This window comes from Ammospiza nelsoni, chromosome 1, assembly GCF_027579445.1.
Source record: "Ammospiza nelsoni isolate bAmmNel1 chromosome 1, bAmmNel1.pri, whole genome shotgun sequence".
NCBI classification, from domain to species: Eukaryota; Metazoa; Chordata; class Aves; order Passeriformes; family Passerellidae; genus Ammospiza; species Ammospiza nelsoni.
In genome coordinates, this window is record NC_080633.1 from 2,603,730 (window position 1) to 2,714,866 (window position 111,137).

Below are 111,137 nucleotides of genomic sequence, written 5' to 3' on the forward strand. Positions count from 1 at the left end.
GACAGACTTCAGCTTTTTTCAGCTGAGATGCTTTGGGAAACGTGGCAGCACCTACATCCCTGCAGGAGAGGATGCTGAGGGAGGAAGAGGAGGGCATGGGATGGTAAAAGCTGGGATAAAACCTGCCCTGGGAGCTCTCTAGTCTGTGACTGAGGATATTTTCAAGCTAATGCCAAGAAAATAACAACACCCTGTAGCACTTTTGCTTCAAAGCTGTTGCTTTGCAGTCATTGCATTGTTTTTTGCGGAATCCAGGCTGACATGCTGCTTTTGGGGCAGCAGCTGATTATTTTCCCCCCTTTTTTCAATTTTCATGCCTACCCAAGCTCTTTGGAAATAGAAACACTCCTTCAAGGAGTGGGGTGTGAACTGAGGTCACCTCTGCTCTGACACAGCAGCACCCAGCTGCTGGGAATTCAGGAAGGCAGGCATTCCCCAAAGCCCAAACCACCCCAAAAAAGCTGGAGCCACCCTCCAGGACACCTTGAATCAGCCAACGTTAGCCCAAAGCCCATTTTTATCTATCCTGATGATCCCAGAGCCTTGTCCTTGCCGTGGTTTTCCTTGGCATCTCAGTGCTGTTGGAGGCAGCTCTGATTTTCAGGCTTCCTTCCATTCCACTGCAGAAAGGCACCGCGGGGCAGAGCTGGCCTGGCAAATAATTGGGCAGCTGGCGTAGAGAATGAGCAAGGAGGGGAAGAAGGAGCAGGAATAACCCTGATTTTCCTGCTTGTCCATCAGCGCCCGCCTCGCTCCGCGCGCGTCTCCCGGGATTGAGCAGCCCAGGTATGGGATGTGAGGGGATGTGCTCGTGGTGGGGCATGGGGAGGGTGTGCTGTGGGTGTCTGAGTGCTGCCAGAAGTTATCCTGTGAGGGAAAGCTCCTGGGATCTTCTGGACAGGCTGCTAATTCCCACCTTTTTCGGCAAAGACAGTTTCCTGTTCTATCTGTGAGGAAAAATCTTCTAGGGAATCCTGCAGCAGCCTGCATGGCTTCTGACAGGAGAGCAGGGAGTTGGGGGTCTCATCCTCATCCCTCCACACTGGAGCCACCTGCCTGTGTTCCCCAATCCCCCAGGGTGCAAAAACCTCTGGCAGCTCCCAGCTGCTCCAAAATGGATAAAGAGCAGTGAAACCACTGGGAGGTGGGCTTGGGATGGATTTCCCCAGCCATGTAGATCCAGGGCATTTTTTCAGGAGGCTGCAGCTGTGCTGGGTGGTGTGATCCATGCTGGGGTATCCTGATGTCCCTTGTTCTCTCCCACAGGACAGGGAGGTGACCACCACGCTCCAGCTGCTGCCACCTCACACTGAAACTCCCACCAGCACCACCAACACTGACCACAGGTAGGTCCCATTATCCCACACCAGCAGAGAACCCTCCCTGGGATAACTGATCCATGTGGGACTCAAATGGATCTGTGCCAGCAACCCTTAGCCATGGCACTTCTGCTCCTCCAGGCTTTTGGCCCGAGCCAAATTTGCTCCTCCAGGGCTTTTGGCCCAAGCCAAATTTGCTCCTCCAGGCTTTTGGCCCGAGCCAAATTGACTCCTCCAGGCTTTTGGCCCGAGCCAAATTTGCTCCTCCAGGGCTTTTGGCCATGGCATTGCTCCTCCAGAACTTTTGGCCCAGGCCAAATTTGCTCCTCCAAGACTTTTGATCCAAGCCAAATTTGGTCCTCCAGGGCTTTTGACTTGACCCAGGTTTGCTCCTCCAAGGCTCTTGGCCCGAGCCAAATTTGCTCTTGGCCAGAGCCAAATTTGCCCCTCCAGGGCTCTTGGCCAGAGCCAAACTTGCCCCTCCAGGGCTTTTCTCTGCCTGTGCTGCCCCTGGGAAGGAAGCTGAGTGGGAGGACGGAATTTCTGCCAGGCGTGCCGTGCCTCTGGACGCTCCAGGCTGCTCGTAGGAGTCCTGCCGTGCCCATGAGCTGCACGAGGCTGAGAGTGGCCCTGGCAGCTGGCTCAGGGGCCGTGCCTGCCCTGCTGGGTGCTGTATTTGGGTCAGCCACATCGACTGCATGTGCAAGTGTGTCATCCCTGGAGAGCGCGGGACGCCGATCCATACGCGCGGCCGGCTCCGGCCGGCACGGCACGCACAGCCTGCCGTCCTGCCCTGCTCCCAGCCTCCAAAACTCAGCAATCCACCACTGCCTCAGCTTTTTCCAGCAGCAGCAGCTGGGATTCTGCTTGTCCAAGATGTGTTCCAGCCCTGTAAATAAGCAGAAGCCATCTGCAATTCCCATTGTGCCGTGGCAACTGGTACGGCCACCGCAAGGACCGGATGCGTGTGGGGTCAGGGGTGCACCCCCCTCCTGACTGATTGCTCTGTGATTCCTGATTCCTCTCAGTCCAGCCACAAAAAAGAGGGAAAACAGGATGTTTTTCTGTGTTTTACTTTCCCCATCTCCAGAGATGTAAAGAGGGGATAAAAAGAAGGGAGGCAAAAAAGGCAAAATTTCAGTATCCAGGTGGAGCCGGGAAAATATAGATTTATATTCCTCAATTTCCACATAGAGGGGTTTATTTTATTGAAGCCATGTGGGGAATAAGACCCCTGAGGGGTCCAGTGGGCACAGAGAATGTGCCCAAGTAATCAGCCCTGCATTAATTTACAGATATTCCCTGAAGGATCAGGGGTTGCTGCTCCTGTTTGTTTCAATTCTTGATGGAAAACAAAGTGTCTGTGTGGTGGGCATTGAACTATGTCCAGCCATAAAAAGAGGGAAACCAGGATGTTTTTCTGGATTTTACTTTCCCCAACTCTGGAGATGCAAGGAGGGGATAAAAAGAAGAGAGGCAAAATTTCAGTATCCAGGTGGAGCTGGGCAAATATAGATACAGATGCTGCTGCTTCTTGGGGTCATCCCACTGCAGCTTCACCCCACAGCGTTTCTGTGGTGGCATCTCTGGGATCTTTACTGGGGTTTTTTTGTCTGAAACAGCCTGATCCCCTCTGTCCTATAGGAAAGGCATTCATTTGAGTTCTAGCAGCAGCTCTAGTGTTTCCAGAGGCAGGCAGGACCTTCCCTTGTGCACTATCACCATTGTCAGCACAGATGCGCTGCCGCTCTGGGCCTTGGGTGCCTCTGAGGATGTTTTGGCTCTGTTTTCTCACCATTTTCCCATTTAAGAGTTGTATTTATCAGTGAAGTCTCCCTGCTGAGCCTCCCCTTGTGCAGCCCATCCTCCAGCCCTGACCCTGCTCCCTGCATTTTCCATTTCCCAGAGCAGCTGGGGCTGCTCCATCCCTGGAAGTGTCCCTGGACAGGGCTGGGAGCACCTGGGACAGTGGAAGGTGTCCCTGCCATGGCAGGGGTGGCCCTGGCTGAGCTTTTAGGTCCCTTCCAACCCAAACCATCTGGGATTCTCAGATTCCTCCAGCTCCTCAGTGTGCTCTTCCCCTGGAAGCAGCATCCAGATGGAAACTCCTGCAAGGATCCCAACAAAACCCCCCTGGCAGCATCCCTGTGTTTGATCAGTGAGCTGTGATCCCTTTCTCACCCCAATCCTCCCAATTCTGATTAATTTGCCCCAAGATCCCATTTTCTCCCTCTCCTGGAGGAGCCTCACCCCAGTGCTGTTGTCAGCAAAATCTGTTTTGATGGCATCCAAAACAATTTGAACAATTATTTCCTCCTGCTCTTCTCCAGGGACGGCACAAAACCTTTCAGGGGCTCTCTTGTGGGAATTTGTAGGAATATTTTTAAAGTTTGATAGAAGGTTTACATAATATATATTGGTATGTAAATTTTGAAATAGGAAATGTCAATTTAGAAATATTATAGAATAAGGTAGATATTGTTGAGAGAGAATTGGAATTAGAAACAAGTTTTAAAAGCTGGTTTTATAAGTAAGACTGGATATTTTAGAGAAATAGAACTGTAAATGCTACAGTACAATAGAACTCATGAGAAGTCATTTTAGATGATTGGTTTTAAAGGATTTACAGTATAGTGTGGTAAAAGACAACAAGTTAAGAAAAACTTGTAATTAAAAAATAGTTTCTGATTATAATAGTGTAAATTACAACATCTGTATTATCTTATTCTTCACATAAAATTAAAAATAAATTTTTAAAGCACTTCTCAGTTATTCTAGGACTAAAACAAAAGGTTTTTTTAAGCACTTCTGAATTAAGTAAAAACCCCCTCAATCCCCACTCTCTGAGGAGCAGCAGCTTCTCCCCGTGCCACCACCCGCAGGAGCGCGGCCGGGAGGGGACAATGGTGCCATTGAGGGGACAGTGGCCCTGCGCTGCCGTATTGTGCCTGGCACAGATGCCCGGGGCTGATCCTCCTTGCCTTTGTTGCAGGGCTGAGCTGGAGCTGCCGGGCTCTCGCTGCCAGCCTGGGCCCCGGGAATGCGCTGAGCTGAGCTGAGCTGAGCTGAGCAGCCGCCCCACGGCTCCGATTCCTGCCTGGGAAAGGTACGGACCTGCAGGGGATGGTTACTGGGGCATGGCAGCAGAGTTTGGGGGTGCGATGGCGTCATCATTTGGGGTTGTGATACAGCACAGCATCAGAATTTGGTACTGTGATATAGCATAACACCATCACTTGGGGTTGTGATAACATCATCATTTGGGGTTGTGATACAGCACAGCATCAGAATTTGTTACTGTGATATAGCATAACACCATCATTTGGGGTTGTGATAACATCATCATTTGGGGTTGTGATAACATCATCATTTGGGGTTGTGATACAGCACAGCATCGTAATTTGGTACGATTATGTAGCATAGCATTGTCATTTGGCGTTGTGATAACATCATCATTTGGTGTTGTGATACAGCACAGCATCAGAATTTCGTACTGTGATATAGCATAACACTATCATTTGGTGTTGTGATAACATCATCATTTGGTGTTGTGATAACATCATCATTTGGGGTTGTGATACAGCACAGCATCGTAATTTGGTACTGTGATATAGCATAACATTGTTATTTGGGGTTGTGGTAACATCATCATTTGGTGTTGTGATACAGCACAGCACCAGAATTTGGTACTGTGATATAGCATAACACCATCATTTGGGGTTGTGGTAACATCATCATTTGGTGTTGTGATACAGCACAGCACCAGAATTTGGTGTTGTGATACAGCATAGCATCGTAATTTGGTATTATTATATAGGATAACATCATCATTTGGTGTTGTGATATAGCATAACATCATAATTTGGTACTGTGATACAGCATAGCACGATCATTTGGGGTTGTGATACAGCACAGCACCAGAATTTGTTACTGTGATATAGCATAACATTGTTATTTGGTACTGTGATATAGCACAGCATCATCATTTGGGGTTGTGATATAGCATAACATCAGAATTTGGGGTTGTGAGATGGCATAATATCATCCTTTGGGATTGTGATACAGCACAGCATCATCATTTGGTACTCTGATATGGTATAACATCATCCTTTGGGATTGTGATACAGCACAACATCATCATTTGGTACTCTGATATGGTATAACATCATCCTTTGGGATTGTGATACAGCACAGCATCATCATTTGGGGTTGTGATATAGCATAACAATGATTTGGTGTTGTGAGACAGCATAACATCAGAATTTGGAGTTGTGATACAGCACAGCATCAGAATTTGGGGTTGTGAGACAGCACAGCATCATCATTTCGTACTGTGATAAAGCATAATATCATCATTTGGTGTTATTATATAGCATAACATCATCATTTGGTGCTGTAATATATTGTGCATAAAATAATAATTTATTGTTATTCTATAACATAATTTTTTATCATATAACACAACACAGTAATTTGGTATTATGGCATAACAACTTATTATTAGATATAACATAATTTGGTATTATGATATAACATAATATTTTGGTATTGTGATATAGCATAACATAATTATTTGTTATTATCATATAACGTAAAAATTTGTTATTATGGCATAAGTAATTTATTATGATATAACATAATGACTTGTTATTATGACATAATAATTTGCTATTATGATATAGCATAACAATAAATTGGTATTATGATATAACATAACATAATTTATTTTTATGGCATAACATAATTTATCATTATAGTATTACAATACTTTGCTATTATGATATGATAACATGATAATGATATTATGATAACATGATAATTAATTACAAATCCCTATAATTTGTTATTGTAGCATAACATAATAGATATTATGATATAATAACATAATAATTTGTTACTCTGGCATAACATAATTTTTTAAAATTATATAACATAACATCATATGTTATTATAACATAATTTGTTATTATGTTATAACATAATTTGTTATTCTGACACAACATAACATTTTGTCATTATACCATAACATAATAATCTGTAATTATAACATAACATAATCTGTCATTATAACATAACATAATAATTTGTTATTGTGTTGTAATTGTAATGCTAGCAGTATTGATTTTTTATTTAGCTAGTACTCTCATTGGTTTAATTTTTATAATGTTATGTTTGAGGTAAGTTGAGGCAGAAATAAAGTTGATGTAACTAATTTGGTAGGGTTTTAAGGTTTGAAATTATTATAGGGTTTTTCATAATGATAAGTAAATGTAAAAAAAAAAAAATTATGAGGTTTTTAATGTTTTTTATGTTTTTTCATTTTCACCTCCTAACCAGGATGGGGCTCTCTGGGTGGGCACTGGCAGGCTGGGATTGTGGATTTGGGAGCAAAAAAAACTGGGGAGGGAAATGAGGTTCCTCACCCCAGGATTCTGTGTCATTGTTTCACTGATCCTTGTAATATATTGTGTATTTGTTGTATTTTATTTTATATATTGCATGTATCAAGGCAGCACTGAGAACCATGAAAATGATAATTTCTCCCTAAGCCTGCAAAATGTTTTGCATTAAATATTTGCATAAGATACAGAAATCCAGCTCCATTGGGGTCTGGGCAATCCCTTAAAATTTAAATCCAGGATTTTGCTTGGAACCCTTTTACACAAGGCTGAATGAGAGTTTGCTCAGAGTCTGATACAGAGCAGGGCTGAGATTTTTTTTTTTTAAAGGAGCATATTTACGGTTGGTTTTGAGCTGTGTGGTTACAAATAGGATTTCCCTAGGAGTTTTCTTGTCAAAATTTCTTGAACTTGGGGTTCGTGACTGTGCCAAGGGCAGCAGCAGCTGCAGGAACAAGCGCTGTGCTGCTTCCTCCCTCCTCCTCCTCCTCCTCCTCCATCCCTGGAGCATCCCAGAGCTGATTTCCTCTGGAAAGCTCCTCCTGGGCTCACATAACCCCTGCCCAGCCAGCCAGGCTGTTCCCAGCCTGTTCCTGCCCCAGAGCAGCTGGAGAGCACAAAAACACTTGAGAAATTAAATTAGGGGATGCAAACTTGGCTGCCCCGTCCCAGCTGTTCTGAGGAGCAAGGACATCTCTTAAAATTTCCTTCAGACCAGGGAAAACAAGTTATTTTGAGCAGTTTCACATGGTGAGAGCTGCTTAGGATGTGTTGAAGGTTGTGGATGTTTAAGAGATGAAGAACCACAAGATTTTAAAGGTTTAGGGCCTTCTTTATGCCAAATTTCTTCAGTTTTGGGGTTTTCTTTAATAGCAGCGAGCAAAACCTCAGTGATTTGGACTCCTGGAAACCAAATGTCCCCTCACAAAACACGGGGCCTTTAAGGAAAACATCAATTTTTGTGAGGTCAGCCAGAAAATCATGCGGGCTGGCAAGGGGAAGGAGCAGATGACAGCGTGCCAGGGGTTGTGGCCTCGGCGTGGGGCAATTATTCAATCCCTGCTGGTGGCTTTGAGTCAGGGGCAGCATCCCCTCCTCTGCAGCAGGGATGTGCACGGGGGGGAGGAAAATCCCTCTGGCAGAGAGCAGGAGGGGCTGGGGGAGATGGAGGAAAATGTCCCTCTGTCCCCTTCCAGCTGTTTTCCCTTCCAGCTGTTCCCCCTGCCCTGAAATGGGGTTGGGAAGGGAGAATGAGGATGAAGAGGGGCTGGGATAGGAGAGAAAAATTGAGAAAAATCCCTCTGGCAGAGAGCAGGAGGAAAATGTCCCTCTTGTCCCTTTCCAGCTGTTTTCCCTTCCAGATGTTCCCCCTGCCCTGAAATGGGGTTGGGAATGCAGAACAGGGATAAAGAGGAGCCTCTGATCAACAAAAAACATTCAAATACAAAATTTAGCCAACAAGCACTGCTTTGGGCATAAAAAATGAGGGGAAAATGCATTTCTTTGGTGGTGCTGCAGCGTTTCACTCTAAGGGAGGGTTTGTGCCAACTTTCCACCAGGTTTGGTGCAGAAAGGAAAAGAAATCCCAAACAAGAAGGAAACATTCTTATCCAGCTGCAGCACCTCCGCTTCCCGCCTTCCTCTCCCGCTCCAAGGAGCTCTTTCTGCTATTTTTAGCCCTAAACCCTTCAACTATTTGAATTATTTGATTTTTTTTTTTCCCACAAACACCGCTCTGGGCTCTGGTAGAGCGAGCGAGTTGAATTCATCCTGCTGTATTTTTTTATGGCGTTTTCCACGCGGGTTGGGAAGAAAAACCCCAAAAAATCGAGGGAAGCAAAGGAATCCTTGGCGTGGCAGGGAGTGCAGATCCAGAGGAGTTTTCCCGTCCCACGTCAGAGCTGTGCTGGGAGGGAGGACAGCGGCGCTGGGAGCGGCTCCGGACGGGGATCCAGGCACCAAAGCTGGCCAGGATGGGACCATTCTGGGACAGACTGAGCCCAGCGCTTCTCTGTATGTTACTTTCGTGTTTATTTTATTTTATTTTATTTTATTTTGCTTTGTTTTGCTTTGTTTTGTTCTCCCTCCTCCTGGTTTTGCCGGTGGTTTGTAGCTCAGCGCACTGCGGATCCCCTCCCTGTGCTGCACCCCCTGCTCTGCTCCCACCCCGCTCTTCATTTTCCGCCCTTTCCCAATTTCTGGGGTGAGAAATGCCAAAATTTGGTTTGTTGAGCCTGGATGTTCCTGTGGTGCCTTTCCTGCAGGGGTGAGAGCCACAACATCCCTATTTGGCGTGGGTTTGTGCATGCTTTGCTGCCGTGAATCATCCCCCGGCACGCAGGGCACTGCAGAGCCGTGTCCAGGCAGTTTGGGATTAAACCAAACGTGGTGCAGCTGGAAAAAGGAAGGAATTCTTCCCTGTGAGGGTGGGGAGGGGTGGGATGGAATTCCCAGAGCAGCTGTGGCTGCCCCTGGATCCCTGGAAGTGTCCAAGGCCAGGCTGGATGGGGCTCGGAGCAGCCTGGGATAGTGCAAGGGGTGGAATGAGGTGATCCTTAAGATCTCTTCCACCCCAAACCACTCTGGGATTCTGTGAAACCCCTCTGTGCTCCGGGACCTCCTGCCAGTCCCTATCTCAAACCTCCTCTTATCTCAGACCACCCAAGCTGAGGGAGGAACACCAAATTTTGATTTTCCTGCTGATCCTGTGTTGTTCCATTCCTGAGGTTTCTGCAAAATTTGGGATGTGCATCCTTTAGGCTTGGGGATCGCCAGCTTGGATCCCCCTGCTCCTGCATGCTGAGTTGGGCTGTGAGGCCAGGCATGGAGAGCAGCAGCCATGGGGGCTCATCCAGCAGCAGATGTGGATTTGCAGCTGGTGTGTCTGATCCATGATAAGTTTATCTTCTCTGCAAGGTGCTTTTGGCTTGTTTTTGAAACAAGACCCAAGGCTGCGAGTGCCCTTTTCACCTTCACATCCCAAACACCTTGCAAAGGCTGTGTTCCCTCCTGTGCAGCTGGGGAAACTGAGGCAGGGGGAGCCTGTGGCTTGGCAATTACCACCACTGGGAGCTGAACCTGCTCCTGGCTGGCCTCATCTTCCTGGCCAACCTTCCTGGAGAGAAAACTCTCCTTGGGCCACCAAACACCCAGGATGCTCCTCTGGGCTGGGATCTCCAACTTGGATCCCCCATCCCCACCTCAAGCTCCTGGGATGAACCTCATGTGGAGATGCTGTTGAAGTTCCACAGCTTTTATTTGTCCCATCCTTCAAAATCCTAAAGATCTTCCCTGCGGCTGATGGATGACCCTGGATTGTGTCCCTTTTACCTCCAGATTCTGCAGATTTAGTTGTCCAAAGGATTTCCTGGAGAGGGGGGCTGGAAGGAGCTCCTGACCCCCATTGTTCATGAGGTGGCCTGGGAGGGAATTCCTCCTTCCATCTCCTCCCACCCCAAAAAGCTCTTCCATCTATCCCAAGCACAGGAGTTTGGCTCAATTATTTATTGGTAGACAGCTGTGTCCTCTCCTGACGAGAGGAGAGCAAATATTCCATGACCCCCCAAAGGGAAACAGAGTCCCTTAAACCCTGGGACCTTCTCCTTTCCCCCAAATTCCCTTGGAATGCCACAGGAGGGCAACCTGCCCTGTGTCCAGACTTCCTTAGAGAGGCACAGGGAGGAAATCCCAGCTCCAGACAATGGGAACAGGAACAGATGGGGAATCTGCTCCTCCTGCAAGCTGGGAGAGCCATTTCCCAGACAATCCTTGGGTCTTGTCCAAGACCAAAACACCAGGAGGGTTTTATTTTTGTGTTGTGTGTGTGTGTCACAAGGAAACCCCTCCTTCCCCAGCAACATGGTGTGCACCATATTCCTGATTGACCCCAGGGCTGGGGAGAACTTTGTTCTCCTCTCATTTGTGGCCTGGCTGGAGTTCTTGCACCCAGTGCTCGCCCCAGCACCCCAAGGGTCACATTTAAGGCTGCCCAGCTCCCTTTGACCTGCTCTGTCCCTTGGAGATTGATGAGCAGCCATGAAAATCCACGTGGTTTCTGCTCCTTGCTGCCAGGAGAAGGGAAAATAAAGGAGTTTTTGTGGGATTTCTGCACATTGCAGCCTGTAGAAGACGGGGAACATGGATAGCAAAGGAGCAGCCCCGTGCTATAAATTAATTAAGGCACATGAGGATAAACTTTGCTGGAGCAATTTGTACATCTCCCTGCCTCTCCCCTTTTTTGGTGGTGTGGGTTGTGCCACTGTTTCTCTGGCTGCATCCTCAGAAGGTGAGGACCCTATGTCTCACCTGAGCTGTGCCTGAGGAATGAAGTTTTTGGGTTTCTGTGGCTGAAATGGCTCCTGAGGTATTTGAAAGTCTCTTTTTTCCCAGCCCTGCAACCGAAGAAGTTGAGATTCTTCAGTTCTGCATTTCAAGGCTGTTTATTTTCTCTTATCTATGACATTCTTTCTCTGACCTGCTGACATCTGTCTGGCAGGTTGGGTTGGGGCACACTGACCACCCTTGGGGTGGTGTTGGCTTTTCATACTAAAACCTATGTGTACTTTATTTACAATAATTTTACAATAATTTTCCAATACCTATCACCTATGTTAGACACTCTGTCTCTACTCTAAACCAATCCAAAAGTGCCACCATCACAGCAGAAGATGGAGGCCAAGAAGAAGAAGGACAGGACACATCCAAATTCCTCCATCTTGCCTCTTGAACTCCCATTCTAAATCCCCAAAATTCTACTTTTTCACCCTGTGATAAATTCACTATCATTCTACTCAAACTCTTGTGGCTTGTACATCTCCATACAAAGGTGGTGATTGTTTCCATGGGTTAAAATCAAAGGCACAGGTGTTTGTGACTCCGTGCCAAGGGCTCTGAGCTCTTTGTCAGGGTCTGGAGTCCTCCAGAGCAGCCAGAGGAATGTCCTGGGTCCTGACATGAAGTGACTTTATAAGGACAAGCCAAGCCCTTGAGCAGGTCAGAATTGCTCCTCCAAGAGCTGCACACTCTCTTTTTTTGTTCAGTTTGACATTTTGCTCTTTCTCCATGCTCTGGGAGTGGATGCCAACTTTTCCTGGCTCCAGTGGGTGTGGAGGTGTGGGAAATGCTGAGCAAGGTGAGGATCTGAGGGTGATCTGTGCAACCACAGCCCAGCAGAGGCTGGAGGTCCCTCAGGAGGTGCAGATGCCACCAGCACCCCATGCCAGTGTTTGCCAGGGAGAGTTTTATTTCCTATCCACCTGAAATTCTTCTGGCTGCATCTTGTCCTTCCATGGAGTGTTTTTGGGATGTCTGTGAGCAGCACAGAGCAGCACAGCTTCCCTATCCCCCTAAACTCAGTGCCAGCACCCTGATCATTAATGACACTCCACAGCCTCATCCCTGGGAGGTGCCACCACCAGCTGGGCCCTGTCACCATCACAGGGGGGTCACAGGGTGGCACCAGATGCTCCAGGACACCAGGATGGTGTGAGGTCACAGGACCCTATTTTCTGAGGGGTTTACACCCAGAATCCCCATTTTCCATCAGCCACAGGACCCTGTTCTGAGAATCCCCATTCCCCAGAGATCAGGTCCATTTCTGCAGAGCAAGAACTGAGGGAGCTCAGCACCTCTAAGGCTGAATTTCTGCTTTGTGTTGTTATTTCTCACCCCTTTTCACACCCTTTTAAGCTGGCTGGGAGCTGTGCATGTCTGCTTGGTGTGAGACACCTTTCAAACACAGGGCAGGGGGCGGTGAGCCCCTGATGGCACCAGCAGTGGGATGGAAATGGGCAAAATCACGGGAAAACAGCCCAGAAATGGGGCTCGTCCCGCACTGGGGAGGCAGCGCTTCCAGCCCAGCCCTGAGCACCTTTGGGTGCTCCCATCCCTCCTCTGGATCGAGACAGGGTTAATCCATGCCACGACCCCAAATCCTGTTCCCCACAACTGCCAGCCCCAGACAACACCAGTTCAAACGTGAACCCGAGCCAAATCCCTCCAGGCACGTTTTCATCATCCTTTTTTTTATTTTTTTTTTTTTTTTTTCCTGCCGGTGACAATGGCTTTGCTCAGAGCCGTGCCCAGCCCTTTCCTCAGACAGAATCAGTGAACCAGGCTGGCTCAGACATGAACGTCCTGGTTTCCTTCCCTCCCCCTGCCCGTGTCGCCGCTCGGAGGAGCCGCTCTGCAGAGCATCACCAGGCCATGTCTCAGTGACCCGGTGGCCTGTGCTGGCCCTGCCCCGTGCCCCGGGGCTCTCTGCAGCTCGGGAGCATCGCTTTGCTCCCTCCCTGCACCTCCTGGGCCCGGCTTCGCTCCGAGCAGATCAGGCTGATGATAAAAAGCAGGGCTGGAGGACGTGGCATTCACATTCTCTGAAAAATCCCTTCACTCAGGATTTTTCTCCTGAGAAGCCCCGGAGAAAAAGGAAAGCAATTCTTATCTCATTTGCTTCTCCTGTGTTTTGCTCATCTAGAATGTATTTGTGAATTGTTTACTCACAGGTGATTTTTTCATTGGTTTCTGGTGAGTTGTTTTCACTCACCGTCTAATCCATGCCAAGCTGTGTCAGGACTCTGGAGAGAGTCAGGAGTTTTCATTATTATCTTTTTAGCCTTCTGTCTGTATCCTTTCTGTATTCCTTAGTGTAGTATAGTCTAGCATTCTTTAATATAATATAGTATTATAAAATAATAAATTAGCCTTCTGAGAACATAGAGTCAGATTCACCATTCCTCCCTTCATCAGGGGACCCAACAAATATAATAAATACATAATAGAACCATAACCATAATAGTCATCCTAATAACTACGAATATAGACAATAATAAAACATAAAATCATCATCATCATAATCATCAATCATAAGTCTAGAATGTGTTTGGAGATTGTTGCATTGGATTCTGGTGTGAGTTGTTTTGTCTCATTGGCCAATTATGGCCAAGCTGTGTCAGGGCTCTGGAGAGAGTCAGGAGTTTTCATTATTATCTTTTTAGCCTTCTGTAAGTATCCTTTCTGCATTCTTTAGTATAATTTAGTATAGTACTCTTTAATATAACATTATAAAATAATAAATTAGCCTTCTGAGAACATGGAGTCAGATTCACCATTCCTCCCTGCCACGGGAATCCCTGCAAATACAACAGGAGAGGAGGAGGGGAGGAGAAAGAGAGAGAGGGAAAAGATGATGCCAGGGGCGTTGCAAGGAATCCCTGCTGCAGACACAACCTGGTTTGACAGCCTGGCCTCTCCTGGGAGATTCCCCAGGAAAAGGGGAGACCACCAGGGCTGGGACCCTGTGCTGACCTCAGTGCTCAGAGCCCCCGGGCTGGTCTGGGGAGGTGTTTGGGGTCACCCCAGATGCCAAACCCCATTATTTCTGCCAGGCTCTGGGGATGCCGCTCGCTGCTCCCGCCGCCTCTCCTCCAAGGGCATCCACAGCCAGGCTGCCTCCCACGGGGCTGTGCTGCATGCTTGGCTTGCCTCGATGGGAGGTGGTCGCTGTCAGGCTCGCAGAATGCCCGGACAAAGCGTTTTCCAGGCTGCAGGGACACGGGTGAGATCAGCCGCAGCCTCAGCGCCCGCCTGGATGGAGCCAGAGCTTTGCAGAGCATGGAGGCGGCGTGTGCTGGGGAGAGCCGGGCTGGTGGAGCGTGAGACATCCCTGCCTGGGCCAGGGACACCTGCCCAGCATCCTGGTGTGGGTGCAGAGGTGAGGAGCTCAGCCGGGAATGCCGCGAGAGGGACCGTGTGCCTCCGGGATCTTGGGAGAAGGGAGGACTTGGGTGCCCTCTCCTTCAGCCCCAGCCTGGGGGATGACCTGGGGCTGGTCCTTCTGTGGGTGGGACCCACGGCAAAATGAGCAGAGTGGGGCTGGACCCTGCTGGGGGATGCTCCAGACCCCGCCTGACTTTCGGGGTTGGTTTGGCCGGAGGGTTTGGCCAAGGCTGTTTCTGCCTGGAGATCGGGGAGAACTCCAGTGGCCAATGCAGGGTTTGATCTCCTGTGCCCATCCTCAAATGCTGAGGGGGCTCCTGGAGCTGTGTGGGGTGGTTACAGCACAGAGGGATACCCTGGAAAACAGGAGAGGCATGTGGCCAGCTCACAGGTTCAGCTTTCTGTAAGGATTTCTGTGTCTAAGGGCAAACACACGAGGATTTGTGCACTAGCCAGGATCTGTGTGGGCGTGGAGCTCCTTTATTTATTCCTCCACGAGCAGAGCTCTCCCAGTGTGGGAGGATGAGGAGGAAGCTCGGCTCCAGCTTCCTCTCAATCCTTCTCCCTGTTTGTCTCCCTCCCTCCCTGATCCCGTGGCTGCAGATCCTCCTGGCAGCCCAGAGCACTTTTTTAGCCATTCCAGAGCATTTGAATAGCCGTAGCAAGGGTGAGCCCTGATTTATTGGGAGTGTTTTATGGTGTTTATGTTGGCAGGCTGCAGTTTGTGTACGGCTGGAAATGTTCTCTGAAGCCTTTTATCACCAGGGCTGAAAAACAACAGAGAGCTGATGAAAAGTGCTGTGCTAATTGCAGAGGGGTTGAGTCGGGGCTGGGGCTGTGAAATCTCTCCACCAGTCTGGCTCTGAGGGGCTGCTGGAGAGATGATTTCAGCCATCAGCAGGGTGGGATCCATCCAGGTTGGGTCGTTTTGCCACTGAAGGTCACATCTGGCACTGAGAGGGACAGATTGTGCTGGTGCCTCAGGCTCCTGTCGCTGCTCACAGCCTGACAGAACAAGATGATCAGCAGATGTAAGAGGTTTCAGCTTGGGAAAAAAAGCAGTTGGTTAAATGTGGGGTTTTTTTTATAATTCAGATGTGGGGCAGCACCTTGTGCTGGTGTTGGAAATGGGGCTCATTTCCATCCCATCACTCCTCTCCCCAAGTCATTGTAGGATCTCAGTGTCCCAGCTCAGGTTTTAGTGAAATCTGTCTTGATGACATCCTTTCATCACCTGTGGGATTCAGAGTGATTGAACCTCACAAGCCCCTCACAAGAAACAACCTCCTGCTCTTCATTTTCCACTGCATTATCCCCCTCCCATGAGTCCTGCGGAATTAGTCTGAGAGCAGGAAACGTTTTCAGGTGCCAGCAATGGATCATCTTGGAGCACAGGGAAAGAATTTACCCACCTGCCATAAGAAACCGACTTTGAAATCAGCTCCTGATCCCTGCAGCCATGCCCACCTTCCCTTCTCCACATCACAGGTGCTGAGGAGCAGTGGGTGATCCATGGGGTGTGAGCAGCACCTTGGTGAAGGATGGGAACTCCTAAGGGCAGTGTAAAATTTAAAAAGAGCTGCAGGGGGATGTCACACCTTGGGCAGGGTGTGCTTTGGTTCCTGAGAAGAGTTGGTGACACCAAGAGGATTGGAGGGAAGAGCTGGAAGCTGAGATGAATCCCAGACAGTCCCTGGATGTCACAGAACCCCAGAATGGTTTGGGTTGGAAGGGTCATGGGCAGGGACACCTTCCACCATCCCAGGCTGCTCCAAACCTCATCCAGCCTGGTCCTGGGCACTTCCAGGGATGGAGCAACCCCAGCTCCTCTGGGCACCCTGTGCTCAGCTGTGACCGTGTTCACAGGGGTCTGAGGATGAGGGCAGAGATGAGGATCTGACTCCATGTTTCAGAAGGCTGATTTATTATTTAATGATATATATTACATTAAAACTATACTAAAAGAATAGAAGAAATTATTTCATCAGAAGGCTGGCTAAGAATAGAACAGCAAAGAATGACAACAAAGGTTTGTGGCTCAGCTCTCTGTCCGAGCCAGCTGTGATTGGCCATTAATTAGAAACAACCACATGAGACCAATCCCAGATGCACCTGTTGCATCCCACAGCAGCAGATAATCAATGTTTGCATTTTGTTCCTGAGGTCTCTCAGCTTCTCAGGAGGAAAAATCCTAAGGAAAGGATTTTCCATAAAAGATGTCTGTGACACTCAGCTCCAGGGAGGGTTAACCACCCAAATTTAAACAATGAAATCCCACCCCAGTGCCTTAAATCCAGTCTTGAAGGATGCCACAGAGATTTTATCCTTTGGAGGAGACCATGGCACAAGGTCCTGCCTCTGCATTATCATCCCAGAGTTGCTCCATACCCTGCAGCCCTTATCCCAGAAACATCCACTGGGACTCCCTGCCAGGCAAAAGGGCACTTTGTTCCAGGCCAGCAGTTTAAGAAAGGTCCTGGCTGGCATTAGGCACCTCAATAGATGTGTCTTGCTGGGTGGAAGGGAGGGAAGGCAGGGCACAGCATTACAAGCACATCTACGTGCCTCTAGTCCAGTCACAAGTACAAGAAAATTTAAGGAATTTGGTTCAAAGTGTTTTAGTGAGGCACAGAACCTTCTGTTTTAAGAGGTTTCTGATATCTCCCAGCCTGCACTGAACCACACAGATTGTAAAGGAGGAGGAAAAAAGAAAAAAAACCAACACAAAACCAACAAATCCCCCACTTTGCTACTGGCAGTAAAAGTTTGGCTGACACATTTGAGCCTCTATTAACCCCTGGCCCTGTGAACGTGCTGCTCAGGGACAGACCTTACAGTAGGAGAGCCCATCCTGCTGTTATTCCAAGCTTCCTAAAAACCAGCCAAAACAAATATTTGGAGGAAAGGCAGGGGCTGCCTGGAGGGAGGGCTGGGGCAGGAATGCTGCTGCCACTGGGCAGGAGGTGACATCACCCAGATTCCTTCACTGAGGAATGCAGGATTTGGTCTTCCCTGCCAGGAATTGCTGTTCAAAAACAGGCCTGCCCAGGGAAAGCAGATTCCACCCAGCCCCTTCCACTGCCCAGCAGAGAGGCTGAGTGTTCCCAAATCCCCTTCTTGTCCCTGGTTTAACAAGGGAATTGTGTGGACAGGCAGGGTGAAATTGGTCATCTCCCAAAGCACAAGTGAAAGCACCCAAAATTCCAAAAGTGGGAGCTGGACAGAAATCTGGGCAGGGAGAGCTGGTGGGGCAGCAGTGACTTCTTGGGGTGGCCAGGATGGGGCAGGTGATGGGCTGGGGGTGTGTGTGGGCTTCTGTGCTGGGCAGATTTGCTGGGAGCTGCAGGAGGAGCCCATGGTGGCCCCATTTCTCAGTCCTATGAAGCCCAGAGACCACGTTGGGTGTTTCTGAATGTAGAACTTCAGTGGTCACTGGAGAGTGTTGGTCCTTGTAGATCCCATTTGGATGTTCTCTGCTTCTGTGGCTGGAACGGGCTGATGTGCAGAGCATTGTGACCAACCAGCTTGGGCCAGGGCAGGGATTGTCCCCCTGTGCTGGCACTGCTGGGACACCTGGAATTCTGTGTCCATGTGTGGGCTCCTCATGACCAGAAGGACATTGAGGGTCTGGAGCACCAGGAGGGGCTGAGGGAGCTGGGAAGGGGCTCAGCCTGGAGAAAAGGGGGCTCAGGGGGGACCTTGTGGCTCTGCACAGCTCCTGACAGGAGGGGACAGCCAGTTCAGGCTCTGCTCCAGGGAACAGGGACAGGAGGAGAGGGAACGGCCTCAATTTGTACCAGGTGAGGTATTGATTGGATATTAGGGAAAATTTCTTCCCTGAAAATCTGGTCAGGCATTGGAAGGGGCTGCCCAGAGCAGCGGTGGAATCCCATCCCTGAAAATGTTCAAATACACATTGATGTGGCACCTGGGGATGTGGTTTGAGGTGAACACAGCAGTGCTGGGTTGATGGTTGGACTTAGGGCTCATGATGATGATCTTAGGGCTCATTTCCAACCTTAATTTCCCTTAATGATCAGTCTGGTAGGGCTAATTCATCATATCCATGTAATCCCTGGGACTGCACGAGTGGAATCAGAGGGCCTGTGGCAGGTTTGGAGAGGGTTTTTAATGAAGGTAATAAATTTTTGGGTTTGTGTTCTGCAAAGATGCTCCTTCTTCAGGATTTGAAGCTGTATTCATCTCTTCTCCTTCTGTACAAGGAATTGGTATTTATTAATTGTTGCATTTAATTAGAGTTGGAGGTGGATGCACAAAGAAGGCATTTGCATTAATTTGGGATTAATTGATATTTCTGCCATGTACCTGTCTGTGGTGTTGCATGTTTTTACAAGTTTTATTGTTGTTTCTATTACAAAAAATAGCTATTCTCTGTTAGTTAGAGAAACGGTTTGATCCTTTGTACCCCTATTCCATCCCCTCAGAACGCTTTCCCCCTAAGTTGTTTTACTCCCTACTTCATCCATTCCTTCTTTTCCATGAAGTTTTGGCTTCTCCTTTGGGTTGAACACCCCACATCCCATCTCCATTCCCTGGAGCCTGCAGCCCTCCACCCAGCCCAGGCTCTGTGGTGGCTCCACAAACACCTCTGGAAATGGATGTCAGCAGCAGCAGAGGGGTCAGTTCCTGTGGGATGGAGGCTGCTGCCACCATTTCAATAGCTGGAACTAGGTGTAGTTCAGCTGCCCCCATTACCAGTCCAGCTGGGTGATTTAGTGCCTGCAAAAGACTGGAATATTTTGCTCCCAGTGCCTGACGGAGGATGGCTGGCAGGAAATGAGCTCCAAGGCAGGGCAGGTTTTGCTGGCTCTCTAATTTCCCGCCAGGTTTTGGAAATTCTTGGCAATGAGATGGAGAGCAGAAGAGCTTTGGCCAAAGGAGAAATCCCACTTGGTCAGCGGGATTTTTGGGAAGGGTGGAGTGAGGAGCTCTGAATGGGCAGCAGCAGGACAAGGGCTGGATCTGCTCTGCTCAGGTGTGCCAGGAGAAGGCCTGCTCACTTTTGGGGCTCCAAAAAAAGTGGGGATGGACACAAAGCAGGGTCTGGGCTCATGGCAGGGTGATAATATTGAATTTTGTCATGGCAGAAGAGGCACATCCTGTACGGTGTTCACAGGGGTCTGAGGATAAGGGAAGAGATGAGGACCTGACTCCATGTTTCAGAAGGCTGATTTATTATTTAATGATCTATATTACATTAAAACCATACTAAAAGAATAGAAGAAAGGATTTCATCAGAAGGCTGGCTAAGAATAGAAAAAGAAAGAATGATAACAAAGGTTTGTGGCTCGGACAGAGAGTCTGAGCCAGCTGACTGTGATTGGCCATTAATTAGAAACAACCCCATGAGCCCAATCCCAGATGCACCTGTTGCATTCCACAGCAGCAGATAATCAATGTTTGCATTTTGTTCCTGAGGCCTCTCAGCTTCTCAGGAGGAAAAATCCTAAGGAAAGGATTTCTCATAAAAGATGTCTGCGACACACATCCATGCAGGAGGGTTGGGATCAGGTCCCACGTGGGACAGGGTGACAATGCCATGGGAGGAACCTTCAGTGGGACATCCTGGGCTTGGTCTGGATGTTGTCCCCCACCTGGCAAGTTCCTTCCCTCATCATATCTCAGCCACCCTCCACCCCAGGGCTGTGTCTGGTGCTGACAATCCTGGTCTGCAGGACCCTCACAGCTCAAGGGAAGACAAGACCAACATTTCCCTTGTTCTCCTTGGGAGAGGGGGAAATCACAGGATCCAATGGCGTGGGTTGGAAGGGAGATTGAAGATCATCTGGTTCCCAGAAGGAGAATGCAGGCACCAATCCCATTGCCTCACACATGCTGAGCAAGCACCCCACCACTGTGCAGCTAACCCTCTGTGGGATTGCACAGGGGTGGAATGGGGAATAAAGGGCATGGAACAGGGATCTCCTGCTCATTTCTGCCTGGAGTCACCCCAGGGGCAGCACAGAGCTGGCCAAGCAACACTGGCTTGAGCTCCAGAGGATTCAACTGGAGGCTCCAAGGCTTTGAGGCCAGTAGGGACCAAAAAGCAGTCAGGAAAAAAGATGATAATGGGTGCAGATCTGCTTTAAAATGACACAAGGAAGCTCAGAGGCTCTGTATTTATCACAGCTCAGTGAGTCAGGTGCCACCAGTCAGGTGTGGGGCTGCTCCTCTGGCTCCAGCCCCTCCAGCAGGACATGATTTGGGGGTTGGTTCATGTTGTTTCTTCAAGTTTCTCAGAAACAGAGATGGTGGTGTGGTTTCTTAATTGTTTCTGTCTGGATACTGCAGGGAGGATGACTTGGAGAGGAAGGGAGGGAAAGAAGCAGAGATGGAAAGATTGAATTTTCACACAGAGCCTCCCACCACTTCATCTTCTTTCCTCAGCTGCTGGTAACGGCCAGGGTCAGTGATGGCAGCTTTTCACTCCAGAAAATACCCAGGGGGTTTCCTGGAATATGGAAATGTGGTGGGATGGGTGCCCACCAGTGACCACCACAGCAAAGAGGATGGACCTCAGCTGAGCACCAACAAACTGAGGCCTGTCCCAAAAGCTGCCTAGAGGTCAGAGACTCTGGCTTGGCATTTTTAAGGTCTATTTATCACTAAGGGAAGGAGAATCAGGTTTTTTTCCCTTAAATACACTCTTTCCACAGAATTTCTGTGCTGATTGCCTCTTTAAACTTAGCAGAGGAGGCTGAACCATCCCTGGGCTGGCAGAAAATGTGGAAGAAATGTGAGCACCAGACTGGGAGCCTGGGAAGGGGCTTGCTGCACGTCATGGAGGGATTTTGGTATTATTGTGAATTAAACCATGACTGCAACATCCTCTGTGTCCCATCCCCAGCCTCACAGAGGAGCTGCAGGCATCCCTGCCTGGGAACCAGACAAATTCACCCAGGGGTGGTGGAGGTTTGGGGTGAGCAGGGCAGGGCTCACTTGAGCTGTTGTTTTCTCCAGCCAGACCTGCACCTGATTTTGGGGTCTCCTCAAGCCAGGTCTGATAAGCTCTTGGAGATTTATATCACACCCAGGACAGCTCAGCTACCTTAGATGGCATGAAATCAGCAGGATGGCTTCTGTGGCAGTGCTGGAAACAGAAAAGTTTATTAAAAGGCAAAGTAACAAAAGTCTTTATAAAGAAAACCCAGCCAGGGCAAGAGGTTCTTTCTCCTGGTAAAACACCTCACAAAAATGATTAGTTCCTTTTGTTCTCTTCTTTTTCTAGTAAATTACTTAGATAGGACCTTTGGCTCCTGTTCAATTAGCTATCCTTAGGTTTGAGGTGAAGTCCCCAAGGCCCTATGAGATGTCTTTTTACCTAACTGAGGAGAGAAACTTTTGGGCTTTTTTTCCTTTTTTAGGAGACAAAGGATAATTTGGTCACTTTATCAACAGGGGGCACATCCCTACCTGCACCCACAGGCTGGTGCTCCCTTGGGAAGTGTCGGGATCTCTCGCTGGTCACAGTGACCCCAAGATGTGTTAGAAAGTCTCTTTCCCAGCCCAGTGCTTGAAGAAGGAGTCAGAGCTCTTCAGTTCTCGGTCTCTAGGTTGTTTATTGTTTCTTATCTATAAAATTCTTTCTCCTGTCCAGCTGAGGTCCGTCCAGCAGGACAGTTTCAGGCACTCTGCCTGCCCCGGGGCACTGTTATGTCTTTATACTAAAAACTACGTGTACAATGTTTACAATTACTTTCCAATCCCTATCACCTGTGTTAGACAGTGAGCTTCTACTCTAAACCAATCTGTAAGTGCCACCATCACAGCAGAAGACGGAGGCCAAGAAGAAGAAGGAGGAAGGCTGGACACACCCAGATTCCTCCATCTTGCCCCCTGAAGCCCCATTCCAGAAACCCCAAAATCTACTTTTCCACCCCATGATAACTTCACTATTATTCTACCTAAACTGTTGTGGGTTGCAGATCTTCATACAAGGTTGGTAATTTGCTCCATGAGTCATAATCAAACCCACAGGTGTTTTGGGCTCTGTGCCAGGGTCTCTGAGCCCCCTGGCAGGGGTCTGGGCTGCTCAGGACAGCCAGAGGGATGTCCTGGCTCCTGACAGGGACGATCTCTGCATCAGGACCGACCTGAAAACAAAGACAGAGCCCTCGAGATCTCATCTCCCCTTGTCTCAGGCTGCGGATCAGCCCTGAGCACGGAGCGTGGCTGGCTCGGGCCCGCAGCCACGAGCTGCAGCTTCCCCTGTGTAACAGGCATGGGAGGGCTCTCCTCCTCCTCCTCATCCTCTTCCTCCCCCACCTTCCTGCCCTCCCCTTCCTCCCCAACGTGCTCATTCATGAAAAGCTCCCAGCTGGAAGGACGTGAGGAGAGGAATTGGTGTTGGCGCGTTTTTTCCCGCGCGCCGGCCAAGGGAGGTCGTAGGCCCAGAGGGATTCCATCTTTGTTTTCACAGCTGGATTCCACATTATCCTCTCTTCTCTCCAGCTTTTTATTGCTGCTCATTCTCCAGAGCAACGTGTAGGGAAGCAGAATGTGTGCTGGTGTGGGGCACAGGCTGCTGTGGCTGCCCCAGGGGCAGTGAGGGGTGCTGTCCCCCCCAGGACAGGATGAGGAGCAATGGCCATAAACAAAAACACAACGAGTTCCACCTCAACATGACGAAAAGCTTCTTCCCATGGCGGGTGGCAGAGCTCTGGAACAGCTGCCCAGGGAAGGCGTGGAGCCTCCATCTCTGGGGGCACCCCAAACCCACCTGGATGAGCTCCTGTGCCACCTGCTCCAGGTGACCTGGAGCAAAAAAAAGACTGGTGGAAGGCACAGCTGAATGAAGCTTCAACCCCTTCTGTGTCCAGTTCTGGCCCCTCAGTTTAGGAAGGACGTTGAGATCTTGAGCACACCCAGAGGAGGCAGCAAGGCTGGAGAAGGGCTGGGAACACAAACCCTGTGAGGAACGTTTGAAGGAGCTGGGACTGTTTATCCTGGAGAAGAGGAGGCTCAGAGGTGACCTTATTGCTCTCTACACCTTCCTGAAGGGAGGATGCAGACAGGTGAGGTTGGGCTCTGACAGAACCAGAGGACACAGCCTCAAGCTGTGTCAGGGAAGGTATAGGTTGGATATTGGGACAAAAATTTTCACCAAAAGAATAATAAAATACTGGAATGCTCTTCCCAGGGAGGTGGTGGAATCACCATCTCTGGATGTGTTTAAAAAAAAGACTGGACATGGCACTTGGTGCTATAGTCTGGTTGATGTGTTAGGGCATGGGTTGGACTCGATCTTAGAGGTCTCTTCCAATCTCATTATTCTGTAATTCTGTGATGATTCTGTGATTCTGTGACCCTACCTAGGCAGGGGGGTTGGACTGGCTGATCCCCAGAGGTCCCTTCCAACCACAACCGTTCCAGGGTTCTGTGATTCCATGAGCTGTTCATTAAAGACTGAGGCTGGAAGGGATTGTGTGCTCCTGCAGTGGGGCCATGCAATGGATCCTGTCTGGGCAGGGAGAGAGGAAGGTGCCATCCCATAATGGTCCCCTGAGGACACCTGGCTGCAGCCAGCATCTCCTAGCTCCTTGTCCAACTCCTTATCCTTGTCCAACCAGCTTGGTCCATCCTTTGGTGGGACAGGGCAGGGAGCAAGGCTGGGATCATCTGCCTTGGCCTGGAGAGTGATGGGAACACAGCAAACCCTTGGGATCATGGTCCCATCCTGAGCCCACCACGAGTTTGGGGAATGCTCTAGGGTTGGGTGAAGGTGGGCTGTGGATTGGTGGCATGGTGTAGGGTTTGGGGGTGCTGATGTAGGTTTGGGGCTGTTGGGTCGTTTTTCATGGTGTTGGTGTAAGTTTGGTGCTGCTGGTGTAGGGTTGGTGGTGTAGGTTTGGTGGTGCTTGGTATAGGTTTGGGGGTGTTGGTGTAGGTTTGGGGCTGTTGGGTCATTTTTCATGGTGCTGGTGTAGGTTTGGTGGTGTTGGTGTAGGTTTGGAGGTGTTGGTGTGGATGTGTTGGTGTAGGTTTGGGGGTGTGGTGTAGGGTTTGGTGGTGCTGGTGTAGGTTTGGTGCTGCTGGTGTAGGGTTTGGTGCTGTGGTGTAGGGTTTGGGGGTGCTGGTATAGGTGTGGTGGTATGGTTTGAGTTTAGTGGTGTAGGGTAGAATTTTTGGTGCTGCTGTAGGGTTGGAAGTGCTGGTATAGGTTTGGTGGTGCCAGTGTAGTTTTGGTGGTGTGGTGTAGCTTTTTGTGGTGCTGATTATGGTTTGGTGCTGCTGGTGTGGGTTTGGGGGTGCTGGTGTAGGGTTTGGTGCTGTGGTGTAGGTTTTTGTGGTGCCAGTGTAGGTTTGGTGCTGTGGTCTAGGTTTGGTTCTGTGGTGTAGATTTTGTGGTGCTGGTGTAGGGTTTGGTTCTGTGGTGTAGTTTTTGTGGTGCTAGAGTAAATTTACTGGTGTGGTGTTGGTTTTTGCGGTGCTGGTTTAGGGTTTGTTGCTGCTGTGTAGGGTTGATGGTGCTTTTATAGGTTTGGTGGTGACAGTGTAGGTTTGGTGGTGTGGTGTAGGTTTGCAGGTGCTAGAGTAGACTTGGTGGTATGAAGTAGGTTTTTGTGGGGCTGGTATAGGGTTCAGTGCTGTGGTGTAGATTTTTGTGGTACTGGCGTAGGTTTTCGTGGTGCTGGTGCAGGGTTTGGTGCTGTGGTGCAGGGTTTGGCCAACAGGCAGGTGTGGGCTCATGCCCATGGTGGTGAGGGGGTGGAGAAGGTGCTGCTGGAGCCCCCCTGGGTGCCCAAAGGACTGCAGCCTTTGGGGATGACCAGACACATCATGTCCTCTTGTACTTGTGGGGTGCCCCATGGCAGGAAGGAATGATGAATCTGACTCCATGTTCTCAGAAGGCTCATTTATTATTTTATGATAGTATATTATATTAAAGGATGCTATACTAAACTATACTAAAGAATACAGAAAGGACACAGACAGAAGGCTAAAAAGATAATAATTAAACTTGTGACTCTCTCCAGAGCCTCGACACAGCTTGGCTGTGATTGGCCATTGAGTAAAAACAATTCACATGAAACCAATGAAACAATCACCTGTGGGCAAACAATCTCCAAATGCATTTAAAAGCAGTAAAAAACAGGAGAAACAAGTGAGATAAGAATTGTTTTCCTTTTTCCCTGAGGCTTCTCAGCTTCTCAGGAGAAGAATCTTGGGTAAAGGGATTTTTCCAGGAAATATGATTCTGGCAGTGTCCCTTCTTGGCACGGGGGACTTGGGGCTGTCCAGATGTGAGGCAGGAGCTGCTGACCTCTGCGCGTCAGCAGGGTGGGGACCACCTATGTAAGCATGTCCAGGAAGGTTCCTGTCCCTGTTCCACCCTCAGATCAGACCCTCCTTGGATCGGGACCTGCAGCCCTGGCTGATGCTCCAGCCTGGAGCTCTGCAAGGTACCGTGCTGCTCTGGGCTCTCCTCTGGGCTTTTCTCTTTGCATGCAAACCTGGCTGTCTAATTGAGTCTGTGCCTAATTACCAAAGGGGTAATTAAATATTTGCTGGTGATATCTGTGTAATGAAATATCTTGGTGAGCAGAGTGGGAACCTGCCCTGGTTGTGCTGGGAACCCGGCCAGGAGGGTAGGAAAGCACTTGTGGAAATGATGTTTTCCTTTTTTTCCTTATTTTCTGTTGTGTCTGCTATCTAAGAACAGTTTGGCAATAACACACCCAACCTATTTGCTGCCTTATTTTTCATGCTCGAGTCTCTGTCTTCCCTTTTAATTCCATTTAGGTCTAATTAGTAATGGGGAAATGGGCCACAAAGTCACACCTGAGTGTCTTGGACCTCCTTTGGCATTTTCCTTCTTGCCTCCATAGAATCCCAGAGTGGTTTGGGCTGGAAGAGACCTTAAAGGTCACCTCATTCCAACCCCTGCCAGGGACACCTTCCACTACCCCAGGCTGCTCCAAGCCACGTCCAGCCTGGTCTGGAACAGCCCCAGGGATGGAAGGGGAGGGCACAGCCTCTCTGGGCAACTTCTTGCTGTCTTCAATACAATTTTCAAGTTGATGTTGAATTTCTTTACCATAAAGACTGTGTTACCATGAAGAAAATCTGTGTTCAGGGCTGAGCTCAGGAGGATATTTTGGTGATTTGGGGTGGTGAGCAGATTTATTTGGGGAGGGCACAGCTTCTCGGGGCAGCTTCTTGTTGTCTTCAATATAATTTTCAAGTTGGTGTTGAATTTTTTTACCATTAAGATTTTATTACCATGAAGAAAATCTGGTATCCAGGGCTGAGCTCAGGAGGATATATTCATGATTTGGAGTGGTGAATGTGCAGCAGATTTATTTGGGGAGGGAACAGCCTCTCTGGGCAACTTCTTGGTGTCTTCAATACAGTTTTAAAGTTGGTGTTGAATTTCTTTACCATAAATATTTTGTTACCATAAAGAAAATCTAGTGTTCAGGTGTCCAGGGCTGAGCTCAGGAGAACATTTTGGTGATTTGAGGTGGGAAGTGTGCAGCAGATTTATTTGGGGAGGGCACAGCCTCTCTGGGTAACTTCTTGCTGTCTTCAAAATAATTTCAAAGTTGGTGTTGAATTTTTTTACCATAAATATTTTGTTACCATAAAGAAAATCTGGTGTCCAGGTGTCCAGGGCTGAGCTCAGGAGGATATTTTGGTGATTTGGAGTGGTGAGTGTGCAGCAGATTTATTTGGGGAGGGCAGAGGGATGGGTTTATCTGGTGGAGAGAAGGGTTTGACAGCTGTTCCCAGCCCTTGTCCCTGTTTGCACAGCACTTGGATCATGGAGCAGCCCCACTGTTATGGCTCTGTCTGACCTGACAAGTCAGAGGCTCCTCCAAAGCCAAAAGATTGGGAAATAGATAACACAGATATCCCAGCAATGAGTGTTGGAATCTGCAGAAAGATCTGCTATTTCAGACAGGATGGTTTGGGTAAAGTTTTGTCTTTTCTCACAAGTTCTGCTGCCCGAGCTTCACCTCAGCTCCTGCAAGCAGAAACTCTGTGGTAGGTGGTGGGTTTGGGAGGTCACCAGGGTGACCAGAGGGATGGAGAAGCTCTCCTGTGGGGAAAGACTGAGAGAATTGGGGTTGTTCAGCCTGGAGAAGAGAAAGATTCAAGGTGACCTTGTAGCCCCTTCTTGTGGCTAAAGGGGCTCCAGGAGAGCTGGAGGGGCAATTTGGACAAGGGATGGAGGGACAGGACAAGGGGGAATGGCTTAAAATTGATAGAGGGTAGCTTTAGATGAGATATTAGGAATAAATTCCTTCCTGTGAGGGTGCTGAGGCCCTGGCACAGGTGCTCAGAGCAGCTGTGGCTGCCCCTGGATCCCTGGCAGTGCCCAAGGCCAGGCTGGATGGGCTTGGAGCAGCCTGGGACAGTGGAAGGTGTCCCTGCCATGGCTTTAAAGACGGGTTTTAAGTTCCCTTCCATCCCAAATCCACCTGGGATTCTGTGATTCCAGTGCTGGCAGAGCAGGCTGGGCCCCAGAGTGTGGCTCAGCATCCTGAGGAGGTGACACACCAAACCAGGACCTGAAGCTGCCCTCAAGCCCAGCAGCTGCTCCAAACAACCCCCAGATGGTTTTAAACCACCTCAGAGCTGTCAGGGGTGTTTAGAGCAGCAGCTCTGCCTCAAGGATGGTGTAGGACAGGGCAGGACAGGGCAGGGCAGGCCTCAGTGGTGCCAGGGTCTGGCCAGGGCAGTGTGAGGGACAATCCTGAGAACCTGGCAGAGCAAACAAACCTGGACCTGATGCAAACACCTGGGCTGGCTCCTGTTCCTGGACAAATTGATGGAGAACTTGCTCACTGCAAGCTCCTGGCCCTGTTACAGTTGAGAGGTTTCTTTTGGCTGGCAAATTACAGATATTTTTTGTGTTTGTAAAACATTAGAACCATAGAATTGTTTAAGATCATCACCAGTCAACCCAGCACCATCGTAGTCACACCTAAACCATGTCCCCAGGTGTTACAACCACACAGTTTTGAACACTTCCAGTGATGGTGATTCCACCACTGCCCTGGGCAGTCTGTTCTAGTGTTTTATAACTCTTTCTGTGAAGAATTTTTCCCTAATACCCAATCTAAACCTCCTCTAAAATGCCATAAAATTGGGGCCATTTATTCTTGTCCTGTCACTTGTTATGTGAGAGAAGATAAAAGCATTAAAAAAAGATAAAAAATTAAAAAGCTTTGGACCATTTCTGGTGGCTGTCCTGGCTGGGTGAGAGCAGCTCGTGCCATCTGCTGCAGTGTCTGACATGGATGAGGTGTGTGCTGACAGAAGTGACACCAATCATTTTTTCCACTGGAACTTCTGGGGAAGAAAAAAAAAAAAGAGTCAAACTCTCAGGGTCAGCAGCTTGGCTGTGACATTGCAGAGCATTTTCCACACACAAAACCACCCCAAACCTGTGAGAATTGCAGGGGGGGATTGGTGAGGAAAGCTGGAGATGTTGAGCTTTCAGAGAACCATGGAATCATGGAAAGGTTTGGGTTGGAAGGGACCTCAAAGGCCATCCTGTTCCAAACACAGGACAGGACACATTCCATCGTCCCAGGCTGCTCCAAGCCCTGTCCAGCCTGGCCTTGGACATTCCAGGGATCCAGGGGCAGCCACAGCTGCTCTGGGAATCCCATCCCACTCTTTCCCCACCCTCCCAGCCAGGAATTCCTTCCCAATATCCCATCTAAACATCCTCTCTTTTACTCTGAAGCCATTCCCTGTGTCCTGTCCCTCCATCCCTTGTCCCCAGTCCCTCTCCAGCTCTCCTGGAGCCCCTTCAGGCCCTGGAAGGGCTCTGAGCTCTCCCTGGAGCTCCAGGTGAGCATTCCCAGCTCTCCCAGCCTGGCTGCAGAGCAAAGCAGCTCCAGCCCTGTCACCTCCATGCCTTTCTTTGGGAGGGTCCCAAGGACAGAACTGCTCCACCTCCACTTTGGGGGTTGCTGTTTTATGCTCAAGCTGTCCCTAAGGTTTTGCTGCTCCCATCCCCTTCCCACGCTGACATTGGGAGTGTGGTTTTCATGCTGCTGAAAAATAGGGCAAAATGTTCCTTTCACCCACTTGGCACCAGTCAGGGACCTCACCCAGCAGCTCTGAAGTTGTGGCTGAGCTTCCAAACCTGTCCTGACCGCTTTTCCTGGGGCTCTTCCAAGCTCCCTCCATCCCTGCCCACCCACAGGTGTTGGGGAACAGCACCACCAAACCCACACCTTGCTGGAGCAGCCAACAATGTGTCCATTTCCCTTTTTATTTCCAGCACTGCCTGACCTCTCCCACACACCCTGACCCTTTTCCACCTGCACTGAGGCACTGCTGGATGGAGGAATGTCCACACGGACAACAGAGGGAGGAGGAGATGAGCTGTGAACTTTTGTACAGCCCAGGGATGGATTTCCTCTGATTTGAATTGAATTGTTTGATTTTTTTTAAATTTTTTTTTCACTCTTTTGTACAAGTTCATGAGGGTCTAGAGCGAGTCCAGCCTGGCTTGGCTTCACAGGGCTGGCAGCACCGAGTGGAAATTTTATTGTTTCCTGTTATGAGAGCTGAGGGAGGCGGCAGGATGGGATTCCAGGATGGGATTCCAGGAGGAACAGGGGCAGCTCCAGCTCCAGGGATGACCCTGAGGGTGGGGTTGGGGATGGCCTTTCATTCCCACTGCTCCCTCAGCCTCTTCAGGAAAGGGAAGCAAATAGAGGAGGGAATAATGGCTCCGTTTGACCTCTGGCTATGGAGGCAGATGTTTTCTTTGGAGCAGGAACAGATGCTGGGGAAAAAAATGCTATAAAGGGCTTTGCTGAGCCACATCCCAGGCCTCCACCTGAGTCCCTTCTTTCCACCCCTCATTGTCATCACCTCAGACACTTCAGCAGAAAGGTTTCTCTCAAAAAAATTAATGTGTTTTTTTCTCAACACTGAAATTTATCTCAAGAATGTGTCCATGGCAGAGAAATGTTCAGCTGGGAAGGGCTGGAATAAATTGCTTCAGCTCTCCAGCCTGGGTTTAAACATTTCCTCTGGGCTTTTGTGCTTTGGAATTGAAATCTTGTTGTTATTTAAGCATATCAGATAAGTTTTTAGGTCATTTTCAAAATGCTTTTACCTTTCTGCAGTCATCAGCCAGCGATATCTGAAGGAAACTTTTCCTGGTTTTCAGCAGAAATGTTATTTATTCTGCTAACAGCACTGGCTTCTGGCTCCAGGCACAAACCAATGCAAACTTCACAGAAATTCCATTTTCTGACCTGTCTTTGTGCTAACTGAGGCATAGCTGTGGTCCAAATGTCACGGCAGCTCAGAGCCAGAGTTTACATTTTCAGAGTGCATGAAGGAAAACATCCCTCACCTCGCTTTCAAACAGTCTTGCATTATTCAGCCAGAATCCCCACGGGCTCTGGAAAAATGTGTAAGACCAGATTTTCCCTGTTTCATCCTTGCAAAGAGCCAGAGACCAACCACATCATTCTTTTCCACATCAAAAAACCTTCCTGGGTTCATCCAACAGAGCTGGATGCAGGATAAAAATCAACCTGATGATGAATAAATAGAGATTTTGTCTTTCTGTCCTTTAAATGACACATTTGCATTGGGGTTGGCGTCACCACTGCCCTGAAAAGTCTGGGCAGAGTTTTGTGATGAAGCAGATTTTAGCACAGCTTTTCCTGCTGCATGTAAATTGGTTTTTAAAAGAGAATTAAGATTCTGGCTGAGTTCTTAGGATTCGAGCCCTGATTAGCCCCAAATCTTGGAGAGCACCCAAAGCTCCGTGTGAAGGAGGGGAGAAGTTTGCACAGCTGGGATGGGTTTGGTGTTAAATCAGGGAGCTTGGACTGAAAATGAGCCTGGAACATCTGGGCTGGCATGGGTGAGCTGAGCAGCACCAGGGCCATTCCCACTGCTCACCCCTGCCTCAGTTTCCTGAACAGCTCCCTGGGACAGCCACGCTTGTCCCCGATCCCTGACCCACGGAACTGTTGGTTGGGTTTCTGTTTCATGAGGAAATGGCTCCTTCTGTGCCCAGGTGCGGCCCCTCCACCCATTAACCCAACCCCTGTCCCAGGATGGGGCTCCCATCCTTGCTGGGGCTGCTGGCCTGTCCCAAAGCACTCAGGAGATGGGGACCAGACATGTCACCAGGACAATGACACGGCTTGGGGCCTTGGGGACACAGGTTTGGTTCCCGGGGACACAACTTGGGTCCCTGGGGACACAGCTTGGGTTTCTGGGAACGCAACTGGGGTTCCTGGGATAGTTGTGTCCTTAGGGACACAGCTTCAGTCCTTGGGGACATGGTCTGGGTCCTTGGGGACACAGCTTGGGTCCCTTGGGACACAGCTTGGATTCCTGGGGACCCAGTTTGGGTTTCTGGGAACACAGCTTGGGTCCTTGGGAACACAGCTTGGGTTCCTGCGGACACATTTTGGGCCCTTGGGGACACAACTTGGCAACTTGGGTTCCTGGGGACACAGCTTGGCTCCTTGGAGATACAGCTTCAGTCCTTGGGGATGTAGTTTGGGTTCTTGCGGATATATTTTGGGTTCCTGAGGACATAGCTTGGGTTCTTGTGTCCCCAGAAACCCAAACTGGGTCCCCAACTTGGGTTCTTGGGGACACAGCTTGGGCCCTTGGGAACACAGCTTGGGTTCCTTGGGACACAGCTTGGGTTTCTGGGGACAAAGCTTGGGTCCTTAGGGACACAGTTTGGGTTCCTTGGGGACACAGCTTGGGTCCTTGGGACACAACTTGGCTCCTTAGGGACACAGCTCCAGTCCTTGGGGATGTAGTTTGGGTTCTTGCGGATATATTTTGGGTTCCTGAGGACATAGCTTGGATTCTTTGGGACCCAGTTTGGGTTTCTGGGGACACAACTTGGGTCCTTGGGGACATAGTTTGGGCCCTTGGGGACACGGTTTGGGCCCTTGGGGACACGGTTTGGGTTCCTGGGGACACAGTTTGGCTTCCTGGGGACACAACTTGGGTTCCTTGGGACACAATTTGGGCCCTTGGGAACACAGCTTGGGTCCTTGGGGACATAGCTTGGCAACTTGGGTTCCTTGGGACACAACTTGGCTCCTTGGGAACACAGCTTGGGTTTCTGGGGACACAGCTTGGGCCCTTGGGAACACAGCTTGGGACACAACTTGGGTCCTTGGAGACACAGCTTCAGTCCTTGGGGACATAGTTTGGGTTCTTGCGGACATATTTTGGGTTCCTGAGGACATAGCTTGGGTTCTTGGAGACACAGCTTGGGTTTCTTGGGGCACAACTTGGGTCCTTGGGGACACAGTTTGGGTTTCTGGGGACACGGTTTGGGCCCTTGGGGACACAATGTGGGTCCTGGGGTTGCTGAAGGCTCTGGACACTCCAGGCATGAAGAAGGTGCTCCCGTGGGAGCTGGTGGCCTCTTTGCCACCAGGAAATGCAAATGGAGATGTCCCAGCAAGACACAGCTTGGCCCTCAGGCCCAAGGACCTGCTGCAGTGGAAGTGTCCCCACCCATGGCCAGGGGGTGGAACTTGAGGCTCTTTAGGGTCCCTCCCAGCCCAAACCATCCTGGGATTCTCCACAGGGCCCCGTTCCCCTCTCAGCCAGGCATGTGCTGCTGGAAATGTCAAGTTCTCAGGGCTGGCTTGAACCAAACTGGTTGAAAATGAGCCCAAATGCTCTTCCAAACCCATGGATCCCCCCACACCTGTGTGCTCCTGGGACAGCAGCTCTGAGAGCACAAGAGGGGGTGGAGGAAAGGAGGACACATTGAGGAAGGAGGTACCAACCCCTGAAGCCCATCTTGAAGGGGATAAAACCTCAGAGTGCTTCCCCAGATCCCCTTTTCCCCATAATTGCCACCTAATTACTGGCAAATAACAATAATAACACAGTTCAGTGGATTTTTAATCTATGCAAAAGAAAAATAATATTTTCCAAATCCCAATATTCCATTTTTTCAGTGCCTTTGCCACGCTTTCCATCACAAATCCCTTTCAAAGTGGGCAGCACCCACAGCCACCAAAGGTGAGGATGAGTCCTGCATCCCACCTCCAAAAATCAGGGAAAAAAAGTTTTTAGTGAAGTTAATCCAAGAGAAAAAAGATAAGAACTAAAACTGCTGCTTCATGTCTTGCTCTTGCTTGTGATGTTCAAATATTTTTGCTTCTCAGATGGGAAATTCCATCATCTCAAAAGCCCAAATCCAACAATAATCAATAAGGTAAAAAGATGGTGGTTTTAATTTATTCCAATTTTTCACATTTGTCTCTACACAGTGGGCCCTGTTTTAAAAACAGGCTTATCATTTGCACAAAGATGCAAACCTTCGTTGCATTGAGTTTAAAACTGAACAAATGAATATACAAAAGAGGAAAATCAGCAAAGACAATGACCTATCAGCACAATCCAGCCCAGAGCTTTGTAGTTTTGTGCGCAGGGTGGGTAATTATGGTCTCTCCTCATCCCTGCTGTAGCAGGAGATGTTACACCAGGTCTCATTATCATTGGTGACAGCACTCCTGTATTTCCATAGGACATTTAAATAAATATGCACAGATCACTGCTCTGAAACACAAATGGTGCCTGGGGGGGAGAGGTGGCTTGGAGAGGTGACTCCCAGCAGCAGCCACAATTATCCAAAGCTCCATCACACCCTTTCCCCTCTATCTCCTCTCTTTTATTCCCATCTCTCCTGGCCAGGCATTGAGCTGAGGATGCTGCAGTGTTCACAGGGGTTTTCAGATTGGGGAAGAGATGAGAATGTTGACTCTATGTTTCAGAAGGCTGATTTATTATTTTATGATATATATTACATTAAAACTATACTAAAAGAATAGAAGAAAAGGTTTCATCAGAAGGCTGGCTAAGAATAGAATAGAAAGCAAAGAATGATAACAAAGGTTTGTGGCTCGGGCTCTCTGTCTGAGTCCACAATCACAGCTGACTGTGATTGGCCATTAATTAGAAACAACCACATGAGACCAATCCCAGATGCACCTGTTGCATTCCACAGCAGCAGATAATCAATGTTTCCATTTTGTTCCTGAGGTCTCTCAGCTTCTCAGGAGGAAAAACCCTAAGGAAAGGATTTTTCATGAAAATATGTCTGCGACACTGCAGGCGTGGGTTTTTGTCACAGACGTCTTTTCATAAAAATCCTTTCTTTAGGATTTTTCTCCCTTCTGAGAAGCTGTAGCCTCAGCAAAAAAGTGTAAACAATGGTTATCTGCTGCTGTGGAATGCAACAGGTGGATTCATGATTGGTCTCCTGTAAATGTTTGGATTTACTGACCACTCACGGCAGAGCTGCTCTTGCTCTCTGCCGAGACACAGACCTTTGTTATTCCTTTTCTATTCTTAGCTGAGCTAACCTTCTGAGAACTTTCATTCTATTTCTTTTCAGTATAGTCATAATGTAATATATATCATAAAATAATAAATCCAGCCTTCTGAACATGAAGTCAACACTCTCGCCTCTCTCTTCATCCTGCAACCCCTGTGACCACTGTCACAGGTTTTTCCCTGAACACCCATTCACGGCTCTGCCTCCTTGCCTGGGTGCTGGTTTGGTGATGGGAATCCCTCAGTCCCTGCCAGGGTGATGGCAGGAGCAGGAGCAGATGTTGCCTGGCCTGCCTGGAGCACAGATGCCCCAAAAACCTTTCCCCAGCCACGAGAGCTGTGTGTATAAATAACCCTGATGGTTAGAAAGCAAAGAGCCTGGAAAATCTGCCTGACCCACGGGGCTGGGACCACGCTGAGCTGCCTTTTATCTCTGAGCTGAGCCTGGGAGTTGTTCTCAGCGGGTTATTTTTAAATAACCAACAGCACTTCCCTGCTGCTCTGTCCTGCACCAGCAGCAGCAGGTGGGCCTTTCAGCACAGCTCTCGGGTGGGAAAGAGCTCTTGGTGACCATCCCTGAGCTCTGGTGGATGTCACAGGGTGTGGCTTTAGGAAGGAGTAGGTGTGGCATGCCCATGCTGCAGCCCTTGGGGGGTTTGGAGATCTCCAGCCCTGGGAGGGTTTAGAAATCTCCAACTCTTGGGGATTTTGGAGATCCTCAACCCTTGGGGGAGTTTGGAGATCTTCAGCCCTGGGAGAGTTTGGGAATCTCCAGCCCTTGGGGGTTTGGAGATCCCTAACCCCTGCAGGGTTTGGAGATCTCCAGCCCTGGGGAGATCTGGAGATCCCCAACGCTTTGGGTGGTTGGAAATCTCCAACCCCAAGTTGGTTTGGAGATCCCCAACGCTTTGGGGGGTTGGAAATCTCCAACCCCAAGTTGGTTTGGAGATCCCCAACCCTTGGGGTGTTTGGAGATCCCCAACCTTTGTGGGTGTTTAGAGATCTGCAGCCCTGGGAGGGTTTGGAAATCTCCAGCCCTTGGGAAGTTTGGAGATCTCCAGCCCTGGAGGGGTTTGGAATTCTCCAACCCTTGAGGGGTTTGGAGGTCTCCAAACTCTTCCAGTGGGAGATCTCCAGCCCTGGGGAGGGTTTGGAAATCTCCAGCCCTGGGGAGGGTTTGGAAATCTCCAGCCCTTGGGAAGTTTGGAGATCTCCATCCCTTGGGGATTGTTTGGAGATCTCCATCCCTTGGGGATTGTTTGGAGATCTCCAGCCCTGGTGCTCTCCTCTGGAACCTCCCTGTGTCCTTTGGGAGAACAAACTGCCACTGTGCCATGTGCTGAAGTTGAAACATGAAGCCAGGGTTGTGGTAATTTAACTTTTTTAGAGGTTTATTCCCCAAAACCACCTCCCACACCTGGTTTTCCTGGTGTGGCACATTCCCACCAAGGTGTGTTCATCCCTACACCTCACCCAGCTGATAAGGCTCTTCCTGCCTATCTTGGGTGACTAATTCCAAACAGGGCATAAACTTATCAGTAATGATAAGTAAGTAATTAGTTTATAACAGGAAACCTCGAGGAATGGAGCTGCAATAAAATGCAGATACTGCTCTCTGCAAGAGCATCAAGGCAACAAATTCCAATGAGAAGGAATTGCTCTTCCAGGTCCATTCAGGCTTTTTGGGAAGGCAGGGCTCTGCTTTTTCAGCACCAGGGATAAAATTTCCTGATAAAACATATGATTTCAAACACCCTTTTTAATCCCAGTGCAGATGGGGATGTTTCCCCATGTTTTCTGCCCTCAGGGATCTGATCCTTGCTGGAATTTCTGCCCTGTCCATTTCCACTGTGAGCACAGCAGAAATGTTATTTATTCTGGTAACAGAATAAATTCAGCATTGACACCCTGAGCCCTGGTGCTGCTGGAATGGCAATGCCAGAGCTCCTCATGGATGGAGCAGGTGCTCCTTGGATCATCAGGGTGGAGATTTTCTTCTTGAGAACCACTTGCCTCAGGTTTCCTGCGCATCCCCATCCCTGATATTCCTTCCTGCATCTGCCAAGAAGCCAGAAAACTCTCTGTAGGTGCTCAAAACCCCTCTCCCATCCTTCACCTGCTTTCTGCTCCCTCCAACAGATTGGAGAGAGGGGAACCCCCTCCTTCAGGGACAGATTTCCAAGCAGGAGCTTGAGGGCAGATTTTCCCACTAGCGAGATTCCCCTCTTTTATTATTTTATTTTATATTTTATTTTATGTGTTATTTTTAATTTTATTTTTTATATTTTATTTTATTTTTTATTTAATTTTTAAATTTTATTTCAATTTTTTATTTTTATTTTATTATTTATTTTACTTTTTATTTTTTAATTTTATTTTTTATATTTTATTTTATTTTTTATTTAATTTTTAAATTTTATTTCAATTTTTTATTTTTATTTTATTATTTATTTTACTTTTTATTTTTTTATTTTATTTTATTTTATTTTATTTTATTTTATTTTATTTTATTTTATTTTATTTTATTTTATTTTAATTTTTCACCCCCAACAGCCAAGCAGCTTTTCCCAGGATGTGTTTTCCTCATGTTCCCTATTAGTCACACTCTCAGCCTTTCCAACCAGCGCCACAAGCTGATGCCATTAATTCACTCAAGCAAAATTCCAGGCGGCGTTCCTGAAACCAGCCCCGGCAGCTTGTTTGGATTTAAAACCAGCGCCTTTCTCCATCCCGGCCGGCTGTGGAGCCCCTTCCCAGCTTCTCCCAGCTTGCGGAGGGTCGGGCAGGGCTGCGGGCAAAGGCGGGGTCTGAGAGCCTTAAATAGGGAGCCCGGCTTGCCCAGCGCTGGGGAGGCTGCACCGAGCTGGACCGAGCTGCTGGGGCTTTACCCGGGGCAGGGAGGAGGGATCGAGGCACAGGAATGTCGGTGGAGGAGGGAAAGGCACCGCGAGCAGCATCATGTCCCTGTAAGTACGTTCCATCCCTTTCCCTGTAGTTTAGGCAGCATGCGGGATGGACTGATATCCGGCTAGCAGTTATTTATATATTTTTTTTTTCATTCTTTAGAGTGTTTTGGAGTCCGTTTTTAAAGTTTTCCCAGTTCCTACAGCTGTGTGGAGGGGTCAGGGGGTTTTGGGAAGTCACTGTGGCGAGAACATATCATCCCTGTACAGTTCTGACTGCTTTAGGAGCTGGTGGTGGTTTGAGCAGTCCAACCCCTCCTTTGTAGCTGTTTTGAAGTGGAGCTTGTGAGCTGTGTGTGTTCATATCCCTGTGGAGGTGATAAATGACTGAATGAAGGGATTTCAAAGCCACAGGGATGGGGAGTCCTTTCTTGGGGAGATAATTCAGCTGCATGAATCTACACTGTAATTCAGGCAGTGTGCAGAATGGACTGATGTTCAGCTAGCACTGATTTATATATTTTCATTCATTGGTGCATTTTAGAGTCGGTTTGTAAAGTTTTCCCAGTTCCTACAGCTGTGTGGAGGGGTCAGAGGGTTTTGGGAGGTCACTGTGGTGAGAACATCTCATTCCTGTACAGCTTTAGGAGTTGGTGGTGGTTTGAGCAGTCCAACCCCTCCTTTGTAGCTGTTTTGAAGTGTAGCTTGTGCCCTGTGTTCATACACCTCTGGAGGTGATGGATGACTGAATGAATGGGTTTCAAAGCCACAGGAATGGGGAGTCCTTTCTTGGGGAGATAATTCAGCTACATGAATCTACACTGTAGTTCAGGAAGCGTGCAGAATGGACTGAGATCCCACTACCAGCTAGCACTGATTTATATTTTTTTCATTCTTTGGCATGTTTTATACTCAGTTCTTGAAGTTTTCCCAGTTCCTACAGCTGTGCCTGTGGTTGTGTGGAGGGGTCAGGGGGTTTTGGGTAGTCAGAAAATCTCATTCCTGTACTGCTTTAGGAACTGGTGGTGGTTTGAGCAGTCCAACGCCTCCTTTGTAGCTGTTTTGAAGTGGAGCTTGTACCTTGTGTGTGTTCATACAACTCTGGAGGTGATGAATGACTGAATGAATGGGTTTCAAAGCCACAGGGATGAGGAATCCTTTCTAGGGGAGATATTTAAGCTACATGAACCACCGCATCTAATCCCTCTGCATGCTGCAGATCCACCCAGATGGGTTTACTTTTCACCCAGACTGCATAACTTTCACACTGCACAGAGGAACTGGGTCTGTAGCAGGTGGAAAGATGCAAAAATCTGTGTTTTGTGCTTTGATGGCTGGGGTTATGAGGAGAGGAGCCTTTTCCTAGTGCCAGTTCAGCACTGTGAACAAGTCTTTCCTTGGAAGCTTGTTTTATTTATAATCAATTCCAAAACATCATGGTGCACTAACCCCCCATCCAAGCAATTAAAAACATTAAAATCCCACAGTTTGGGATTTGTAACCAGTCAATCCTAAACCCCACTGGAAGTTTAACCAAACTGGTTTCTAGGGAGGGGATTTTTACCTCATTTCCTTCAGCTCCTGCTCTCAGATCCAGTGCCAGGGGGGCAGACAGGGGTGTGTTTTGGTAAAAAACGCATTCCAACCCCCAAAAATCATAGGATTTTGAGATTTTATGATCATTTTCCCCACTCAGCCATGCTCACCAAGGTGTGACCCCTCACAGGAGGGTGCCAGGGTGCAGCAAGAGCTCAGGGCTGTTTCCTGCAGATGTTCCTGCAGATCCAGATGTGCACAGAGGGCTGGGCAGCAGGGCAGCGGCAGCACCCACAGCTCAGGGTGGAGCTGGTAGCCAGGGATGTTCTCCTCAAAGCAACAACCCCTCACTTCTGATATTTTACAATTTCCTTCCTTTTCCTTGGTTCAGGAGATTTGGGAGCACCTCATTGGGTCCTCCTTCCTAAAATCTGTCTCCCAGAGGGGACAGGAGGTGCTTTGCTAACAACCCTGACAAATACCAGCTAAAAACTGGAATATTTCCTCCAAAATTGGTGAAAACCTTGGTCAGACACCCCCCCCCTGCCCCAGCACACAGCTCCTGGGAGGTGCACTGGAGCTTTGGGAATTGTGTCCATGATGAACACTTGTGAATTATGAAAACGGTGAATTATCCTTGCTGTAAGCTTCAGAATCTTTTAGGGCAGCACTGAAATTTGGATGAACAGGATTCAAAGTGTATTTTTAAGAACAATTTTGGGCTTGCAGCTGATTTGGAGCGCAGATGGGAGCTGGTGGGGGGTTGGACACCTGCATGGGGCCAGCCAGGGTTGGGCAGCATCCAACCTTGCCTGATCCAGCCCAGGATGCTCCACAGGCAGATGCACCATGCCCCACAGCCAGCAGGACCTTCCCTTCCCAGACCCCATCAGCTGGAGCTTGGCTGAGAGCCTGGATTAACTCTGCAAATCCTTTAACACCCCAATTTACCCTTATCTGAATGTGAACACCACAGAGGAACAGTTAAATACAGGGAACTTCCCCATCTCACCCCCGAATAAACCAAATTTCCTCAGTAAATAAAGATTATCTCAGTGGGCATCACTTCCCATGTCCTGCAGTGGCTGAATTGACCAAGGCATCACTTTTGGGCCAGGAGGATTCTGCTCCCAGCAGCTTTGAGGGTCGATGGCAGAGAGGAGAATTTCCCCACTTTTGCTGGTTGATGACCCAGCTGTGCCTCAGTTTGCCCAGCAGGGTCTTCCCTTCCCAGCCCCACATCAGTTGAGTGCCTGGATTAATTCTACAAATCATTTAACACCTCAATTTTCCCCACTTTTGAATGTGAAAATGACAGAGGAAGAGTTAAATACTCTTTAGGGTGTACCCACTGTAAGGAAGCAAAAAAAGGCATTCAAACAGGGAACTTCCCCCTCTCACCCCTGAATAAACCAAATTTCCTCAGTAAATAAAGAATGTCTCAGTGGGCATCACTTCCCATGTCCTGCAGTGGCTGAATTGTCCCACCTGCAACCAAGGCATCACTTTTGGGCCAGGAGAGGGGGATTCTGCTCCCAGCAGCTTTGAGGGTTGAGGACAGAGAGGAGAATTTCCCCACTTCTCCTTCTGGATGATGACCCAGCTGTGCCTCAGTTTCCCCAGCAGGGCCTTCCCTTCCCAGCCCCTATCAGCTGAGTGCCTGGATTAATTCTGCAAATCATTTAACACCCCAATTTGCCGTTATCTGAATGTGAACACCATAGAGAAAGACTTAAATACTCTTTAGGGTGTACCCACTGTAAGGAAGCAAAAAAAGGCACTCAAACAGGGAACTTTCCCATCTCACCCCTGAATAAACCAAATTTCATCAATAAATAAAGAATATCTCAGTAGGCATCACTTTCCATGTCCTGCAGTTGCTGAATTATCCCAATTATCACATGTACTGAGCAAGGCATCACTTTTGGGCCAGAAGAGGGGGATTCCGCTCCCAGCAGCTTTGAGGGTTGATGGCAGAGAGGAGAATTTCCCACTTTTGCTGGTTGATGACCCAGCTGTGCCTCAGTTTCCCCAGCCTCAGGACAGGAAGAGCACCATCTGCAGAGCTCTCCTACAGCCCCAGCCCGGCGTGTGAAGACTTGGGGGTTTGCGTTCACAGGGGATTTGTTTGATCTGGAAATAGCAGGGTTAGAAAATTCCATCTGCGCGAACCAAAGCAGCGCTGCTTGGCTCCTCTCCGGGGAAGCAGTGGGAGCAGAGCTGCATTCCAGGAGGGCTGGATGTGGAGATCACAGTGGGGCACGTTTCCCTTCCTGCTGCTGTGCTCCCACCACGGAAACCCTACAGCAAAATTTGTGTCTCCAGTGGTGCCAAGCCAGGCTGGTGTCTCATGGCATCACCATGCCAGGCTGGATGGGGCTGGAGCAACCTGGTCTATATAGGTGTCCCTGCCCATGGAATAGGATCTTTAGGGTCCCTTCCAACCCCCAAAAATTATAGAATTTTGACATTTTATGAGCATTTTCCCCACTCAGCCTTTTCCCCACCCAGCATGGAGAATTATGGTTGATGCCCTTCTTGCACATAGGGAAACAGCTCCTTCTCTTCTCTTCCCTTTTCTCTTTTCTCGGGGTGCAGGTGTTTTCCCTACTGTTCTCATCTCTCGGTATCTGTGCCAGCCAAGCAGTGAAATCCCTCCTGTCTTTGGTGCTGCCTGAGGTCACCCAAGGAACTCTCTGCACGTTAAACTAAACACGAAATGCTCATTACAAGCTCTTCCTCCCCAGGTGTCCAGGTCTCCTAATAAATCCATGCTTTTCTCTTGAAAGCTTCTCAAGGTTTATTTTTGAAACAGTCTGTATTTGATTAAAGTTTTGTTTTGTTTTGCTTTGTTTCAAGAGGAACTTAAAAGGGCCATTGGCCTGTAAACATAAATATTCCCATTTTTCCACTGATTCTTTGCATTTTTCTGGGTTTACTGATGAAAAATGTTTCAGCAGGGCACGTCTCTGTGTTGTGGGAGCATCTTCCACTGCTCCAGCCCTGAACACACTTTAAGGGGAGAAATTTCCCCTGATATCCAATCCAAACCTGCATTGGTGCTGACTGAGGCTGTTCCCTCTGTTCCTGTCCCTGTTCCCTGGAGCAGAACCCAAGCCCAAGGCTGTCCCCTCCTGTCAGGAGCTGTGCAGAGCCACAAGGGCCCCCCTGATCCCTTTTTCTCCAGGCTGAGCCCCTTCCCAGCTCCCTCAGCCCCTCCTGGTGTGATGGTGTTCACAGGAGTCCCAGGAGGGAAGAGATGAGAATCTTGACTCCATGTTTCAGAAGGCTGATTTATTATTTTACGATATATTAAAGGAGAATAATATACTAGAACTATACTGAGAGGATTTAATCAAAAGGCTTGAACAGAATGGAAGAGAATGATAATAAAATCTTGTGACTGACCAGAAAGTCCGAGCCAGCTGGGCTGTGATTGGCCATTAATTAAAAACAACCACCTGAGACCAATCACAGATGCACCTGTTGCATTCCACAGCAGCAGATAATTATCATTTTTCTTTTCCTCTGAGGCTTCTCAGCATCTCAGGAGAAAAATCCTGGCAAAGGGATTTTTCATAAAATATCATGGCTACATTCTGGTGCTCTAGCCCCTTCTCCAGTTCCATTCCCATCTCTGGATTCGCTCCAGCTCCTCAATATATTTCTTTGTTGTGAGGAGCCCAAACCTGACCCCAGCATTCGAGGTGTGGCCTCACCAGTGCCCAGCACAAGGGTCAATCACTGCTCTGGCACAAGATGTGACCTCCCATCCCTGTTTGCTTTTATCTCCCCCCTCTCCGTGCAGGTTCTAACTGAGCAGCCCTTATGACCAACATGAGCTGGAGCTTCCTCACCCGCCTGCTAGAAGAGATTCACAACCACTCCACCTTCGTGGGGAAGGTCTGGCTCACTGTGCTCATCGTCTTCCGCATCGTCCTGACGGCGGTGGGGGGCGAGTCCATCTACTCCGATGAGCAGAGCAAGTTCACCTGCAACACCAAGCAGCCGGGCTGCGACAACGTCTGCTACGACGCCTTCGCGCCGCTCTCCCACGTCCGCTTCTGGGTCTTCCAGATCATCATGATCTCCACGCCCTCCGTCATGTACCTGGGCTACGCCATCCACAGGATCGCCCGCTCGGCCGAGGAGGAGGAGAAGCTCAAGGGCTTCAAGAAGAAGAAGCAGTTTGCCCTCAACTGGCAGGCCGTGCGCAACATGGAGGACGCCATGGAGGCCGACGAGGAGGAGCCCATGATCTCCGACGACGCGGCCGAGCACGACAAGGCCAGCAAGGCCAAGCCCAAGTGCAAGGAGCAGCAGAAGCACGACGGGAGGAGGCGCATCCAGCAGGAGGGGCTGATGAAGATCTACGTCTTCCAGCTCCTCACCCGGGCTTCCTTCGAGGTGTGCTTCTTGATAGGGCAGTATCTGCTCTACGGTTTTGAGGTGGAGGCATATTATGTCTGCAACAGGGTCCCATGTCCCCACACAGTGGACTGCTTCGTGTCCCGGCCCACGGAGAAGACCATCTTCCTGCTGGTGATGTACGTGGTGAGCTGCCTGTGCCTGCTGCTGAACATGTGTGAGATGTTCCACCTGGGCTTCGGGACCATCCGCGACGCCATCCGCAACCGCAAAATCAACAGCTTCCGCCAGCCGCCCTACAACTACGCCTACCCCAAGAACATCTCCTGCCCTCCCGAGTACAACCTGGTCGTCAAATCCGAGAAAGCCACCAAGATCCCCAACAGCCTGATGGCCCACGAGCAGAACTTGGCCAACGTGGCCCAGGAGCAGCAATGCACCAGCCCCGACGAGAACCTGCCCGCCGACCTGTCCACGCTGCACAAGCACCTGAGGGTGGCCCAGGAGCAGCTGGACATCGCCTTCCAGAGCTACAGCAGCACCCAGGCCAACACCCAGCCCTCTCGGACCAGCAGCCCCGCCTCGGGGGGCACCGTGGTGGAGCAAAACAGGGCCAACACCGCGCAGGAGAAACAAGGTGCTAAGCCCAAGGCCTCACTGGAGAAAGGCAGCTCCAGCAGTAAAGATGGGAAGACATCCGTGTGGATATAACTGTGTCAGGAAGGCGTGAGAGGGGCTTTGGTTTGTTTCTGGTTTTCGGTGTTATCTCGCGTTTGTTTCGCAGGGCGCAGTTTTTGCATGGAAGTCGAGAGAGTGAAAGGAGTGTTGGACCAATTTAGTGCTGTCTTCCAGTTAACAAAAGACATTTCTTCCCTGTTTCCAACGTGTTCTCCAACTGGGAACCTCCAGTGTTGTAGTGCGTTCATTAAGTTCATTTAATTCCTCCCCCATTTTATGTATCTGCTCCCCCACATTTATGCATGATCAAGGTGACCATGCTGATGCTTTAATTTAATACAGAAATAGCCCATCACAGAAAATGGCTGTAATTACACCCATAGTCCATTGAGGAGAAGGAGGAGGGTGTCCCTCAGAGTTCAAAAAACAAGTTTGATGGCAAAAGGCTTCACCCAGAGCAGCCTCTGCATCCACAGTGAGTGCACTCAATGATTCTGCCCACTTCCAGCTTGCTTTTGGGGACCCTGCAGATGCAGTTGGTGCCAAAGTTGGTGTCCCGAGTCTGGATGCAGTGCAGGCAGCAGAGGTTCTCATAGCCCTGCTTCTTCCACTTGGCTATCAGGTTTTTGTCAGCATAGCCCTCCTTGATGCAGTACTCATAGAGCTCTCTGCTGATTGCTTTCCTCTTGTAGAAGAGATCAAAGATGTAACGTGTTTTCTGGTGGTGGATCCTGAAGATGGGCCAGAGAGACTCCACTTTCCTCTTCCCTTTGTGTGGCTCTGTCTCAGCTTCTCTCATCTTCTGGTCCAGCTCGTCCAGCGTGGGCTCGATCAGCTCCCAGCCATCCGGGGGGCGGCTTCCTGCTCCTCTTCACTTTGGGCATTGCCTCGGCAGCAAGAGGGCCAAAGGGCGAGGGGAACTGCCAGCACTCCCTCAGAGTCACGCCGCTCCCGCCGCGCCGCCGGCCCCTGCTCCACCCACTGTCCCCAAGTCTGGGGGTTCACTGGGGGGAAAGAAAGGAATTTAGGTGGTGGGACCTGGCCCCAAGTCTGGGGAAGCAGACCCCACAGGAAAGGGAAAACAAAAAACAATAGGGGTGAGGACTGTCCCCAGAAGAACACCCCGCGCCGAGAGGGCCCCCCCAGCACAGAGAGAGGGCAGAGCTTCCCCGCGCCCGCCAGCACGAATTCTAAAAGACAGCGAAACACGCTGCAGAGAGAGACAATGCAGCTGCGTATACTGCTTTTAAAATTCCCGCGCAGCAGCAGGGAACTGGGACACGCCCTGCCGAGCCGAGGCAGACACAAAGGCTCCCCTGCCGTGGAACGCAGCCGCCCCGCAGAGCCGAGAGAACAGCTGCCCCCGCACCACGTGGCAAGCCGATCGCCCCCCGCGCCACGTGGCGGGCACCGGGGCCCCCCGCGCCATGAGGCAAAAAGGCGCGCGAAAAGCGGCCCCCAGCGTAGAGCTCTCGCCCCGCGCCGAGAGAGAGAATTTCCCCCGGCCACGAGCAGCGCCCGGAGACCAGCCCTCAAGGGAAGAAGGGTCGGGAGCGGTCCCCAGTGCAGGGAGGGCTGCCAGGGAAAATTAAAAAGGCAGGGGGGGTAACCACCGAGTCTGGGGCTCACCTAATCCAGCAGCGGTGCAAATGAAAAGTTCAAGCGGATGGTTTCTCATCTCGAAGCTCTCCTCAGGTGCGGGGAGTTGCGGCTTCGAATCCCGTCGTAAGGCCTCGGGCTGTGCTGGTTGTAGACTGGATCGCTGCTAAACGACAAGAAGGAAGGAGTTGGACACTCGCCGCGGGGGGGGGCTAACCAGGTTTATTGGAAAGCCCACGATGTATCAGCGAATGACCCAGAACAAAGCGTGCTTCAGGGTTATAAAGGGAAGGAGTGGACCCGGGAGGGGTTTACAGAAGACCAATAGGGGGAGAGAAGGGATGAGCTTAACACAAATGACATAGTGGAGAGCCCAATAGGTACCAGGTATGGGAGGGGCCCCGGGACCACAGCCAACCACAACCCCCAAAGAGGAGAAGCTTCTGGAATGCTAGGTGGAGTGGGGGGGGTGATTGACTTGGCCCGGGGAGGAGAAAAAGCATACATATAAGGGAAAAAGGGGAGGAGGAATATATAACCTAACAGATTGACAATAGAACTGGCAGGGCTGTGGCGGGAAAACTGAGGAGGGCAGAACTATTTTACACAAAATGGGGGGGAGCAGATACATAAAATGGGGAGGAATTAAATGAACTTAATGAACACACGTATGAACACACTACAACACTCCAGTGAGTAACAGCAAACCCTCCCCACCTCCCAGCCCCTGGCTCAGCACCAGAGCCCCCAGCAGAGACTGGACAATGTGCTGTGCTGGGAAGAGGAGCTGCTGGTGGCTCAGGAGAGAAGTGAGGCTGACAGGGATCAGCCACCCTCCTGCATGGCAAGGCTCGAGTGCTGCAGGCCAGGCAGTGTTTAATTACTAAACACCCTTAATCAAATTAATTCCTGATCCTTTGGTAAGAAAACCACTGACATATTGCAGGGACCTTGGTGGCAGGCTCACAGCTGATGGCCTGCCTGGGCTGGCACATGCCAATGAGGGCCTTGTTGGATGCTGTGAACCAGAACTGGCACTGTTATAAACAAAAATTCAGTTGATTTTTTTCTGTGAGAAAAAGGTTACCACTACTGCTGGGCTGCTGCCTGTGTTATGGTAATTACGGGTCATTGTTGTTAATGGTTGTTTTTGTATTAGTAAAAGCCCTGGCTGGGGCGAGGTAATGGCCCTTCTCCGAGACAGTAACAGGTGGGGACCTTCCCGAACAGGGAGGAGAAGAGACCCGGAGGGGGGGTTTGCAAAGTGACTCCAGGACCAGCATGCTGTGGGGGACTACGGCTCCAAACGTACTGAGAAAACCCCAAAAACAACGAGCCAAATAAGAGCTGAGAGACTGGAGTGATGTCTGGACGTGAGGAGCCGAGTGCTGAGCCTGCAGAGATGCGGAACACCTTCGGAGTCCCTCTCGCCCTGACCACGGGAGTTGTCCCCAGCGCCGACTCTGCTCCAAACCCTCAGTGACATTGCATCCTACTGGTGCCTGTGTAGCACTTGCTACAGATGTGATGGGAATTGTTGCAGTTACAGGGTTTTTAACTAAACTGCTGCTTCACATCATCAGAAAGTGCCTTTATGCAACCAGGAAAACAAAAGTGTAAAGGGTTGAGGCTCCTTTACTTGCTGAATTTTTGGCAATCGGCGTCAGCAAACTTGTTTTTCTGATCAATTGAGGAAAAGCACTGTTGGCAAATTTGATTTTCTGATTAATTGAGGAAAAGCACTGTTGGCAAATTTGTTTTTCTGATTAATCAAACCCTTAAAAATAGTGGCAGGAGACAGATCTATGCATAGTGGTGTGTGTGTGTCCATGTGTAGATACAGGCACTATGAACATGTGAGTGTGAACATAGACATAGAGAGCTCGGTGTAAATGTGATATCAACCCTCTGCTCCTTCTACAGCCTCCCTTCCACCTCCTCTGAGAGAACCCAGCTGCTCCAGGGCTGGGGCTGGTCCCATCCTGGGCCTGTTATCCTCCAGCCCCACCTGGGGAATGGGAGGGGGTCCCACATTTGCTGGGGGGGGGCTTTGAAGAAGGTCTGGCTTCTTGCTGGGGACAGGACCAGGACAAGAGCAGGAAGTTTTTCCTGAGTTATGGGGAATTTTTTTCATCTGGGCTTGATTTTAGGGTGGTTTTCATGCATTTACCTTACTTTGGGTGTATATTAAAATCAAGCTGCTGAGCTCCAAGGCTCTTACTGTTCTTTGTCAGAGGGTGGTTTCATTTCCACCACAGAGAACCCAGACAGGCAGAGCCCTCAGGATCAAACCTATGGCAAAAGAAGTAAATTCTCCCTGTGCCAAGCTGTTCTCTCAGGCTGTGCCAGGATTTCTCATCCATGGGATATTCCTGATTTCTAGCTGAACAACACTCTCATGTCCTTGAGGTCAGTCCCTAACAGCCCTGGGGATGCCTGTTCCCTAAATGTCCATCCCTTTGGCCATTTTTAGGAACAGGCAGGGAATTTGGATATGCCCTTCATCCCCTGGGAACTTTGGCTGAGCTGTGTGGTGCATTAGAGAACAGTCCTGGAAGCAAAAAAAAAAAAAAGAAAAAAAAGTAGAATTAAAAAGAAAGCAGAGAAACTGCAAGGTATCCAGCAGCAAATATTCACTGTGTGGCTTTGTGTGGCTGTCTGGGGAACCTTCCAGGCCTGCTCCTGGTGCTGCTGAAGGCATTGGTAAAATGCCTGGAATGCTGTTTGCTCTTGCAGCTTGAGAAACGGGTAAGTGGATGCAGGAGGAGCATCAGCACAGCAGCAGCCTGCAGTGCCATCCATCCATCCATCCATCCATCCATCCATCCATCCATCCATCATCCATCCATCCATCCATCCATCATCCATCCATCCATCCATCCATCCATCCATCCATCCATCATCCATCCATCCATCATCCATCCATCCATCCATCCATCCATCCATCCATCCATCATCCATCCATCATCCATCCATCCATCCATCCATCCATCCATCCATCCATCATCCATCCATCCATCATCCATCCATCATCCATCCATCCATCCATCCATCCATCCATCCATCCATCCATCATCCATCCATCCATCCATCATCCATCCATCCATCCATCCATCCATCCATCCATCCATCCATCATCCATCCATCCATCCATTATCCATCCATCCATCCATCCATCCATCCATCCATCCATCCATCCATCATCCATCCATCCATCATCCATCCATCCATCCATCCATCCATCCATCCATCCATCATCCATCCATCATCCATCCATCCATCCATCCATCCATCCATCCATCATCCATCCATCATCCATCCATCCATCCATCCATCCATCCATCATCCATCCATCCATCCATCCATCCATCATCCATCCATCCATCCATCCATCCATCCATCCATCCATCCATCCATCCATCCATCCCTTCTGCTGGGAGTTTTGCAGGAAAGGCTCAGAAGGGTCCCACCATGGTGGTGACAAACATATCCAAGTGCTGTGTTTGTCCTTGTCCCATGTTGGGAATATGCTCCCTGCTGGCTGGGGATGTGCTGGGCACAGCAGGAGAGGCTGGCTGCTCACAGGGCTGCTGAAACCTGGAAAAAATGCCTGCAGGGCCACATCCCAGGCTGCTGGGGAGGAGAGAGGTGATCCTGGGTGGAAATTTGTTCCCTGGATGGAAATTTGTTCCATGGTCACTGCAGCTGTGTGACCGTGTTCACAGGGGTCTCAGGTTGAGGGAAGAGATGAGGATCTGACTCCATGTTTCAGAAGGCTGATTTATTATTTTATGATATATATTATATTAAAACTATACTAAAAGAATAGAAGAAAAGGTTTCATTTCAGAAGGCTAGCTAAGCTAAGAATAGAAAGGAATGAATAAAAAAGGTTTGTGGCTCAGACAGAGAGAGAGCCAGCTGGACTGTGATTGGCCATTAATTCTAAACATCTACATGAGACCAGTCACAGATGCACCTGTTGCATTCCACAGCAGCAGATAATCATTGGTTACATCTTGTCTCTGAGGCCTCTCAGCCTCCCAGGAGGAAAAAATCTCAAGGAAAAGATTTTCATAAAAGATGTCTGTGACACAGCTGTGCAGGGCATGAGCTTGTCCCCCACATCAGTGTGACTTCTCCTTTATTCCCAGCCCTGTGTCCCAGGGGAAACTGTGTGCATTTAAAGTTGTGATCCCAAGGGAGGGATGGAAACTCTGAGGATAACCATGGCTGGATTCTGCCTGGGTTCTTGTGATTCCTTTTCCATGAGCAACAACAATCCCACAGCCCCAGATCAACTTGTGCTTCCCACGCGATGCTGGGAGGCAGGAGTGCAGGATTTTGGGTTTCTCCTGCCCCTACCCCCCTCACAGCACCATCCATGGCCTGAGCACTTGCTGGTGACTCAGATCTGCCCCTCAGCTCCTGCTGACCTGCAGATCCCCCCTGAGTCACCACACCAGGGATAGGAATGTCACTCCCTTGTTCTTGTGCCAGGAAAAAACCTTGGCCAACGCCTTGCCAAGGGGCAGATTTTAAGCTAAAACCTCCCAAAGTCAGGGAAAGGGGGAAAGCCAAAACTCCCCAAAAACTGGTCACAGAGACCTGATTAACCCATGAATCCCAGTCTGTACAGCAGGGCTGCCCCAGCAATACCCCAGCAGGAGATTCCAGCTTTGGAACAGCAGGGTAGGAGAAGACCATGGATCTTCTGGCCAACTTGCCACCATCAAATGACTCCCTGAAGGGTGACATGAACCCCCTCTCTGCAACCCCATGGAGACATGGAGAAGCCTGATGCCTTTAGCTCTGCATATTTTGGTTGTTTGGAGACTGTTTGCACCCTCAAATGTGCTTTAAGCTGAACTCTTCCAGTCCCACCAACCTCTCTGCAAGGGCTGATTTTCTAGCATGGTTTTCTCTGGTGTCTTTGGACCAACAGCAGCCACTTGACAAATTCCCAGCAGTGTGGCAGTGCTGCTCCTTGTGTCACCTTCCCTGCCTTCTCCTCTTCCTCACTCTGCTCCTCCCCAAATCCCCACTGCTCCCCTCTGCAGATGTGTGGTTGCGCAGTCAGAATCTTCGTGCCCTCCTTCAAACCCCTTTTCATTGTCTCACAGCGAGCCAAGGGGGCAGTGAGTGACCTGCAGAGGGTTTGGAGCCTCTCCCCAGCTGGTGTCACCCTCACATCTCGCATGCACAGGCTGTTTTCTGCAGGGAGAGTCAATAACTGCATTATTGATGGGTGCCAGAGCCAGGGCAGACCCTCGGGGGATCAATAACCCCCTCGCTGGGCAGGGACACGGGATGACCACTCCCAGCCCTGCTCATCCCTCGGGCCTGGAGTGTTTCCCTGCACAACATCCCTTCCCAAGGGGAGCTGAGCCTGCTTTCCCATGTTTTCCAAGAGTTTTGCAGGGACTCAAGCACAGGGGTGCATTCCCAGTTGGTGTCAGGGATGCAAAGTGAGGTCCCAGCCAGCCTGGAGGACAATGCTGATCCTCTGGGCATGGGGAGGAGGGATCCAAGCTCTCCCAAATCCCATCTGGGTCACACACAGGAGCCAGCATGGGTCAGACAGCCCTAGGAACAGAAAATATTATTACTTATTATTATTTCTATATATACTGATTTGCTCACTTCCCCCTTTCCTCCTCCACTCTGTAAACCCTTTAGGATGTTGGGTTTCTCCACTGAGTCACTGCCACAAAGGTGACCAAATGCAATGATGATGACTCTGCAGGAATGACTCCTTTCATCCTGTCACTGGGGGCAGGAAAGGGACAGAGCAGCAAAATATTCACAGCCACAAGCAAAATCCCCACCACAATTGTTCCTAACTCAACCAGCAACCAGAGGAAATTCGTTTAGAGGGTGGAGCATCAGCCATGTAAGAAATACCAATGGTGTAATTAATGCTTTGCTTTTATTTCTGTCTTTTCTCCAGGTAGCAATTTTGTCCACACACACAAGGGAGGTTTGGCTTTGTGGCTGAACTAATCATAAACGTTGACTCTCTCACTAAACTTGGTCAGATGAAGTGCCCACATTTACATTTCTCTTCTTACCATTCAGGGCCAGGAATGTCCCACAAAAGCCAGATTACCTTCTTGCTTGCATTGCATTCCACTGGGAAATACTTGAACTAAACTCAAGGCCATAACCAGTCTGTGCTGTTACAAAGTGTCTGGGATTGGTGGGTTTTTTTTTTTTTTTCTTTTTTCTTTTTTCTTTTTTTTTTTTTTTTTGGTTGTTATTTTTTTTTTTTAATGTACTAACTGTATTTGTACTAGAAACTCTTGGAGTATGAGGTGGAATCTGTAAGTATTTTGCAGTGTAAATGTTACATCTGGTCTGTAGTTAGAATATGAACCACTGGTCAAAAGGGAAAGGGACACCAGTCCAACTCAACTGTGGCTATTCCACATCCATTACTAATAATATGGAATAAAACTTACATTTTGTTACAGTACGTAAAGCGTGTGGTGCTTGCTTGAGCAAGGGCTCTGAGTGCTGAGGAGAAATCCTTCTCCATCTCTGGCTGGCCTGGTTTGGCCACGTAGGAGCTCTGTTTTCCCTGCTATGGCCACAAACCATCCCAGAATAGTTTTGCCTTAAGAAGCATTTGACCTTGGTGTTGTTTGGGATGCCTTGTCTCCCTGATGAATCACTGCAGATCCCTCAGGCACACAGCTCAGGCTGCTGAGGGAAGCCTGGCCTTTCAAAAGCAATAAAACTTCGGGGAATCTGGGAGAAATTGATGATCCAGGGTGAGCAAACAATGGGAAAACACTTTGTGAGAGAGCCAAAGAGGCTTTGCAAGCACCTCAGTGTGCGCTGCTCCCATTAAATCACAGACACTGGGCACTCACAACCCCTCTCCAAATGTCCTCAGGAAAAAAATTCTGGACTCAAACATGCATTTTTTTACTGTTTCTCTGGAAGTTGACCTAAGTTGACTGAGTAATATATAAGTAAAATACTGACTGTATTTTCTCATACTGCAATGAAGGGAGGAATGATGAACCTGACTCCATGTTCTCAGAAGGCTAATTTAATATTTTATGATCTATAATATATTAAAGAATACTATACTAAAGAATACAGAAAGGATACAGACAGAAGGCTAAAAAGATAATAATGAAAACTCCTGACTCTCTCCTCAGAGTCTGACACAGCTTGGCCCTGATTTGCCATTGAGTCAAAACAATTCACATGAAACCAATGAAACAATCACCTGTGAATAAACAATCTCCAAGCACATTCCACACGAGCACAACACAGGAGAAGCAAATGAGATAATTATAGTTTTCATTTTTCTCTGAGGCTTCTCAGCTTCCCAGGAGAAGAATCCTGGGCAGAGATTTTTCAGAAAATGTGACTTTCAGAAAAGTTGACAACTTCTTTGGCAGGACACAGGATGTGGTGCCACCAAGAGACAGGGAACAGCCAAGGCCAGGTTGGATGGGGCTTGGAGCAGCCTGGTCCCTGCCCTAGGGGTTGATCCCAAATCACAGAAGGAAGAAAGACAAAAGCAGCCCCCATCCAGCAGCATTTTGGGAACAGGCAGAATAATCACAATTATTGTATTTGCAGGGAGCCTCGTGGCAGAGAGGGATGATGAATCTGACTCCATGTTCTCAGAAGGCTAATTTATTATTTTATTATCTATATTATATTAAAGAATACTAAACTAAAGTATACTAAAGAATACAGGAAGGATACTTACAGAATGCTAAAAAGATAATAATGAAAACTTGTGACTCTCCAGAGTCCCGACACAGCTTGGCCCTGATTGGCCAAAGAGGGAAAACAACTCACAGCAGAATCCAATGGAACAATCACCTGTGGGTAAACAATCTCCAAACACATTCCACATGAGCACAACACAGGAGAAGCAAATGAGATAAGAATTGTTTCCTTTTTCTCTGAGGCTTCTCAGCTTCCCAGGAGAAAAATCCTGGGCAAAGAGGTTTTTCAGACAATGTGAATGCCACACACAACCCCTCCCATTCCTTTGGAAAGCCACAGTGAAATTGCCAGTGGCTCTCCAGTTCTCTCTGGGGTCACAGAATTCCAGAATTCCAGAATTCCAGCCACAGCATCCCCCTGGCTCCCAATCCCTCCTCCCAGGGTTGGAATGGAGCCCCTCAGGGCACAGGGAAAATTTAGGCACAGGGATTGACCTGGAGAAACTGAGATATATGAAGCTACACAGTGAAATAGAAATATAGATTTAGAATATAGATTTTAGCTTTTGGTAGAAACTTACACTAAGTGCCTTGATGTAAAAAAGCTGGAGCAGAGAGCAGAGGCCTTTTTGCTCATAGGCACAATTCCACCATGGTAGTGGTATTTCCATCAAGTTAGCCTGCCCCTGACAAAATGTAAGCTTAGCTCTTACCTACTCAAAATCCCACTCAATTATTACTATTTCACTAATACTACCATACCAAAAATAACAATATATCCCCTTAGAACTCTCACCTGCAAAAGATCTTAAAAGAATATAAAATAAAGACTTTATATTTAAGACAACAAAACAACAACCTATTTCTTTTTACTCTCAGCTAGAGTAAAACACTCATCAAAAACCACACCAGGGAAATGCAGGAAGAGCTGTCCCTTCCTCTCAGTCCCAGACAAAATGTAAGCTTAGCTCTTACCTACTTAAAATCCCACTCAATTATTATTATTTCACTACTCCTACCACACAAAAAATAACAATATATCCCCTTAGAACTCTCACCTGCAAAAGATCTTAAAAGAATATAAAATAAAGACTTTATATACAGGACAACACAACAACAACCTATTCCTTTTTACTCTCAGCTTTTACTCTCAGTGTTTTACTTACAGCTAGAGTAAAACACTCATAAAAAACCACACCAGGAAAATGCAGGAAGAGCTGTCCCTTCCTCTCAGTCCCCCCAGCAGGAATCACAGAGCCCTTAATTAAGGTTGGAAAAGCTCTTTAAGTTTGAGTTCAACCATTAACCCAGCACACAACCACCAAACCCTGTCCCTAAGTGCCACATCCACTCTGTTTTTAAACATTTCCAGGGCCGCTGATCCCACCACTTCCCTGGGCCACTCTTTCAATGAAGAAATTTTCCCTAATATCCAATCCAAACCTCACCCTGAGTGCAACTTCAGGCTGTTTCCTCTGTCCCTTGTTCCCTGGGAGAAAAGAGAGGTGCCCACCCTCCTTTCAGAGCAGCTTTTGGATGCACAAACTCCCTCCCTCCAAGCTCAGCTTCCACTTTGCTCTGTTGTACTTGCAATTCCCCCTATCAGCAGTGATTTTGCATTGCCACAATCCCTGTTTTTCCTCTCCAAGGCTGTGGGATATTGTCCCGGGAGTGCTGCTATGGTTTACCACAGCTGCCTGTGGCTGACCTCCCACAATATTTCATGCACAAGGGTTGGGAGGAATAATTGCAGCTCACGTGGGTGTTGTGCTTAAAACCCCAAGAAAAAGCTGGAGAAAAAGCTGGAGAAAATGAGTTTATGAGGGCAGCATTGCCCTGCGGGGCTGGCTGCAGAGGCTATCCCTGGTCAGGATGAGTTATTGACAATTAAATGCCAAGGATGGGTTTCCCACTAGATGTGGAATTCTAGTGGGTTCCCACTGGAGGTTTCCCACTAGATATGGGATTATAATGGATTCCCACTGGAGGTTTCCCACTAGATATGGGATTCTAGTGGATTCCCACTGGAGGTTTCCCACTAGATATGGGATTCTAGTGGATGCCCATTAGAGATTTCCAATAGATATGGGATTCTAGTGGATTCCCACCAGAGGTTTCCCACTAGATATGGGATTCTAGTGGATTCCCATTAGAGATTTTCCTCTAGATATGGAATTCTAATGGATTCCCACCAGAGGTTTCCCACTAGATGTGGGATTCTAATGGATTCCCAGTAGAATTCCACATCTCCCAGTAGGAATTCTACTCATGGAAGCTCTGGGAATTGTGTTGTCCCTCCCACCCAAGGCTTCAGGTGCCCCATTTTTAGTGAAGACAGGCACACACTCACTGAGGGCTGGCACAAACCCTCCCAGGGCTCAGTTACACCATGGATTGTCTCAAACCAACCCCTGAGCTTATTTAATGCACCAAACTGGCAAGGTTGTAGTTTCTGACTCTGAAATTTTTCAACATGACTTTATTAGCCACTAAATTCTGGACTCAAACATGCATTTTTGCATGTAATAACTGAACAACTCCATGAGAAAAGAAAAGCAAACCCAAAGGGAAAGGAATAAAGGCAGTAGGAAGTGGTAAAACAAATAAAGGCTTGAACTGGCTGCCTGATTGTTTTCCATTTTCACTTTTATTCCCCTTGCTGCCATTTCAGATATCTCTGTGGGGTTTGATACAGCACACCTGTGGTGGTTGGGAATGCAGGGAGATGGCAAAGGGCTGCCTGTGGGATGGCCACTGACCATCCCACAGCTTGGTATAGTGGTATTTTTATAAGGGAAGATAAAATGTAAGCTTAGCTCTTCACAAGATAACAATATATAACAATAATATATATAATAATACAAAAAATAACAATATATCCCCTTAGAACTCTCACCTTCAAAAGATCTTAAAAGAATATAAAATAAAGACTTGGGTGAAGCAGGGGTGTGGAACAGGTAAAAAACCCACAAATGTGGATCCAGATGTGCCTCCATGGTGCCTGTTGGACTCTGCAGTTCCAGCCCAGCTGTGCTTCCAGATTTGTGACTTTCCCCTTTCTCCTTCCAAAAGCAAACCCAGCTCCTGCTCTGGACACATTCCCAATTCCAGGGAAATAAAAGAACCACCCTGGGCATCAGCTCTCTGCTCCTCCAGCTGCCCCAGAGCCTGGCAGGTTTGCCCAGCCCCATTTTGGGTGACAGCAGGTGGGCAGAGCACACACAGGTGCCGAGGTCACCTCTGCCCACACCTTTATATCTCCAGCCCCGAATTCCAGTGGGGAATGGATTCCAGGGTGAGCACCCCACGTGTCTCAGTGCTGCCAGGACACACTGGGGGATGTGTGATAAGGTTATCACTTTGGGGCACAAGGGGACAGCCCAGCCCTGCATTAACTCAGCACATTTCCAGCTCTGCAAAATGAGCCTCCCTTCACTAAGGGTGGGTTTGTGGGTTTGTTGCCTGTCCTGGAGGTTTTAGTGGGGCCATTGGGGCCAGGAGGCTCCCCCTGCCCACAGAGCTGCTGGTGCTGGCAGAGGAAAGGGGCAGGATGGGCTCAAACCGAGCAGCAGCCGCTGGAAAAACAGGGGGAAACAGCATCAGCTCCATGGTTTAACTGGGGGGTTTAACACAGGGATTGTCCATGCTGGGAAATATTCAGGATCAGTTTGGGGTGAGCAACCTGATGGATTGAACCTGCCCCTGATGGATTGAACCTGTTCCTGATGGATTGAACCTGCCCCTGATGGACTGAACCTGTTCCTGATGGACTGAACCTGTTCCTGATGGACTGAACCTGCCCCTGATGGACTGAACCTGTCCCTGATGGACTGAACCTGCCCCTGATGGACTGAACCTGTCCCTGATGGACTGAACCTGTTCCTGATGGATTGAACCTGTTCCTGATGGACTGAACCTGTTCCTGATGGACTGAACCTGCCCCTGATGGACTGAACCTGTCCCTGATGGATTGAACCTGTCCCTGATGGATTGAACCTGTTCCTGATGGACTGAACCTGTTCCTGATGGACTGAACCTGCCCCTGATGGACTGAACCTGTCCCTGATGGATTGAACCTGCCCCTGATGGACTGAACCTGTTCCTGATGGACTGAACCTGTTCCTGATGGACTGAACCTGTTCCTGATGGATTGAACCTGTTCCTGATGGACTGAACCTGTTCCTGATGGATTGAACCTGTTCCTGATGGATTGAACCTGCCCCTGATGGACTGAACCTGTTCCTGATGGATTGAACCTGTTCCTGATGGACTGAACCTGCCCCTGATGGACTGAACCTGCCCCTGATGGACTGAACCTGTTCCTGATGGACTGAACCTGTTCCTGATGGACTGAACCTGCCCCTGATGGACTGAACTTGTTCCTGATGGATTGAACCTGTTCCTGATGGATTGAACCTTCCCCTGATGGATTGAACCTGCCCCTGATGGACTGAACCTGTTCCTGATGGATTGAACCTGTTCCTGATGGACTGAACCTGCCCCTGTGTAGCCCCACATTTCTCTTCACAGAGAAAAGCAAGGCACAATTTTTCCCAAGGATATTTCTGGATTTTGCATTCTCCGAACCTCAGCGAAAAGGAAATCTCGGAGTTTCCACCCTGACAGTCAAAATGTGCCTGGAGGGGGAGAATGGCTCTGTGACCTCTCTGTTTGGATTTTGGGGGCAGGAATGGAGATGCTAAGGAATGACTGGCTCTGCCATGGAGTGCCGTGCTGTGGTTGGCATGGCTGGACTTGATGACCCCAAAGGTCCTTTCCAGCCTGGCTGATTTTCCAATTAAACGGGGATCAGCTGGGACAGGGGTGTGAGAGACAACTGCTTACTTTGAAAATTTAAAGAGGTTTATTAAACGTTAATAATACAACAAAGGACTAGATAAGGTAAAAGCTGCAGAACTGGGAACTGCCCCTTGTGGACACCATATCCTCAGTTCATCTTCAGGATGCTCAGTGTTTGATACCTCTGGGGGTTGCATCAGCCTGGCCCTTCCCAAAGTCTGTCAGTCAGCTATTCTGTGCCATTTATCGGTGGAAACTGCTTTCTTTAAAAGGACTGGAGATCAGGTGTTGCCATGCTGCACCCCCTAAGCACCAAGCTGTTCCGTTCCCCACTGCCCCATGCAAGGGACACATGTGCACACCTTGTTTTTACCTGTCCTAGGTAAAACCTGTCCTAGACAGCCCAGGCTGTCTGATGGCAACAATACAGGGGGGGAAAGGGAACCATGGGGAGAACAGAGGACATTTCACTAAAGCTTTTCTCAGTATTCACACAATAGTTATCTTTTAATTGCGAGAGCCAATCATCTCATTAACCATCCATAACAGGGAGAGCTGGGCTGGGCAGCCCCGACAGCGCCCACACCCGAACAGCGGGACATGGGAGCGCTCTGGGCTGTCCCTTCGCTGTTCCATGGACGGGGGTGTTCCCAAATCCCTCCTTTGGGATCGCGGGGAGCGCTCTGGGCTGTCCCCTCGCTGTTCCATGGCCGAGGATCCCGGGGGGTTCCCAAATTCCTCCTTTGGGATCGCGGGGAGCGCTCTGGGCTGTCCCTTCGCTGTTCCATGGCCGGGGATCCCGGGGGGTTCCCAAATTCCTCCTTTGGGATCGCGGGGAGCGCTCTGGGCTGTCCCCTCGCTGTTCCGTGGCCGGGGATCCCGGGGGGTTCCCAAATTCCTCCTTTGGGATCGCGGGGAGCGCTCTGGGCTGTCCCCTCGCTGTTCCGTGGCCGGGGATCCCGGGGGGTTCCCAAATTCCTCCTTTGGGATCGCGGGGAGCGCCCGGCACCGCTCGGCACCGGGGGCGTGGCCAAACACAAGGGGCGTGGCTATAGGGATATGGGCGTGGCCACCTCAGCGGCTGAGTCTATGGGAGGGGCGTGGTCTCGTGCGGAATAGGGCGTGGCTAACGGAAAGGGGGCGGTCCCGTGGCGCCCGGCCCCGCCAGCAGGTGTCGCCCTCCCGGTGGACACACACAAGATGGCGGCGGCAGCGGCGGGCGGCGGCGGTGGGGGGACTCTGTGAAGGCGCCATGTTGGTGAGGGCAATAACGGCGCCCGGGCTGCGCCGGTGGTGCCAGAGCCAGCGGGGCGCGGCCGCCGCCTGTTTCCCGCTGGGCCGGGCGCTGCTGGGCGTCAGGGGCGCCGAGGCCGCCGCCTTCCTGCAGGGGCTGCTCACCAATGACGTCACGCAGCTGGTGGCGGAGGGCGACGCCCCCCCCGCGCTCTATGCGCACGCGCTGAACGTGCAGGGCCGCTGCCTGTATGACGTCATCCTGTACAGGTGAGACCAAGCGGCGCGGCCGGGGGGGGAGGAGGTGGGAGAGACCATTGCAGGGTGGCGGGGGGTGACTCCTGACATTTCCGGCTTAAATGTCAAAAAGTCAAAATTAATGTGTAAAAAAGCGCTTCCTCTGTGGGTGTGTGTCATCACTCAGTGCAGAGTTTGGGGATTACCGCAGCAGAGAAGTGTGATGGGTGCGATATCCGCACGTGTGGATGTTGGCTGTGCTCTGGAGCCAGGCTGTGAGGGCTGGGGGTGTTCACCTGGAGAGGAGAGAGCTCCAGAGAGAGCTCCGAGCCCCTGCCAGGGCCACATATGGGATTTTAGGAAGGAATTCTTCCCTGTGAGGGTGCTGAGGCCCTGGCACAGGTTCTCAGAGCAGCTGAGGCTGCCCCTGGATCCCTGGAAGTGCCCAAGGCCAGGTTGGACAGGGCTTGGAGCAGCCTGGGATGGTGGAAGGTGTTGGGGTTGGAACTGGATGGGCTTCAAGGTCCCTCCCAACCCAAACCATCCTGGGATTGTGTGACAGTGAATGAAGCTTCTCCCCCAGCTGTGTCCAGTTCTGGCCCCTCAGTTTAGGGAGGATGTTGAGATGCTTGAGCACGTCCAGAGGAGGCAACGAGGCTGGAGAGGGGCTGGGAACACAAACCCTGTGAGGAACGTTTTTTGAAGGAACTGGGGTTGTTTAGCCTGGAGAAAAGGAGACTCAGGGGTGACCTTATTGCTCTCTACACCTTCCTGAAGGGAGGATGCAGACAGGTGAGGTTGGGCTCTGACAGAACCAGAGGACACAGTCTCAATATACATCAGGGAAGGTACAGGTCGGATATTAGGAAAAAAAATTGCACCAAAAGAATGACAAAGCACTGGAATGCTCTTCCCAGGGAGGTGGTAGAACCACCATCTCTGGATGTGTTTAACAAAAGACTTGTCATGGCACTTGGTGCTAGAGTCTAGGTGAGGTGTTAGGGCACAGGTTGGACTTGATGATCTTGGAGGTCTCTTCCAACCTCATTATTCTGTGATTCTGTGAATTCCCTTCACTGTAGGTAAGAATAGAGAATTCCATCTGGGCAGACCTGTTTGTGCTCCTGGGAGAAGTGAGGGCAGTGTTTGCAAGGGGAGCTGAAACAGCTCAGGTTTTTCACTGTGGGATGTGGGTGCTGCTCCCTCTGTGCCATCCACACAGAAATTTCTGTGTAAATCCAGAAGTTTCTCTATGGATTTGCACCAGGATCCAAATAAATACCCATCTTTGTCTCCTGCTGCTGTAGGGGTTTATTTCCCTGACCTTGGGGGTGTGATATTTTATTTTAGGCTCCACGGGAGCACAGCAGAGGAGCCTCACATCCTGCTGGAGTGCGACAGCAGCGTCCTGGACTCCATCCAGCAGCACCTGAAGCTCTACAAGATCCGCAGGAAAGTCACCATCAGCCCCTGCCCCGACCTGTCCCTGTGGGCTGTCATCCCTGGGGACACCAGCTCCCTTCCCAAATGTGCAGACCAGGCTCTGCTCCTCACCCCTGACCCCAGGGCAGAAGTCATGGGCTGGAGACTGATTGCAAAGAAAGGAGCAAATCTGGCAGAGATTATCCCTGGCAGCCAGGTTGGAGATGTGCAGGATTACCACAGGCACAGGTATAAACAAGGTAAAGCCAAACCCTGGTTTGCACTATGGGTTTTGGGAGTCCACATGCTGATTTCAGGCAGGAATAAGTTATAAACCCTTCATTCCGATTTTTAATGCATTTAATTTGTTCGTTAATAGATGTATTAATTGCTGCTTTGAGTATTAAAGTGAGCTGAGGTTATAATTCTGTCTAGTGGCAATGTTTGGGTATAATTTCCTCTTACTCAGGTTATGGGGATTGGTCAGGAATGCTAAAAGAAAGCCACGATTATTCATTTTCTTAGAGAGAACCTCTGTGGTTGGAGTAATTTTGATTATTTTGAGATGATGCACAGCCTTGGCACTTTTCTTGTTACTGAGGAAGGAAAAGGAAACACCCAGACTTGGCTTCCTAAAAACTTTGTGGCTGGATTTGCTGAGTTAATTCCAAGGTCAGAGAGACTGGTCAGGGATCTCAGTCCTGGGATTCCCAGTGCCTTTGATTTTAGTGTGTCCATGCTGATAAAGGATGAAATTAATTGGGAAAGAGGGTAAGAGGATGGTCCTGTGCTGAAACTGGGATCCCTTTGGGTTGGAAAATCAAACTGAGAACGAGCCAAACAATTCAGAGCACAAATCTAATGAGGAGCAGCATTTACCTTGATGCCTCAGGTTTTGGCTTTTATATTTTCAAATTCTGTGCTGCTTTAGTGTGTGGGTCTGGGCTTTATATCAGGGCATGGTGAGCTCTGTGCACAGAGCAGGGAGACAAAACAATTCCTGCTCCAGCTGGGCACCAAGGACAAATGATCCAAATCTCAGCCCCAGAGCACAAACCCCGTGGGCTGGAGAGAGAAAAACAAGCAGGGTGGGACTGCCTGGGCTAAAGCTGGAATGGGACAATGAACTGCAAGGTGCAAATGGAGCAGAACTGATCGCAGGGAGAGACCCCGGCAGCGCTCGTGCATTTTGGGGCCATTTTGGTTCATCTTGGGTGCAGCCCTGGCTGGGCTCTGGTGCTGCCCAAGGTGCATCCAGGGAGGCCTTTGAATAAATCCCTGCTTTATTCTTTTTATTCTTTATTATTTCTATTCTGAAATATGGGTCTCCTCAAGCCAGGTCTCATCAGCTCTTGGTGGTCTATTTCACACCCAAGATAGCTCAGCCACCTTAGAAGGCATAAAATCAGCAGGATGGCTTCTGTGGCAGTGTTGGTGACAAAAAGGTTTTAATAAAAGGCAAAAGAACAAACTCTCTACAGAGAAAAACCGAGCAAGGTGCCAGAGGTTCTTGCTTCTAGTAAAACACCTCACAAAAGCCATCAGTTCCTTTGCTCTCTTCTTTTTCTAGTAAGTTGCTCAGGTGGGACTTTTTGGCTTCTGTCCAACCCTTAAGTTTGAGATGAAACCCTAAGCCTATGAGGTGTCTTTTTCCCTAGTTGAGAAGAGAAAATGTCACCCTTAGGTTGAACATGACACACACACGTGATCAGGGTCTAAGAAGAAAAAGGTTTTTTTATTCTGTGTGTTCTCCAGCTTATATACTCTTAACAAAGCATGATCTTAAGTGTGACTGTGTTCACAGGGGTCCCAGGATGAGGGAAGAGATGAGAATCTTGACTCCATGTTTCAGAAGGCTGATTTCTTATTTTATGATAATAAAATAATTGGCCATTAATTAAAATGTGATTGTGATTGGCCATTAATTAAAAACAACCACATGAGACCAATCCCAGATGCACCTGTTGCATTCCACAGCAGCAGATAATCAATGTTTACATTTCATTTCTGAGGTCTCTCAGCTTTTCAGGAGAAAAAATCCTAGCAAAAGGATTTTTCATAAAAAATGTCCATGATCTTAAGTCATTAACCACATCACACTAACTTATTATATTCATTAGTGCAAAGCAATTAACATCAATATAGTTGGCAAAAATTTTACAGAAATTTAATAAAGCATGTTTACACATCTGCTTGTGCACATAGTGTAGCTTACAAAAAATTTAGTGTATTTTTTCTGTTTCCGTGATGACAGCCTTGTCTTCTTCCTTGCTATGGATACACTCAAAAATCATCAATTGTTATTTATTTTATTAACTCAGCTTTGCTTGCAGGCCAGCTGTCAAGCCTCTCTGTGAAAAATACCAATCACTTGTTTTTAAAATTTTAAAAGTTTAATAGTAATAAAATTGTTATAAAAATAGTAACACAATTAGAGTAATAACAATTTGAACAATTTGAATTAAGACAATATGAGACAATAAATACAAAGAGTTATGGATGTCTGGGTACTTTTTTCTGGGCAGCACAAGCCGGAAAAAGGACCCAGGTTAACAAAGGATTAAGAACAATAACCTGTTGTATATTCATACACCTCATACATGATGCATAAATTGCATTCAAACACAGGATTCTGTCTGGTCAGAGTCAGCTTCTTCCTCTGAATCCTGATGGTGTCGTCATGGCTGAGCAAGGCAGGAAGAAGTTCATTTCTTCCGATAAGAAGGCAATAAATTCTCTTTCTCTGAAAGATTCAGGTGTCCTGTGGCTGTTATCTCGCTGCAAATCCTTTCTTTAAAAAAAGTATCCTACATAGCATCGTTTCTATTTTAACAATTTTTATAACCTAAAACTACATTTAACACCCTACTTAAGAAAATTAATACAGCTTTACTTTCTAACACAACACATATAATATTCATTTTAATATTTACAAAAAGCCAATCATAAAATACACATTTTTCACACCCTCCACATTAAACTTCTGGGTTTGTTTCCTTTTTAAGGGCACAAAGGATAATTTTGTCACTCTGTCAGCAGGGGCACATTGGTATACTGTTATAGCTCAGTCTAGCCTCCAGATCATCCTTCTCAAGGCACCAATCTATTGGAAAAAGGCTCCCAATATCACCAGTTAGATTGTGCCTGGGCCAGTCTGACCCTCGCTGCTGGGCCAAAGGCAGCAGCTGTGGTGTGTCACCCCAGAGATACCTTGGTGTGTCACCCCAGAGACTCCTTGGTGTGTCACCCCAGAGATTCCTTGGTGTGTCACCCCAGAGATTCCTTGGTGTGTCACCCCAGAGACTCCTTGGTGTGTCACCCCAGAGACTCCTTGGTGTGTCACCCCAGAGACTCCTTGGTGTGTCACCCCAGAGACTCCTTGGCTTGCTGGTGGTTGCAGCTGGGCACTGAACAAGTCCAGGCTTGTTGGAACCCCGTTTACCTCAGGAGAAAGGCTTCAGGCGATGGTGAAGAGAAAAAGGAGAGGATTCTGCTGGAGGGTTTAATGTCCAGAGGTTTATTCCATGGTTACAGAGGTCTGAACGTGAGCAGCTGCTCCAACAGAATCCCGGCCGCATGCTCTGATGACCTTTTTAAGCTCAGGGACAGGGGAGGGGAGGTCCAGGTGAGCACCAACCAGGTGACAGGGGCAGGGTCTCAGGGGGGATGACACCCAGACAGGCCAATGACCCCCGGGCCTGAGGGGCATCCTTTGAACTTGACCAACCACACGATGCCTTGCTGGAATGATAAACCTGATTGACAGGACTCACTCAGCATGGGGGCAAGGGGGAAGGGAGAGAGGTACAGGCACACCTGGGGGGATGACCTGGAAGGCCAAAATGGGACATTACAGCACACCACAACACCAATGTCCACCTTTGTTCTCCCCTAGGAATCCCTGAGGGGGTGAAGGATCTCCCCCCTGGCGTCGCCCTGCCCCTGGAATCCAACCTGGCCTTCATGAACGGCATCAGCTTCACCAAGGGCTGCTACATCGGCCAGGAGCTGACGGCCCGGACCCACCACATGGGGGTGATCCGCAAGCGCCTGCTGCCCGTCACCTTCCCGGGGCCGCTTCCCCCTGCTGGCGTCCCCGAGGGGGCCGACATCCTCACCCAGGCCGGGAAACGCGCTGGAAAGTTCCGTGCCGGAGGGGGACAGCTGGGCATCGCCCTGCTGAGGCTGGCTCACCTCCACGAGCCGCTCTGCATCCCCCTGGACGGGGACAGCGTGGAGCTCAGGGCCGCCACGCCCGAGTGGTGGCCAAAAGGGGCTGCTAAGTAGGTGAGGGAGCGGCTTTGGGAGAGGTTTGGGGTGGGGAATTTGGGAACGCTGCTGTTCTGTGGGGAGGGTCTTGCAGGATTCCTCACAGCGAGAGCCCAAAGCTGTGGCAGATCGCTGTGGGTTGGATCTGCCGTGGAAAGACAAATCCAGGGAATTGCAGCTTTTCCTGAGGGTAATCCCCACTTTTTTAGGGTGCCATGACTTGTTGGGACCCTGTATTTAGGGGGTGCCCTGTGTTGTTGGGTTGGACTCTGGATGGATCTCCAGGCTGACACTCACTCCCTCAGACTCTGCTCTCCCAAACAACGGGATCAGGACTTTCCCTGTTCCATGCACTGATTTCTCAGTTCAGAATAACCATTCTGAGATATTACAATTTTATTGGTTCACAATAACCATTCTGAGATATTACAATTTTATTGGTTCACAAAAACCATTCTGAGATATTACAATTTTATTGGTTCCCAAAACCATTCTGAGATATTACAATTTTATTGGTTCCCAAAACCATTCTGAGGTATTACAATTTTATTGGTTCACAATAATCATTCTGAGATATTATAATTTTATTGGTTCACAATAACCATTCTGAGGTATTAAATCTTATTGGTTCACAAAACCATTCTGAGGGATTATTAATTCTGTTGTCTTTTTTGTGAGTGGAGATCATGCTGCTCTTATTAAGATGTATTCTCAGGCTGAAGTTTTTTGCTGCAAATTGTTCCTTGCATCGAGCTTCTTCAACTTGCTGATGGGGCTGGTGTTTCTTCCCACCACTGGAACTGGGTTCAGGAAGAGGAACATCTTGTGCTTCACATGTCAGACCTTGATTTTAACTCATCCCTGGGGAAAAAAGGTCTCAAATCTCCTGTCCTGTCTCCTGCTTTGGTGCCAGTGGAGGGAGCAGAGCCAGTTCCTGACTCCCTTCTCTCAAACCATTTTTTGGGAGAGGAAAGGGATATTTTCAATGCCACAGGTGCTGGCTTGGCCTGGCCTTGCTGAGGGTGGATTTTCACCATGTTCTGGCTCTTTCTGTGCCCCTCACCCTGTCCCTGCTGCCTCCTGCTGCTGGGGTTTTCTCCATCCACCACCCCCAGGGTTTTCAGAGCAGCCCAATGCTTTGCTTTAATTTTTCTGCCTGCCAACACTCCTCTGCTTCTCCAATTTTTCTTCTCGCTGCAACATATTTCTCTTATTATAATATTCCTCTCTTATTCCAAAGCAAACCAGCTCTGTGCCTCCTGACCCTGTAAACCTGCAGTGATTTATAGGAACCCTTTTTATTTTTGTATTGTAATCAATCCATTACACAATGAGAGAGCTGCCCAGGTGAGATCCCATTTTCTCCAAAACAAAACCAAAAAAGCCTTTGCATGAATATTTGTAACAAAACCCGTCCCAAATCACATTCTGCCTTTGTTTCAGTGTTACTGTGAATGGAATTTGTCTGTAAAGAAAATGCTTATATTGATTAAAATTCTATGGTTGTTGTAAAATGATTCTGTGGAATATCTCATTAATTATTGCCTCTGATTTAAATGGGACTCATCTGAAAGAGAAGATGCCTTTTGTTTGCTTGGTGTGAAGACATGCAACAGAATAAATGCATTTTCAGGTTGCTTGCAGACAAGAACCATGCCTGAGCCTGTTGGTCAGGTGTGGGATTGGTATCAGAGCCTTTCTGCTGGGAAAATAAATAAAATTGGACCCTTCAGAGGCCACAAAGCTGAAGCAGCTTTTCCTCTCTGCCACCCGTTGTGCAAAGGCTGCTCAGAATGGTTTTATTGTCCTGGGGTGAGCAGAGCCTGAACCAACACTGAATCAACTCCTCTGTTTGGGGAAGCCCTGCATCTTCTCTGCCTTGGTCACACATTTCTTTTGTTCTTCACAGTGTTTAAATGGCTTTTGTTGCTGCCAGCAGCTGCAGGTGACACAAGGTTAGACACAAGAAGGTGGTGCTGGGGTGAAGAGGTGTTGGATTCTGGAAAACAAAAAAAAAAAATGAGGTAGAAATTGAAAGGATGGATGGAGGATAACCCAATCCCTGTTATCCTTAATTTTTTTTATTCTCCCTCACAGCCTTCTCTACCTTTAGTGATTGGAGCCAGGTGAATTTGGGGCTGGAGGGTGCAAGAGTTGATTTTGCCTTCCTGAGAGCCATGCAATTATTAAGGCTGGAAAAGACCTCTTGGATCATCAACTCCAACCATTAACAGCACTTCCAAATCCACCACTAATCCGCATCCCCAAGTGCCACATCCACCCAGTTTTTGGCCACTTCCAGGGATGGTGACTCCACCACTTCCCTTGGCAGCCTGTTCAGGGTTTGACCTTTCCAGTGAGGAAATTGGAAAGGAGAAGGGCTCTGCAGGGAGACCTGGAATGGTTGTATGGATGAGCAGAGTCCAGTAAGATGAAGTTTGATAAATCCAAGTATCCAGTTCTGCATTTTGGCCATGGTAACCCCTGCAGTGCTCTAGGCTGGAGATGGTGTGGTTGGACATTGCCCAGGCACAAAGGGACCCTGAAGAATATCACAGAATCCCAGAACAGGTTTGGTTGGAAGAGACCTTAAAGACCATCTCATTCCAACCCTGCCATGGACAGGGGCACTTCCTCCAGACCAGTGTGCTCCAAGCCCCATCCAGCCTGGCCTTGGACACTTCCAGAGGAGTGGAATGATGGGGATGGGATTTCTCAAGCTCAGAATATCAGCTGCTATAGAAAATGTCCTTCGGTTGTGCCATTTTTGGACTTCAAGATAGACTAAAATCCACAAAAGTGTGCAACAGATTATAGAGAGCAGTGTAGGTGTGTCACTTGGTGAGAAATTGAGGTTTTGGGGTTTTTAGTGTGTTGTGGATGGCAGCAAGATGGAGGGCTCAGGGTGTCATCCTGGGTTTCTTCTTCATGCTGCTTCTTCCTCCTTCTCCATGGGTTTGGGTGGCATTTTGTAATTGGGCAGAAAAGTCCCCATTGCAGCTCTGTGGGATCAGTTATTGGGTTAAAAGGGAAAATACTCCAGGTGTCAGTTCTGAATTGGATAGTTTAGTCTGAAAAGCCCTTGGAACAAGAGATTGTTGGCCATTTTGTGCCTTCTAATGAAAAGCTGCTGAACTCCCAGCAGTGAGACTGTTTTACTGATAAGAAACAATAAACACCTGAGTGTGAACATGAACTGCTGTCTCTGGTGCCTTCAATGCAGACCCAGAGAAACCCACACCTGGAACCACCACAAGCTGGATATCAGGAAAAATTTTTCATTAAAAGAATGATAAAGTTCTGGCTGCCCGGGGAGGTGGTGCAGTCCCCATCCCTGGGGGTGTTTAACACAGCCTGGATGTGGCACTGGGTGCCAGGGCTTGGTTGAGCTGTTGGGGCTGGGTTGATTTTGAAGGTCTCTTCCAACCTGACCATTCTGGGAATTCTGTGAAATTTCTCCTGAGCACCAACACGGTGCCCAGGGTGGGCTCTCAGGTGACCTGCTCAGATTCCAGCCCCAACCCAAACAGATGGAAAATGTGGGGCCCTTCCTGATCCCTTTTTAATGTGGGTCCCCCCTTGCTGCCTCAGTTTCCCCTTCCTCTGCCTCAGTGATGCTTTGTGAGGGAAAAGAGTGGAGTAAACACTTGGAATAACCTGAAAGCTCTGTGGGATAAGGCAAGAGTCACTGGCAGAGATTCCAGAGGGGAATACATGAAATGGTTGCTTTCGGGAAAAATTTTCCTTTTTTTCTGCCTTTAATTTGATTTTGTTAAAAATTTATAGGAGCAGTGCTTGTCTTCATTGTTACATATTTTTACTTTCTCTGTCATAGTAAAATGCAAAAAACCCATTGTCTTGGTGTGGTGAAGAGTCCAGAAAAATGACTGCTTATACTTCAGTCTACTTTAGTAAATATAAATATAAATAGATATATATTACAACATATTTATTTGTTAATTTATTTATGTATTCTAGTATATATTCTATATATATTCTATGTATTCTATAGATATATATATTCTATATATATTCTACTATGTATTCTATAGATAGATATATATTCAATATATAATTCTATATATGTTATCTACATATTCTTTATATTCTATATTATATATATACATAGATATATATATTTTCTATTTATATATCTATAAATATATATAATATAACATATATAGATAGATATTCTACTATATATTATATATTCTATGTATTATATAGATATATCTATATTCTATATATATTCTATATATAGATTGATATATATATAATTCTATATATATTCTCTATTTGATATATTCTGTATGATATATGTACATAGAGATATATCTTTTCTATTTATAAATACAGAAATTTATAACATATATATTCTCTCTCTATATATATTCTACTATATATATTCTCTATTTGATATATTCTATATATATTCTCTATATATTCTGTATATATATTCTCTATATATATTCTCTATATATTTTATGTATTCTACATTTTCTATATTATATAGATAGATAGATAGATAGATATTCTACTATATTTTATATATATAGTCTATATATTATATACATATAGACTATATATGTATATACATAAAAACATAAATAAATATATATATTCTACTACAGGTTGTTAAAACCACTGCTATGCCCTATTAAAAACATAATTACTCACAGAGATCCACACTGCTGTGCCCAGGTTTTGGGTCAGCATCTTCACTCTGGATGACTTTAAGAATCCCTCACCAATATTGTTACTTAAATCAATATTTTGATTGTTTTTTCCTGCTGCTGAGCCCTTTCAGCCCTTCAGGGAGTGTCCAAAAACTGCCCAGACAAAGCCCCAAATTGGATTTATTCCTCACAGGCTGCCTTGGGGCTGCTTTTCCAGGAGATTCAATTGCCCCAGGGTTTTCAGGGCTGGAAAATTTGGCAGTTTTCATCCCCTTTTCCCCACAATTCCTGCTGAAACCACTCTCTGCGTGGCCATTGTGGCAGTTTTAATGTTATTTTGAGAGGAGGGTGTAGCTCCTGCTACTTCTAATTATTTAATATTTTGGGAACACAGTTTCTGCTGGAGAGAAACAAAGACAAATGCTACATTTTGGTTTTAAATCCTTTTCCCCAACTCTTTCCCTGGGTGGTATTTTGCTTTTTTAGACTGTGAATCCTTCATGGAAAAGTTTGGGGTTTTTTGTTTTTTGGTGTAACCCTCTTCTTGAGCCATTTCTACCTAAACTGTTTTTGTGAATTTGAGTCTGGATTTCCTCTTTTTCCCTCTGTCCATCCAGGCCAAAGGAGTGTGGAATTTTGCTAAAATCACTAAAGTCAGTTTGTGCTTCTGCCAAACTGCCACAGCTCTGGAAATCTTTGGGTTTTCTCTCTTTTTCTTCATCCCTGCCTGAGATTTTTGATTTTTCAGGGTTTTGAGGAAAAAAAAAATTGGATATGAATAGAAATCTTCTTGTTTCAGTTTTTAGATATTATTTTATTCTCCAGTTTTGCTGGCTTGGCAGCTGGAGGGTGTCTGGGAATCTCATTGGAAGTTTTGGGACAAACCAGAGGGGGAACAGTAATTCAGCAAATCAAAGTTGGGTTTGTAGAGCTGATCTCATTTCCTACTTATTGCTGTGTCAGAAAAGCTGCAGGGAATAAATTTAATATTTGGGGAAGGTTGTGTGCTGTATGTGCCACTCACATTCTGTTTTATGAGAGCAGTTTAATTCAAATTTTGGAGTTTAACTTCAATAAATGCATGTCAAAGGTAGCTTTTATAATTTTTTTTTTTCTTGTGGTTTTTCTTTTTAAATTTCATGGGAATTCAGCACTTTCTCTTTTTTCCAGTCTCAAGAATAATAATTCCTGACTGATGATGGACTCCACTTCCCAGCAACCCAACTAAATCGCATTTTAACTGGGTTTTGTGTCATTTTCTTCAAAAAGATTAAGATTGATCTGTTTGCAATTCCCATTCCCATTGTCTCTGGATACATTTATTTGATGAAATTACATTTGATTTTTTTTTTTTTGGTAGTAAAAATAGAGTGATGTGGGGGAATGGTCAGGATTTGTAATCTCAGGCAAAGAACTGTGGGAAAACCATGAATTTATTAAGCAAAAATAATGTTTAATAGGTGATAAATGCAACTGTCACTGAGAAATTTGATAAAGGAGAAAATGCAAATCAGCTTAGCATGGAAGGAAGTCTTGACTTAAAATAAATTTAAATTTTAATTCTTTTTAGTGCTACTTTCAGTGGGAACACAGGAACAGAAGTGCCACCACCACCAAAACCACCTGAATTCCAGTGAATTATTTGAGATACCAAACCCCCAGAGATACAAGAGGTGTAAAGTCCTTTTTCTGTGAAATACGATGCAATTGTAATGTCTATGTCTAATACAGAAACTAAATGTATAGAAACGTTTAGTTTCTATATTAGAAATACAGAAATTATGTCTAATAAAGAAACTAAAATTTCCCCACTGGCTTGTGCTTCCTGATTACAGCTTAAATGGGTTTGAAATATTAAAATGTATAGTTTATTACTCTATAAGTATAGTACATTTAGTATATATACACTAAGTATATATGTATAAGTATATATCTATAAGTACACTGCATATACATGCTTTTATTAGATGTATACATATTTGTTTATTTAATATATATATAAATACAGCATGTATACATGAATATATACTAATATAAATAGTAATACATATATACTTATATTTGAAAATATAGAAATATAGTATATATATGAATATATCCACTTATATATGTTCTTTATATATTTTATAGATATACACCTTTATACTCATATTCTTTTTTATATATACACACTTTCACACATATTGTTTAAATATATATGCTTGTATATACACAAATACTTATAGTTTTATAGTTATATAATTTTATATATATGTACTTTTACACATATATATAGTTTAAATATACACAAATATATATATATGTTTATACTTCCATGCTTTTATAGATGTACTTTCACACACACATAAATATATACGTATATGTTTTTATATATACTTTTTAATATATATACATATATTTTTTAACTATATATATATAGACACGTACTTTAAGAATATACTTTTATAATTATATAATTTTACATATATGTACTTTTACACATATATATCCTTTAAATATACATAAATCTATATACATATAATTTTATATATATTTGTACTTATACACTTTTATATGTGTACTTTCACACACACCTATAAATATATATATGTATACATTTATGTATAAACTTGTAAATATACATACATATATAGTTTAACTATTTATACATATACACACACATACTTTTAAAGATATATTTACATAATTTTATATATGTGCTTCCACACACACATACAAATATATATATACATTTAGAGATATACTTTTTAATAGCTATATACTTATATAGTTGAAAAATATGTACATATATACACACATGCTTTGATATATACTTATATACTTTTACAGATACACTTTTATAGATATGCTTTCACACACATGTACATGTACATATATATTTCTCTCTATATATTTATACTTATATACTTTTCTATATATACAAATAGATATTTTTACTTATTTTTATACGTTATTCTTATATACTTTAATATACTTATACATAGATATACTTTTACATATATATACACATATATGTGTATAATAATAAATATTCTATATTTATACGTAACTACAGAATAATGATCACCTGAGCACAATTAGGCGCTAATTGGGGAGGAGAAGCCGCATTTCCCAAACCTGCGGGCGCTGCTTTCCCACCTGGGCAGCGTTTCCTCATTAACCGGCTCAGCTCATTATAAACCCCGCGGGCAAGGGGATCCTGACCTGGGATAACGGGAACGTTCCGCAATTCCCGATCCCAAAGCTCAGGATAACGGGAACGGACCGCAATTCCCGATCCCGCCCTCGGGAACACCGGGCACGGACCGCAGTTCCCAATCCCGGGCACACCAGGTACAGACCGCAATTCCCAATCCTCAGGATACCGAGAACGGACCGAAATTCCCAATCTCGGGATACCGGGCACAGACTTCAATTCCCATTTCCCAATCTCGGGCACACCGGGCACGGACCGCAATTCCCAATCCTCGGGCACACCAGGTACCGACCGCAATTCCCAATCCTCGGAATACCGGGAACGGACCGAAATTCCCAATCCCAATTCTCGGGCACACCGGGCACGGACTGCAATTCCTAATTCTCGGGATACCGGGAACGGACCGAAATTCCCAATCCCAATTCTCGGGCACACCGGGCACGGACTGCAATTCCCAGTCCTCGGGAACACCGGGCACGGTCCGTAATTCCCAGTCCTGGGGCACGGACCGCAATTCCCAGTCCTCGGGAACGGACCGCAATTCCCAGTCCTGGGGCACGGACTGCAATTCCCAGTCCTCGGGAACACCGGGCACGGTCCGCAATTCCCGGTCCTGGGGCACGGTCCGCAATTCCCGGTCCTGGGGCACGGTCCGCAATTCCCGGTCCTGGGGCACGGTCCGCAATTCCCAGTCCTGGGGCACGGACTGCAATTCCCAGTCCTAGGGCACGGTCCGTAATTCCCAGTCCTCGGGCACACCGGGCACGGACCGCAATTCCCAGTCCTCGAGCACGGACTGCAATTCCCGGTCCTAGGGCACGGTCCGTAATTCCCAGTCCTGGGGCACGGACTGCAATTCCCAGCGTCCCCGCGCCGCCCGGCCCTGCGGTGACATCAGCGCTCCCGGGCCGGGACTGGCTGGGCAGCGGCGGCGGCCGAATGTGAGCTCCGCTTTCCCCCCTCTCCTCCGGGGCCTCCCCGCGCCCGGCCCCGCCGCCCGGGAGCCTCCGTGGCCCAGCCAGCCCGAGGTGACACCGGCGGGGCCGCTCCCCGGGGCTGTCCCGAGGCTTTCCCGCGCTGTCCCGCGGCTCCGGGAGGGCGGAGGAGACGCTTTGCTGTCATAGCCTGGCAACGGAGCGCGTGTGGTAACCGCGGCTGAGCGGGGATCCGCTGCTGCCGGGGACGGGATCGGGCATCGGCTCCTCCGGCCGCCCCTGCCCCGCTGGGCTGTGCCGGGGGCAGGGAGAGCAGCCGGGGAACGGCAGGTGGGACCCGGCGGCTGCGCGGGTTGGTCTCGGTGCAAGTTGGCTCTGGATGCGGGATGAGGTTTCTGCGTGTCCGGAGGGGATAACAAACTCGGGGTGTCCGGAGGGGATCACTCGCTTGGGTTGCCCGGATAATAACAAGCTCGGGGTGTCCGGAGGGATAACTTGGGGTGCCTGGATGGGTGCTCGGGGTGTGCCAGGATGATAATTAACTCGGGGTGTCTGAAGGGATAACTTGGAGTGCCTGGGAGGGATGCTCAGGGTGTCCAGAGGGATGCTCGGGGTGCCCGGAGGGGTGCTTGGGCTTCCCGGGGAATAACAAACTCGGGGTGTCTGGAGGGATAACTTGGAGTGCCTGGATGGATGCTCGGGGTGTCCAGAGAAATAATTTGGGGTGCCCGGAGGGAAGTTCAGGCTGCCCGAAGGATAATTCGGGATGTCTGGAGGGGATAACAAACTCGGGGTGTATAGAGGGATAATTCAGGGTGCCTGGAGGGATGCTCTGGCTGCCCAAAGAATAATTTGGGGTGTCTGGGGGACGCTTGGGCTGCTCAAAGAATAATTCAGGGTGTCTGGAGGGGATAACTAACTCGGGGTGTCCAGAGGGATGCTCAGGCTGCCCAAAGAATAATTCGGGGTGTCCGGAGGGGTGATTGGGCTGCCCAGAGGATAATTTGGGGTGTCTGGTGGGGATAACTAATTCTGGGTGTGCGGAGGGATAACTTGGGATGCCTGGAGAGATGCTCGGGCTTCCCGAAGGATAATTCGGGGGTGCCTGGAGGGATGATTGGGCTGTCTGAAGGAGAATTGGGGTGTCCATGGGATGCTTGGGCTGCCCAGAGGATAACTTGTGGTGTCTGGAGGGGATAACTAATTTGGGGTGTCCAGACGGCTGCTTGAGCTGCCCAGAGGATAATTCAGGGTGTCCAGAGAGATGCTGGTGGTTTGAACATCTGGAAGACCACCCAGGATACTGATTTCTGCTGATATTGGTGATACTGATGTTGATTTCATGATCAGATCACCGATGTTACAGTGATTTCTGCACAGTAACGTTGGCTGAGATTGCTGTAGTTTAAAAAAAAGTGTGGTGAGTTACTTTCCTAGTAGTGTTCAGTGTTCAGATTTCTCAGAGCTTTCAGGTGGTTATTTGATACCAGTGCTGATAAAACTCAGATTTCTCCAGTTATCTCGTGGTGCTGAGCTCCAGAGCCTCCTAGCAGGAGGCTATAAAAGTTTTTCTCAAAGTGAATAGGAAATTTGAGAATCTTGCTGTCATCTTGAGATGTGTAGTAACTTCCCAACCAGGTAATGAAAACATTAAAAACTTGTCTGTTCCTCTTTAGAAACAGTTTAGGTGTTTGAAGGGATGTTGTCACAGTGCTTTGTTCCAATCTGAAGCCCTGAGGACACTTAATTAGGACTTTATTTTCACAAAGGGAGGAGGAAATCAAATGGGAAAAGTGACTTTATATCTAATTTGAATAGTCTAATGAAATTAAGACACAAACTTTATATAATATTTAGTGTGTCCTGATCTCTGTTCGGCTGATTTACAAGTTCTGTTTATTTGTCCACATGTTACAGCAGTTGTAACTTCAGTAAGTGTGGGTTTTCCCCATTCAGCAATGCATAATTTCAGCATTTTTGTGCACTTTAGGATATATTTGGAAAGAGTTTGATTTAGTAGAATTTTAACTGTACTGGATAGGTCAGAATGAACTGGGAGAAATATTTTGTAACTCCAGCTGGGATTTTATATTCCTGAACAAAAAGGTTTATTTTAGTACCAATAATCCTATTTTACAGCACAGGACATTATCTACAAATCAGGCACTTATGGTGCCTTTGGATTATTTGTCATTAAAGTGAGTGGAAGTCCAGTAAAATCTCATTACCTGTTTGTTTAATATTCCCTTGTGTATCCTGGGACTACTAGGAGATAATGGAGTGTGAAATGTGACAGGAATTGTAAGTGAAGGTGAATTCCATTCCCTTTTATTTTCATGTAGCCTGCATTTAAAAAAGGTGAAACTTCAGAGTAAAACACTTAGAAATAGTGGGAGATAAGTGTTCAGAGTATTTGTGGCTTTGGGCAACAATCAGGAGTGTAGAGGTGTAAGATCTATCATTAAAAACAATATTGGTAATTTTTTGAAATGGTTTAAGAGCATGTCTGAGCAGGGCTTTGTTTCTAAACTATCTGCTGGCAAATTATTAATTTTTTTTTTAACTAAAGCAAGAATTTCAGTCAGTGGAGAGGTTATGAATTAGAGGCTTTAATAGAAATGTTGCAGAAATGATTTGTGTTTGGGTGGGGGTTTTTGGCTCAGAAAGAGGCACCTGTCAAAGGTATCACTGCCTTCTTTCAGGGATGGAATTGAGGAGCTGGTTGGAACCTCTTATCCCCAAAACCTTTCTGCCATGTAGCTTTGTAAAGCAGGCCTAAATATAAAATAAGGAGAAAAAAAAAAAAAAGTGTTAGAGGGAAATGTGGGTCTTCAAACCTGGCACCTGATTCTGGAGCTTGTAATGTGGTTGGAAGTTCTCAGGCCTTCCCCATTTCCTTCTGAAATCCCCTTTTTATTTCCCACTAGTGCAAGAAGCATCTCTTTGTGGCAGCCACAGATGGAAAATATATTTATCTCTAGGAGGCTGGAGCACAAGGGTGGCACCCAAAGCTGGTTTTGAGCACCTGTGTGAATTTTAAGCTTCACTTGGACTCTTGTGTGGGCTGTGAATTCCAAACGCAGCACCTGCAACAGTTTGGGAGTTTCCCATGATTTCAGGGAATTCCTGTTTTAGAGGGATCAATGGATTGTTGTTTGGGCTTCAGGATATTCCTGAGTGCTTTTGAAATCTACTTCTGAAGTTGCAAATAAGGGTTGTGGCACAGAGGTAATGATTAACCAGATCAATAATGTGTATGGTGAGGGGTGCCTCGACAGAAAAACAGCTGATAAAAGGTTGGTGTGGTGAGATCCCATTTCTGGGAGCAAAATCCAGGTTGGACATCAGATCAGCCAAATCCTTGGTGATTTGGTGCTGCAGGATGGGGGGAATCAGCCACAGTGGGATATGGAGTTGCTGCTTTTTTTTTTTGCCAGGGTCAGGATTAAATGTGTGAGATGGAATTTCTTGTTGGGACTCAGATGTTTATCAGTTCTTATCTCTGTCACAGTCTCACAAACCCTGAGTTCTGCAGCACTTCACTCTCACAAACTAAAAATGGAGCCCCATCTCTCTCTCTGCAAGGCCTTTGAAGGATCAACTGTCCAATTCAGAAATGACACCTCAATTATTTTTACTTTTAATCCAATAACCAACCACCCATGGCTGCAATGGGGACTTTTTATCCAATTACACAAAACCACCCAAACCCATGGGAGAGGGGGAGAAGAAGGACCAACCTCCACCCCAAAACCTCCACCTTGCTTTATATCTATCACTATATTCTAAACCCTTAAACTCTGAGTTTCCCACCCTGTGATATCACACACTTCTATCCAAACTCCACACCCACAATCCCAGTTCTGTCATTCCATTCTGGAAGCTTCTCCACGGCCTCAGGTCAGTGCAGTGTTCTCTTGGGGGTCAGTGCCTGCCAGCACAGAAATCTGAAATTCTCAGCACCCAGGGCTCCAACAGTCTGACATCATCTCCTTCCTTTAGGACAGGAGCAGCTGCTTTGTCAGGTTTGGAGAATTTATCATAACGTGACTGCTGCGAAATTTAAATTCTAATTTATATTAATCATAAAAGCTGCGCTGCCTCAAAGCTCTGAGTGAAGTTCAGTGAAGATGAAGCCTTAGGTTTGTGCAGGGTGTTGATTCTGTCACCTGGGACATTGCTGTGTCCTGACAAGTGTCACACGTGTGGCAGGGGACAGCCACAGCTGGACAGTCCCTTGTGGCAGGGAGGTTGTGCTGTGATGGGTCAAAGTGGAAGGATTTTGGGATCAGAACATTCCGCCTGGAATGCTCTTGGGAACAGGGAGTTGGTCAGGTTGGAAAAAACCTCTGAGGTCATCAAGTCCAGCCCTGTCCCCACGTGTCACATTCAGATCCCTTTTGAGCACTGCTGGTGGTTCCACCAGTGATGATGGTGATGGATTCCAGCACTCCCCTGCCATCCTGCTCCAATGCCTGACTCTGATAATTCACTTGTGGGGAATAATGGAAGGAATTTGAGCTGGGACCTCTGAATTGTTTTTGATGGTGCAGTTTATTTTCTTATCTTCCCCTTTTTTCTATTTTTTCTAATTCCTTTTTTCTATTGCCTATGTTAATTCTTTGCAATGCATTAAATGCACTGTTGATAATATTGTTCATGATTTATTTTTTTAAAAAATTTTTCTCCTACTGGTAACCAAAAAATTGGTACAGTGAGAATATAGTTGATAAGAGAATATAGTTGATAAGGCAGGAAGGGTGAGCTTGGCTCACATCTTCACAGCATGGCGCAGAAGGTCACCAGACCCTTAGTTACAAGATTTTTTAAGGAGTTGTTGACCAATAAAACACTGCCAATAGGATATTTATGCCCAGGATATTTGTTTTTTGATTTAATCTTTACTATTTTGTCTTATGGATCCATGCTACAGTGTGAGCTTTCTTATCCAATCATGTTATAACACACAAAGCTACAGTACTGTATTATAAACTCCTTGTTTACTTCTGTAACTACTTTTAATTTTTCATATATCTTAAACTTTAAAACTCTAAACTTCCTCTACTTAGCTTAACATTCTCTGCTTTAAACTATAAATCCACATTCTCCCTTCTAGCACCTCAGTTTGGGAGCCTTTTCCAAGGTCAAAGCAAAGCCTGGGTTTAATTCTAAGCTTTGGTTTACAGGCCCAAAGTTCTGAGAGTTCCTTGCATTTCAGATTCATGCATTTAAGTTAAAAACATAAATATCCTTGTTAGCAGTGTTTTAGTAGTCAATAACTCCTTTAAAAGTCTTGTAACTAAGAGTCTTGTAACCTTCAAACCATACAGTAAAGATGTAAACCAAACTCACCCTTCCTATCTATGCAAAAGGTAAGAAAAATAAACCACATCATCAAAATCAGAAGTCCTGTCTCAAATTCTGTGGGAATTGAAAAAACAGAAACTTCTATGAGCACTGAAGGATTTGATTTGTAGCTTTGAAACAAGCTTGGATTGGTGTAAAAATATAATATACAGATGTTAAGTAGAAAAATCAAACTTATGTTTCTGTAGTTGTAAGAAAGAGAATATGCTTTAAATAAGTGAGAAATTGTATTGCTAAGATGGTGAAGGGTTTATACTGTAGTGGTTGTATGGAGTGAGCTGAGAGCTTAGGAGTTATAATAGAAATATATTTATGCATGTGAGACAAAAGCCCATTGGACAAAAGTATACACAGGGCAGGAGAAATGAGTAAAGGTGATGGGTCAGAAAAGCAAAATAAACCCTATAGCAGCTGTCTATTAGTTTAGAAAGTTCTGTATTGTCTTGTAACAAAGAAATTATGACTACTCTGAGCTATGGCCGACTGCTTGCTCCTCTAAAATCTCACAGCCTCTGAGACTGATGTTTATCTGAGCAATAAATCATTCTTAGCCTGAAAATAGTAGCATCCCTTCATTAAAAGCAACAACAATGATAAAATGCCTTCCAAAATTCCCCATGAGTGAGTTCTCACCCCTTCCCTGGCAGGATGGATTTCCCTGTCTGGCTTTGGGATAGGGATGGCTGGACTGGAGGAGCTAGAAATGAATTTTGTGTACAAATACAGCTTTGACAGACCTGGTAACTGCTTTTTTTTGGGTTTTTTATTGCTTTTAACAGGAGAAGTTGTTCCTTAGGAGCCTTGATCCCAGCCTGCACGCAATGCTGCTCGCTCCAGAGGAGACAACCTGGGTGCTGATGACAGGGACATGGTCCAAGTGCCACCCCTGGGCAGTGCCAGCCACAGGTGAGCCCAAAGCTGAGCTTTTGCAGGGCAGCAGAAATAAAAACTTGGGTGAGGGGTTTGTTTTATGGTAAATAACCATGTTACATAAAACCTCAGCACCTGGAGGGAATGTTGCAATGAGCAGGTGGAGCAGCTCTCCCTGGTTGTGTCAGAGTCGTCCTCTGGTCATGGAAATCCAGCAGATCCTCCAAGCTGTTCTTGGCTTTGTCAGGCTCACCACAAAGTCCTGAAGAACAACTGCTGGAAGTTTCCATGCACCCAAAAAAAAAATAAAAACAAACCCAAAAATCTTTGTTGGTATAAAATGAATATTTAGGTTCTTGTGTTAAAACAAAATAAACAAATGGCCTGTGAGCCTGTGAATATTCTTAATTGTAATTGGGTAACAGAACCCACGTATTGAACAAACACCTCATAAATTTATTAATTTAATTTATTTATGATTATTAATTTACTATTTTTATTATTATTTATTTATTCACACACACCTTAAAATTTATTTTATTCACTTTTATTCCCCCACACACACACACACCTTGTTCCCCCTCCTTAAAAGGTGCTTTTTTTAAGGTGATTTTGACCCAGTTAAGAGTGGTCTGGCAGACTTGGGATTTTCCTCAGAAAAAAAGTTTCTTGATTCTTTGACTGCTGAAAAGGATCCTTTCCTTTTGCTGCTGTGACAAATCTTTTTGATGATGTGAGTTCAGGATTTAGAGGGAAGTCTTCAGTAATCTGCCATTTTTATAGTTTTATCCCTGATATTAAGGGGTCTGAATAACTGACCTATTTTCTTCCCTGAATTTGGTTTTTTTGCATATTTTTTTTGCCTGTTTACTTCTGCTGGTTCATTTCCTGGGAAACCCAAAAAAGAAATTTAGAGATTTGGGTTATTTTGGGTTTTTTTATTATTTTATTTTTTTACCCAGTGGTTTCAGAGAATCCCTGGCAGTGCACCCTGAATGAGTCAGGCAGTCCCTGTGTGCTACAGATTAAGATATCCATAGGTGGGAGTTATTAAAAATCTTCAAAAAGCCACAAAACAGTGGTTTTTTTGTGCTTGTTTTATCCTGCCAAGAAACAAAACCCTAGGAATAAACAGGAAATCCTTCCCCTGCCAAGGAGTGAGAGCAGAATCCCCTCAGTGTGGGTGTGATAATGCTGCAGGGCTGTTGTTTGCTGTTGTTATCAGGGATGTTCTTGCAGTGCTCTGGGGCAGGGAGATCCTGCAGCTTTAGGGTAACTGATTCTAAAAAGGCTTTTGGCTAATTTTAATGCTTTTTTGGAAAATCAAGAGCCCTGTCAGGTGGGATTTCATGTCAGTGAAAGCAGTTTCTCCTGATTGTAAAATGGAGCAATATTTAGCTGTGGTTAGGTTATTTTTCAGCTTATAAAATATCTTCTCAGAGAACTCTTAATCTGATATGAACCACAAGCTCTTCTGACATCTAAAGAGGAGAAAAACCTTCCTAAAGGTGCTGAGACCCTGGAGCAGCTTCCCAGAGCAGCCGTGGCTGCCCCTGGATCCCTGGAAGTGCCCAAGGCCAGGTTGGACGTTGGGACTTGGAGCAGCCTGGTCTGGTGGAACCTGCAGGTCCATTCCCAACCCAAATCATTCTGTTCCAGTCCCCCAGATGTTCATAACCCTGGCATAATTTAGGATTCTCCAGGAAAATTCCTAAAACTCCTTCCAGGTGGCCCAAGGGATCTCCCATGCTCTGCCAGCAGCTCCTGGCATCTTGGAATGACAGCCACGAGTCTGGAACTGCTTTCAGGGCTTTGGACAACTCTGGGAGCAAAACCCTTCCAGTGATGAGGAGCAACATGGGAGTGTCTGTCAATTCTTTTGCTTCTTTTCTGCCAAGGTCAGGATTAAATGTGTGAGATGGAATTTCTTGTTGGGACTCGGATGTTTATCAGCTCTTATCTCTGTCGCACACTCACAAACCCTGAGTTCTGCAGCACTTCACTCTCACAAACTAAAAATGGAGCCCAATCTCTCTCTCTGCAAGGCCTTTGAAGGATCAACTGTCCAATTAAGAAATGACACTGAAATTATTTTCACTTTTAACCCAATAAACAACCACCCATGGCTGCAACGGGGACTTGGAAAAGAAGATGAAGAAGAAGGAGGAGGAGGAAGGTGAAGGTGAAGAAGAAGGACCAGCCTCCACCCCAAACCTCCATCTTGCTTTATATCCATTACTGTATTCTAAACCCTCAAACTCTGAGTTTCCCACCCTGTGGTATCACACACTTCTATCCAAACTCCACACCCACAATCCCAGTTCTGTCATTCCATTTTGGAAGCTTCTCCATGGCCTCAGGTCAGTGCAGTGTTCTCTTGGGGTCTGGCAGCACAGAAATCTGAAATTCTCAATAATCAGGGTTCCAGGCAGTCTCCTGCTGTGGAATCCTGGCTGAGAGAGGATTTTCACAGGGTTCAGGTCTCTGTTTCCAGCTGCCCCATCTGGGAGAATCCTCTATGTGGAAAATGTCTCAGACACATCTTTCACTGATCTTGCAGATCACAGAAGCCCAGAATGGTTTGGGTTGGAAGAGACCTTAAAAATCATCTCATTCCACCCCCAGCCATGGGGAGGGACATCTCCCACTGTCCCAGGCTGCTCCAGCCTGGCCTTGGCCACTTCCAGGGATGTGGCAGCCACAGCTTCTCTTGGAATCTGTGCCAGGGCCACCCCACCCTGACAGGAAACAACTTTCTCTTCACATCTGATGTAAATCTCTCCTTTTTTCTTGTCACAAATACCACAACAATATCAATGTCTAATAGCTTTCATGCTATTTAATTTTGTATAAATTTATACCTGAAATATTAACATTTTACTGATGAGGTTGTGCTCATGTATTTCTCCTCAAAAGAAACTTTGGCAGAGAATTTAAGTCCAAGGAACTGCTTGAGGCTTTTGGAAATAGTGAATGGTTTTGGTAAATAGTTTTTTTTTTGTCTGTTTCTTCACTGTTTGAATGAAAAAATTAGTCCACCACACCTGTCTGGGCTTTAGATGTAGTTTTTTATTGTTGTTTTTGATGGTGATTTATTAAGACCAGTGGCTTTCCTGGGATTTGCAGGGGAATAAATGAAATAATTTGATTTTTTCCCCCTCTTTTTTTTTTTTTAAGGCCGCATTTAATTAATTGCTTTTAAACTCTGATTTTTTGAGTTAAATTTAACTAATTTAATTAATTGCTTTTTAATTCTGAGTTTCCATCCCTTTTTTTTTTTTTTTTTTTTTTTTTCCTGCAGCTTGTTAGTGGTTCCTCTGTAAACCCCTGAGGAGAATTCAGTGTTTGCCTGGGGGGAAGGACAGGCTCCAGTGTTGTGGAAGCACTGAGCCTTATCTAGGGTACATGAAGTCCCTCTTCTCCTGGGCTTTAGACACAGCTCCCATCAGCAGTGATGAATGGCTCTGGAAATAAAACATGAATCCATTTGTTACGCATCCTATTTTTAATCTGTGCACAAGTGTTTTATTCTCTGGCCAAGGAGCAGGGATTTCTCTCTGTCTGCTGCTCCCTGGTAGCCCAAACAGGACCAGGGGCTGTGGGTGTGCTGCTAAATTCTTGTGGGATTTTGGCCTAATATTAGCATTTATTTAACCTAATATTTGGTTAAATAAACACTGCCAGGCTGTTCATATGTTCCATGCTGTTTATATGGAATTTTACAGGATATTTGTGTGGTCTCCTTGAGGTCTTAATGCCTCTAATTTTGTTATTTAATAGGGATTGGTTTGGGTGTGCAAAATCAGTTTGTAGCAAGTGATAAACTTGTGTAAAGTTTTTATTTATTTATTTAAAATAAATTTATTCACTGCAGAGTTGTTCTGCCCTGCTCTTGGTAAAAACACACATGACCAGAGAATATTTCTGTCCAACCTTTCCAGAAAATCTCCAGGAATGGAGATCTGGGTCTGGGACAGCTTTCAGTAGGCCAAGGATTAATAGTAAATTAAATTCAGAGAATTCCAGGTTTGAAGAGGCCTCAAATACCATCTGCTCCAGTTTTTCTTGGCATAAATAACCTTGGAAGAAATAATTTATTTGTAATATTCCTTTCTGCAGCAGTACTGAGTTACTTTTCTTTACCCACATTTTGCTCTGTGGAGTTCCCAGATGCCTCTCCCTTCTTCACTGGAATATTTTGTGTTTTTTGGGGTGTAACAGGGATGATGGCTCTTGTTTTCCAGAGGGGATGTGTTTGCCTGGCACAGGTGCATTCCCAGTCTCATAGAGCTGTGAAGGTGCCACACCAACACCTAAAATGTGAAACCCGTGGAGAATTCCTATTGCTGTGCAGTAAGTCAACTCTATTTATTTATTGCATTTATTTTATGCATATTTATTTTTGGAGGACAGATTTGGGTTAGTGTAAGGCAAGGGAGGGACGTGATTTAGACTTGATCCTTTTGTCGTGGTTACGTTACGCAGTGCTGAAAAATTCATTTATTTCAGGAAACAAAAGCAAAGCTTGGCTTTGCTGCCTTTCCTGCTCACTGGATGAACATCTAATATTAAATAACATTTTTTTTTTCTCTGTTCCCTGCAGGAGGCAAACCATGGACACCCAGTTGTTCTCCCCATTCCTCGGAACAGTCCCCAGTCCCCCCACGCCCCCAGAGCCCTCCCAGCTGTGCAGGGACTGCCTGGGGTGTGCTGAGGATTTTGGATCCCAAAATGCCTTCCAGGAGTGCCCAAAAAAAAGGTATCAGCATCCCTGCTGGGGCCTTGGGGCCGCTGGGTCACTTCTTGTGTTACAGAACAAATTCTGGATTCTTTTGGGAGAGTTTCAGGCATCTCTGGAGACTCAGCAGGTTTTCTTTGCTCTGTTGTGGTTATTACTGAGGTTGTGAAAAAAAGGTGTGTGGGGTTTGTTTTTTCATCCTAAAGCCAAGTGACAGTGACCGAATATTGCCTTTTTTGGAGGGTGATAGAAACTTTTTTTTTGGGTGATAGAGACTGACACAGCAACTTTTGATGAGAAAATGCTCTTTTAATGAACATTTCTAATACCTCACTGCATTTTTTGTATCATTTGCTTAATAAGAAAGGCAAAATCTGAGCTGAGCAGAAAGTGGAGTCCACTGGCTCACAAGGTGCTGAAAGGAAACAGTTAAATAAGATGATGGATTGCAAAAAACCTTAATTTTTTTTGCTGGTTTTCAGTGGGAAATGTCAGAGTGAGGTGTATTTTTGAATAAAAGATCACAGCTTTGGTGTCAGCTGTGAGAGTTAATTTTAATCAAAGAGTGGCAATTTGCTAAATAAAGTATACGGTATTTTCTTAAAGCAGCCTTTAGATTATTGCAAGCTAGCTTTAAAAAATAAACAAGTTTTGGAATTAGGGTTAATTCATGTAAATTATTGGGTTAATTCATGTCTACACCCATTCTGAGCCTGTGGATATTCAAAATTCCTTGAGGCCTCCCTTAAAAAAAAAAAAAAGAACAAAAAGAAAAGAAAAAACTTTGCTATTTGACCAAAGCACATAAAAGATCTGGTTATCAAATATCAGTTCTGCATTCACAGAACATTTTCAAGAACCTTTGCACTTCTGAGCATCCTAAATTAAATTCAGGTTCCTTGGAGAGGAAACTGAGCAATCATGGGGTAAATCAGGGACTGAGTTAGAGGTGAAACCGGTGAGGTCTGAAAAGCCAGCAGGGTGTGATTCTCACTGAGATGAAAAATGTGATTTTTTTTTTTTAATATGAGTTTGTCCAAATTTTATGGTCTCTGTTAATCAGCAAAGTCAGTGAGCAATTGTGTGGCAGCCAAGGGGCCTTGGGTAAGGTGGGACCAGAAAATCTCAGATCTTCAAGAACCCTGAAAGGTGAGGAAGGAAGGGAAGTTTATTGGAGCAAAATAATGAGGATAGAGGGAAGGAGAGCTTTGTAATTCAATTGTGAGGAAGAGTCAGGAGTTACTACAAACAACTCCATGAAAATCTCATCTTGCACTAGAAGTAAAAAGTTGCGTTTGTTTAAAGATTGTTGGAAACCTTGAGTGTTTACCAGAAATATTTAGTAAAATTTTGACCTGTCCAGAAGGGGATTGAAAAGTGGTTCAAGTATATATACCTTACAAATAAATTATTTTTTGGAGATTACATAATAAGTTTTGAATTATTTGGCAGTAGGTAAATTAGAGTGCTCCAGACTTTGAGAGTAGTGATTCTATTTATGCTCTAAACAAGACAGTCAAGGTTTGAAGGAATGTTCATGAAACAGTTTTTTTTTTTCCCTTGGAAAGAGAGGGAAATTTTTGTTGCTTGGAAAGTCTCTGGTAAAGAAAGAAGGAAAATAATTCTACTTCTCTTGGGCAGTAGAATTCACAAATGCAGGAAGGGATTTCTGTAGAGGGATGCTGAGGATACAATAAATTCAGAACTAAAAAAAATGCTGCCAAGATAAAGGTTTGATCTTTTTTGCCTGTTTTGTTTAGGAGAAAACTTTAATAAGTTTTACTTACTTAACACTTTTACTCTGGGTTTTTTTTGTTTTTTGTTTTGTTTTTTTTTTTTTGTTTTGTTTTGTTTTTTTCAGGGCACCAATAAATCTTTCTTACTCTGGCAATGGGCCTGATGTGTTTGGGTTGGTGTCGAGCATTTTAGAGGAGCCAAACAAGCCAGAGCCAGCTACAGATTGGTGAGTTTTTTTTGAGGGTTCTTACAATTCCTGTGCTGGTTTTTATGCCCATTGTCACACATATATGATAGAGATTTTTAATTAATTAATTTGAGTAATGACAGCCTTTCAAATCCCCTTAAAATGTGGAAGTGTTTTTACTTCATTTGCGGGTATAAAAAACAATACCGAACTGTTAAAAATGCAAATTTTAACAAGTTTTCCATCAGCTTTACAGCATTTGAAGAGGGGGAAAAATATAATTAATTTTAACCAGTAGGGAGCTGACAGAACACAGTGGAATCTGAGATATTTAATAAGTCCAAATAAACTCTGCATTTCTGAACGTGCAGAATAAACAGTGTGGGTGATGAGATTTCACAGAGCACTTGCTCAGCTGCTGTGGGAATATTCCTCCTGTTTTTGAGGAGAGCTGTGCATGATGTGTGAGTTATTTTAAAGCAAGAAATGTTTTAAATCCTGATGGGAGGTTGGTTTAACTCTGTTCCAGGAATTCTCTGCCAAGTTTGTTCCCTGCTGTGTGGGCACCTGATCTGGGCAGCAATGGGGAGTTCCCAGGGCTGCCGGCTCAGCACTGGGTCCAACCCAAGGATTTTCCCACCCTGTTGGGCTCCAGCTGCCACCAGGAACCCCTGCAGGAGCCTCCTGAGGTGGAGATGCTGCACAGAGGTTTGGGGGACCTTCAGCTCCTCGAGTCTTGGCTCTCTCCCTGTGCTCATCCCAGCAATGCCCTGAAGAACCCTGAAAATTCCTCCTTGCAGAACAGCACCACAGCTCCCCAGGAAGGGTTTTCCTTCCCAAATGGGGGCTGGAACCAGCATTATGACCACAGGAGGTTAAATGGAGATTATGAAAAATGTGGGTCCAGTTTTAGCCCTTTTTCTGCTCGGAACAGGATGAAAGAAAACCCCAGCACCCAGAAGGAGTTTTGGAAAAGAGGAAAAGCACTGAAAAATAATGCTCAAGGACAAACTAAGTATTCCCCTGATCTTTCCAATCAGCCTGGTGATAACTCTTGGGATAAAGTACCCCAGGACAGCCACCTGTTCTCTAAGAGATATGAGAACTTCCCAGCTGCTCACAAACTTCAGTCACCCGTCCATCCATCCCTTCATTTTTTCAACCCACCCCCTAAGGAAAATCCATTTTCTGGAGAAACAGGCAGGAAACCCCAGGAAAGCCATGTGCAAAATGGCCATTGTGGCTTTATTGTGGGGGATGCTTTTAATAATAATGAGTGTAAAGTGCATATGGGCCCTAAGGAAAGCTCTCCTCAAGCAGCTGAATATGATTTATCTGTGAAAAACACTGCGCAAAATGGGAATTACTCCTCATACCAGGGGTGTGCATGGCTGGATGGGAACAGTCTGGCAGCTGCTGCATCTGAAATTCCATATGGAAAACAAATGGCAACGAGCCCCCAGTCCTCATCAGGGGTTTCCACCATGTCTGGGGGCTCTCCCACCCACCAGCCTTTCACACAGCCCCCCTTTTACTCCCAGCTCCTTCCCACCCTCCCTCCCAGGAAAGATGGGAGTTTACAGACATCAAATGGAGTTTCCAGTCACCTGGGGGTTCCTCATTTCATCCCAGAGAGCCAGAAGCAGATGAGACCCATTGGAAGGTCCCAGGAGGGTGCTGGGGTGAACAAGGACGGGCGGCGCCGCAAATTCCCCGTTCAATTTTCACCCGACTGGCTTGTGCAGCAGAAGGCTGCAGGTGAAGACCATGCTGAGAAATATCACAGGTTCCCAAAGAGGCAGAGCCAGGAAAGTGGCGGTAAAGATGACAGAAGAGGCAGAAGGAATTGGATCCCTCATTTGGGATCTACGGCCCCAAACCACCAGACCTTGCACGTGTTCCCGAAGAAGCACGAGCAGAGCGGTGGCAGCTTGTCAGATTTCATCAACCCATCTCTGCTTCCTTCCTTCCCATTCATGTCTGATTTTAAACAAAATCCCAGCTTCCCTCCATTTAATCACCAACTGTTTCCACCAGCAAACGCTTTCAGTTTCCCTCCGCCGCCACTTCCATTCTCGGACCTCGTTGATCTTTTTCACTGCGACGACTTCAACCCCTTGAGTCCCTTCATGAGTGATCTCTTCCCTGGGGAAATCTGTGCCCCCTGCTTTGCCTTCCCAGCCCCATTTAACAAGTTCAGGCCTCCCAGGAGCCGCGGTGGCCCCGCTAACGAGCTCCACATCTGCCTGGAGGAGTGCCACGAGCAGTGGAGAGCTCTGGAGAAGGAGAGGAAGAAGGTAAAACGCAGCTGGTGGTGATTCCTGATAAATACTGGGCTGGTTTTAAGAGAGAAAGTTTTATGGTGTTTCTTCTTTGGTTTGTTGGGGTTTTTCTTCTTGTAGTAAAGTAGTAAGAAAGAAAATGAAGTAACTAGTCCCGGGCGCTCTCTGTGTGTCTGTAGAGAAAACCTACAATATTTTTCTTGTTCCCAAAGGGAATTTCAGTTTGTGCTCCTCTCATTACAGTCACTTTCCTGCTTTAGACTCAATTCCAGAACTGTTGGCAGGGGGAGCATCACACTGATAATGAGGGTATTGCACTTGGGAATGAAAACTCTGTGCTCCAAAGAGGGAGGAAGAGCTTTCCCAAGAGGAGTCAAATACCTGAATTCCATGCCAGGTCTCAGAAAATAAATTGGCCATAATCCCTGATTTTAATAATGCACTGGGTGCTACTCCCATGTGTGAGAAGCCTCCTGATCACTGGATAAAGGTGTCTGAGCAGGCTTGACCTGGAAAACTTCTTTTTCTTTCCATCATCAGCTGTGGGGCCTTGCTGATGGACTTCTGGAATTGTGAATGGAGGTGCCTGTGTTGTTTTCTCATGGATGCCTTCAAACAAGACTCCTCTCTGCCTGTCTGGCCTTCCAGGAATGCTCTGGAAGTGAGCAAGGGATGGTTCTTGATCCAGTGCTTGTCTCCTGTTTTCAGTTGTTTACAAAGACCACCTCATAGTCTTTGTCTCCTGCTTTTTATTTCATCATGAAAGGAGGGTTGTTTACCCCCATACTCATTAATCAAAGGGGCTTAATTAACCCCTTGCTCTGGTCCATTCCAAGTGTTCCAGTTTTATCCCAGTGAGCTGTTCAGGGTTTCTCAGGGTGGTTTGTGGTTACAGAATAGAAACTGTTCTCAGTCCTCCAAGCCACAGCCTGGCTCCCATTCCTGCAGCCAAACCACATTCCTCAGGAGAGGATGACTGCAAGGAGAGAGAAACTCCTCCTGGGATTTTATGTAATTTTCTCTGTCTTGTTTAATCACTCAGCCCTTTTAGCTCTCTGAAACCTGTTCCTTGCAGCTGCTTTGGGGTCACAGCCTACCTGTCTCCTTTGATAAACCCCACTTTTCTAGGGATCTCACATTTAAAGCATTTCCACAAGTCAGGAATAATGTGCAATATTAAATGTGCACGTAGTTTACTTAATTGCTTATTAACTGTAATTCTTAATTACCTGGTGTCATTATACGATTCCATGACCTTTTCTCCATCCATTATTTTTTTCTGGATGCCTTTCAGATTCCTCAGATGATGAGTGCAGGGGGAGTCAGCTCTTGTAATCCATGTTAGGTCAGGCAGGGACAAAATAATAATAATAAAATTATAATTACTAACAAGTAATAATGTAGTAAATAATAATAAGTGAAGCAAAAAGAGAAGGACGTCACCACATACTTTTAGTACAAATATGCACAAATATGGACTTAGCCTTGAGTGCAGCACCTGACCCCTCTCTCTTACATCCATGGTACCCTGGAGAAGGAATGAGATAAGGAATCTACTGCTAGCTGTGTCTTTCTTACTTAAGTGTCAGAATTTCCTATCCAAAAATAGATTTGGTGATGTTTAGTCACTGTCTGTGTTAGACCCTGGCTAAGCCACTCTTTCTCAGTGGAAGCTTGGCTGTTGTGTTAAAGATTTTCTTTGTTAAAGAAAAATATCTTCTGGGTTCAAGTGCTGGTATCAGTTTTTGCTAAATGGAGTTTCATCCTAATGCACTTGAGATGTGATTTATGCTGCTGTTATCGCCTGGTTTTGGTTGGTTTTTTTTTCTTAATAATCTTAATATGTGACATTTGAGACAAGCAGTGAGAGGTGTTGAACTCTGAGGGAGAGCTGAATTAGAGAAATATTCCTGCACGGAAGCTGGAGAGGGACTTCTGACAAGGGCATGTAGTGACAGGTCAAGGGGAATGACTTCAAACCAAAAGAGGGCAGGGTTAGATTAGATTTGGGAAGAAAGTTTTACTGTGAGGGTGGGGAGGCCCTGGCACAGGGTGCCCAGAGAAGCTGTGGCTGCCCCTGGATCCCTGGAAGTGTCCAAGGCTGGACAGGGCTTGGAACACCCTGGGATAGTGGAAGTTTGCAGGTCCTTCCTCAACCCAAATCATTCTGTTGCAAATCTACATTCAGGGAGCTTGGGATTAAACCAACAGTGGTTTAGTGTTCTCCTCATGGAAAAAGGATGGAATTTGCTCCCTGTGAGGGTGGGCAGGCCCTGGCATGGGATGCCCAGAGAAGCTGTGGCTGCCCCTGGATCCCTGTCAGTGTCCCAGGCCAGGTTGGATGGGGCTTGGAACACCCTGGGATAGTGGAAGGCATTCATTGCAGAGGGTAGAATAAGATGAGCTTTAAGATCCCTTCCAACCCAAACCACTCTGGGATCCTGTGATATTTGGGAATGTTTTTCTGTCAATGCCCTCAGAAGCCGATCGGGCCCTCACTCCTAATCCACTTGAAAATTCCAAACAGCGCCAAAACCAGATTGAGCACACTGTACTCACTTCAAACCATCACACTGACAAATTATTTCCCTTTCAGGCTGAGGCTGACCTTGCAAGGCACTTCCCAGGGCAGTCTATCTCCAGTCCCAGCCCTGTGCCACGGCTCCCTGTGAATCCATCCCGCGTGGATCGCCTGCTCACTGACCAGGCCCGCCAGCGCACCCAGGTACGCCTGCAGTCCTGGGATTTGTGTGTTTATTCATTAACAAATCTGGAATTTGTTTGTTTGTTCATCAGCAGCAGTGGGTTTGGTGGTTTTGTAGTGGTTTTCTTTGGCTGATAGTTGGAACTGGCGGTTGAGTTCCATCCCATGTGGATCGCCTGCTCACCGACCAGGCCCGTGAGTGTGCCTGGGTACGCCTGCACTCCTGCACTTCTCCTGGGATTTGTTTGTTTATTCATCAACAAATCTGGGATTTGTTGGTTTACTCATCAACCTTAGTGGGTTTGGTGGTTTTGTAGTGGTTCTCTTTTGGAACTGGTGGTTGAGTTCACTGATAGAACTGATCAGTGGAGCTCAGCGCCAGGGTTTAGTTGAGGTGTTGGGGCCTGCGTTGGGCTCTGTAATCTTTAAGGTCTCTTCCAACCCAGTGATTCTGTGAATTCTGTGAACTGAAAAGGTGAACTTTGGGATGGTTTTTTGGATGGAGTGGTATGTTGAGAAAGCAGTCATTTAAATTGATGAGAACAGTTGTCTTTTAACCTATGAGGATAGTCTTTTAAATTGAAGCTAACCAGAGGTTAGTTTCTTGGAGTTATTGATAGAGAAGGAAATCTAGGTTGGAGGGGTGTCATGTTTTTGATTGCTTTCTTGGTTTTGTTTAGGTTTTGAAGTAATCTCTAGGAGTTAGAAGTCTTTTTGGGGATGATGAATACAGAACTATTTGTGGGTGTGATGTGATTTTTTTTTTTTGTAATTGTTGTTTTACTAAATTTTCAAGGGTACTTAGGTTTTTGGGTTTTTTTTTTGATAAAGTTTACTGATTAATTTAAATAGGGTTATTAGTTTTCTGTGGAACGATGGGTTTTGACATGGTCTCTATTAAAGATCTGCTTCTGGTTTTGCTCCCTACTGGGACAGTACATCTTTCTTTCATATGGGGAGAGGTTTCTGTATAATGAAGGGATGTCCTGTTGCTGTTTGATCTTTGTGAGGGTATTTACTACATTTGGGAGTGGGGGGATTGTGGGAAATAGTAAAGATAAGACTTTTAGAAATCTGTGAGAGCATGCCTCAGAGAACTTAGAGCAGCTGCAAAGTTTGAAAGTAGAAAAGTTACATTTGTACAGCAAGCAAGGACATGAAACAATAACTTGAGTTTTCTGCCAGGTGCTCGCACTGATAGGAAGAATGGAGAGGCTCTGTGGTGCTCCCCTGCACAGGAACATCTCCAGGACCTTGGAGCTGCACCTGGAAGCCATTCAGGTGACCCAGGCACGTCGGAACGATGAGATTGGGAATGCTGCAAACCCCCGGAGTCACAGGGGGCCACGCTGCAACAATGAGAAAGGTAATGCTGCCCATTCCTGCAGCCCTCAGAGCTTTTCCAAGGGTTTAATTGTGGGTATGTTCCACATAAAAATGTAAATTTGGAATACCCAGCAATTTTTGTCACTTCAGCAAGGAAGTTTGCAAATACATTTTAATTTTGTTGGTAATTTAAGACTTTAACTTACTTTGAGTTCTATTGTTTTGTTGTTATTGTTGTTTTCCTGTTACTATTAAAAAAAAAAGCTATTTTATTCTCTTGATTAGGAAGAGTTTTTGTAAAAACTTCAGTCACGTTATATAACCATAAGTGGTTGTCCTAAAAGCAAAAATGTGCTCATTTTTAAGCAGGTAGAATTATTTCCTGGTATGGCTAAACTTTATTTTCTCTTCAGCTTATAAAATAATAAAATAGCCAGTGTTGTGCAGAACAATTGTCTACCTTACCTAAATCACAAACCCACCAGGAATGACATTCCAGGTTTCCCAAATTCTGTTGAAGTAAAGTCAGAATAATCTGTACCAGCAGTAAATGTGGCAATTTATAGTTTGAGGTTAAAGATGATATTATTTTTCTTCAGAAAATACCTGGTTCTCAGAACAAAAGAGGAATTCACTCCTTAGTGCTGAAGTGAAGTGGACAGTGAAGTTCCTTTGGCTGGGGAATAGCTGCTCTTGTGATAAGCTGGAAAGAGAAGCAAAATGTTTTGCTTTTGCAATTCAGATGTCAAAAATTAAAATGTAAAATGAATGTAAAATGTTGTGCCCTTAAAAGACTAGTCCTATATGCAAACTAATTTTTAAAATAACTCCTAAAAGTTCCATGTGACTTTTTAACTCCAAGCGTGAGTCAGGAATAGTAGAAGGAAGGTTCTTGGCCAGGCAGAAGAAGTAGGACACAGTGGTTAAGTGGATGATTATGATTAGATTTAATGCAAATATTTCAGACTTTGAGTGATTAGTTATTTGGTTAAAAATAAAAATAATTTAGTTTTCATTTCTTAATTGGACAGTTTATCCTTAAAAGACATTGTACCAAGAGATAGTTGGCCATTTTGTGCCTTGTTAATGAAAGGCTGCAGAACTCACTGCTGTGAGACTGTGACGTAGATAAGAAATAAAGAACATGTAAGTCTAAACATGAGCTATTGTCTCAAGTGCCTTCAGTCCTGACCCAGGACATTCCTCTGACTGCCTTGGAGGGCTCCAGACCCTGTCAGAGGACTCAGAGCCCTTGGCACGGAGTCACAAACACCTGTACCTTTGATTTTGCCCATGGAAACAATCACCACCTTTGTGCCAGGAGTTACAAGCCACAAGAGTTTGAGTAGAATGATAGGGAATTTGTCACAGGGTGAAAAAGTAGAATTTTGGGGGATTTAGAATGGGGGTTCAAGAGGCAAGATGGAGGAATCCTGTCTTTCTCCTTCTTCTTGGCCTCCATCTTCTGCTGTGATGGTGACACTTCTGGATTGGTTTAGAGTAGAGACAGACTGTCTAACATAGGTGATAGGTATTGGGAAATTATTGTAAATAAAGTAAACACCACCCTGAAGGTGGTCAATGTGCCATGAACCAACCTGCCAGACAGATCTCAGCAGGTCAGAGAAAGAATTTTATAGATAACAGAGAATAAACAACCTTGAGAATGACAGCCAAGGAATTCAGTCTTCTTCTTTGATCTCGGACCTGGGAAAAAGAGACTTTCCAACATCTCAGGGTCATCTTGACACCAAAGATCCCATCATGGAAACCAGAAGCTGGTAATAACATTTCCAGGCTTGTCCCCTGATGAGGTTTCCCTGTGTTGCAGATGTGCTGGCCCTGGCAGCTGCCCTGCGAGCCCTGGCTGGAGCCACGCGCGCAACTCGCACCGCGCTCTGGTGCGCGCTGCAGCTGACCCTGCCCAAAGCCCCTCCTGCTGGACCTGAAAACCAGCAACTCCTCCTGCCAGAGCTTCGTCCTTCAAGCACAAGCAGCCAGGAGAAAAGCAGCCTGGAGCAGGAAAGCAGAGGAAGGGGAAAAGCTGAGGAAGAGAGGAAGATTTTGGAATAATCGCCGATAATAAATGGAAAGCCGAGGATGGGGAGGGAAGGTCTCAGGTCCTGCCCAGCACCGCCAGAGGTGGATTTCACTGGATGTCAGGAAGGGGTTAATTTAAAAAAAAAGGGTTAATTAAGGTGCCTGGTCAATGCTGCAGTTGTGGTGCTGTGGTTCTGGTGTGGAGACACAGTTTGTAGTGGTATTGATGCAGTTGAATATTGCAGGTGTCTGCTGCTGATAAATTTTCATTTTAGGGAAGCTGAACAAGAGCTGAGCTTTCCTCCTGTGCTTACCCACAGCTCTGAGCCCAGCCAGGACCTGAGCAACCAGAATCTGGAAAAACTCAATTCTCTTTTTTATTTGGCTAATGAGACAATTTAGGATATTTAAAGGTACTCGGTAGTCATTCAGGGTTTGTTTTATTTTCATTTTTTGCACCATGTGTATGTAGTTCTTTCCGGAGCCAAAGTGATCACTGAGTAGTTTGCATCTCATCACTGTGTCAGGAGCAATCCATGCTGCTGTGGTGGTGTTTTTTGGGACAGGTTATCTCTGTTTGACAGGAATAATCAGTGTTCAGTGCTGGTTTTGTGCTGCCAGTTCAGTTTCCAGCAAAACCATTATGAGCTGAGCTTTTCCATGGAATTGTCCACTTTGGTTTTTCCACTAAAAAAGTGGATTTTTGTAGCTTTGCAGTGTGAACTGCGTGGAAGTGCACATTAGCAGGTGTTAGACAACTTGCTCAGGATTAGAAATTAGATTTCTTGGTTCCTCAGTGGGGTTAAAACCAGTAACAATATAACATAGTATGCACTTGCATATAAAAAAACTATTATTTGTTACTAATATATGTTCTTGGTACTATATTTTTTTCAGGCACATTCCCTATTTATTTTAATGCCTTCATTGAATGTTTATTTTAAAAATCTATTTTAGTAATATGAAGTTAAATATTTTGCCAAATCTTCTGAATAGTCAGATTTAAGGATTTACTCAGGAACTCTGTATATTATTATATAAATATACACGTGGTATATAGGGGTTTTTTGGGAGAGGGATGTTTGCAAAATATTTACACAAACCTAATTATGTACTCGGTTACCAAAGCTCTTTCACTGATTATTTTTTTGGTGTGGAAGGTTTAATATAGTTAATTGCTGTTAATTAGTCTCCATTGTGTGGCTTAGACAATCAGAGTGTGGTTGTTCAGGGTGAAAACTAGTGAAGAAAAATTAATCCAAGCTGTGATCTTAGGGCATTTAGGAATATTTTAATGCTTTAACAACTGTCTTACTGTTCCACAGTCTCCTAACATGTACTAATAATTAAAGTTCTTGAGTATCAGGATATTAATGAACAGTTTTGGAGGGCAGTTCTTGGGTTAAAAGTGAATTAAGGTGGGGATATAAGCAAAATTTGAAGGACAAAAATGAAGATTTTCATGTCATGTGTTCGCTGTCAAATTTGACATTTTTGTGGGTAATTATAGAACTGTTCACATATATATTTGTGCTTGCAAACTTGTTCCAAATGCAGTTGTGTAGTTCTGGATCTGTGGATGTTTCTAGAGCAGATTTTGTCTCAGTAGTGCCATCCTTAACTCTGTTGAGGGCTGGAGATTTGTAGCTAAAATTTACCCAGGCCTCACTGTAATCCACTGAGTGAAGTTTAAAAACAAAAGTAGATAGAAATCAGATCATTAGTGTAGCAAAATTATGTTTTTCCCCTTTAAAAAAAAAGTGAATTCTACTTAAAAGATTATTCCAAGCCTTAGCCTAAAAAACAGGTACCAGGGTTATTTTAGTGTGTTTTCTCTCTGTGTACATGGAATTTATTTGCACAAACTAATTTAAGAAGGGTCAATCTATGTTTGTAAAACTGATTGTGCTGCACAGCTTAAAAGTGGAGTTTGTAGTATCTCAGTTTGTGGGTGATTTGGGAGTTTAATTACCCAAATTAAAATTAATTTACCATTGCTGTGCTGGCAGGAAATCAGAATTTCAGAGTCTGGATCTTGGGTTTTTTTCTGTTTACGCAACCAGGGTTGTTTTGTAGTGGTGAATGTTTAGAGTATAATTGGTTCATATTGTACTACTTAATTATTGTGTTAATTAATGATCTTAATTAGCTCATAGTTAATGTGCCTTTAACAATCTCATTTTTCCAGAGTGTTAAAAAAAGCTGTGTGGTCACTTCTGATTCCAATTTCTCTTTAAAAATGGCATTTTGAAGGGTTCCACGTGACTGCAATCAGCTCGTATTGTTAATTATGTTAATTGGACTCAGGAGCTGCTGCAGGTTGGGCTCCTGAAGGAGCTCTGGGCTCTGGAATGTCCCCCTGGATCATGTGCTGGGTCAGGTGCTCCTGCTCATGCCCTGCAAATGCTCCTCTGTCACTTGGCCTCACTCGCTTTTCTTCACAAAAACTCCAGCTCTGCAAACAAAAATAAGGTTTTATTTACAAAAATAAGTTTTAATAATTTTTTACTACCCTTTTCTTTAAATGGGTTGGTTATGGACAGCACCAGACCTAGAATAAGTTGTCTTCAATTCCTAATTTCAGAATGCTCCATTTCTGTTGTTTTATTACAAAACTTTTTTTATTTTTAGGGAAAAAAAAAACACTTTATTTTGTAAAATAACACTTTATTTTGTACAATAACACCTGGAGTTGCAGCAGCTCTGTCAGAACATCATTTTTGCTGCCTTGTGTTTAATTTGGCAGCAAGATGCAAATTCTACAAGTCTTGCACTGAGTTTTTGGTGTGGATAAGCACAAGTTATAATGCTTGTGGGTTTAGGAACTGATTGTATTCATATTTTACTGACTTCAGGGAAAGCAGAATTGAGGTTTGGGTCACATTTAAGCCAAAGAGGTGATTTTGGTTTGGAGTTAGGTTTGATGTTTAGAGACAGGAAAGAAATGCCCTTCCTCCTTTTGAGAAGCTATCAGGTAAAATTCAGGTTATTCCCCCTTTTTCCCACCTCCCCCCCTGCACTCAACTTTCATGAGATTTAATTATTTGAGATTTTTTCCCTATTTTGATTTATACTTTTTAAATTTTGGGGGTGAGCTGAAGAAAGTGGCAGAGTTGTAGCCAGTCCTGGTGGCAGGGACACTGGATTGCTCCAGTTTAAATAAATTTAACACTCAGTTGTCCCTTTTTGAGTCAGGATTATTATCAGGGTGCTTTTTGATAGTTGCTAGTGAATCTTTAATGCTTTAGTTGTTGGAAGTCCAGTGCAACATAGACTTAAAAATTACAATTATTTCTGTATTCTGTGTTAATAACTGAAGGTTTTTGGTGATTCAACCTCATTAATTCCCAGAAGGGAGGCCAGCAGCAGGGAACAGCTCTTAATTTTTTTTTTTTTACTTTATTTTTTAACTCTTTTTTTTTTTTTTTTCTGGTTATAGGTTTTGTACTTCTGTTTTTCTGTACCCACAGGGTCCGTCTGGCAGTTAAGTTGCTCTGATGCTATTTATATAAACTAAAACTCAGAAATTGCTATTCATTTGTTATTTCCATTAGAGCAGCATGCAAGGAGATTATTTAAGTTCATGCTGCTTGTTTTGCCTTTTCAGGAATGGGTGACTTTAATTCCCAAACTGCATTTTTATCCTTTTTAAACTGAATATTTGTCTTTGCTGCTGGAATTTACCACCAATATTTTTGTCTGTACCCGGATATGTGAAATTTGGGAATTATTTGCCTTAGGCAGAACTGCTGCTCTAGTTCATGGTCTCTTTATTCCTGTTTGTTTCTAGTTCCTGTTTATTTTCTAGTTCATGGTCTCTTGGTTATTCCTGTTTATTTCTTTTGAAGGAAATGAATGTTTTGATTATGGTTATTCCTGGTTATTTCTTTTGAAGGAAATCAATGTTTTAAGGTGGGGATTTGGTGAATGAGAGGTTTGGTGAGGAATTTCTGTTTGCAGAGCAGTGGAGATAAAAATCTGTTTAGTTTTTATGACAGATATACAAAGATGAATAGTGTCTATATTTTAATATTACTGTACCAGGTTTTTCCACTTTTCCAGAGCCCAACTTCCTGGCATTGTCTTTGATCTGCACCCCATTTTTGGGGGATAAAAAGAAGGGAAAGGGAGCTTCCAGAAGGAAGGAGCCCAAATTCCAGTGGAGAATTCTCTTCTTTTGCCTGCCATGGTCAGGAGGGCTTGAGGGACCAGGGATCTTGGCTTGAATTAAGATTCTTTTCCCTTCTGGATTCTGTCAGGGTGCAGATTTTGGGCAGAGTTGGTTTCTTCCTGCCCTGCCCTGATGGCCAACCTTCCTGCCAGGTGTGTTTTTATTAAATTGAGGGACCAGGACAGGGTTTGGGTATGGAGTTGTCCCTCTGGGATCAGCATCAGCTCCTCTCCTGGCAGGATTTCATTCATTTATTATTCCCTGTGCAGTTTATCCATTTATTTTCTAGATTTGGGAGATGACAAAGAGCAAGGAGAAGTGAGCATAAGATGGGTTTGGTTGTGGTTCATGTCTGTTCTTCCCCCAGGGGCAGAATCCACCTTGGCTTTGTGGGATATTCACTACGTCACCATTAAGTCTTAGCTCTGATTCTGCAGGAATTTGGATTTTGGTTTTGTTGAAATACTGTAAAAGTTATGCAACAAACAGACCTTAAGCCCATATGTTTATTAATTTTTTTTTAAATTCTATTTTTACCTGCTCTGGAAGCAAAGCTGGGTATTGGAATTTTTCTCTTTTTTTTGGCCCATTCTTTGTTTGAGAGCTGCAATTTTCACAAATGCTGCGAGGTGGCACAGCCCAAAGCAGTGGGGTTTGGGGATTTTGTTCTTTATATCTTTATTTCTGTGGTAGAGTGCTCTTAGCTGCAAAACTAAATGTTAAATTCCTTATGGCCACAGTCTGTTACAGATTTATTCATTTATTTTTCCTAATGGGGTTGTTAAAGTGGAAAAACTTTGAATTATTGATTATTTGGTGTTTGTAGATTGAACAGGAGCAGGGAGCACTTCCCATCAGTCAATATGAGAGCAGTTGGCTGTGGAATATATATTTAAATTATTATTTCTGAATTATTGGGCTGCTGAGGAGCTGAGTGTGGCCCTGCTTGCATTGAAGGCACAGCTTTTAAGAGATTTCTGCCTTGATTTGGGTTTCTTGCTTTGCCTTGAGTGCAGGAGCTCATTAAACACAAGCTCAGTGGCTCACCTTGAACTTTTATCAATAAAATCTGGAGGGATGAGCTCCCAGCCACTTTTAGAGGGATTCTTGGAATGAGCCTGGATAATTTTGATTTCTCTTAAAGCTGAGGAATGTACCTGCTGCAGGAACTTGGGGTTTTCTGGGAATTTTTGCACCACGTTTTCTCCTGTTTTGCTTTGAGGGAAATGGAGCCTTAACCATGCTGAGACCTTGATTTATTATTCCCTGTGCGGTTTATCCATGCCAGTCACCAGCACTTTTTGGTTTTTTGGTTTTTTTGGTTTGTAGCACTTGAGATGTCTGATTTTTTAATAAATTATTTTTTTGGTAGAGAACTGCTTTGTAATTTTCTAAAATAAAATAATAACTTTGCCAAGCAAATTTATCAGTGCTATAGAATGGAAGGTCCTTATTTTTCTTCATTAGCAATACTGTAATCAAAGGTGCAAAATTATGTGTTTAATGTAAATGTCTGTGCTGTTAGAAATTGAAAATATATTGGGTTAGGAGGAACTTCTAAACAAATTGAGGAACTAGAGTTATAAATCCAAACTTATGTTGCCAAATGAGCTTTAAAAAGGAAAATATTGCATATAGTGTATTAAAAAAAAAGCACTGGTTAGAGAGAGAATAAATCAGAGAAAAAATCATTGCCAGACAAAGATTGCTTTGTTTTTTGCTGAATAAAAACAGTAAATAAAGTTGTGTGAATAAAACACAACTTGTTTATGCACAATAGTTACTTAATGAGCATAGTTTTTTTCACAGAATTATGTTTCCAATATATAGATGGGAAAAATAAGTTTCCTTTTATTTTTATGACAGATCTACAAAGATTAATAGTGTCTATATTTTAATATTACTGTTTGGTGTCTGAAGTGTATCATTTGCCTGTGTGTTGGTCAAACTGATTTCCTTAAAATATCCCATTTTACACTGCTAGTGAAATATTACTGAAGGAGATTTTGGTTGGGCCCAACAGAAATGTGTGAAATTATAACTTAGCTTAAACTTGTTGATTATGCAAGATTTTAATCACTAATCAATTTAGGCTTATTTAAGTGTTTCTGTAAAACAACTGTGGATGTTTGAACGCTGCAGAAATCTTACTTCTACCTCTTAAGTAACATCCTTAAAATTCCCCTTCACAGATGTGCTCTGATGCCACAGGGTGTTGTGCACCTTAACTTGGGAATTCCATCTGCTTTTCCTTTTATTTTATTTATTTTTTTTTTTATTGTGGATCACCAGGATGCCTTGTTATGTCCACCTGTGCTGAACTGATGGGATTTTGTTCACATGTATGAGAGTCTTCAGAAACAGGAGAATTCTGTCATAAGTCATGGCCAGTGTGATTTTCTGGTATTTTCTATGTATGTGGTTTGATTCCTTTTTATTTAAATAATCACCTGTGCTGTGTGGATGTCCCTAATAAATGGTGACAGCTTGTTTAGATTCACTCACACTGTTCCTCACTTGCTGAATTTCAGTTTGGTAATTCTGCCTTGAATTGACCTGTTCTGTGTTCATGACAGAAATTAAAATCCTGTGTGTTTTTTGTGACTGGTTTTATTGCCTTAATTCTGGAAGAATTAATTGCCTTAATTCTGGGGAAGTTTGGGCAGTTGTTGAACTTGGAGCTGAGGGATCTCTTGGATCACACAGAAAATTGATTTGCATCAGGTAGTTGAGAATAAAGGGAAGAGTTTAGTGAGGACTTCAAGGGATATTATGGGGGAATTGGGATGAATTTAGCATTTTTCTCAAAATAAATTCACAAATGTCCGAGATTCATTTTTTTTTTTGGCAGAGATCTGAAGCAAAAGTCAAGAATTGCACAGGTAACAACAGAATTTGGCTGGTTTGTGCTGTAGAAGTTGTGTGATGTTCTAAACCTTGACTGGGAAAAGTTCCTTGTTTTAGAGCAAGAAACTTTAAAGTTTAGAGTAATTTAGAGCAAGGAATTTTAAAATTAAAAAGTGTTTTTTCTTTTCTGGTGACAGGCAGAAAAATAATTGCTATGATCGTTTTTTTTTTTCATTGGTGGAGAAGTTATAAAACTTGTTATAAAAGTTATAAAATGGTGCTTTGGATAATCTAATTTTGAGGTGATTCCATCTTCAGCTGAGCTGTACACATCAAATATCCCAAATGATCCCTTCTGAGCAGGTTCCTGTTGTTGCTGCTGATTGGACACCTGTTTTATAAATTAATTTTGGAGCCCCTGCCAAGCAGCCTCCTCTTTACCCTCCTTTTGCAGAGAGAAGGGGATTTCCAGAGCAGATCATGAGAGAAACATCCCTTCCCTGGGGGGCATCTCTGCTTTTATTTGACTGCAGCTTGGTTGCTTTGATACTTGTTCCAAAGCACCTGTGATGGAATAAATGCAGCTATTTTAGTGGGGCTGTGCTGGCAGCTTGTGCTGTGTGAGATATTTTGGAAAGCAGGCACAGGGAAATGTGTTCTTCCCAAATCAATCTCAGGATTTTATGCTGGTTTTTAAATAATATCAATCAAAAGTGTTTTAAATCCACGTTTGTGTGATAGGCTGGGCTTTGTGAAGCTGTGAAATTCAGTAGTGCTGCTCTGATTTGAATAATAGTGCCATATAAAAAATAAAATCTGGTTTTCCACAGTGCAAGCTCTCCTTACTGAGGAGATCTTTGATTTGGAGCTGATGAATCAGGTTGCTTAGGTAAATATTTAAGAGTGTTGGGTTGCAAAAGCAGAGAATTTAGATAAATTAGAAATATAAAACAATTTCTGCTGCTGCTTGTGGTAGAGAATTCCCAGATCTTTGTGCCTTGGGTAGGTCATGACTGAAGGAGCTGTGGGAGCATTCTGACTTACAGAAAGAATTTATGGTAACTCAGATCTTTAACTTGGATGAAAAATGTTTGTTTGGGAGATGTAGGTGGATTTTCAGAGTTAAATCCCAGACTGGTTTGGGTTGGGAGGAACCTTAAAGCTGATCTTGTTCCACCCCTGCTATGGCAGGGACTCCTCCCACTGTCCCAGGCTGCTCCAAGCCCTGTCCAGCCTGGCCTGGGATAATCAATAATCTCATCAATAATTAGAAGATGCTCTGGTGAGCTTTGAATCTCAGGCTCTGGTGCATTCCCAGTTTTTCAGCTCTCCTGTAAACTCAGAGCTTCCTCCTGTGGGAAATGGATTTGTAGGGAATTCTCCAAGCCTGACAGAAGGCTCACACAGTGTGCATCCATATGTAAACTTTGAGATGAGAAATGCTGACTTGGAAATGTCATGGAATAGGACAGACATTGCTGAGAGAGAAATGGAACCAGGAACAAGTTTCAAAAGATAACCTTGCAAATAAGAGTGGATACTTTGGAGAAATAGAACAGGAAAGATGCATTGTAGTGAGACCCACGAGGGGTAATTTTAAATTATTGGCTTTAAGGCATTTTCAGCATGGTGTGGCTAAAGCTGATAGGCCAAGAAACACTTATCATGTATTATAATTAAATAATAGTTAGCTTCTAATTATAATAACATAAATGATAACATCTGTATTGTCCCACCCTTCACATGAGACTGAAAATGGAATAAAGGTTTTTAAGGCACCTCTCAGTTGCCCCAGCTGTGGGTCAGGAAAGGGCTTAATCCAACATCCCCCCTCCCAGGAGCTGTTCCTGATCTCTCCTTGCTGTGCTGCAGAACCTGCTGAATGACTGTGTGGGATAGAAAGAAAATAAAGATGGTGCAGAAGGTGATCTGGCCCCTGAGGAGCTGCAGCTGTGCCAATCACCAAAGATTGAGACCAGCCCTGCCCTTAACAGGCCACAGCTGTGTCCAATGAGCTTGAGTGCTATAAAAGAGGGGTCAGTGGTTGAGAAGGGAGTTGGGGTTTGTTGGCTGTGCTGTGAGGAAGGAGCAGTCAGTGCTGTGAGGAGCTGTCCATGAGAAATCACCCACAAGGTGTGGGAGCTTCCCAGTGACAGAGTTCCTGTTGTTCTGTGTGGGTCTCAGGGTGGCTTCAGTTCTTGAAGCACATAGGGAAGAACTCAAGGTCTGCTGGAGTTTAATCAATATAATTGTACCAGTGTGACCCTGGGAGCTTGGGGATTTCCATCAGAACAGGAGGGACTGCAATCACTGAGAATTGAAAAATAAGATAGGTGAAGATGTATCAGAAGTTTTAACAGAAATGAGTGGGTTTAGAAGATTGGCTGAATTGGTAGGATGTTGCTTTCTTCATTCTGGAATCCATAAATCCGTTTTCAACCAATGTCTGACCTGTTATGAAGGAGATTTTAATAGAAAAGATGGATTTGTTATCCTGGTAGATCCCTGGCTCAGCAAAGGCTGCAGGCAATTCCATTAAAATTCTACATCCAGAAAAACAAACAGCTCTTTAAGAGGGACTGAATGGAGGAAGTCACAGCTACAAATGGGGGAAGTAAAATCTGTGTGGCTCACGTCAAGGTTTTTTATCAGGGTGCTCAAATGAATGGTATCACCAGGAAGAAACAAGGATGGAGGTGTGTCTGGAATTCACTCTTGGGAGTTTGTTCAGGCTTCACAAAACTTCACAGAGTAAGTTACTCCACTTTTCTTACAGATCATGGAATCCAAGAATGGTTTGGGTTGCAAGGGACATTAAAAATCATCCAGTGCCACCCCTGCCATGGCAGGGACACCTTCCACCATCCCAGGCTGCTCCAAGCCCATCCAGCCTGGTCTGGGACAATTCCAGGGATCCAGGGGCAGCCACAGCTGCTCTGGGCACCCTGTGCCAGGGCATCCCCACCCTTTGAGTGAAGAATTCCTTCCCAGTGTCCCATCTAGACCTGCTCCCTTCCCATCTGGAGCCATTACCTTTTCTCCCAGAACAGGTCCCTGTTCCAAGTCCCCCTCTCAGCCCTTGGCAGTGATGTTTGTGATGTTCTTGTCCTGTTTGTGCAGCTCTGCTGAGGCCACTGCTGAGCTGAGAGAATTCTTTTCCCCCCGTTCAGCAGAAGCATCATTTATCATAAGCAAAGTTACATTTTGCGTTAATCAGAATCACTCCAAAATTCAGGCAGAGTATCCAAGTTTGATTTTAAGGACAAGTTCTGGCAGCAGTTGTGAAGCAAAGCTAATCTGGGGTGTATATGTGTGTGAGTGAAAGCTTTCCTGGGTGCTTAATCATCTTGTAAATGATTGATTTGTGCTCCAGCTGAGGAACATTTACGGGCTGAATTCTGTTGTGATGTGGAAAGAAATTGCCTTTCTAGAATTATAAAACCATTGTGCAGGCACTTTGTGTTTTTAAAGTGTGGATGTGCATCCTGTTGGGAGGTAATCACACTAAAGATCTGTGAGTGACACTGACTACAGCCAATAGTTGTATAAATAATGATGTAAATATCCATTATTGGATGAATGGGGCTCTTTGAGGAGAACACACTTGAATAAAAACCTTGGTGCTGGCTCCTTCTCTCTTTCCTGAGGGATCTTTGTTTGCCTCCCAGAGGGTAATGAAAAAAACCAACTCAAACAACAAAATATTTATATAATGCTCAAAAAATGTAAAAAATAATTCAAGGTTATTTTCATGCAAGTAAAATATTTAAAATAGTTTTATTAATGTCAAAAATAATTCAAGGTCATTTTAATGCAATTAAAACATTTGAGAGTTTTATGAATATAAAAAAATTAAGGTCATTTTAATGCAAAAAATATTTAAGATAGTTTTATTAGTAAAAGCAACCTGGTTGTCAAATTTTTATCCAAATTTTCCTTTGCGTATCAAGTCTTTAAAGCCCCTTTGCTGACAATGTCCCATCTGTGACATATTGAGCTTTTCACAGAGGCACTGCAGGTGATGGGATTGTGCTGGGATTGATTGGATTGTACTGGGATTGACCCCTCAGGGGTGCTGGAGGAATTTAGAGCTTAAACAACTCTGTTGGCTTGTCCAAGGTGAGTCACAAACAGGATATGCACTCAGTTTGGAATTCCCTGGAAAGCAGAACTCACCCAATAACAATGTGGCCATGAAATCTTTATTTTTGGGTAAAGCAGTCACTGCCACTGGTTGTGGGGTATTGGCAAAAAGGGAAATGGTTTCTCTGCTGATTCCCAGAATGACCAGGTTGGAAGAGACCTTCAAGACTGAGTCCAGCCCAGCCCCAACAGCTCAACCAAACCCTGGCACCCAGTGCCACATCCAGGCTTTGTTAAACACACCCAGGGATGGGGACTGCACCACCTCCCTGGGCAGCCATTCCAGAACTTTATCACTCTTTCTGTAAAAACTTTTTCCTGATAACCAACCTGTGGTGGTTCCAGGTGTGGGTTTCTCTGGGTCTGGACTGAAGGCACTTGAGACAGCAGTTCATGTTCACACTTAGGTGTTTATTATTTCTTATCAGTAAAACAGTCTCACTGCTGGGAGTTCAGCAGCTTTTCATTAGAAGGTACAAAATGGCCAACAATCTCTTGTTCCAAGGGCTTTTCAGACTAAACTATCCAATTCAGAACTGACACCTGGAGTATTTTCCCTTTTAACCCAATAACTGATCCCACAGAGCTGCAATGGGGACTTTTCTGCCCAATTACAAAATGCCACCCAAACCCATGGAGAAGGAGGAAGAAGCAGCATGAAGAAGAAACCCAGGATGACACCCTGAGCCCTCCATCTTGCTGCCATCCACAACACACTAAAAACCCCAAAACCTCAATTTCTCACCCAGTGACACACCTACACTGCTCTCTATAATCTATTGCACACTTTGGTGGATTCCAGTCTGTCTTGAAGTCTGGGAAACTTTCTCCATGGATGAGGGTCAGAGTCAGTGCTGCCCTGGGGGTCAGGGCAGCCCAGAGCAGACACAGAAATATTCCCAGTGCCCTGGGTTTGCACACCAACCTGTATTTCCCTTGGTGCAGCTCGAGGCTGTGTGCTCTGGCTGTGTCAGTGCTGCTGCAGACAGAGCCCAGCCCCAGCTGAGCACGGGCACCTTTCAGGAGCTGCACAGAGTGATGGGGGCAGCCCTGAGTCTCCTTTTCTCCAGGCTGAGCACCCCCAGCTCCCTCGGGGGCTCCTCATGATGATGATGATGAAGGGGGAGCTGGAGAGGCAGAGTGGGATGAGCTGAGTCACTGGGCAATGTTTGGGATGAGGGACTGAGCCCATTTTATCCATGCTGACACATCTTCCTTAGCTGGAACCCAAGAAGGGATGGATGAGTGTGACCACGGAGAGCCCATGGTGCTGCTTCAGCACCTAAAAATGGACCTTCTGTGCAGGTAACTCTCTGAAAGGAATGAAGTTCCTTGAGTAAAAGATATTTCAAAAGGTAAATCAGCTCCATACTCCTGGTTGTCCTGCTCTTGACTGTTTTTTATATTTTAATATGGGGCAGGTTGGATGGGGTTTGGAGCAACCTGGGGTTGTGGAGGATAAAAAATGATGTTTTTAGAGTGATTTCTGACCCAAACCACTCTGGGAGTCTCTGTTTGGGCTTTTTATTTGATTTGTTTTGGGTTGGTTGGTTGGTTGGGTTTTTGGGGTATTGTTTTTGGTTTTGAGGTGGTTGTTTGGGTATTTTGAATTTATTTCAGTGTTTGATTTGGTTTTTGTTTTCTTTTTTGTTTGTAGTTTTTTCTTTATGCTGTGATTGTTTATTTGTTTGGGATTTTTAATAGAACTATTTCTCAGGTTGTTTGGGTCCTTTCCAACCCAAACCACTCTGGAATTCTCTGTTGGGGTTTTTTGTTTGGTGTTTTGATTTGATTTGATTGGTTGGGGGTTTTTTCAGTATTTTTTTTTAATTTTCTTGGTGTTTACTTGTTTCAGGTTTTTTTTTGTTTTCTTTTTTGTAGGTTTTTGTTCTGTTGCTGTTTATTTGTTTGGTTTTTTTAATAGAACTTGTTTGGGTCCTTTCCAACCAAAACCACTCTGGGATTCTCTGTTTGGATTTTTTTGTTTTGGGTTGGTTGGTTGGTTTTTTTGGTTTTGTTTTTAAATTTTTTGGTGTTTGTTTGATTTGGGGCAGTTTTTTTCTGTTCTTTTTTTGTTTGTGGGCTTTAGTTTGTTTTGTGCTGTGATTGTTTATTTGTTTGGCTTATTAATAGAAATATTTCTCAGGTTGCTCAGACCCCAATCTATCCTGGCCTTGAACCCTTCTAGGGATGGGAAGTCCATATCTTCTGTGGGCAAAAACCGATTTTTATACCAAGTGTGCTGGTTTTCTATGGCAATTGCACTGCCCTCAGTACAAAACAACTTGTAAAATGTGCATTTCTACCAGAATGAAATTAACTTTTTCCTGTAGGAAATAACTTGGTACTGTGAGAGACCTGTACACAGTTTTGGATTGTGGTGCAGAGCTTTATTCAGCGTATAGTTATTGAAGGTTTAATGCCAAAATGGAAGAATTGGCCCAACAGAACCAGACAGATTTTGCCATCAGAGCCATATTTTTACTGAAAATCTGATTTTGGCAGATCTTGAGGCTTCGCATCTTCAGGGTTCCACTAACACAAAATTCAGGAAACATTTTTTTAACCTTTCATTTAATTTTTTTTAATTTTTATTTTTTCAGTCTAGTTCATAATGCCAGAAAAATGCTGCTCAGGTGCAGCTCTGGGAAAGTTTGGGGATTACTGGGAAGCAAAGGAGGATTTGGGATCAGCAACTCCTCAGTTGTTTTGAAATGGGCAAAAATCCATAATGGGATGCTCAAATGTGTCCACTCTTCAAACATCTCCAGGCATCCTGACAAAATGTTTGGGATACACAGGGTTAAATCAGGTAAAATTTAGCTAAAATACCTAAATTTAAAAATTCAGCAGAAATTTTTAAATTTAGGTATTTTATTAGGAATATAGAAAAAGGTTTAATGCTGAGAGCAGAGAAGCTCAGGAAAGCATAAAATAAAAAGGAGCTTTTATAAGCTTTTTGGAAGCCTTAGCAAGATGTGTCACTTCAGCCTTGTGTATTTAATTTCTTTTTTGTCCTGAAATTCTGAAAAAATGCATTTTAAGAAAAAATAATGCAGTTAGGAATTGAAGAAAAATTAACCCAGTTGCTCTGTTCTTTTTTAAATCAATATAATACTTAATTTGCCTCTATATATTAATTTTCTGTGTCCTTCAGGACTTTGTCAATTAACATTGCCAGGTATAAGTAAACTTTTTAAGGGAATGTGTTCCCTCATGATAGAAGTGCCTTAGGGAATTTCTTGTGAGGTTTAATTCAGAATTAGGTGCTCTTCCCATCAGAATTAGATGTGGTGGGAAAAAAAATCTTATTTTCTGTTACTTGTTTCTTTGTGAAGATTTTATTAGCGTTGATTTTATTTAATTTTATTTTTCTGACAATGCTAGATTGGGAGACAAAGAGTCAGGGTGTTTTAGCTGTAAAAACTGAGTAAACATACTGCGGAGAAATAAATGGTGTCAGCTTTTAAATTCTTGTGCAGCTTCACATGGGGAAAAATAAAATTCTCCCACAGAGAGAAGCAGGAATAATATAATCTTTTTTACAAAAATCTGCCTTTTTATGCAAAAAATCTCATACTTCAGAGCAGTATTGAAATAAGATATAATGCCTCAGGCCTTGCTGGTTATTATAATTCAAATAATTTAAATTTCTTTTTTTGGAGAAAACCCAAACACAGCTTGTTTTGGTGCCTGTAAACTCTGGTTAATTCCATTTGGCATCCTTTTATTTCCAACTGAACTGTTCAGATGGGCGGGTTTGGAACTCCAAATTATAGTTTTCAAGGGCAAGGGAAGATTTTTCTTTCTAAAACTGCACAAGTTTCTGTTTTGAACACATCTTCCTGATGTTTGTTGTTGGGCAGAAAACATTTATGGAAAAGTTATCGGTTTTTATTTCAAAGAGGAAGGGACTAGAGTTGTGCCTGATGATATTTTATTTATCTTCATCCAAATTCAGGGTGTTTTTCAAGCCTTTCACAGTTCTCTCTATAAGCTGGAACTTTTATTAGCTCATCATTTTAAGAGGCTCCTTTATTTTAAACCCATGACATGTTGTAGTTCCTGAATAGGTTAATAACTCATTGGGACTGGACATGTTTCTCTCTTTTCAATTTTTAGTGACTTTTAGGGGTAGCTCAGACAATCCAACTCATATCAGGAGAATTAGGGCGAGAAAAGGAGGAGAAAAGGAGGTTTAGGGGGAATTTTCTGGTTCTGCACCACACCTGACAGGAGGGGACAGCCAGGGGAGTCGGGCTCTGCTCCCATGGGACAGGAGGAGAGGGAAGGACCTCAAGTTGTGCCAGGGGAGCTTTAGTTTGAATATTGGGGAAAATTTCTTGCATTAAAGAGTCGCTAAGCCCTGGCACAGGGCATTGGTGGAGTCACTTTGCGATTCTGGTACACAC

The 111,137-nt window shown here is 45.7% G+C and overlaps 4 protein-coding genes and 1 long non-coding RNA gene across 7 annotated transcripts; 4 read left to right on the plus strand and 1 right to left on the minus strand.

Moving 5' to 3' along the window:
* Positions 1-8,634: 8,634 nt before the first annotated feature.
* Positions 8,635-44,746, plus strand: GJC2 (gap junction protein gamma 2). Of its 2 annotated transcripts, none has more exons than XM_059487508.1 (2): positions 8,635-8,731; positions 43,016-44,746. In XM_059487508.1, exon 2 carries the CDS (start codon positions 43,036-43,038, stop codon positions 44,284-44,286), a length of 1,251 nt encoding a protein of 416 aa, XP_059343491.1. In that variant the 5' UTR covers positions 8,635-8,731; positions 43,016-43,035; the 3' UTR covers positions 44,287-44,746. The 2 variants fall into 2 exon arrangements, with proteins under 2 accessions (XP_059343491.1, XP_059343500.1); XM_059487517.1 differs by lacking the exon at positions 8,635-8,731 and adding an exon at positions 14,400-14,429.
* LOC132083018 (protein BUD31 homolog) lies at positions 44,541-45,137 on the minus strand. The gene is given in 2 exon segments (XM_059487530.1): positions 44,541-45,109; positions 45,111-45,137. Coding segments are annotated over 2 exon segments (435 nt in total). The 3' UTR covers positions 44,541-44,701.
* Positions 45,138-59,545: 14,408 nt separating this feature from the next.
* On the plus strand, positions 59,546-71,993 carry IBA57 (iron-sulfur cluster assembly factor IBA57). Of its 2 annotated transcripts, none has more exons than XM_059483489.1 (4): positions 59,546-59,848; positions 61,166-61,497; positions 65,133-65,524; positions 71,753-71,993. In XM_059483489.1, the coding sequence occupies exons 1-3, from the start codon at positions 59,598-59,600 to the stop codon at positions 65,522-65,524; spliced, it is 975 nt and encodes a 324-aa protein (XP_059339472.1). In that variant the 5' UTR covers positions 59,546-59,597; the 3' UTR covers positions 71,753-71,993. The 2 variants fall into 2 exon arrangements, with proteins under 2 accessions (XP_059339472.1, XP_059339465.1); XM_059483482.1 differs by having other exon boundaries at positions 65,133-65,520.
* An 8,463-nt stretch (positions 71,994-80,456) lies between these two features.
* On the plus strand, positions 80,457-85,198 carry LOC132081837 (uncharacterized). The gene is made up of 3 exons (XR_009419751.1): positions 80,457-80,586; positions 84,795-84,903; positions 85,154-85,198. It is a non-coding gene; the product is annotated as an uncharacterized LOC132081837 (long non-coding RNA).
* Positions 85,199-85,277: 79 nt separating this feature from the next.
* On the plus strand, positions 85,278-95,597 carry LOC132079783 (meiosis-specific coiled-coil domain-containing protein MEIOC-like; the record flags this gene model as incomplete). Its single annotated transcript, XM_059482619.1, has 6 exons — positions 85,278-85,309; positions 87,150-87,251; positions 87,742-89,509; positions 92,091-92,219; positions 93,384-93,564; positions 95,356-95,597. Coding segments are annotated over 6 exons (2,454 nt in total), but the record flags the coding sequence as incomplete, so codon positions are not given.
* Between the last annotated feature and the right edge of the window lie 15,540 nt (positions 95,598-111,137).

Excerpts from the sequence above, each read along its gene's own strand:
- GJC2 (XM_059487508.1), top strand. The coding sequence starts at position 43,036 with ATGACCAACATGAGCTGGAGCTTCCTCACCCGCCTGCTAGAAGAGATT.
- IBA57 (XM_059483482.1), top strand. The coding sequence starts at position 59,598 with ATGTTGGTGAGGGCAATAACGGCGCCCGGGCTGCGCCGGTGGTGCCAG. Across the intron at positions 59,849-61,165 it reads TATGACGTCATCCTGTACAG|GCTCCACGGGAGCACAGCAG; the intron begins GTGAGACCAAGC and ends ATTTTATTTTAG. Across the intron at positions 61,498-65,132 it reads CAGGCACAGGTATAAACAAG|GAATCCCTGAGGGGGTGAAG; the intron begins GTAAAGCCAAAC and ends GTTCTCCCCTAG.